This window comes from Pelodiscus sinensis, chromosome 1 (genome assembly GCF_052426305.1).
Source record: "Pelodiscus sinensis isolate ZL-2025 chromosome 1, ASM5242630v1, whole genome shotgun sequence".
NCBI lineage: Eukaryota > Metazoa > Chordata > Testudines > Trionychidae > Pelodiscus > Pelodiscus sinensis.
Genome location: NC_143052.1, coordinates 217776837 through 217898732, shown reverse-complemented (window position 1 = coordinate 217898732; position 121896 = coordinate 217776837). Strand labels below are relative to the sequence as shown.

The following is a 121896-nucleotide window of genomic DNA, read 5'->3' as shown; positions in this document are numbered from 1 at the left end:
GCTGAGAGGAAATATATTAAAATGTCATGCAGAGAGTGACTATCTGTCCTTTCTTCGGTGACCAATGTTCCACATTACACATCAACTAAATAAATATTGTCAAGTGAACAATTGTACACTATAATACTATGTATTATTTGTAAATGAGAACACATCTACACTGCAGGATGAAAGCCAAAATACGCTATGCAACTTGAAAATACCTTATTTCGGCTTTTGGTGCTGTCTACACAGCAGGAATTCTGAGAAAGAGCACTCTTCCTCCAACTTCCCTTACTCCTCCTAAAATGAGGGTTATAGGAGTTGGAGTAAGAAGTCCTCCAGCTTGACATTATTTTGACATTATATCAAAGTAACTGCTTGTAGTTTAGACACGCACTATATTATTTTGGAATAACACCAGTTATTCCAAAATAAAACTGCTGTGTAGACGTACCCTGAGTGTGTGTCATAAACAAAACATTAGGGAAGTGCCCTTAAAAATAAACTTTCCCCTGTAATTTCCAAATTTACCTTTATTTGAAACTTAAAGGGTGTGAGGGAGATTACTACATCCAGGGACTAGCTCTCCTGCTTCAGGAACATCAGTCCTAGTGAAGCATGCATTCCCTGTTGCCAGGCCCCTTTTGTACTGCCTGTGGTGTTGCACACAGCTATGGCTTTGCACACGGTGATGCCTGGCTGCTGGTGCGGCTCTTGATCTGCCCTGCTGACTGGGTGGGTTGCAGTGGCCATCCCAGTGGTAAAGGGTAGATCATCCCCCCAGTGCACTTTTCTGGAATGCACTCAGAGAGACATGCCCCAAACTACAATAACCTACGCCCACTTCCTGCGAGGAAGGACTGGCCTGTACAGCCACCTAGGTTAGCAACTACTGTGTCCCACTTGCTGGGAGGAGATGTGTGTAGGTCTTTCTACACAGCAATTAAAACTGGCTGTCCTGTGTCTGCTGACTGGGGCTTGTTGTGGGGGCTGTGTGGACTAGTTGAACCCCAAGCTCTGCAACCTCAGAGGGGAAAGGGATTCAGAGATCTCAAATGTCTAAACAGTAATGTTTGAGCCTCAGTCAGCTGAGGCTGGCCAGTGGGGACTTTAACTGTAGTGTAGGCATACTCTAGAGAGCTCAGAGGGGCTGAAGTGGAGGCTCTCGGGTAGGTACTACTAGGGAAGAGAGATGCAAATTTGGAGCATCTCTGACTGACCCCTCCTCCTCAAGGAACTGCCAGCTGCTTGTGTACAGCAGGGCCCCCTACCAGGGGAAGCTGCTGAGAAAAGTAAGAGGGGGTGTGGGCTGGGGGACAGTGCACGTTTGAGAGGGAATGGGGCTCTGGGCTGGAGGTGCAGGCTCTGGAAGGGGGCCAGGAATGAGGGGGTTATGGTGTGCGAGGGGACTCTGGACTGGGGCAGTGCAGAATTGGTTGAGGGCTCTGAGTTGGGGTGGGTACTCTGGGGTGGGTGCTTTGTGCAGTTAAAGGGTGGGGCCAACGGCTTCAGGGTGTGGGAAGGGCAAGGGTGGTGTATGGGAGGGATGAGGGCTCCACATAGGGGTGTGGCCTCTCTACTGGAGGAGCTGGGGATGATATGTGTGGATTACACCAGGGCACTCTGAGCTGGGGCCAAGAGGTTGGAACACAGGAAGGGGCTCAGGGCTGGGGTGGGGCGTAAAGGTTGAGGAGGGGGTGTGGGCTCTTGGAGGGAGTTCAAATGTGGGAGGAAGTTCTGAGGTGAGGCAGGGAGTTGGAGGATGGGAGCGGGTTCAGAAAGCAGACTCTGGGTGGTTCTTGCTGGTGTGGTCCATGGCAGCTCATTAAATAACAGCTGCACAAGTGCTATGCTGGCATTTCCTGGGGACGGAGGCAGTCTATATGATTCCCAGGAATTAGTTGCATAGGAGATGTGGTCTCCTCACCTCAAAAAAGATATTTTGGCCTTGGAAAGGATTCAGAAAAGGGCAACTAAAATGATTAGGGGTTTGGAACGGGTCCCATATGAGGAGAGGTTAAAGCGACTGGGACTTTTCAGTTTAGAAAAGAGGAGACTGAGGGGGGGATATGATAGAGGTCTATAAAATCATGAGTGGTGTGGAGAGGGCTGATAAAGAAAAGTTATTTATTAGTTCCCATAATAGAACTAGAGGACACCAAATGAAATTAATGGGTAGCAGGTTTAAAACTAATAAAAGAAAGTTCTTCTTCACACAGCGTGTAGTCAACCTGTAGAACTCCTTGCCAGAGGAGGCTGTGAAGGCTAGGACTATAATAGAGTTTAAAGAGAAGCTGGATAAATTCATGGAGGTTAGGTCCATAAAAGGCTATTAGCCAGGGGATAAAATGGTGTCCTTGGCCTCTGTTTGTCAGAGGCTGGAGAGGGATGGCAGGAGACAAATCGCTTGATCATTGTCTTCCGTCCACTCTCTCTGGGGCACCTGGTGCTGGCCACTGTCGGCAGACAGGATACTGGGCTAGATGGACCTTTGGTCTGACCCAGTACGGCCATTCTTATGTTCTTATCCTTCTGGCACCTACAAGGAGGGGCAGCTAGAGGGACTCCCTATGCTGCCTCTGCCTACCAGTTCTAGGGTATGTCTACTCTGCACGCTTATTTTGGGATACTTCTGGTATCCTGAAATAGCTATTACATGTCTTGACAGCACTCCTGTTATTTCAATATATTTTTTGAAATAACAGGTGTGTTATTCCAACATCCCTGGAAACCTCATGTCATGAGGATCAAGGGACATTTCGTATTAGTGGTTTATTTCAAAATTTGGTGCTATGTAGACAGCGCCAAATTACAAAATAAGCTATTTTGAAATACACTCGAAATAAGCTACGCAATTTGCATAGCTCAAATTGCGTAGCTTATTTCAAGCTACAGGTGCAGTGTAGACACACTTACATGAATTCTTATGCCTCCATCAGGGATGCCTGCACTGTAACTGCAATGTGTAACTAAAGTGCTTGTAGACATACCCGAGACTGTCTGACCTAGCTAGATCAAAGCTAGTTCAAGGAACAGTAGCAGTGAAGCTGCTATAGCACAGGTAGCTGCATGGCTAGCCCTGATTAGCTATATGAGCAGCAATCACACCTCTCAAATGCAGAGTAGACGTATCCACAGTGTTCTACTGATGAGCTTTTCTCCACAGCTTTCTGCTGTGCATAGTTTCTTCCCACATGGCCTTGGGTAGTGGTGTGATATTTCTCTTGGCTGGTTCATCCCCCTGAGCAGCTACCATATGGCTATCCTGTATTTCCACTTTCTAGAGGTCATGTGTAATTTCTTCCAGTTGGAGTCTGTGGGTAGTGCTGGTGGGTAGCAGCTTTTTTAAATTTTAAGAAGACTGAAATAAACACAAATGAACCTTGCTAATCCTGCGCATACTGTTCTTTCCATTTCAGTGTCCCATGTAGTCTCTTGCGTCAAGTGGCCTTAATAGAAGCCTTGGATGTTAAAAGGAAATGAAAAGACAATTATTTAATGTTGTACCATGAATTTCATTCCTGAACGAAGATGAAGAAATGACCTTTCTTATTTTTTTTTAACTCTATTTCTGTTTAGATTAAGGAGACTAATTCATGTTCCCCTCTATCATTTGTTCCTTTCATGTGATGCTGCAGTGCTTTGGACTCCAACTGTTGGTGCCACAGGAAGCACCCCAGTGCAGTTCACAGAGTTGCTTCAGAAGTTCATCTTACAAGGTGCTGGACTAATTGTTCATAACATCAGTACATGAAGGTCTAGGGAAAAAGCAGCTTTGAGAAAGGAGAATATTCTGTAGGACAGCAAAAAATGAAATGTAATTTGTTAACATTATCTGCATGCCAGATAAAGTCCCTCTGTTACTTAAAATTCAGTTACAATATCAAATGAAATAAGTACCCCATATGGAAAAATCAATACTGTTTTCTATTATCGAGGTGGTCATATTTTCGGCAACTTTTTCTCAATATGTAAATATGAGCCATGATTGCGTTAGAATAATTATAATTACATATTCAAGGAATGCATAATTTTTCCCAATGAACCACAGTTAATTTTATCTGAAAATTAGTGATTACCATTTCTGAGTTAATTACAGAGCGCTAAATACATATTCACCATTCAATGGCATGCTCTTATCACTCTAGCATGTACTCCAAATAATCTGTCAGGAACCAAAACAGTGTTTTGTGATTTAAAAATAAAATGAAGAACTAATGGTCAGATCATGACCTTGGCAATTAAAGAGTCATTTCCCTCAGATCTGCATTGTGGTTCTTCCTGTAGAGATTTTCCTGTCACTATGTGTATGGCTGTTCCCCAAAGTCACTGGGTGTTCTTGGCCCATGGGGAGTGTGGAGTGAGATTCACCATGAAGATCTGAGAAGACTTCACTCATGGAACAGTAGCACTGTAATAGCAACTACCTTGTCCATTGTGAATCCCCCAATTTGCTTCCGTTTTTGTGATCATCTGCATGTACTTCACACATCCATGAGGTAATGGTATGTCAGACAGCGGATGGCTATCTGAGCCCCAATAAAGGACTGTATGGATGGTGAAAAATTTGGTACTACTTCTCCTTTACCCTCTGTTATTCCATTGGAATCAATGATAGCAAAAACCAGACAGACATATCTGGAGATTGGAGCTCTATGGATACTAAAGCTGCAGACCAGGTACAGCTGAACAAGCTTACTCACAATATCCCACTGATGCGTCTCCACTCTTGTCTGGATGGATCTGCCAGCTGTGGAGGGGGCCTCCATAACCTTTCCTGTGGATGTGGCAGAGGCAAATCCTGCCTCCCTGGCAGGGTGATAGGAAGCGATCCTGGTAGAGATTTCTTTCCATAGAGCCTCCTCAATGACATTTAGACCCTTCTGTCTCATTAAAGACAAAAGGGATAAGTCCAACAGCGATAGTCTTAAGCACTTGCTTAATTGCATCATTGAACTGGGAAGTGGGAGGGGATGATCTAAGCTGTCAAACCCAATCTGCTGCTTCTGAAATCAGCTGTAAAATTTCCATTGACATTCCCATAGGCTCAGACTCATAGGTTGTCCATTTTTCATCAGAACGCTTGGGCAGACTTCAGCACAGAACTAATTGCCATTAAACAGCTCAGTTATACAGTATGGAGAAGGATGATATACCTGTGGGATATTAGTACTCAGTAAAGACCGAACATGGTGAATGCATATATCTGCTGAAAATAACTAAAACAGACATAGTTTAACCCCACCCCTTCATATTGCAAATAGAGTTAGCTAGGTTTTATGTTGAGTTGCAAAGTAAGAGAATAATTTTTACTTGGGGAGTGTTGAACATGTGGCTCCCATCTAGAAACTCCAACATAGTATCCAGCCAATGAACAGCTTCAGGGCACCCAACTCAGTAGACATTTTGGCAAGAGATAATACTTGAAAAAAGGCTCTAATCCCCTCCCCCCCCCCCATGATGCAGAAAATTCCTTTGACGCCAACCGTAGACAGCCTTTGAATATATTCCAGAGTGTGCTTTTCACAGCACCTTTAACCAAACTGAAACAGCTGGGGAGGAAAGTATGAGCCTACTCATTTTAACAGGGTTCCCCATTCCAGCTGGAAGCCAGAGGCTGAGTCACAGCCAGCTGATTTCATTTTCCTTTTAATTTTTTCACCAAACTTTTTTTTCAAATGGCAAAAGCATGTAAGCCTACAAAAGTTTGTAATTTTATGCCTTAAATGTGAGCAGTGCCTAAGATTTAAACTGAAGCATTACTTACAAAGTTGAATTAAACCAGAGGTGGGGAACCTTTTTTCATATGGGGGCTGCTGACCCATAGAAAAATCAGTTGTGCCTAGCAAGTGGCTATGTGCCCCATAGAGCTGTACTGTTAAGAAGAAATGGAATGTGTTAAAAATAGATGGGAATGACCAAGTGGCTCAGCAGTAATATAAACCACTCAGTACACACACACATGAGTATGGTGCAGACAAACTATAGTCAGAGATAACAAATGGTCTAGCAGCACCTTAAAGACTAACAAAACACATACATGATATTATGAGCTTTTATGGGTACAACCCATTTCTTCAGATTGTTTTTTAAGTTTTTCCAGTTACAAACTAACTTGGCTATCCCTCTAAAGCTTATAGTCAGAGATGACATGTCTCCTGGTCTCTAACCTGTATAGAGAAGTAAAGAAATGGTATTACAGTGTAACAGGTCCTTACCTGGACAGATACTTGCAGCAGAAACATTTGTCCCCAGCACTGGACCTAGTTTTGAAAGCACAGGCCTGGAAATGTGGTTAGATGATAAAAGGAGAGAAGGTATAGATTAAGACATTTTTAGTAGTCCCATATATATAAGGATCAGTGTTTCCCTCCAGTGACTTTACAGGCATCCAGGAATCAGATCCAAAATGTGGCATTTAAAGGAATGCATGAAGAGTATGTGGAAAGTCAGAGCGAAAAATCAGAATAAAAGAACTTAGAATCATAGGCTATGGCTAGACTATAGGCTTCTTTTGGAAGAAGCTTTTCTGGAAGAGATCTTCTGGAAAAACTTCTTCCAAAAGAGAGCATCTATACTGCTAAAGTACATTGAAAAAGCTATCTGCTTTTTCGAAAGATAGTGTCCACACTGAAAGGACACTATCTCGCATTTCAGTTGTGATTACTATGGATGGAGTGGCCACCAGGGCACCTGTGCTTTTTCCTCTTTCCTCTTCTTTCGAAAGAACTCCCTCTTCCACACACACCTTTTTCCAAAAGAGCTCTTTTGGAAAAAGGCTTCTTCCTCATGGAATGAGGATTACCAATGTTGAAAAAAACTCTGTTCTTTCAATTGTCTTTCGGAAGAAATCGTTTGCAGTATGGACATAAGTGAAGGTTTTTTTTTTGGAAAAACAGCTGTTTTTCAAAAAAAAAAACCCTCTGTAGTGTAGACATACCCATAGAGAGACAAAGTGGGTGAGGTAATGTCTTATATTGGACCAGCTGCTGTTGATTACAGAGACAAACCTTTGTACTTACACAGAGCCCTTCTACAGAATCTGTCAGATCAAATTTGGCCCCAAAATTTGGTTTGGTAAAAATCAGTTTTTTAGAAATCCTAAAGCCAATAACATTTCCATGCTTTTAAAAAAATTCCAGTATAAATATTGTTTATAAACATATAATCAGCATGTTTCATCTCAAACATGGCATGATTTTCCTAGTATATGCCTGAAATTAGCTATATTAACAAAAGCGAAACAGACAAGTCTCTAGTTTATTTTTATTCTTGACACTAAGATACATGAAGAAAGTGGACAAACAATGCATTTAAAAATAAATTAGATTTTAAAAAAATATCTCATTTATAATAATTTAGTGTCTTGTCTCTAATATTGGTAGGGATATACTTTAAAGAAAGATTGGCCCTTTACTCTGTCTCGGTTTCTTTAAGATAATAAGAAGTAACTGAACTATTTAGAGAATATAGCGACAAAAATAATACTATAAAAAAAGTGAAACTAGAATGAGACATTTTGTGTAAGATATATTAATTGTAACCTATTATAATAGGCCTTTAGTGGTCATGGGCTGTTTCTGACATGTCTTTTAAAATTAATTTAGTTGTTAAAAAACATATCTGCAGAAAGTAAATTCAGCCAAAACAGAACATATCCCAGCTACCAGATGGCCTAAAGTGCTTGTTACAACCAAATGATTCCTTCCTTTCTCAATTTACAAAGGAAAGAAGTTACTCTATTTGTGGAAAATGATAAACCCTACAGACAATATATCCAACACAGAAATCTGGCAAATGCAATTAGCTGGAACTGCTAAATGGGCTATTGCTTAGACTTCAGTTCCAGACCCACATGGCAGGGTTCAGAGCCCTGGATTGCAATCCTGCATGACAGGGCTTTGGCTTTGTGCCCTGTGCCCTAGTGAGTTAAATGCCAGTCATGCCTTGCAGATCGGATACCCTGAAACCTGCTCATGACTCTTGGTTGAGAACCACTTTTCTAGACTATCACTTGCATTTCTTCCAATCAAAACTGGTGTGAGCAAAAGATGCATCCTTGGTTTTCAGGCCACTTCCGCACTATGTAGCTACAGTTGCACAACTTCAGCTGTGCCTGATAGTGTAGATACTTCATACATCAAAGAAAGTTGTGGGGTTTTTTTTGGTCGAAGGAGGTAATCCATTTTCTCTGAGAGGCAGTATCTAATCAATGGAAACCTCTACACTGGCGATTAGGTCAACCGAACTACATCATACAGGCTACATTTTTCACAGCCCTGAGGGATGTAGTTAGGTTGATCTAATTTTTAAACATGGGTCAGGCTTCAGCCTTTGTTAGTTGAAGCTGACTTTGAAAATGGTTGGAAGATGGGTGGCCTATATCTGAACACATAGGTATAATATTACTACTATACCTATATTACACTACAATATTACACTGAGAGTAACAGTGTAAAAGAGATGATGCATTGTTGAAATGGATGGAACTCTTTGTTAAGCCTCCTACAAGACCAGCATAAATTGATCAGCACTTCTCTAACAGTGATCTTCAGACCACTGGTTGTCTGCAATGCACTTCCTGAAGATTCTTGGGAGCTGGATGGTCACATGGTACTGGAGTCTCTTCCATTTTCAGCTCACTCAATAATTGTCCAGGCTGTTTCTTGCAAAGAAGTGTCTAAATGTATAAAGAGCAGATAGAAACAAGGAAGAACCACCGTCCTACCTGATTCCATGAGGAATCACTACTGTATAGGAATAGGAGCCAAACTAGAAATTACCTTCTGGACAGCAAGGCCCCAGCTGGTATTTGAGCTGTTAGCCTCCCTTAGGAGAGGAATGTCTACAGCAACAGGGAACGAGATAGCCAGGCAGGGGACCAGAGGGAAAAAGGAGACAAGAGTCAGGGAAGCATGTAGAAGGGGAGATGAGGACCAGGAAGCGTGTGCTTGGGAAGGGGAGGGAGAGAGAGGAGCAGAAAAAAGAAAGAAGAGGAAATGATACACAAAACACAAAAGAGTGAATAACTATTTTTCAGTGGCTTTCAAGGAGCCATTGGCTGCTAGCTGTAATAGCATGTTCACAGTGGGTGGGTAGTGGTGGGTCTTGGATTGTGATATTTTTCACAACTCCACTCGATGTTCTCTCTAATTCTTTCCATCCATGTGCAGACTTTTCCATCCATATGCAGAATAAAAATGTTATATGCACTGAGGCTTAGGCAAATGTGCACCACTAGTAGAAACTAAACACCTAGCTATGTGTGCTCTGCTAATCATCTGGGCAGCACCAGAATCTCTCCTGTGCAGCACCACAAGCGCACAGCTTACAGGGAACACTGCCTGCCACTCCTTTTTTCCAGTGACTCCCTCTGGGCCCCACAGCCTCAAAAGATTTTCAAACTTAAAAATTCCGGTAGTTAAGATAGAGATTCTTAGCCATCAGAATAATGAAGATCTCCAGGGAGAACAAACACACAGAAATGTACAAAATGTATCAATAGAGGAAATGGAAACTTTTATTTCAAGTACGTTGGTGAGTTTGTTAATGTTTTAGTTTAAGAACTGCTGTTTGAATTAACTTCATAAGACAAAAATGCAGTTGCAAAGTGACTTGCATATTTGATGAGTGAAATTACTAGAATCCTGACTACCTATGGGTTGCCATATAGAGAGAGTATAATTTACCCCTCATTTTTATTACTTTGGTGCTCCTTTTATATGCAGATAAAATTATTTTCTACTCCTCTGTTGTTGGCGAGAGTAAGGGAGAGAGATAGGTGGGATCAGTTGATACAAGAATAAAACTTGTGAGAGAGTGATTTTGGGAGGTGCAGGCCCGGATTAACCAGTGTGCACTTGCATAGGGCCCCCATCTCAGCCCCCTCCAACAACTGGAAAAAAATCCAGAGTGATGCTACAACATCACAATGCTGCTCATTGAAGTTTGGCCTATCACCCCTCCATCCTGAGTGGTGCAGGGCCATTATGTCTGTGGGGTTGGTGGTGGGAGCAAGTGGAGCTTGGTTACCAGGAGGAGGAGGAGGAACCATTCAGCTGGACAGTAGCAGAGCACTGAGCTGCCAAGAGGCAGGAATGCTGGCGAATGGACAGGAAAGTCCCAGGAGCTGCAGGGTAAGTTGTTGACAAGTTATGGGATGAATGTTGGCAGACTGTGAGGAATGGATTGGTGGCAAGTAGGGGATGTTGGTAGGGTGGTGGGTTTAGTGATGGGGGCTGTGAGGAGAATGGGGGAAGATGGGGAGTGGTGAGGTATGACAAAAGATAGCAGTATGTTCCCCTGTACTCTATTATAATACTTTTTGTACAAAGAATGTTTTCTGAGGTATCCTGAGAACACATAACTTGCTGATCGATAACACCATGGCAAAATCCATGTAGCTGCATTATATGTGCAGTAATAAATATAAGCCCAGATCATGACAATACATAGGTTTCCCAGAGAAGTCTGGGGAATGGCCAAACCAGTTCCTCCTCAGAGATACGGGATGAGCTGGTGCTCCAGCCAAGTGAAAACATGGACAATGGACCATTAAGGGGTCATTCTTTGGCAGGAAAAGGGACAAGGGTAAAAATTTGACATCTCAGCAAAGAAACAGGGTACAAATTTGACAACTTAGCAAAGCCATCTACACAGCTTACTTGTCACCTTGCTCCCTGCTGGAAATGCTTCACTAAGGAAGATGGGGGACTGTAAAAAGAATGGACACCCCTCCCAAGAGACTCTGCTTTCTTCCCCTCCCCATCACATTCATTGCACCTGAAACAACAGAAGCCATCACCGGACTCTGGGAGAAGAGGTCCAAACGTAGGAACGTTGGTCAATAAGACTACTGGAAGAATGCAGTGAGAAAACCTTGCTTTGAATTTAGCAGAGTTTGTTAGGCACCAGTAGCATTTTATCTTTGTTTCTTATAACCACCTCTGACTTTTGTGCCTCATTACTTATACTCACTTAAAATCTCTCTCTGTAGTTAGTAAACATACGTGTTTTATCTAATATAGTGTGTTGAAATTGATGTGTCTGGGAAACTCCATTGGGTGTGCCTAGTTGTGTACATATTATTTCTATTTAAAGACATAACAGAGTATAACTTGCCTTGTCCAATAGAGGGTTGGGCAGTATAGGCTGTACATTTCTGGGGAGAAATACGGGACTACAGTTGCATCGGGATCTTCCTGCAGTATAGCCAAGCCTTGTGAGAGCTAAAATGTGACTAGCAGGTTGCAGTTACACACAGACAGTCAGGGTGTGTCTACACTGCTCCCTTAGCTCGAAATAAGCTACGCAATTTGAGCTATGCAAATTGCATAACTTATTTTGAGGTAATTTCAAAATAGTTTATTTCAAAATTTGGCGCTGTCTACACAGCATCAAATTTTGAAATAGAGAGTTATTCCAAAACGTCCCTTAATCCTCGTAGAACGAGGTTTACGGGGACATCAGAACAGCAAGCCCGTTATATTTCAAAATAAGAGGTGCGCTCAAAAGATGCAGAATACCTATTTTGGGATACTTCCAGTATTTAAAAATAGCACTGCAGTGTAGATGTAGCCTGCAGTTGTGGCTTGTGTGCCAGAAGTCTGTTTGTGAGTGGTCCAGATGTCACCAGGACATCGTACGGAACAGGGTAGGGGTGACAGTGTCAGGATGGTACATTGAGTATGTCACTCCAGGATTCCGGGCATGGAGTTGGTTCAGACAGTGGTGCTAGAATTCTTTTTAGGGTGAGGGTACTGAACTGCCCCAGCCTGGGATCACACTTAGGGTTGCTAACTACTCCGGGCTGTACTCCACTGCTGCAAATGGTGTCTGGTATGTCTGGGAGAGCTGGCCACCTAGCCACAGTTGGAGGCAGCTGTAGAGCTCTGGTCCGAGGCCAGAAGCAGAGACACAGGCTGGCAAGGGGGCCTTCAAGGCCAGTGACCCCAGGATTGGTGGGCTACAGATCCTGCATGAAACGTGGACAGTGGGACCGTGGAGGGACTGCCTGAGTTGACAATGGGTCAGCAGTGGTGCTGGACCCTAGGCCTGGGGAAGCCAGGTACAAAATCTGGTAGAGCTACAGCACCCCCTGCACCTCTACTTCCCGTGTCTATGGGTGCAGCTGAGGTGATGAGGGCTGTGGTGAGTGGGAAGTATGTCAGGGCTGCTGGGATGTATATGTGGGTTCTCAGGATAAGTGTGAGGGGGGCTGTTAGAGGGTTGTTGGGGCATATGTGGGTCGGATGGGCATCTGGGGATCTGCATGGGAGTGGGAATAGGGCAATTTGGGGGGTCTGAATGGGGTAGGAGCACTTTGTTGCCCAGTTTACAGAAGATAGGGGGCTCCAATTCCCACAGGGCAAAGGGCCCCACAAATCTTTTATCCAGGCCTGGAGAAGATATAGAAAACAATCCATGAGGACAGAGGGGGATGGAAAGGAAGAAATAGATACTGAAAAAAACTGAGGAAAAAAGATACACCTAGAGAATTAAACAAAAAAAAAATCAGGGTGGAAAGTCAGGAAGGGAAAGAAGATACAGGCAGTCCCCGGGTTACATGGATCCGACTTAAATCGGATCCCTACTTACAAATGGGGTGAGGCAACCCCGCACTAGCTGCTTCCCCCCAGCAGACCAGGGAGACGCGAAGCTAGCGCCCCCCCCCCAAGCAGACCAGGGAGACGCGAAGCTAGCCTCCCCCCCAGCAGACCAGGGAGACACGGAGCGGCTTTTCTCAGCAGACACCTCAGTTTGAGAATAAAGGACTGAGGGAAGTGAGGTGTGGGAGAATAAAACTGAGCTCTGGAGAAATGTTTGGTTAGAGTTTCCCCTACAATATGTACCAGTTTCGACTTACATACAAATTCAATTTAAGAACAAACCTACAGTCCCTATCTTGTACGTAACCCGGGGACTGCCTGTATATAACAAAAACACTGGAGATAATATTTAAAAAAATATTAGACAGTTGATTAAAATGTATTGCGTAAGTGTTTAATTCCTTTACATTGCAGGACACATAGCTTTGTGGAGCAGTAATGCAGAGGAGACTGCCTGATTTTTTTCCTTAGACTAATAAACATATTGTAATTTTTCAAGCTCTGCAAAGAGCTATCACTAAGCCATCCAACATTTTCTACATGTTGACAAAGAAAACAAACGTTTTCCAAAAATGATAATATCTTTAGTTAGTGGCAAACTACCCTGTTACCCTTTCATCCATCACAGTTTATCAGTTGAATTCAGTGAACCAAAAGTGAAAGTAATATTGGATCTGAAATATTGACATATCAGGGCAAACTTGAATTTACAGCCATTTTGATTTTGGCAAGAGTTTCTGTTTGAGAGTCTCACTCTAACATACTAGAAAAGTCTTGCCAAGAATTGTATCTGTGACTCTTGAACTGATTCCCCAGGAGAATGCACTGTGTTACATTGTGCAATAAGAGAATGGCATCTGCTTTGTCTCGGTCTTTAAAAGCTTGGTAGAAAAACAGTTCATTTTTCAATGAAAAAACTGTGTGTTCAATTAGTGCTTTCTCTTATTATTTTAAAGCTCTGTGTTTCAACAATACTAAATTACCACATGGTCCTATGGGATGGAATACCATCTAAGATCAAACCTAGCTTGCTCTACTTACAGGAGTGCTTTCATTGAACTACCTGTTGAAGTATGGGAAGCCAGATTAGCCTTGGAATGCCAATGTGCAAAATACAATGCAATAATCCAGCTTTACTAACTACTGTGAATGTGGGACTGTGAAAAAGTTTTAGCAATGGTTGCTCTGGGAAAACAGATCTCATTTTGCTAGATTTGAATATAGCAAACAGCACTGCCAACCTAAAAAGCAATAGGAGAGCAGAGAGTGTAGTAACACAGTTCTGGCACTCTCTTTTTAAACAAAATTTAACTGGCTTTAACATGGGAACATGTTTTGAGCAGATCCCTTGTAGTGAAACATATTAGCAAAAGGCAAACCATTAATTCTTCCAAGTGCTCTGCAATGGCACTTCTGTAGTCAAGAGATCCCTGCTTAAGCTGCAATAACAGAAGTGCATGATGACCACTTTCACAATAGATCACAAAATGAAGAGAGTATTTGTCATTTACTATCAGTAATTATCTGTATTTGCTTCACTCTTGTGGGAAATCAGTATTGGACTAAGAGTTCTCTGTTACTATGCAGCTGTTCCTCTGTCTTATTCCTGCAATGAATTCATAATCCAGTGTTTATGATATCACAGCGTGTTGCCATGGAAATTAGTGTCCCAAATTCAGCACCATTACTTTCAGTGCAAGACTAAGTCTGAAGAGGAGCTGTGCAAGAAAGCATGCTTCAGAATTCTGAAGTCTGACAGCAAGCAAAAGACACAAGGGATACCATGAAAAACACAGGGAAGTTCCCAGGAGACAGACAGACAGACACACACACACATATAATTGGTTAGTGTAGAAGAATGACAATGGGCTGCTGTAGAAATGCTGGCAATGCTACTGCCCATAGTGTTCCTATTCTGTGTGGACTGACAATAGAATTGGGAAACACACGACAGGGAACAATATTGTATTGGTCCCAGAGACTGAATAAGATGAATTAATAGGCCTTTCTAGTCTCTACTGTAGACGGTTCCATGACCTTCTGCCTCCAGGGCTGCCGTTAACAAAAACTCAATTCAGCAATATGTACACAGGAAATAGATTTTTAAAGGATTAATTGCAAGGTTTCCCCTAATGTGCTAATTGTGTAAATCCCCTACTATTCTTCTAGTTCACTTAGCCCTCTGATTCTGCAGTTGTGTAGTGTTGCCTCACTTGAGAGTAGGTCCCTCAGAATTAGCTCCATTGTCACACAGAATGTTTCTTTGAGATGTGTGTTCCTGTGGGTGCTCCACTGTTGGTGTTGGGTCATCCTGGCACCACAGATTGGAATTTTTTTCCTAGCAGTATCTGGTCAGGCTACGCATGTGCGGCAGGCAGCTTGTGCCATTTGTGCCTTTGCACGTGCGGCCTGACTCCCCTCAGTTTCTTCGTGTATGCCCGATTGGCCCAGGTGTGGTCCAAAGAAGAGGGGAGGAAGGGTGAGTCGTGGAGTACCCACAGGACACATATCTCAAAGAACCAGCATTACTGCACAAGGTGAGTAACTTCCTTTTCTTCTTCAAGTGATGTCCCCGTGGGTGCTCCACTGTTGGTGACTACGTAGGGGTATTTGGTTAGATGGTAGGTGGGCTTCAGATTTAAGCAGTGGAGAGCACCGCATTAGCAAAAGACAAGGCCGTATCTGTTCGTGTCGAGATTGCATAATGTCTCATAAAAGTGTGGTTGGATGACCATGTGGCTGCACAACAAATGTCCTTAAGTGATACCCCCTTAAGGAAGGCTGCTGTTGTAGAAACAGCCTGTAATGAATGACCCCGGGGGAGGGGAACACAGGGAGTACTTTGCAGTAGTTTGTAGAGAGTAGCAGTGGACGATACATGACACTATAATTCTGGAAATGTGCTGAGATGAAAGTGTTGTTCCCCGAGAACGTTCAGCAATTGAAATGAACAATGTCTATGATTTATGGAAGGTCCATGTCCAGTCGATACAGAAAGAAAGCACTCTCTGAACATCTAGGGTATGTAGGAAAGCATCCTCTCGTGAGGCATGAGTCTTTGGATAAATGTGGGGAGAACAATAGGCTCACTAATGTGGAAACTGGAGCAGACTTTAGGCAAGAAGGACAGGTGAAAGTAAAGTATGACCTTGTCTCTATGGAATATTGTGAAGGGAGTTGCCGCTGTGAGGGCAGCATGTTTTCTAACTCTTCTCACTGATATGATTGCTACTAAGAATACGGTCTTCATAGTTAACAGGAGAAGACAGCATGTAACCAAAGATTCCAAAGGTGGTCTGGTAAGTGTATTGAGTACCAGCTCTAAGTCACACATCAGAGATAGTGGCCTACATGGAGGATTAAGGTTACTAAGATCCTTAAGGAGCCTTCTTGTAATACAATGTGAGAATACTGAGAACCCATCAATTGGGGGGTGGAATGCTCTCAGTGTGGGAGGGAGGGAACTGATAGTCCCTGTTGTTTCAGATGTAATCGAGGATTGTATGAAGAGGTGTGGAAGATGGGTCAAACTGACTGTTTCCACACCAAGCTGCAAAATGCTTCCACTTGTACAGGTAAGTATTTCAAGTGGTCTGGCATCTACTATGGAGTATAATGTTCTTTACTTGCTTTGAGCATAGTCTCTTGGTTTCAGACAACCAGAGAGGAGCCAAACCATCAGGTGTAGTGATTGCAGCTGAGGGTGGAAAAAGGTGCCACTGTTCTGAGGAAGGAGGTCTTGGTGATCCAGAAGAGGATAAGGAAGTTGAAGAGATGTCTGATAAAGATAGGAAAACCAAATCTGTCTCAACTAGGAGGGGGCTATCAGAATGAGTAGGGTGCTGTCTGATTTGATTTTGCACAGGACCCTCTAGGAATGTAAGTGACTAGTTGGCTACCCAATAAGCAAATGCTTATCGGGTAGTTGAGTAGGAACTCGACTTGTCACTTCCCCTCCCTTGCTCCCTTGCTATCAGAGAGAGGCAGCAAGGTGGGAAAGCACGAGCCAGTGCTGGAGGGAGCCATCTTAAAAGCCAGTTCCCCCCAACACCATCTCCATGGGGGGTAGGAGAGACAGAGGGCAGCGGGGAAACAACGTGAGCGGGGATTGAAACAGTCCTGCTCATGCCAGTCCTGACTGCTGCACCTCTCCCTTTGAAATGTACAAGAGCTGCCTGAGGCTCTTGCACATGTCAAAGGAAGAGGCACAGGGGGAACCCAAGGCAGCGGGGACAGGTTCCTGCTACCTCTCCACCTTTGAAATATACAGAAGCTGCCTGCAGCTCTTGTACATTTAAAAGGGAGAGGCACAGTGGGTGAGTGAGCGCCTCCCTTATCGACTAATTGAGTAGTCGATGGAAATTCCATTGAAATTTAACATCCCTAGAACCCTCAGAATGAGAGGGATTGGGGGGGAAAGCATAGTTGAGGTGAGCATCCCATGAGAAAGGCATCCCCCAACGATCCTAGTTCCAGTCTCACTCTGCAACAGTATTGGGGACATTTGGTATTGTGGTGTGATATGAACAGGTCTATGAGAGGGAAACTCCATCTCTGAACATATCGTGAAAGATGCACAGGTGGCCTTTCCACTCATGGTCTATTGCAAAGTGTCTTCTGAGAGTATCTGCAGTTCTATTCTTAGCCCCAGGAAAGATGCTACTACGCTGATGCTGTTGTGGATGAACCAGTTCCATAGGCGGATGGCCTCCATGCAGAGGGACTGAGAACAAGCACCGCCTTGACAGTTGATGTAAAACATCATAGTAACATTGTCAGTAAGGATGCAAACCATACACTCACGAATGTCTGAGAGAAAGTCACCTGCCCTGAGTAAAGTAACCCCATCCAGGGAGGGAAGCATCCATAGTAATCTAGATGGAGGGCTGTGTCTGGTGGAATGGGACACCTGCGAGATGGTTTTTGGGATTGGCCCACCATCGTAATGAAACAAGGGCCTTTGGGGGAACTGAAATCTGCTTGTGTATGTTGTATTTGGATGAGGTGTATACTGGCGAGAGCCTGTGCTGGAGATAACAAAAGTGCAGACATGCATGCTGGATCATGTATGTTGTGGCAGCCATGTGACCCATGAACTGGAGGCAGGTGAGTACTGGCATGGTGGGGCTGGATGCCATGACCGAAACAAGGTTCGTTTTGGTGTGGAAATACGGGTGGAGAAATGCTCATTCTGTTGTGGAACCCAGACAAGCCCCTATCAACTCTAGAGACTGGGTGGGGCATACGGTCAATTTCTGCTCATTTATGATGAGGCCTAGAGATCCGAAAAGCCTCTTGGTAAAAAGCACCATATCTTTGGTGGGAAGGACCTCGTATGAGGCAATCGCCCAGGTATGGAAAAATTGTAATACCCTGGCGATGCAAATAGGTTGCAGCGACTGCCAGGGTCTTCGAGAAGGAATCAGTATAGGAAGTGATCTGAGGCAAAATGGAGAAATTGGGCAATGGATGTATGGCCATGTGGAAGTAAGTGTCCTGAAGGTCAAGGGCTGCGAACCAGTCTCCCTCATCCAGTGCTGGGATGATTGACATGAGGTTCTTTTATTTAGGTGTCCTACATATAGGCACCCATATTTTACCAATGCAGCTTTAGTTTTTAAGACTGAACTGAATCTTTTAGCAAAGGGAACGAAAGAAGATACAAAGAGCAGAAATTTTGTGCATGTCTTTCCTAGAGGTTATGATAGAATTTTGTTGTAACTTGCTTAGGCATGATATTTGCTAAAAATGTTTTCTGAATGAGTCACCTGAATACAGACTATAGCATGTGTAGCCAATCACCATACTTGAGGTTTCTGACCCATCCACCCATGAAGAGAAAAGCACAAAAGAGGGAGCACATCAATACAAATGAGTAAGTTAGAAAGGTAAAAATTGGTCAGGACCGATAGAATAGCCGCCAATAAGTCTATACATATATAGGCAGCAGCAACCGTGGGAAGATGAAAGATAATTAGCTGCTTTATGGAGAAATAGTTTAACAAGGACAAGCAGATCTTTGACAATGTTTCCACTGTGCCAGCACAAACAATTTTTCTTTGGGGATCAGATGCAGAGGTCATCATTTTGTCTGTATGTTAAACTTATATTGTGTCCATTTATGACAATTTTTACTGCATTTATAAACAACAAAAATTATTTTACCATACCCCCCCCAACCTTCAAAGCATTTTTCAAACACTAACAAATCAGTCTTTAGAACATGTTTATATTGTTTTGCATTGTTCCCATTTTACTGACGGGAAAGCTGAATTATTGAGATAAAGACCAAATTTCTCCATGAGCTCCTTTTTCCTTACTACCCAGGGCGTGAGGTTGCTAACCTAGACAGTCTGGGTTTTGGCATGTCTGTCCAAGTGCCATTTGACAAGCCCTGAGGTCCTTTTTTTGATCTGTGGAAAAGGAGTGGAAGGAAGGGGGCAGTGCAGCAGCAGCAGCAGCCACAGCTTCTGGGGCCAGACTGCCTGAATGGCTCATGGCTCTGCACTGCATGAAAATGGTAGGCAAAGCGGTGTCAGCTGTGTTGCTGAAGACTGCAAATGATGGGGATGGAGTCTTGGGAACAGGTGGAGCAGGGGCAGACCATTGGGGTAGGGAAACTGGCAGGACAAAGGATGGGGCCTCAGGGGCCTTGTTACCAGTCATTAGGAAGGTGGTGACCCTCTATGTGACTCTTCCTTCCAGAGTCAAATTTACATTTGTGAATAGTTAATGCAAAGTGAATGTCAAATGCTACCAGCACTAAAGGAAGAGTTCTGACTTGGTGACATTGGACACTCACTTTGCACAGGCACAGATGACTGACTGCACAAGGTGTTAAGGCAGGGGAGAATCGGGTCTACAACATTCCATTTGTGCTCCTCAACGTGAGGGGCTGAAGGGATATAACATGGTATTATTTTAGAAATATTATGAAGGCGTGTAATTAAAGACTGTAGCATAATACATAAGTGCAAGGGGTTGGAATTAGTATTGCACATGCAATCTTAATATTGGTATTTTCCTCACATCTGAGTTGTTAACTTTGCTGCTTCCACAATCTGGTTCCTGGAATGTGCAAAAAAGACGGAACAAAGAATTATTGTAGAAAAAAGGCTTCAAAACTCCACTGATTTGCCTGCGCATGGAATTAGTTGGCTAACCATGAACATTCTGTCCCTTGAAAGCTGAGAGATCTGTAGGAGGACGCCTATTTCCTGCACTAGGAATGTATGCGACTAGTCGACTATCTGATAAGCATAATACATTTAAAAATGCGCAGTGCAAGGGACCCGGTGGGAGCCAGGAATCAGCTGTCTCAGCTTACGCGAGAAGTTCCATTGACTAGTCAATTAGTTGATTAAACTAAATGTAACATCCCTATCCTGCACATAAGAACGTAAGAATGGCCATACTGGGTCATACCAAAGGTCCATCCAGCCCAATATCCTGTCTGCCGACAGTGGCCAATACCAGATGCCCCAGAGGGAGAGAACACAACAGGTATTCCTCACATGATTCCCCCGTCACCTATCTCCAGAAAAACAGAGGCTAGGGACACTATTCCTACCCATCCTGGCTAATAGCCATTGATGGAACTGGCCTCCTTGAATCCATCTAGCTCTTTTTTGAACCCTGTTAAAGTCCTAGCCTTCACCACATACTCTGGCAAGGAGTTCCTCAGGTTGACTGTGCGCTGAGTAAAGACAAACTTCCTTTTGTTTGTTTTAAACCGGCTGCCTATTAATTTCATTTGGTGACCCCTAGTTCTTATATTGTGGGAATAAGTAAATAACTTTTCCTTATTCACTTTTTCCACACCAGTCATGATTTTATAGACCTCTATCATATCCCCTCTTAGTCTCCTCTTTTCTAGGCTGAAAAGTCCAAGCCTTTTTAATCTCTCTTCATATGGGACTCATTCCAAACCCCTAATCATTTTTGTTGCCCTTTTCTGAATCTTTTCTAATGACAATATATATTTTTTTTAGATGAGGCAAGCAAATCTATACACAGTATTCAAGATGTGGACGTACTATGGTTTTATTCAGAGGCAATAAGATATTTTCTGTTTTATTCTCTATCCCCTTTTTAATGATTCCTAACATTCTATTTGCTTTTTTGACAGCCACTGCGCACTGAGTGGATGTTTTCAGAGAACTATCCACAATGACTCCAAAAATCTCTCTCTCTCTCGAGTAGCTGTAGTTAAATTAGTCTCCATCATGTTGTGTATATATATAATTGGGATTATGTTTTCCAATGTGCATTACTTTACATTTATCAACATTAAAAATTTCATTTGCTATTTTGTTGCCCAATCACTTAGTTTGGTGAGATCTTTTTGAAGCTCTTCACAGTCTGCTTTGGTCTTAACTATCTTGAGCAGTTAGGTATCATCTGCCAATTTTGCCACCTCACTGTTTACCTCTTTCTCTAGGATCATCTATAAATAAGTGGAATAGTATGGGTCCCAAGACAGAATCTTGGGTTACCTCTCTCCATTCTGAAAACTTACTATGTATTCCTACCCTTCGATTCCTGTCTTTAAACCAATTATCAATCCATGAAAGGATCTTCCCTCATCTCATAACTTACTTTACTTAACCTTTGGTGAGGGACCTTGTCAAAGGCTTTCTGGAAATCTAAGTAGACCATATCCACTGGATCCCCCTTGTCCACATGTTTGTTGACCCCCTTAAAGAACACTAGCACGTGTTGTAAGTCTGCAGATGAGAGCTCCTCTCCTCCAAACCTGAGATGCATCATTCTCGTGGTAAATCAGGTATGAGGCTCTCCTGTGAAACTCATGAACAGTCAGATCAATCCCTCCTATAAAATCGGGGGAGAAATTAAGGGGAATGAAATCTTCTCTCAGAGTTTTCCCCAGATTATTCCATTTGGTGATGAGGAAGGAAAACAGAAAAGGTAGGACTGGGCCTCCTTGGAATAGGTCATGAAACCTGTCTTTAAGCTCCACAGATCCACTAATTCTGTCCCAGGGCAGACAGCCCTCTCCATCTCTGACATTTCAGATCCATTTCTCCTGGGTCTACCTCTCCTTTACAGAGGATCCCCTACATAGCAGGGGCTCCACAAAAAGATATACATTCCCAGCTCTTTAGGAACAGAGATGTGTGAGGGGATGTACCATCCCAACCCTACATGGATCCTTGAGCTAGCAAAATAGCCACTAGTGTTGCAGGGGAAGCTGAGTACCCCATTCACACGGGAAGAGAGAGAAATCTGTACATGGATCTGGAGGAGAAGATGCCTTTGCCTCAAAAGGCACAGCAGCCCTCCTCACCCACTTTGCATCTTATCAGATAGGCAGTGAGTGGGCAAAGGGTTCTTGTGAAGCCCTTCTCTGCACCCATATGCGCTTTTTACAACATAATTAAAGCCACACCAGGGCAAGGTGCAGCCTACCCTAGCAAACAGAGCAAGCAAGAGAAGGCTTACCACACCTGGGTACTAAAGAAAGTTTTACAGCTAGGGCAGTATGTAAGAAAAATAAGTTTTATCACAGAGTTTTTATGAGAAGATAAAAGTTTATTCTGTCAACCAAGAGAGATCCTTACAAAAACACTAATTCTTGACATTTCAGAGTCGATCTCTCAGGCTACTAAAATACATACCATCACAAAATTTCAGTACTCCAAATGCAGGATCACATTTCACAACTCCCATTTACAGGCAGTCCCCGGGTTACGTACAAGATAGGGACTGTAGGTTTGTTCTTAAGTTGAATCTGTATGTAAGTCGGAACTGGTGTCCAGATTCAGCCGCTGCTGAAACTGATCAGTTTCAACAGCGGCTGAATCTGGACGCCAGTTCTGACTTACATACAGATTCAACTTAAGAACCCCAGGCGTCCCCAAGTCAGCTGCTGCTGAAACTGATCAGCGGCTGATTCCAGGAAGCCCGGGGCAGAGGCTTCCTGTAGTCAGCCACTGGTCAGTTTCAGCAGCGGCTGACTTGGGGACACCTGGGGCAGAGCAGCTGGGGTGCTGCTGGGTTGGTCCAGTAGCGCCGCCGCTCCTCGGCGCTACTGGACCAACCCAGCAGCACCCAAGCTGCTCTGCCCCAGGCGTCCTGATTCAGCCGCTGCTGAAACTGACCAGCAGTGGCTGAATCAGGACGTCTGGGGCAGAGCAGCTGGGGTGCTGCCGGGTTGGTCAAGTAGCGCCCAGAGCGGCGCTACAGGACCAACCGACAGCGCCCCAGCTGCTGTACCACAGGCGTCCGGAGCAAAGCCATGGAGCACGGGGGCAGCGGGACAGCCCAGACGTGCCATGGCTGTCCTGCTGCCCTCGGGCTCCGTGGCTTTGCTCTGCTTTGCTCCCCGTCCCCCTGGTCTGTAGACCAGGGGGACGGGGAGCAAAGCAGAGCAAAGCGGCGGAGCATGCGGCCAGCGGACAGCCCTGTCCGCTGCCCGCGTGTTCCGCCGCTTTGCTTCCTCTCCCTGGTCTGCTGGAGACCAGGGAGAGGGAGGGCCCCGTTCGTAACTGCGGATCCGGCATAAGTCGGATCCGTGTAACTCGGGGACTGCCTGTATTTATTTATGCTGTGTACAATCTTGTTTGTTCAATCACACCAGTAATGGGTCTTGGGGTTTAGAAACTTTTAATTTCAAGGAGTTCAATCTTACTGCTTCACATTATGCTAAAATAAAGGGGGTTCAGTCAGAATGAGAAAAAAAGTAGTAGTTTTGAAGTTTTAACACTGCGATAAGAACAAAGAAATTCAATGTTTAATCTGAAATTTGCTCTAGTCTCCCTGGACATAGGAAAGGACAGAGATTAATGTGATCTATTATATACCACACATGCTACAAAAGCTAGGCTGAACAGGCAAAAACAAGACAGAACTAGAACAAATTAGAGTTAGAACTTCAGCCTCAGCTTTCTTTATTCCAAAAATGGCTCACCCATGTTTATGATAGTGGAGACATTAATATTTCTTTGAAACTGCTTATGACAGAACATGACAATATTGTACATTATGCAGAGAGGCCATTTAATCATATTCTTTGTGTAACTCTACAGAAAAATGTTTCAAGTTTACATTACTTTGACGGGGTGTAGACTTGTTTTGGGGCAAACTAAGTATACCAGAGTACCCATTTTTAACACTAAGGACTCAATTCTACTACCCTTATGGATAGTGAGTATTGCATACTAAAAGTGAGTCCGCAAATCAACTGAACTATTAGTGGACTGAGGCAGTATTCAAAGTGAGCATAGGGTGACAGTACCAGAACCTAACCCTCTCCATTGGCATATTTTTTCTTTTCTTTATGTATGAAAATCAAGTAGACATTTTAGCTACCATGCCAAACAGTGAACAAATTAAAAAAAATGTTTTCATATACATTTCCTTTTAGGTTGAAATTCTGCCCGCTCAGTTTTAGACTGGAAGAAAAAAATCCCTGCCTTATTATAAAGCTTTCAAAAGGCATTCAAATGGCTGTGCTACGGTAATTTAGTATTTTGTACCTTAGCCAATTGACTGCAGGATCCCAAAATTAATGATGAGGCTTCAGAAATCACAACACTTCAAGCTGTATTGTGTTAAAACTGATCTCAAGGCTACTAAATTAAAATAATAATACGTGGAGATTTTGCAGAGATTTCATAACTTTTATTTTTACGTTGCTGAACAGTCTTCCCAGCTCAGTAAGTGAAAACAAATGCTGTTCCATTTCCTGAAAGCATGGCCAAAACAGACCAATGTTAAATTACGGAAAACATATTTTAAAAGAAGTAAAATGTCCCTATCTGTATAGTACAAATCAGAAATTTAGTATTGCCCTGTGGAGAGACTATAAGTTCTGAAAACTCTGGCAGACAGATTAAAAAAAGAGGAGTAGTATGCTTTGAAGGGGGGGAGGGGAGAGGGAGGAAAGAGTACAAGTAATAATCCCTGATTCATTCATTGAGCTGTGTAACTTCATTGGATACCCACAGCAGCAGCGCTTGACTGCTAGTACTGAAGATGAGACAGCTCACAGTTTAAGAGGGATAACCGGCCAGTACTTGGGCTGTTTTTTATCACAGTTTCTATCAAAGGCAAGTTGCATAGCAGTTTCCATGGCTTGGATTTTGGCAGCACCCACACCATAGAGTTTCTTCATTTCAGCCATTCGTCTCTCTCCAGGTCTTTCTGCAGGGGGCTGTACTGAACGTCGTGTTCTTAGGTGCAGGTCATGATCAGCTTCAACATACATCTCCTGGTGCTCAGCTTCCATCTGTTGCTGCTTTCCTAGGCAAAATAAATAAATAAATAAATAAATAAATAAATAAATAAAATCTCAGGAGACTTAATATTTTATTAGGATACCTCCCAATAATGCTTTAGCTCTGTTGAAATCTCATCAGTGGGTTCTTTTGTAAATGCATACAGATTCAAATGAACCTGGGGCCCACTGGTTATGGACGAGGCTCAATTTCTCAAGCAAAGTGTGGCTCTCTGTTACATTTACAAAGCAAATTTCACATTACATATCATGATGGGTGATGTAAGAACAGCACCAAATCACAGCTAAAAAAGGGGACAAAGTCATGTGAGTTGAATCTTGGGAGTTGCTGAGTGAGAATCTTTGCCTTTAGAAAAACCAAAACTGAATTGACTTTGCCTCATCTTTCCCTTACACATTCAAGGTCCTGTCATGGTGGAAGAATCAGAACCAGAACTAGTGCATGGTGGAAGAACCAGAATACTTTGCAGCTGTGCTGAGACGATACACAAACCAGTGTAACTTAAGTTAAACCACAGCCAATTGTATCCAAATACATTTTCTACATTTTGCGCCAAGTTCTACAGGAAAAAAGGAACAAGCCAGTCTGTCATGCAAGTGCCAGCCATGAAGTGTATTGTGGGAAATATAGCTGCATGCCATGTTTATACTCTTGCGCCAAGTTCATCCATTATTTGAGTTTTACAAAGTGCACACAGATACTTCTCTCATTACTTGCTGTTTAAAAAACTCAGCAGCACACTGAAGTATTAAAGTGAAATTACAATAATACAGACCGGCAAAACAGTTTTATTTGCTCTTGGAAATAAATTAAAACTCATCAGGAAGTAATACGTGGATGATTCCCCATCCCCAGCTCAGCTCCATGCAATCATCTATAAGTTAACTGGAAAACCAGCAAGATTACTTATGTTGTTAAAAGTTAAAACAAAGGGTCCAACATTGCGGGAAAACTCCTAGAAGATATACTCATCGAGGTGCTCAATGCTTCCAACAGCTATTGCAAACAAAATATAGGGGTGCTAGAATAAATAATGTATTGTGAGAGTATGGAGAGCCACTCAACCAAACAATAAACCCTGAAACCACTTCAAGCCAGGGGTATAGCAGAACCTACAGCACTACTAGTTTCAAACACCTATGATGAGAGATGAGTACTTAACATCTTCCACAATAAGAGCCCTACTTAACTTAGTTTGGCTTACTTATTCAGGGGAGAAAAGACAAGCAGTGTGTTTTTATTCTAGTACTGTATTTAAAACAACAAAAGTGCCTACAAGTCAAAATGTATTAAACACACACAAGGCTTAGTCTGTGCAGTTATGGAGAATGCATTATTTTTCAACACTAACACTGAGACTTATCTCTAGTGAAACACAGAACATCTGCAAACTCTAAACCAAAGTTAAGTATTATGATATATATCTGCCTTGGAACATCTGCAGTTTATTTTTATGCTGAAAAGTGGTATGTAGAGCAGTGAGTCTTTCAGCCTCACTAACAAATTATTCCTCATACTTTCTTCACAGAAAATAGGTATTTTAAATAATACTAGGGGGCTGTGCCCCCTGCTCACTACACTCGCCAACCCCCCTTTCTCTGGGTGTAGGTGTCTGGCCAGGGAGGGAGGGGACAGGAGTGGGCTGGGGATGCAGGGTCTTGGTGGGCCAGGCCGCCCTGGTCCCCCCCCCAACCTGCTGGGGAGGGCCTGCCCAAGGTAGCCCCAGCTCTCCCCCAGCTGCCTGGGGCACACCAGGGCCAACCCAGCTCTTCCGCCCCTGGGAGGGCTGGCCTGAGGCTGCAGCATGGCAGCTCCAGTTCTCCTTCCCCAGCTGCCAGGGAGGGCCAAAGATGCCCCAGCCCCAGTTCTTCCCCCCCCCCCCCCCAGGCCGCTGGGGAGGGCCCAGAGCTGAGGCTGCGCCAGTCCTGGCTCTCCCCTCTGGTCACCGGAAGGTGGGGGGCATGGGCTGAGGCCATACCAACCCTGGTCTCTTCCCCCTCCCCCGGCGGTTGTGGGGGGCCAGGCTGAGGCCACGCCGGTTCCGGTTCTCCCCCTGGCCTCTGGGGGGGGAGGGAGATGGGCTGAGGCTGCGCCAGTCCTGGTCTCCCCACCCACAGCTGTTGGGAAGGTCTGGGCTTGGGTGACAGGCAGCCCCAGCTCTCCACATGGGCTCCGGGGAAGGCCAGGATGGGAGTGGGTGTAGCTTGGCTCCTGTGGACGCAGAGTGACGTGATGACGTCACTTTGTCGTCCCCCAGGAATTTTTTTTTTGTATATATAGAGAGAGATAACATGGAACTTCAACTCTGGCGTCTCTTTCTTTGCTGGAGATACAGAAAGCTTTGCCTTAACATTTTCAAGGTTACCATATTTGTCCATACTTTTGTGGCAGAAGGAGGAGGACAGGTTTTGGGACTATGATCACACCTGTTCTATCTAGACACTCCCCTTGCAAGTATTTTGTTTTAAAGGGCTCATTAGGGAAGTACATTCTTTTGCCAATACCCATAAGGAAACACACAGATGAGGGTCTAAATATGGATAGAAACCTATATGGAATATCTTTTGATTCTGGTCGCAATATTAATCAGTGCACTGCTACAGTGTATGCTTTATTTTCTATTTATAAATATACAGCCCTGGCTTTTTGAACCCAGGTTTACCAAACCACTTATCATCCTATGGTGAAGATATTACAAAAATCACTACAGTATATAGTCTCAGACATTTAAAGCCCAGAGCCAATGCTGTTTAATGCTCTTCAGAAAGTGGGCTGACTCAGAGGACATGGAAAAGGACACAAAGCTTTTCACTTCTATGACACTTGTTCGATTTCACAGCAAGACACTATTGGTAAAAGACATTATCAGCGGTGGTGTTTTGGGGCCTGTGTGAATGGGTTTGCAGTCTGAAACCAGTTATCCAGGGTCCCAAAATCTACCATCACAATGGGCACTAAACACTACAGCTGTTGGAAATCTTGGGGAAAAGGCTAAGGAAAAAACTGATATATAACCTAAAACATTTATAACAGTAGTCTGTCCAGCAAAGTGGGGAAGTTTCCCTTATGTTGCTTATACTGCACTTGCTCTGTGAAAAAATAGTAGACTTTGGTCTCAACTGGTACCAATCTGATTCTCTTCCCAGGCACAAAATATACTTTAAAAATAAAAAGTAGCCGCAAGAAATGGGCAATTGCCTTTGGATAAAAAGATTTGAAAATAAGTAACTAGCAATGTGCTGAATTCAAGAAAATGTTATAATCTGCAAATATGGGGCAAAGCAAAGAACCCAACACTACTCCAAAGCAAATACCAATGTTAATCTATATATAAACTAGCAAAGCTCTCTAGGGAAGTTATCCTCAGCTTAGAGTACTAGAAACTCTTCACACTCTCAAATCAGTCTCATGGCCAAAGGAACGGGATGTAGCAAAGAATACCTTTGCAAAAAAACAAAACAATTTACACACTTCTGAGTGGACCTCTTTCCACTGCCCATAGACAAAAATAAACATATCAAAGCTTCCCTTGAAAGCATTCAATTACTGATAAGATTTTACTTCCTATTACAATTGTGGAACAATATTTTGCAAATGTTGTAAGCCAGGCAACCAGCTGTGGTGTCATCTAGTTAGTCTACAAACAATAAACATAGTTGACATTTTTTTGTTATTTTTATAATTGCCCAATTCCCTGGAAAACCCCCTCTCCAGCTGTAAAGTTACTTTTGTCTTAAAACCCATCTCTAGAATCAATATATCCCTACTGAATACACATCTGTTGTGAGATGATTCTCCTTTGCCAACCCCCCCTTTACCCAAAACAAACCCCACCAAACCCAAAAAATCAAACCTAAAGCCACACACAAATAAACACCCCCCCTCCACACACAATCTGTCAGACCATTTTTCAGACACAATAAAGAAGAGATTCCTTCCAACCTCCAGGGTCCATATACACTTATTTAACTAATTTTCATTTGTACTGGGATACTAAGGTGTTCAGGGCTTCATTAATATCAATAATAAGGCTTGATTTTGACTAGGAACACATACAGTGCACAAATAATAATAAAAAACCCTGTAATTACAAGTTATCCTGGTAATCAGGCTCTGAAGCAATCCTTTTTTGCCTACACTGCCTGCTATAAATAATCATCTTTAATTTGGTAATGCATTCGATCAGACAAAATCTGCACAAATAAGACAACTGCAATTCTACCGACTGTCACTGTCAGGATCAGAGTAAGCTGCTGCTAGTTCAATAAGGAGTAAGTCCCCTCCACCCAAGCTGGCAATTGGGATCCATGTGGACTCAACAACCCTCTGTATGCTGGCATTTGGAGGATGGGGGGAGGGAGGGAGGGGAATCTAAGCCCTCTTCAAGGCTTAAGCAATTTTTCGCAAAGTGCCTTAGTAGCCAAAATGACTCAGTTTATCCTAATTTTAAAAGAACACAAAATAGCTGATGTAATTTTGATTAATTTTCGCCTTCATTATTTGTAGAATCTTCTAAGAAGCTTAAAGAGTAATCACACAAATTTACACTATTTCCACTTTTAGAATAAAATTTATTTGGAGAAAGATCTGTAAAGAGGAAATTTACTTTTTCATAATATTAGCTAAAGGAAAGAACAGAACATAGCAACCTGCATTGGATTTTTGATAAGGACACTATACCATTCATAGTAGTATTGTGGTTGATTTTACAGCCTTTGAGCTTCATATGTTTATATGAAACTAGCCAATTAGCTCGTCATAGGACGGGATTTTCAGGTCTCTCCTCCACGTCAGACTTCTCTCCTGAGCTTCCGATCTCTCGTTCAGTCTCTCTCTCCTCCTCCTCCTACTGCCTCCCCCTATCTCTCTCTCAGCTCTCCTCCGCCTCCTGCCTCTCTCTTTCTCTTCTCCTCCCTGTCCTGCCTCTCACCCGGGGGACCGCGGAGTCCAAACGGAGCAAGCAGCTGTTTAGGCTCCCCCCCCCGGCAGAGCGGCGCAGAAGTCAGCCGAGTGCCACAGCGGGAGGCGAAAGGGAGCGGGGCGGTGATGTACATGGCCAGCCCCGCCCTCTGGCCATGTACGTCACCACCCTGTCCCCCTTCCCCTCCCGCCATGGCACTTGGCTGACAACTGCACCACTCAGCTGGGCCGCTGCGGGGGAGCAAGCGGCGCAAGTGGCCGTTTGGGCCCCACACTTCCCATGCAGCATGGGCCGCCCAGAGGGTACAGCCAGCATTTCAGGCAACAGCACCCCCCAGAGGGTACAGCCAGCATTTCAGGCAACAGCGCCACCCAGAGGGTACAGCCAGCATTTCAGGCAACAGCGCCACCCAGAGGGTACAGCCAGCATTTCAGGAAACAGCGCCCCCCCCCCCAGAGGGAACAGCCAGCATTTCGGCGTTACAGACTCTCAGACACTGGGCTACTATATATAGGACTAGCCAATTAGCCCGTCATAAGACGGGATTTTCAGGTCTCTCCTCCATGTTGGTCTTCTCTCCTGAGCCTCCGGTCTCTTGCGCCGTCTCTCTCTCTCTTTCTTCCTTTCTCATCCTACTGTCTCCCCCGCTCTCTCTCTCAGCTCTCCTCCGCCTCCTGCCTCTCTCTCTGTCTATCCTCCTCCCCCTCCTGCCTCTCACTCAGGGGACCGCGGAGCCCAAATGGCCGTTTGGGCGCCGCACTCCCCGTGCTGCATGGGAGGTGTGGAGCCCAAACGGTCGCTTGCGCTACTTGCTCCCATGCGGCGGCCTGGCTGAGTGACGCAGAAGTCAGCCGAGTGCCACGGCGGGAGGCGAAGGGGGGCGGGGCGGTGATGTTCACAGCCGGGGGCAGGACCTGGAGCTGCTGTCACGCTGCACGTCACCGCCCCGTCCCCCTTAGCCTCCCACCATGGTGCTTGGCTGACTTCTGCGCCACTCAGCTGGGCTGCCACAGGGGAGCAAGCAGTGCAAGCGACCATTTGGGCCCCGCACTCCCCATGCAGCACGGGCTGCCCAGAGGGAACAGCCAGCATTTCAGGAAACAACGCTCCCCAGCGGGAATAGCCAGCATTTCGGCGTTACATACTCTCAGACACTGGGCTACTATATATATGATGTTACTTTGCTGTATCTACTGAGTCTATGGAAAACAACAATTCTTCTCATAAAGATTTCTCCAAACTCTTGGGTGGGAACACTTTGCACTCCACCATGTTTCTGGGTTACAGCCCATTCAAATGATATTAAGGCAACAGACCACGGTCTTGCTCTTCAGAAGTGACAGTGGCTCTTCCTTTACTGTATTCCAGTTTCCAGCTGAGATAGCAGATTATTCTTCACAAAAACGTTTTACTTTCCTCTGTGTTTTTCTTTAGGGAGGTATAACCTGTACTTTGAATATTATTTCTCCATGTGCATTTTCTGAGCTTCCTAATCCACTCCTAAATATAACCTGAGCTGGACGTGATCAGCATGAAAAAAATCTCTTAACTAGTGATGTAAAATCCCATTCAATAAGTTAATCGTTTGAACAGAGTTGAGGGGTGGGGGAGGCGCTCTAGCCTGGCTGGGTTGGAGTGGCCTCTTGCCTACTATAACTGGACTGCAGCAGCGCTGCAAGCGGGGGCTGCTCTGACTACGCTGGGCCCATTCTGGCTGGGCTGAAGTGCCCCCCACCCACGGCAGGTAGGGTTGAACCAGATGTCCAGTTTTGAACCGGACAGTCTAGTATTTGAGCTTTCTGTTCAGGAAACAAATTGAGAAAATATAAATGTCCGGTATTTTCTAAATAAGATGTAATGTAGATTGTGATGTAATGTCAAGTGTGTCCGGTATTTTTGTTGAAACCATCTGGCAACCCTAACAGCAGGGGCCCGCTGGGCTGGAGCAGCCCCCTACTTGCGGTGGGCCAGTGCTGCTGCAGCTCCCACCGGTTAACCGTAATGGGTAAGCATCACCCAGTAAGGGTGAGGTTTACCAGTCATTCACATCCCTAACCTGAAGAACATGGACATTCACTTTTTCCAATGAGGTTTTTAGTTCCAAGTCCTGTTTCTGAAGGCCACGTGAGAAGCAGTCCTCTGGCACACTAATCTTCGATCCACATGTTGTTTCTCATTTTGAGAGTGACTCTTCCACAGGTTTTGCTAGGGAGCCATAAAACTACAGCAAACATTCATGTGACCTTTTCTGAACTGGCAGAAACAGGTTATTTTGTCATCATTAATGACATATCAATCACTAAACAGCTAAACCTTTGGGTACAATTAATAACTTTGTATAAAAAACAAAACAATTTTAAAAAACGGAGGGTTCTGTAAACGAGATTTCCAAGGAATTTAGCTGTAGCTGTTTAGAAATCCCAAAGAGCTTAGGAGTGCCACACAAGGCTGAATCCTCACGATCTGCTTCTGTAGTAATGCAGAGTTTTGCAGGAATGGCGCTTCAGTCAGTGGGTGAGATGCAACCAGTTTGGGGGTAAACCCAAATTCAAATAACTTGGGATTATGCAGTCTTATTTATGGGATATAGTTTCTTTGACATGGGGGCACCCTCCTACCAATGAGAAGTACTGCACATACTGCACTAAATGAGAAAATAGGATGCACTGCAGGCAAACCAGTTGTAGCTCTGAATTTCCTTAGGCAGGCTAGATTCATGCTTAACACTGTCATTAAATACAAATGGGCATGAATTTAATGTCAGTGTTAATACTGCTTGCAGAATGACAATTTTAAGGCTACAACTGAAGACTTTATGAAACCCCTCCCATCTCCTCTCACTGAAACATGATCTTCAAGGGAGATCACATCACTCCTCACACAGGAGGATCAAGACGTGTCTATATAGGGAAATAGACTGGCATAACTATTCTGCTACAGCTCTGCTGGTATAACTCCCATGTGTGGACACTATTATGGAATAAAAGTAACTTTATTCTGAAATAATTTTCCACATAGACCAGTGCTCAGTCACTGCCATGGTAGCCAATCATAAATTGTAACTAAGTAAAAGTGTCTTTATGATTATAAACCTATGCTGAATATTTCTAACTCACCTTCACTCCTACTACTAACTGGAATAAATAACAAACATTTCACCATAAACTCGGCTTAAATCTACAAACACAACTCTTAAATAAAAAACAGTTTCACTGAGGATTTCAAGGTGAGAAACGAGAGCAGATGTGTTTCATTGTCAATCTTGCTGCAGTCTGAAATCTCACTGTAGTAACAAGAAGAAGAGTCCAAAAAGTGCACTCCTCAGAAAGGACATGGTTGTAATAGGCAATCTGTTCCAGCAGAAACAAAACAGATTTTCCATATCACATGTATTTAATTCAGCTCATTTCCTTTTGTTATACAGATATTTTCTTAGCTTTTCTCGAGCTTTAAGAGAGGGGAATCTGACAATTGTAGAAATAAGATGAAATTGCTGCCAAGACACCGAGTGAATGTAAATTAAAAAAATTAAATATATAATAGAAACAAGGAAGTAAAGTCAGAAATCTTAGGCTCCGTTTCCAGATTTGCTTTAGAGTAGTTGTAATGTTGGCAGGTTATTTATCCTCTTTGTGCCTCAGTCTGCTGATCTGTAAAATTAGTAGAATGTTTTTCTACCTCACAGGGAATTTTGGAAGGATTAATGGTTACACGTTATTTTGAAATCCTTGGATTAAATGACCTGTAGAAATGCAGAGTAATGGGAGATTAAAGAAACTAATTTCTCTTTTACAAATACCAGTAGCAAGTAAGCACTCAGTTCACATATCTGCCTGAGGATCAAAAAATGCCTCTTAATATTTATTGTTTAGATTGTTATCAATCTAATGTTCACACTAGTAACACTTTACATTCATACTATCCAGGATCTTCAACTAAACTGCCAGTTAGCCAGTTTATGTTTCCCCCTATTACTTTTCAAAGTGAACCTCAAAGCTTCTTAAAAAAACCCCTCATTACTCCCCAGTATCACATGAACTCAAACAAGCATTAGTACATACAGAAACCAGGTTGGCTGGCAGCATTTTTTGTGAAAGCCTGTTCTAGAAATTAAAGACTGCTTTAACAGAATCCATGATCAGTCATACATATCTCTCTGTCACATACGGATCGGTCCACACAGCATACATAATGGACTAAAGTATCCCAAGTCACTGAGGCATAACATTGTTTTACAATGTTAAAGTGACCAGAGCCAGGTCACATTATACTGTACTATTCACCAAGTAAGACACACAAATTATTGGAAGGGATATCAGAGTCTGTACACTTCAGTCACATGACAGAACTGCAGCGTCAACCAGCTGCTGACCACTACTTTGAAATTAGTGCAGGATCAGGCTCTGGCAGCTGCTTCCAGTAAGGATCAAGTCTACAGCAATAAGATTAGATACAGACCAGCTGATTCTGCACTCCTTCCCCTCCCCCAGAACCATCCCAATCTGTCGCTGATGGCAACACTGCTGACAACAGACAAAGACGCCAATGCTACAGTAAACAGAGAGATTACATAAATCTCTAACTATGCCTATATATATGCCGCATAACTTTACACACAACAGAAGAGAGAATCTGTTGTATTAACAGAAACAGCTTGTACCAGACTCTTAAAAGAAATTCAAAATGCCTAAATCCTAAGGTGTTTTATTTTTAAATCTATTTTTCCATTGTCAAAGATTCCCACCTGTGTTTTGAGTTGTGAATAGAGATGAAGTACCGTGTGCTCTGAAATAATTAATATCCTGTACAAAACACCATAATCAACAACTGACCAGTACCGAAATGTGAACTGAGAGTCTAATCCGGTGTTTTGCCTGCATTATTTTTTTTAAATGTAATTTTTGCAATAGCGTATTAAATTGCTGAGCTATATTTCCATCTCTAGCTACAGACTGAGCCGCTGAAGTGAAGCTAGTTTTATTGTATGTCATACGGAATGCAACTAAAATAATAAACAATGGAGAAATGGTTACTTGTTGTTTCAGCAAAAAACTCTCTTCAAGTGTTTTCAGATAACATTTTAACTTTTTTTTAAAGTCATGTTAACTTTTTTTTTTAACTTTTCAGTTAACTAGCTGTGATCCAAGTTACTACTACTGCAGACACACAGAATAAAATAAATTACACTTACCAGGATTAAGCTGGCCTCAGCAAGTTAAAACCAACCAACCAACCAACCAACCAACCAACCAACCAACCAAAAAAACCAATGAAAGTTCATGTCTCTAGGTTAACTGGGCAAGCTGCCTAACCTGGTTTGTCCATCATTTCATAAGGGGCTTATGGAGAGAGGGGTTGTCATAGTTTCCAGAGTGGCTCAATAGATCAGAACTTCGGTAGCAAGGGATCTGGGATTTTTCCTTAGGCTCTCTTCTCAATATACTTTGTATTTCCAAATGCTATTATAGTATACTAGCTGACCACCCAGCAACGTGTAGGCAAGGTTATTGGTCAACAAATTTGGAGACTCTTAAGTTGCTATAAAACTGCTTCCTGCATACCAGAAAGCAAAGATCCAGACCAGAATATAAATTAAAACATGGTTTCCTACTTCTGATACTGTTTTTCACCTACCAGTGCATCTTAGTAAATTAAACTAAGATTATTTACAATGACTCTTAAAAGAAAGGCCACTTTCTTTCCTTATATTTCTGCACTGAAAGCAAAATTATCAGGTCCTTTAATCCATGTGCGCCTTTACTGAGCAATGAGAAAGTACTGAAGCAGCATATTCTTCGATGAACAGGTAGGGTGACAAGGTTGAGAACCATGCTTTTGAGAGCCCTTGGGGAAGAGGACAGGTTACTTAAAAAACCAAAACTATTTCAGTTCACATCCCCATGTTCCCCTATCAAAATCTAGCACAGGGGTGGGAAATAATTTTGGAAGTGGTCCTGGGCTGGGCCAGGATGCTGCTGAGCTTCCCCATCCCCAGACCATGATTCTGTGATTGATTCCATTTAATCCAATAAACATCTCCTTTCGCATGCAGCTTCTACAGAAATGTCATTGCCCCAGAAAATTCATCACTATTTTGCTCTAGAAATCCGGAGAGCCAGCTATGGAATTTAGGCCCCCAAAGAGAGGCTTGGGCCCTGGTTTTAACACTGTTGTCCTGAAGTACAGGTTGTATCTCCCTCGTCTGGCATCACTGGGACCTCTGTGGTCCCGGACGAGGGAAGGTCAATGCGGCAGGGGCTCTGCTTTTCCCCAGGCAGCTCCATTGCCACCAGGGTTTTGCTTTCTTCATAGCAAGGGGGATAGAGAGAAGCTCTGCTCCCTCCTCTTCCCTCCTCCCCCGGCTTCAATGCAGCCCAGGGCTCCCCTTTGCCTCAAGGGTACGCTCCCCTCAGGCGGGATCCCATGGTCAAAGTCCCCCACGGGTCTGCTTATCAGAGTCCAGACGGCCCAATGGCTGGTGTCCAAGTCTCAGTTCCCCCTCACCAGGATATATATGGCCTGACCACCAGAGTCCCAAATAGCAGTCCCCTCTACGGGGTTTAATACCGCCCAGCAGCCTGAGTCCAAATAACAGTCCCCTCTATAGGGGTTAATATGGCTCAGAGGCCTGGTCCTTAATAGCAATCCCCCTGTACAGAGGTAAATATGGCCCTGAGGCCTAGTCCACAGGCCCAAGGGAAACTACCTCTGCTCAGAAGCACTGCAGAGGGGGAGTTAGGGGGACCTGGGCCCTCCCATTCCAGCGGGTCCCAGCCCAGGACCCTGATGGCAGTGGCTCCATCCACTGCTTGCTCAGCAGGGAGTCCCACCACAATATGCTGAGCACTCAAGGATCAATCCGCTGCCCTGAGCTACTTCCTATCGCCCCATGCGCCTCCCCATCACTGTACCTCCAGACTGTCTCCTTGGCCGTGGCTGCCACTGTGGCTGCAGTTGCTGCTGAGGCTGTGGTGGCTGCTGCATTGGGTGGAGCTGTGTCTGCTCCTCTGGCTCTGAAGCTCTCTTGGCAGGTTCTTCCCCTCTAGGGCCTGCCCCGAGTGAGCGGTCTCAGGGCCTTTTATAATCAGGCTAGCCTATGAGCATGCCCAGTAGGGCTATGAGGGAGGGGCTCTTTCTACCAGCTGGGTCCAGCTGAGACGCCCCGTCACAGCTCCCCGTGTTAGTTATTCTTATATCAATTTCAATAAAAAAAATTTCAGTTTCAAATTTATTTTTCATTTCACACTGCTGCCATATTTTCGATGTGTTGCAGAATTTTATATTGACAACAGATACTTCTCAGAAACCAGGGGAGACTTTGGCAGCAGGGCAAGGGACTTTTGGCACTCAGGAGGCAAATGAGAATTCTGAAAATGGGGAGGGGATGCATCAATCTATTTTAGATACTTTATATAGCCCCCATCACTGGAGTTTTTGAGTGCCTCATAGTCACTAACATACCTATCTTCACAACAACCCTATGAAGGAGGAAAGTGCTATTATCTCCATTTTGCAGGTACAGAAAGACTAAGGCTATGGCTACAAGAGTGCTTGCAGATTTGAAGCTGCACTGATACAGCCGTATCACTGTACACTCCATGGTGTAGCAGCTCTAAGCCAATGGGAGAGAGCTCTCCCAAAAGTGTACTTATTCCAGTATACTTACTGCCCCCGTGAGTGGCAGTAGCTATGTTGGTGGGAGAGTACTATGCACACCAGTGCTTACACTGGCATAAATTATGTCACTCAGGGGTGGCTGGAGTATAGCAATAGCCTAAGTGACTTCCCCAAAGTCATGCTGGATCTCCATAGCAGAGCCGGGAATTGAACCCAGCTTCTCAAGTCTAAGGTGAGCAACACCCCAATCACCAGACTATCCTTACTCTCTGCCCTTCTCTATCAAACAGATTAGGAGGTGACGACTTTGGAAGGGGGTAGGAGCAGACCTCTCAGCTCCTGACTGCCTATAACGACGTCATAAGCATGTTATTGGGGTGCTGCAGCTAACATGTTCATTAGAGAGAAAGCGAAAGATTCTGACATTTACATGGCTATTATTAAGACTGGGTATTAATCCACAAACTGAATGAGAACAGCTCACACCTCTCAGAGCTATGCATTTGAAAGGTTTTCTTTGTAACCATAAGGACTAGAAAATTAATCTTTTAAAAATGAAACTTTAGATACTGTGCAGCCATATTCTGGGGCAGATGGTAGATTATGTGACCAATTTTGTGATCATGGAATTGCAGAAACTATGACCCTTGTTATGTCTCTGTGACAGGACGCGCCGCCCCCGTGCTCCTGATGGCGGCCCGCCCCACACTAAGCCCGCTGTCGCCCTGACCCTTCTGGGCACCACCCGGAGAGCGGGGCCGAGCTGCAGGGCCTGCTCCGCCGCCGCGGCCCAGCTGACGGGCGGCGCAGCGGGGGCGGGGCCTGCGGCGGGGCAAGGACGTACGGCGGAGGAGGAGCCTACGGACGCGGCGCCTGACGTCATCAGGGCCGGACGTCAGCGCGGGTTTTAAAAACAGGCCCGGGGGAGCAAAGGGGGGAGGAAGGAGGAACGGAGGGAGAACGGAGCAGGAGAGGGCGAGACGGAGGGAGAACAGAGTGAGAGAGGGCGAGACGGAGGAAAGAGCGAAGGAGGACGAGGAAAGGCACACAACACGGAAGGGGGGAAGTAGGGTAGCACGAGTTGGTGAGAAGGCCCACCGGGGGGGGACCTGAGTCAACGGGGAGCAGGACGGGGCTCCCACGTTACAGTCTCCTTAAAATGTTGGTCTTTCACTCGGCTTTATTTATCCCAAAGTTTTATACCACCTCAAAACTTTTAAAAAGTCTTTAGCTACTGTAATAATCCCCTTCTCCCCATTTCCCATGCACAAAGGGTTACAGTTGATCTGATCATTCTTATTTTAATAGCTTATTAGAATGGGTTCATTGTTTCCTGGTCCCTGCTTCCACTTCCCGGGAGGAGACAGTGGTTGGAGTTCTGCCAATGTATGTCCCTTCAGGACTCATCAGGGCAAGAGCAAGGAATTGACGGGCTAAGGTACACTCATTTTGGAGACCAGAAATACCAGACGTTTCCTCTGCAAAAGGAGCCTCGTAAGGGTTTCCAGCCACAGCGGGTTACAGGGCAGGCAGCAAACGCACAGCCTGAGGAGAGGAGTCCACAAACACAGAGCTGAATAGGCAAGCAAGTCAATGGGATGGCTGCTTCTGAAGAGCTACCAGAGGAGCAGGAGACAGGGCTCTCTACTAGAGCTGCTCTTATCAGCATGATCTCATGAGCTCTTTCCCCAGCAGCTGCAGCTGCTCTCCCAGGCTCCCCTGGAGGGGAAAAGAATGTGAAGGAGAGTAGGGGAGCCAGTAAGAGCAGCTGCAGATGCCAGCAGTATAAGCAAATAAGCAGGACTAACTTTGGAAAATTGCTAGCGTAGCAGACTCCAATGCCAGGAGTAGTTCTAGAGGAAAGCAGAATCCTAGAATCCCCCATGAGCTATTCAGATAGAGTCCCTTAGCACTCCACAGCCCCGCACAGACCATTCCTTCCCTCCTATAGCTGGAGGCATCTGCAGTTTGTTTTCCTCCCTATTCCCTGGAAGTGTCTTTCACATGCAGCCCAGTTTAGGGTTTTGAGGTTTGGCAAGACTCTTGTCCCTCCATAGGGACAGGATCCAGGCATGGGACTCTACCAGACTGCTATGAGGAATTGTGCTACTCAGCTATAATACCACTCCACTGCGGGCTTAGCAAGATGCTCTAACATGCACACCCACTCTCACTATTCTGATGCATTAGCTCCTGCAACCCCTTACCTTTTTTTTTTTAAATTGTTTAGATCAGTGGCAACCATTGGCTCCAGTTTTCTGTTTCTAGCCAAGGGGAACTGCAGGAAGCAGTAGCCTGAGCCACGCCACTTTCCATGGCTCCCCGTGGCTGGAAACAATGAACCAGAGCAAATGGGAGCCAGGAGGTTCCATGGCTACAGAGCCTTTAGGTAAACAAAGTGGTGTGGGCTTGCTAGTGGCTTTCCCGAAGTGGGCTCACAGAACAGTTTGAGAACTACTAGTTTAGACTATGTTGTATGCCAAATCTTGCCTCTGCTTCCTTTTAGTACAGCAGTGGGCAATAATTGGCACATGGGCCAGATGCGATTTGCCAGGATTAGCCTTGCGAGGACGTCATCGCTGAATTTACCCGCACCTCCACAGGTGCAAGTGCTTGTACCTCCTGTTGGCCATGGATTGCTGTTCCTGGCCAATGGGAGCTATGGGAAGTGATGTCTCAGTCCACGCAGTTTTCTATAGCTCCCATTGGCCAGGAACAGCAATCCATGGCCAATGGGAGCTGCAAGCACCATACCCACGGAGGTGCAGGTAAATACAGGTATGGCATCCTGCAAACCAGATCCATCTTACTGCCTAATCCTGTTCTAGGTGCTAGAGTTCCTTCCTAGAAGTTGGCTATTGAAGAGCTAACAAAATATATGAAGCTCAGGTTGTATTTGAAACAGTTAACCACGGATGAAAGCCCAGTTCATCATTAATATCCTAAGCCGTCCAGTGCCTCCTTTAAATTAGCTATTATTCTTATAGAAGCTCTACAGCGCAGTCTTCAGAGTTTGCAGGCTGTTGGATCATTATGAAATTCACATCTTATACACAAAAGCAATATATTTTAACATGCTCAAACAGTCTTTCATGAAACTACAGATATGTGGGCATGTCCATCCATCTGCCTCTATCAAATGTAGACCTAAGTCTATGTTCTGGAAGTGCACAATTATAGTTATATTTCAAGACAGAAATACATGTTGGGGAAGTGAGAATTCTGCCACTGCTTTCCTGCATGGAGGGCTTAATTCTTCTGTTATCTGCCTCCAAATAAGGGATGTAAAATCCTGTTTAATCAGTTAACTGGTTCAACATTATGTCTAATTAGTTAGGGTATGTCTACACTACAAAGTTAATTCGAACTAACAGCCATTAGTTCGAATTAACTTTAATAGCGTCTATACATACAAACCGCTAGTTCGAATTTAATTCGAACTAGCGGAGTGCTTAATTCGAACTAGGTAAACCTCATTCTACGAGGACTAACGCCTAGTTCGAATTAAGTGGTTTGAATTAAGGGCTGTGTAGCCACTTAATTCAAACTAGTTGGAGGCTAGCCCTCCCCAGCTTTCCCTGGTGGCCACTCTGGGCCAAACCAGGGAAACATTTCTGTCTCCCTCCCGGCCCCAGAGCCCTTAAAGGGCCACGGTCTGGCTACGGTGCCTGTGCCAGTTGCAAGCCTGCCAGCAGCCAGCCAGCAGACCCTGCATCTGGCATGGCATGAGCCAGCCACCCGTTGCCACCCAGCCCTCCGCCTCTTCCCAGGACCAGGCTGGCGGCTCCCAGGAGCCTGCGCGGGGCCGCAAGAAGTGGGCGCCCGCCTGGTCTAGTGGGGAGATTGTGGACCTCATCGAGGTTTGGGGGGAGGCCTCCAACGTCCACGACCGCACTAGGCACAGGAACGCGGCCGTCTAGGGCAGGATAGCTGCCAGCCTGGTCACCAAAGGCCACATGCAAACCCAGGAGCAGGTTTGCATGAAAATCAAGTTGGTCCAGTGAGACCCCCGACCCTGAGCTCAGAACATAAGAACATAAGCATGTCCGTACTGGGTCGGACCAAAGGTCCATCTAGCCCAGTAGCTTGTCTGCCGACAGTGGACAGCACCAGGTTCCCCGGAGGGGATGGACTGAAGACAATGACCAAGCGATTTGTCTCGTGCCATCCATCTCCAGCCTTCCACAAACAGAGGCCAGGGACACCGTTCCTACCCCCTGGCTAATAGCACTCCATGGACCCAACCTCCATGAATTTATCTAACTTCTCTTTAAACTCTGTTATAGTTCTAGCCTTCACAACCTCCTGTGGCAAGGAGTTCCACAGGTTGACTACGTGCTGTGTGAAGAACTTTCGCTTATTAGTTTTAAACCTGCTGTCCATTCATTTCATTTGGTGTCCTCTAGTCTTTATATTATGGGAACTAATGAATAACTTTTCTTTATTCATCCTCTCCACACCAGTCATGATTTTATAGACCTCTACCATATCCCCCCTCAGTCTCCTCTTTTCTAAGCTGAAAAGTCCCAGTTTCTTTAGCCTCTCTTCATATGGGACCTATTCCAAACCCCTACTCATTTTAGTTGCCCTTTTCTGAACCCTTTCCAAGGCCAAAATATCTTTTTTGAGGTGAGGAGACCACATCTGTACACAGTACTGAAGATATGGAGTACCATAGTTTTTTACTTCCCCTCCTCCTCCTTCCCCTGGCTTCCCCCTTCCAGCTCCCTCCTCCCAGGTTTCCCCCTCCCCTCTCCCACCTCCTCTTTCCAGTCTCCCTAGAGGTTAATCCTCCACCCCCCAGTTTTGTTAAATAAAGAAAGTTTCTATTTTTGAACATGTGTCCTTTATTTTTTACATCAGGAAGGAGGGCTAGGAAGGGGTAAGTGGAAGGAGGTGAGGGAGGAATGGGGCACGAGCCCCTGATGGGGAAGACTGGGGTGGCTCTGTGGGCTCCTTGGGGTATAAGCTCTCCTGCAGGGCCTCCTGGATCATGACAGCCCCCCCAATTGACCCCCCCCCGGATGGCAGCCTGCGGCAAGTGCAGCTGGGCTGATGGCCGAGTGCTGTGATGTGCCAAGTGTGGGCACTCAGGGCACTCCAAGACAGGACTGCTTTGCTGTCCCTCATCGAGGTAGACAAGCAATCGGGGAACCCTGAGAACTGTCTGTCCGGGGTGGGAGTTGGGTCCCTTTAAGCACAGTCCTCTGCTAGCCCTAGGCAGCAGCTCCACACTTTAAGTCATAACCTGATGCCCTGACGGCACTGGTTCTGGGCAGCCTTAAATTCAGTTCAGGGTTCACTCAATGTGGACATGCTAGTTCGAATTAGCAAAACGCTAATTCGAATTAGTTTTTAGGTCTAGATGCACTAATTCAAATTAGCTTAGTTCAAATTAACTAATTCGAATTAAGTGAGTTCGAATTAGTGCTGTAGTGTAGACATACCTTTAGCCACTTGAAATGGGCAGGGCAGCGGGGGGCCAGACTGCACCCACTATGGGCGGGAGCTGGTTTGGCTGGGTTAGAGTGCCCCCACCCACAGCAGGCCCTGCTGGGCTAGAACAACCTCCTGCTTGCATTGGGTTAGGAGCTGCTCCAGCCTCCCGCTTAACCATAATTGGTAAGCGCCACCTCACCATCTACAAAGGTGAGGAACGTGACGATTCATCTGTTACAGGAAACATCATCCTAATCAAATTCCTAGAGCAGTGGTGGGCAACGTACAGCCCGTGGGCTGAATGCAGCCCATTAGGGATTCCTGTGCGGCCCACAAGACATTTTGTTAAGTGTTGCCTAACTGCAGGGTTGCTAGATTCCTTTGGTTTCCTCCTGCTTTTTTCCCCTACTGGTATTACAATATACAACACTGACTCTGAGAGCCCTGTTCTTCCTCTGCAGCCAATCAAAACTCTGCTACAATTCAATGGGCACATCTTGCAAATTCTAGGTATGCAAGTGCAGTTAGCAAAACTACTCTATCTTGGGAGACTGTCTCGGTTACGACAATCTTGCGGCCCCCCCTCCTGAGATAATGGAGGGCCTCACTAGTCTAGGTTGCCGTTGCTGTCCTAGAGCCTTTGAAGACACTGCCATGCTACAAGGCTGTTGCTGGGAAATGTGCCTCAAGACCTGGTATATAGCAATGAAGTACAGCTGTTTCCCCATCTCCCAGCTCATGAAGGGGGACTGTACACTAGAGTCATTTCCTCAGCCCTCAAGAGACAGTTCTCTCTCAGAGGTGCTATCTCCGACAGAAGAAACTTCAGTGATTGCAGTAGTGGGAAGAGAATGCTGACAGTTTCAAGTGGCAGCAGTCCTGGCAAAGCCACTGAAGTCAAGAGGACACGTAGGAAGGGAGTGCACGTGGGGGGGATGATTCTGCCACCAGACTTCGTGCTTTGGCAGCGGAGAGAGAAGAGAAAAAGATACTGGAAACCAATACCAAGAAACTGTTAGGACTGCTGGTGGGAAACAGAGGAGCTGAAGAGTGGGGAGGAAAATGTACTGTACTTGGGGGAAAATAATGGTGTCAAACAAACCTATCTTAATGATCTGTTTGATATTTAGTCCTGCTATGAGTGCAGGAGTTGGACTAGAAGACCTCTGGAGGTCACTTCCAGTCCAATGATTCTATTTGGAAGATTATATTGTTCCAAAGAAACATGAACACACCTGTTTAAATTAAAAAAATCACAAATGTGGTATTTCCATAAGTTAAAAATAGCATACTGAAAAATTCCCAATTTAATCCACCAATATTTACAAAATAGCAGAAGGCAGCAATCTTCACTGAATCAAAGAAACAAGATGATTTTTTCAAGATGCTGTGAAAGGGGAAGCGACTATGAATTTGAAAACCTCTGAATTTTCAAACACTCATATGTTACAAACATCTTATTTGATTATTATAAAACTTTTTAAATGGTTTCCTCTGGCTGGAAATCATGTCTGAAAAATGTTATTTGGACTAGTTTCATAAATTGGGAGGGTGTATATATACAGTCACTTGAAGCTGGGGGCTCTAATGGAAAAAGCTAGGCATGCCATTAACAATGGGCAGACTGCCATGCCTCAATAACTAACTGGCATGACTGTAATTTCCTCTGCTTTTCTTTGTTTTTAAATACAGGCAACTATCCCATTGCCATTTTATTACTGTGGTACAGTAGTTTGTGCATTGTTAATTCTATAATTAGCCTTGCATTGCAACACTATACCATTTTCCCTTTTATTAAAAAAAGAGCACAAAGAGAAAAATGCGATATAAGGCAAATCCGAAAGGTGAGTAATGTTTTAAAGACTTGGTTAAAAAGCATGAAATGGAAAATATGTGCAAAACTACTTTTCTTGTGTTATGTTTTTTTAATTCTTAAAACATGTTTCTGCAAACCTAAAAAGGCCAGTGTAATGTATTTTGTTAGGCGTTCCTGAAAAATTTGGGAATAGTACACTACGTCTGACACATGCAATAACATGGAAAAATGACTTTATGTTTTTCTTCTCAATAGCCAATAGGGATGTGAAAGTGTTACCATGCTCATCGCTTAACCTTCACAGTTATACACCGGCTCCTGGGGAGCCATGTGCCACTCCCCTCCCACCCTGGCTGCCTCTGTGTCAGAGGCAGCTGTGCAGGAAAGAGGCTCAGCAGACAGGAGCCACCTGCCCCCAGCATGTAACCGCTGAAACTTTCAGTGGTTACACATTTACTCAATTAAATGAATTTTAACATCCCTAATAGCCAGAGGGAAGATGTGAAAGCAATCACAAAACATCAGTTTCAGGTTAAATTAATGGAATCACCAGTTGAACAAGGAACCAAACAACAGAATAGGCAGCATAATCCAATACAATAAATAATGCCTTCATATATTTTAGAGATTTGTGCATTTGTCTGTCTGCTCGTGAGTCTCTCCATCCACCTGTGAATCCATTTGTTCAAGAATTTCTAAACTAGGAGTTGGCAACCTATGCTACAGCATGCATACCATAACTGACACGTGAACCGATTTTCAAGGGCATGTGGGTTAACAGCTCAGCCCCGCCCCTCCTCCCCCGCACAGCTGCTGGAGCCCTCCCTCTTCCCTGGCAGCAGGTTAGGCTGTGGTGTGAGGAGCAGCACTGGGGCTCCTCAGCGGCACCTCCTAGTCCAGCCCGGTACTGCATGGATATCTCTGATCGCCCTGGAGGTGCCTCTGTCACGTGGTCCCGGGCCAGTCAGGCCGGTGAGCAGCTGCCCGCCGCCGCTGCCCAGAGCCCCAAGCCAGAGTGTGTCTCCACCATAACGCTGAAGCAGATACAGAAAGTGAGTGTAGTCACACTGGGCCCTGCAGGGCGGGCTGGCCTGGGGTGCGCCGTGGGGAGCCCAGCTGAGGGGAGGGGAGCAATGGGAGGGTTCTACTGGGGGAAGGAGCTGTACGGCAGAGGAGCTGGCAGATGCAGAGATCCGTGAATAAGTGAAATCTTGGCACGCTACTTCTGAGAGGTTGCTGACCCGTGTCCTAAACATTAAGAGTTAGGACTACCACATTTGGCATGCAGTTTCCTCTTATCATAAATTAAAGCAAGGTCAGGGTTCGGTTGTGCGAGAAAAATGGGCTATGCCTGGAATGGGATTATTTACCATGACATGGAAATAGAGGTGCTGATAGGAGAAACAGTCATACTGCACAGTGACACCAGCAAGAGTGTTCAGCTGGGCACGGGGCTTTCCACATTGCTGGCCACTTGACCAGGTAAGTAGCCCCCTGCCCTAAGCCCCACCACATACCCAACCCCCTATCCTGCACTCTCACTTCCCCCCATCCTCCGCTCTGCCCTCATTCCTGTACCTCCACCCTCTGCTGTAAGCCTCCAGCCTCTGCCATGAGCACCCTCACTCAACCCTGTGCCTGACTCCTGCAGACCTCCCTCCCGCCCTGATTCCCCACACCTCCCAGCGAGGGATGTTAGGAAGTGTGTAATCCAGTAATTGGATAGCTGGCAAAAATTTTGTCAGTTCAATGATAATCAATAAGCTGTTGTGTATTTAAAGGCGCTTGAGAGCTGGCTGGCAGGCATGCTGTCTCAGTCCTGGCATGCACCAGGTCCCAGCAGCTACCCCCACTGTGGCCCTGCATTTAAATCCTTAAAGAGAAAACTCTGTCCTTACTGATATGTTAAGTCAGGCAGCAAGATTCCAAGTCTGCCAGTTTCAAAGCCTTAACTGTCAAAGTAAAGAGTCATTGCAGTGCATAGTGACACAACACAAAAAGTAGCTACTGAACCGATAATAGCCTACCGGTTCTTGAAGTCAGTATTGGTCTGTGGGTGGAGAAAAAACCCCATAAAATCTTAAGAAACAAGCTCTTATTTTCTTTTTTCCCTTTCACGATATACAACTTAGTATACCGGGATACACATAGTTTTAGTAATTCCACTGGCCAAACTTGTCCTGCCTACTTTCACTGCAGCTTTTTCTTCTCTCACTTCCTTGTTATTCATTTCCACTATCTTTCCAAAATACTACAGTCATCAGTCTCTCCCATTGTTCTGACACTTCATCCCTCACCAACCTGAATGTTATCCCCCTTTTTATATAACGTTCAAGATCCCTGTGTTTACCTTGAAGGCACTGCACATCTCCTCCCTTACCTACATCTCAACTCTTCCTACTCTCCTCCCACACAAGACAGTCTGCAAGACCCTTTCTACTAAAGTCAGTGAGAAGCTTTCCGCTAAATCTCATGAGCTTCAAATCAGTCATTAAAAGAGGATGTTTTAAAAATTAAGTGGGTTTAAGTTTAGTACTCCCTTTGTACTGAGGCAGAATCCTGTGGACACAATCACAGACTAAAGACTGCCATACTGCATACACAGAAGGGGATGGACTTACAGTTATACTCTATTTAGTAACTTATGAGTGCCTGAAAATGTACTAAATAACATTTGTAATATGTTTTTGCATATAACCACAGTAACAATCAATGAGATAGGCGCTGGATATGATGGAGATAAATCGGTCTATTCACCCTTCTTGGTCAGCATTATCTCATGTTCCTTATACTCCCCCTAATTCCCTCTCCTCATTACCCCATTTGTCTTTTTTGCCAACTACTGTCTCCATGACTTTCTGCATCCCACCCAGTTCTATATGTCTGGAATAAAATCCCAACTAATATACATCTTGCACTATAATCCTTCAAAAGAAAAATCTAAATCCTTTCCCTTCTCTGTAAAGCATGCTTGCCTCAACACCCATAAAACACCAGGTCTCTTTATTCTGATTTATATTATATGCTTATTTTCTCTTGTATTATTGGATTCTTAACTTCTTGGGAGTGTAGAATTGCTAATTGCTCAGCACAAATGGTGGTGTGTAGCACTATGTACTCTTGTGGCAGATACAAATAATTAAGAAGATATTATTGAACTTGAGCCCCCTTCATGGTCACTAGGCTACCAGGCCAGAACCAAGTCGAACTGTGATGGATGACAAAGAGAAAAATACCTAAGAGAGGACCCATACAAGGCAGATAATGTGATCGCTTTTATCTGCTTCCTCTACATTTATCTGAGAATCAATACAGCTTCAAGAATGAAAGCCAGAACAGGATAATGTCATGAAAGAGTTCAGCTTAATGAACCGTCTATACATTTCATTTGCTTTAAAAACAGTATTCAGGAAAATCAATTGCTCTATCTAATTAAACATAGCAGCACTATATCTTTCATTGTCCACAGGGTCTCAACAGAGCTCACCACTCTTCATTCTAAGCATTTAGTAGAGAACATACCATTTCTCCCTCCCTCTGCTTAGATTCTTGCTTTTTAACACTTCCTTAATTTAGTCTCAGCACTTGTGTGAAGCAGGTATTCACTATTAGTTGCATTTTACAGATGAGAACTGAGGCACACAGAAGGACCTGATGCTGCTCTCACTTACACCATGGTAAAACAAGAACAACTTCACTGAGCTGATTACACCTGTTTTTTTCCCCCCTCTCTACTCTGTGTTGATTAGGTCTCAACAAGAATACTGTGTCCAGTTCTAGAAGTCACTTTTCAAGAAAGATATGGACAAACTGGAAAAGATCCAGAGAAGAGCAACAAAAATGATTAAAGGTCCAGAAAACACGACCTACAAGAGAAGACTGAAGGAACTGGGTTTATTTAGTCTGGAAAAGAGAAGACTGAGGAGAGACACGATCACAACTTTCAAGTACCTAAATGATTGTTACAAGTAGGAGGGAGAAAAAATATTCTCCTTAACCTCTGATGATAGGAGAAAAAAACAACAGGGCTTAAATTGCAGCCAGGGAGCTTTAGGTTGACCATTAGAAAAAAAACTTTATGTGAGGGCAGTTAATGACTGGAATAAATTGCTTAGGGAGGTTGTGGAATCTCCATCATTAGAGATTTTTAAGAGTAGGTTGGGCAAAACACCTATCAGATGGTCTAGATGTTGCTTGGTCCTGCCATGAGGACAGGGGACTGGACCTGATGATCTCTCAAGGTTCCTTCCAGTTCTATGATTCTATGATACTTGGCCTCTCAGGGCAGGGAGCAATCAGCTAATCAGGGCCAGCCTCCTATAAAAGACTGCAGAGCTGAGGGGAGCTCACTCTCACCCTGAGCAGCAAGGGAAAAAAGGAGCTGTGTCCCAGTAGGGGGGGAGGGGAACCAGCAGCACCATGGAGAGAGCAGTGCGGGACAGGCTCAGGGGAGCTGCAGAAAAGCTCCAGACTGATACCTCCCAGGCTGTAGGCACTGGCACAAAGGCAGGACCTGGCTGACAGATGGTCCCTGGGCCAGAACCCCCCCCTTTCCACTTTGCACATACAGGAGCATGGCCATTACAGACTGTAGCTAGCCCTGAGGTGAGGGGCTAGATCAGTGGTCCCCAACCTTTAGAGGCTGCCAGGTGCCAGGGGGCGTGGCCGTTCGCCTGCCGGGCGCCCGGGGGCGGGACCCCCCCATAGCCACGCGCTCAGGGGCAGGGCTCCCCCCCCATGTGCCACGTGCCTGGGGCCAGCGTGTCCCCCCTCCAAGCGCCGCACAACCGGAGCCAGCACTCCCCCCTCCCCAAGCGCCGCGCGGCCAGAGCGCGGGCGGCGGCGCTCCCGGGGCCTGCGCTTACCGTGTGCCATGCGCCCGGGGACAGCTCCGGTACCATGCAGCGCCACGTGCCCGGGGCCAGGCCAGCCCCGAGCACTTGGTGGGCACACACAAATGCCCCCGCGGGCTCCATGGCGCCCGCAGGCACTGTGTTGGGGACCACTGGGCTAGACTGTGCGTTGCGGTTGGCCACTGAGGAAAGTGCGACACTGCAGACTGCACATAGCCTCGGAAGGAGGAGAACTGTGTGGGAATGTTCTGAAGTGGATGCCATGGATCAAAGGGATAACGCAGGTCCAGAGCCAAGAAGCGGAGACAGGAGAGCAGAGAAACGATGAGTGATTTGGTTTGCTTCCACAGATATACTGTAACAACTGAAAACACCTCTGAAGAGTCTTCAAGCTGTAGAAAGGACAAATGGTCAGACCTTGAACAGGTAGCATTGAGTACCTATTTCCCATGAGCAGGATAGGTGTAAATATGAAAATGTGCATCTTGCAAGTCGAGGGATGAAACCAGTCACCTCTTTCCAATGCTGGTATGATGGTGGCAAGTGTTACCATCTTAAACTTTTGTTTCTTAAATGACTTTGTTCAGTGCTACTCCATCTTGAAAGAGTACACAGCAGCTTCCTCTAGCATTAAATAATGTACCTAGGAATTTCCTTTGGGCTGTACATTTCAGGAATCTAGGATTTTACTAAATTTAACTTTAAGAAGCCAAGATTTTGAGAATACTGACATATTCATTTCTTCTGACTCAACTGACTTAAGTGTTAGTTTAAAATGTGAGCATCAAATGATTCAAGATTTTTAAATATTAATTTTTTTAATTTTATTTTAAAGGAAATAAGAGGGGGAGGGACAGCTCAGTGGTTTGAGCATTGGCCTGCTAAACCCAGGGTTGTGAGTTCAATCCTTGTGGAGGCCATTTAGGGATTTGGGGCAAAAAATTTTCAGGGATGGTACTTGGTCCTGCTGTGAAGGCAGGGGACTGGACTAGACCTTTCAAGGTCCCTTCCAGTTCTAGAAGATAGGCAATCTCCATTATTATTATTATTATCCAACAATTCAGTACTTGGGTATTTTTGAAGGAAAACATGAGCATGGTAGGGACAGAGTAATGGAAATTTAGAAATCACTCAAAGGCTCATTTTTTATAGAAAAAAATTATAATTAAAATATTAATATGATCTGTTCTTGCTGAGGAAAAAGATGGGAGATTTTCACTACCCATCTTAATGCTCCAGAAGCATTCAATTTCCCCCAGAATTGATCCAAATGCAGCATTTGCTCCTGAACAAACACATTCTACATCCACTCTCCAAATCATTACTCATTCTCTCTATGTAAAAAAACCACATGTATTTTCACTGGTTCATTTACATTTAGTACCAGTTACTCCTGTGTTACATTAAGGACATATTTATCCCAGGCTGAAATGGAAAGTATAAAATACAACCAAGGCCTGAACTTACGTAACTCCTGCCTGTGCCTCTCTGTCTGTGCAAAATACTGGCGGAGCTCCTCTGTGATCTCCATGTTGCTCAGGTCGCACTCTATCTCCTCTTCAGACTCAGAATCGTTCTCCATTTCAGAATCTCTGCCCATTTCCTGGCTCACTCCGGATCTACAGTGGGCACCTGGGTATTGCTGGGACCAGGAAGGGTAACGCATTCTGCTGTTTGGAGCGTATGGAGAATAGTTGTCAGCATCTGATGGGTTGCCTCCATCCCAATCTGAATAACGGCTAGTAGGAAAGGTTTCGGGTGGACTCCATGACAGATGATAAAAGGACTCCATGGCTTTCCTATAGGCATTTTTGTGCTTGTACATCCAGTGCATGGCTTGGTTGTAATGCTTCCAGTATCTTGCATACACTTGTTGATAATACCATGGCCGAGTCTCTTCATGTAGTGAGCCTTCCTGCAAAAAGCAGAAGTAGAGAAGAGAGACAATGTTGAGGTAATTAAAAAGCATTTTCATTCCAAATGCTTTACTTCCTATAATAACAAAAAACTCCATGTATTTTGGACAAGTGCTTAAAGCATGAACATGCTGTTCACTCTACTAGTCACCAAGGAAGAAAGTAATGAAAATGACTGCACCAAAGCTTTCCCCCCAAATCTCCTTTATTACAGTGGAAGCCACTCCTCTGGGGAAAAATGTTGAACTGTACTAATGCACACTAAGCTTGTGTAGACATAAATACAGGCAGTCCCCGGGTTACGTACAAGATAGGGACTGTAGGTTTGTTCTTAAGTTGAATCTGCATGTAAGTCGGAACTGGCATCCAGATTCAGCCGCTGCTGAAACTGATCAGTTTCAACAGCGGCTGAATCTGGACGCCAGTTCTGACTTACATACATATTCTACTTAAGAACCCCAGGCATCCCCAAGTCAGCTGCTGCTGAAACTGATCAGCGGCTGATTCCAGGAAGCCCGGGGCAGGGGCTTCCTGTAGTCAGCCACTGGTCAGTTTCAGCAGCGGCTGACTTGGGGACGCCTGGGACAGAGCAGCTGGGGTGCTGCCCGGTTGGTCCAGTAGTGCCGCCGCTCCTCGGCGCTACTGGACCAACACAGCAGCACCCAAGCTGCTCTGCCCCAGGCGTCCTGATTCAGCCGCTGCTGAATCTGACCAGCAGTGGCTGAATCAGGATGCCTGGGGCAGAACAGCTGGGGTGCTGCCCGGTTGGTCCCGTAGCGCCCAGAGCGGCGCTACGGGACCAACTGGCAGCGCCCCAGCTGCTGTACCACAGGTGTCCGGAGCAAAGCCACGGAGCACGGGGGCAACGGGACAGCCCAGACGCGCCGTGGCTGTCCCGCTGCCCTCGGGCTCCGTGGCTTTACTCTGCTTTGCTCCCCGTCCCCCTGGTCTGCAGACCAGGGGGATGGGGGGGGGGGGCAAAGCAGAGCCAAGCCGCGGAGGACGCAGCCAGCTGACAGCTGACCGCGCGCTCCGCGGCTTGGCTCTGCTTTTCCCCCCCGTCCCCGTCCCCCTGGTCTGCAGACCAGGGGGAGGGGGGGGGCAAAGCAGAGCCAAGCCGCGGAGCGCGCTGCCAGCTGACAGCCCAGACGCGTCTGGGCTGTCAGCTGACCGCGCGCTCCGCGGCTTGGCTCTGCTTGGCTCTGCTTTGCCCCCCCCCCCCGTCCCCCTGGTCTGCAGACCAGGGGGACGGGGGGGGGGGAGGCAAAGCAGAGCCAAGCCGCGGAGCGCGTGGGCAGCGGACAGCCCTGTCCGCTGCCCACGTGTTCCGCCGCTTTGCTTCCTCTCCCTGGTCTGCTGGAGACCAGGGAGAGGAACGGCCCCGTTCGTAACTGCGGATCTGACATAAGTCGGATCCGCGTAACTCGGGGACTGCCTGTACTCATGGCTTATTAATACAAATTAATCCAAATGCTACATAGGAAAAAGGTGAGCTGAAAGAGACTTGATTATTTCAAAGTGTGTATCAGATAAGTTACACACCATAAATACACAGGATTCATGTTAACATGCAAAGGGTACTGTGTCTGAAATTCCTCTACATTAATAAACTTATTTCGTTTAGTAATGCATTAACTAATCTCCTTGCCATAATAATTTCAGTGGGAGAGGTCAGATGGCAACTTAGTCATGTATCCATTAAGGTTTCAATAAAAAACACATGCTAAGCAAAGTGCTGTGCTGCTAATAAATCTCACTACTTTATTTATTATCGGCTACACTCTGAAAAAGGGTAATAAGTTCACTGACTGAAATAAACTAAAATATCTCTTTCCAGTTATAAAATGTAAACCAGCAACAACTGTTTTTGAAAATATTTGTTTGCCTGATGCAACAGTTTACCCACAGCTCTTCTCTAGCCTATAACACTGTAAGAGTGCAGATCCTCTATAGTAAAAGTAAATTATTATAGAAAAATATTGTATTATCAGAGGCACCAAGGAGGGGAGAAAGAGCCAGTGCTAGGGGGAGCTGTCTTAAAAGCCGGTAGAGCTACATTTAAAAGGTAGAGATGCAGCGCGGGACCCAGCGAAGCAGTCCCCACTCACACCGGGTGCTTGACTGCTGCGGCTCTGCCTTTTAAGTATAGTAAGAGATGCCTGACTCTTACTACATTTAAAAGGCAGAGGCACGGCGGGGTTAGCTAAATGTAGAGCTACATTTAAATTGCAGAGCTGCAGCGGGGGTAGTGAGCATCCCCCCAATTAACTAATTGAGTAGCACTACCCATGTACACTAGGGATGTTAGTCGCAATTTAACATCCCTAGTGCACATAGCTGGTGCTGGAGAAAGGCCAGGGATACTGGGAAGCTAAAGCATTCTTGGGATGGGATTATCCATTGTGTGCCTTTGGGGTGGTGCATCTGAGTAAGGGCTTTGGATGGATGGAAAATGTTGGATTTAAAAACAAGTTAGTCTCACTTCATTCATTTGGATATTGATGATGCAGCAACACATATCTGTTGAACAGACAAAAGCAATGAAATCTGTGTAAAAGCCTAATGCTCCCCCTTTAATGTATCTCTTTTGTGTAGTTATTGTATGTGCCTCAGGGGAGGAAGAGTTTTACTTGATCTATTTTCTTTTTTTTTTGGACCATACATTTGGCATATTTCAGACTTAAATGTGGAAGGTCATCTCCACATCTCCTTAAGGTAACTGTCAAGATAAAAAAAATCATACTTTAAAGATGTTATACTTCATAGCTAAAGTCCTGCCACTTGTTCCCCAAAGCCAATTTCCCTTCCTGCCTGCCAACAGCGTCTGAAAGCTTAAAAATGTTGGCAACATAATTTTAAGGTTATGTTTAAGGAGTTACAATAACAGCAAGTTTCAAGCTAATAAATCCCCCCCATTTCACTTAAACACTGGGTCAGGGATTGTGTCTCATCTATTTACACAATTCCTAGGTGTTGTACAAATGATTTTTTAAAACAGCCACCAAATTAATTTTTATGGAAATGCATAACAAATATTTGACTTTTTGGCTAAGACTTTATGGGTCAAATGTTCCTCATGCACTTCTAATATGCTAGTGAAACTCCACTGACTTCAGTGGATTTATTTTTGATTTACACATGTGTAAGAGGAGAGGCTGACCCTGCTGCTAGAATGTTCTTATTCACAACGGTGTTATGATATTCTACAAAACCCAGGATATTTAATGTTCTTACTTTGCTTTCATTATATGGCAATGTCACCCTGACTCTACTTCTTTAATGTATGGTCAAGAACAGGAAAATTCTGTGGTCAGGTCTAAGAAGTTTCATGGAGTTAGTTTTGGAGCACTTAGTTTAATGTTTCCCACTGAAATAACTAAAAATCAAGTTTGAGACCATCAGCAGAATAGTTAGCTAGCTTGACAATAAAGAAAAGTTTCATATGTTCTGTGTGTTCCCCAAGATGACAACATATCTTTTTAAAATACAAGAATTATCTTCCAGTCCTTTTAACCTAAAATGTTTCTAAATTGGACCTTGGTGATGATCTCACTGAAAACTTTAGAATACAGCTGGCTGATCTGGCTATCTGACTAACCCCGGTTTTTAATTTAGGGGGAGAGGAATACAAAGGGCCACTTCATGTAGACAGAATTGTGATTCTGGTGCCTAGCCAAATACTTCTGTGTTTGGAAGAAGAAAAAAAAGTGAGCCGAGAAAACCTCACTCTTTCACTGAATTTAAAAATCCATCTGTTGAAATAAAAAATTAAGGGGATGTTTTAGACTGGGGCAAAGAAGGAAAAAAATACATTACAATCTAACTTTGGAATACAGTTGCATGTCTGTGCTTTTTCAGCTGTCATATGAATGGAAATATAGAGGAGTTTTTCAATCTAATAAAAGCTATAAATTTAAGAAGAGTGATCCTCTGAATTCTCTGTTATTTTCCTGTTATATGTCTCTAGACTCTTCTCTAAGGGAACCAATCTAACAATACTTGTAATAAATTAATTTTATTTTGAATGTACTTTAACTACTTTAAAATATAACTCTTTTAAATGAGTGCTGATGGTTTGATACAATTTTCTTGTATATGTAGTTAATGTATAAAGTGTGCATTGGCTCATTGTCTCAGATACACAGTGGAAATAAAAAATGCTTACCATCACCTGTGGAGTTTGCTTCAATGATCAACGTAAACTAGAAAAGAAAATAATGTTTTTTAATTTATAAATTTATAATTTATAGTTACAAACACAGAAAGCATCTCTAGTGAACCCTAGTATCTACAGACAAGAGTCAACAGATGGGGGTTTTTAAGTGATCAGAGAATACCTGAAACCTCTTGTGAACCCTAGTATCTACAGACACCCCTGCAACCTAGAATGCTGGAAGAGATAAATAAACTTTGTCTTATCCTCCTTTTTGTCCTCCACACAATAGTAGCTTCCTCTACTTCTAGGTATCTTCAAAATTAATGACCTTGAATGAGAACCACTTGGTTTTATCTCTCAGCAGCATCTCCAGAAGGAATCCTATAAAACTGTTATTTTAAGCATTTTGAAAACCTATTTTATTTCATTCTGGTAGTAAGATTTTTGTTTATTTTAAATTCTATGTTGTAATTGTATAGTGATTTCTTCTCCTACTTTATACTTCCTTGATTGCAACACTGCTTCATGTAAAGCAGGGGTGGCAAACCAGTTAGAGATGAAGAGTCAAAATAGCTGTGGATAGAGTGTGAAGAGCCACGTATTATATATTTATTTTTTTAGATAGACAGACAGATAGATAGATGGAGTACACAAAATATAGTGATAAAAATAACATTACAGGACATTTTGGACAAAAAACAATAAAAGAGTCTCTAGTCACTTAAAAATTTCACAGCCAGTCCATAGATCTTCAGAGAACTTGACGAGGAGCAAACATTCAAATTAAAAAAAAAAACCTTTAAAAATACAGTAATATTCTCACACTAAAAAAAAAGCATCCCAACCAAGTATTTTAAATGTAACAGTACTGCCCTATTATTACGTGTGAGTTTTTTAAAATTAAACCAAACTGAGAAGTAAATTAGCACAATTTGAAGTGCCTGTTTCACTCCAGCTTGTTGAGCTCTGGTATGGTTTCCTCATATTTTTTTTACTTATGAAGATTATGGCTTTTTAACAATTCTAAACATTCAAGTCTGTCCCAGACTGCAAATATGAGAGGTTCAAAAACAATAAGGGAGAGACTCAGATCTCAGAATAATTGCTGCAGCCTGGCAAACAATAGCCTTTGAATTTTCTTTAAAGAAACAAGTGTAAATCAGGTACATGCTGATTCTTTTTTTTTGCCCTGGAATTTAAATATGACATCCGTGTTGGCTGCCTTATTCTGTATCCATGAAGACTGAGTTTAAAGTACTTCTGTTCCCCTCCTTCCCCTCGCCTGGGTCCCAGAGTTGCGGCCACCATGCGCTTCTCCCTCGAGGCACTGGGGTGCATGCGCAGAGCGGCTGGCCTTGAGCAGTTCAGGTGCATGGCTCAGAACTAGCAAGAGCCTCATTTCTTTAAGCAAAGAGCCACATGTGGGTTGGCCACTCCTGGGCTGTGTCTAGACTGGCAAGTTTTCCGCAAAAGCAGAAAAGTTTTCTGCTTTTGCGGAAAAACTTACCAGCTGTTTACACTGGCCGCTTGAATTTCCGCAAGAACACTGACTTCCTACTGTCTGAAATCAGTGCTTCTTGCGGAAATACAATGCTGCTCCCGTTCGGGCAAAAGTCCTTTTGTGCAAAACTTTTGCACAAAAGGGCCAGTGTAGACAGCTCAGATTTGTTTTGCGCAAAAAAGCCCCGATTGCGAAAATGGCGATCGGGGCTTTTTTGTGGAAAACCACGTCTAGATTGGCACGGATGCTTTTCCGCAAAAAGTGCTTTTGCGGAAAAGTGTCTGTGCCAATCTAGATGCTCTTTTCCGCAAATGCTTTTAACGGAAAACTTTTCCGTTAAAAGCATTTGTGGAAAATCATGCCAGTCAAGACGTAGCCCTGATGTAAAGGAAGCACAGACAAATTCAGGTGGTGACCAAGTAGCTGAATGGATAGAAGAGGGGAGGTTAAGTACAGAAGTGGAAGCTGGAAAGGACCAGATTGTATAAAGATCTGCAATTACAAGCTGCTGTTTAAAATTACTATTGCATAGGACATGTTTTGCATTTCTAACCTTCAAAGTTATTTACCAGCATAAACCACTTAAGGGTATTTTGAAAAATGCCTTGACTACTTGGCAGCTATTTTATTATACCTAGATTTTAAAGAGCAACCACTCATCCTACATAGTGTCATCACCTACAAACTCTCATTTGAAGGGACATCAGAGGGGAGTGATACCAAGATTAACATCCCATTTTTTATAAATGTCTGTGAACCAAAGAATCTGCTAACTGACATTCCCAAACTATTCCAAGTAGGGGTCAAATACTACTTTTAGTTACTTGCTGTAAAACAGGAGTAACTCCACTGTTTTCATTGAGGTTATCCCAGATTACACCAGTATAAATGAGTAGAATTCTTCCCACTGGGGCTGCCCAAGGAATCAGCTGGAGCAGCATTTGGCCTCCTATTTATGACTTTATTGATCAAACTGCCTCTTAAAGACAGCAGTGCTGAGAGAAAGGAGATGCAGTCCCTCCTGACATCACCAAAGAAATGCAAATCATGAAGCTACCAAAAGGCAGTACAAAGGCATAATTGTCACCCTTTGTATTGGTGGAGACAGATCCCAAATATGCAAACCCTTACGCACCAACACTTCTACAAACAGTCCTTGCATACATGAGTAGTCCCAATGGACCCACTCATATAGGTAAACATTAGCAGAATCAGGTTCAAAACTGTCAAAGAGACTGAATTGTCTTCCTTCTCATCTGCCAAGAGAAGCAGAGGGAAAAATGAGCTCAGGCCACTAAAGAAACATTGTAGTGATTTGCAGCATTAGTAGCCTACAGATATATAAAAGACCCTAGTGCTGCCCCTTTCTGTTAATCTCAAACAGTTTCCCATGAGTGTGTGTCTGTGTGTGTGCGCAAGTGCGTCTGGGTATTGTCAAGGTCACTGGAATAATACAGTTTCCCATGCTATCCTCTTTTTAAAAGTTGTATTTCTCTCTCATAGGGTGGATGTGTGCATATGTGTACGTACATCTGGGTACTGTCAAGGTCACTGGAATAAATGTAAAGGTCTCTTTCTCACATTTAAAATGTAAACTCTATTGTGGCTGCCTCTCTCATTTCCGCCTGTAGTTTAGAAAAATTACATACATCAGAAGTCAATGTCTGCCTATGACTTTTGCATACCAAAACATTCTCTGAACTGGCTTAAACAAACAAAAATCAGGTTCAAAGTCTAACATACACAAACTTTGTTTTTAATACCGTAAGTGATAAAAATACACACCATATTCAAAAGCACAAAGAGCTTTCTGAGGGGTAAAAATCTCCCAATAAATCCATTAAAATATATCAGTTTCCTGAACATGAAATAATCACACATCTTAGCAAACATAAAAATTTAATTTTCGCAAGTTATTAATGAACTATTATAGAAATAAACACCTACTACAGGAAAGTCCGGATCCTGGGACCTACCATAATTAGGGATGAAAAATCCCATTTAGTCAGTTAACCAGTTAAATGTTACATCAGTTGACTGGCTAAACATTACATTTAACTGTTTAACTGCTTACACAGGGGTTGGCGGGGAGCTGCTCCAGCCTAGCTGGGCTGCCAGTTAACTGGTAACCATCACCCAGTAACCATGATGTTTACTGGTTAACCACTGACATCCCTAACTACAATACAAACCATAAAGAAATAATTAGTAATAAAAAAAGCAAAATGACTCTTCAAAAGTAAATTCAATTGGTTATCAACACACACACAAGAAGCAGAAAATAAATGAATTCATTCTGGCTCTGTTTTTTTCAATACCTAACAATTAAAATATGGAGGTTGTGTCACAATCTGAAAGTAATCTATTGCCACTGGGAACATCACTTAACTTTTGAATGAAGAAAATTGCTAAAAAGCAGGAACCACCACTGTAAAATTACCAAGGAAATGTATTAACCCAGGCAAAAAACATCTACTTTCCTGCACTACCATAAGGATGATGAAAACATTTACTTGCTCAAACAAAAATTACTATCCCAGGCAATTGGTTGGGAAGAATTTTGCAATGCTGGCATTAAAGGTAAGGACCCAATCGTTCAAACATTTACACGTGCTAATTTTACTATGGTGAATAGTCCAATCACAGGGATTATTCATGGTAGTACAATTAAGGCCAGGCCAATCTTGCCAAATGATCTTTGCGGGCAAACCTTGGTCCCAACATGAAGTGTCACTGAATGTGGCTCACTGAAAGTATTGGGGGATGTTGGCACAGACCATCTGGCAGAATTGGGGCCAAAAGTAAAAGATGTGAAGGCTGCAGGCAGCTACAATAAAATGCTTGGTCAAAGAATTCTTTGATCCCTTTCTGTTTTTTAAAATGTTCTGTTGCTTGGAGGGTTTTGGCATAGAAATTTCCCAATCCACCCCTTTCAACAGCTACATAATTATCAGTTTGTACTGCCACAGTGTCTAAGAGTCCCAGTCATGGATAAGGACCCTATTATGCTAGGCAGGGTACACAGGACAAACAGTCCATTGCTGATACATTGTATTATCTCTTTTTCTAACCTTTCAAATAATAAAATAATTCTCCATTTATATCAAATACTGATATATTGCAATTAATCAAAACATGCCCATTTACTTGTAAACATGAAGTGAGCAAGCAATAGAGACACTAAAGCTACAGGTTAAACCTCTAAAAACTGGGACTCAAAATGTGGTCCAGCAACATCCATGGCCCAGCACTGCTGGACCAGAGAACCCTGGCTTGCCAAATTCAGCAGTGCAGCCTGGACTGGGCTGGTGGTGGGGAGTACGGCCCCAGCAGGATGGTGTAGTGGGGAGCACAGCCCTGGTCAGGGCTGACGGCCAGGAGCGCAGCCCCAGACGGAGCTGGAGGTAGAGGGGGGCACCTGTCTGGGGCTGGTGCAGTAGGGGTGAGGGGGCTGGACACAGCGGGGCAGGCGATACGGCACGCAGCCACAGCCAGGAGCAGAACCCTACACCCAGGTAGGGAGTCTTGATCTTCCCTTTTCTGCCAAATTCTGTGGTGTGCTGGATAAAGGAGGTTCGACCTGTATAACTGACTAGAGGTATGATTCCACAAAGCACCATACATCACTCAGTTCCACAGAAGTTAAGTTGAAATGGATCAACAGCCTGTTGGATTGGATCCTGGACGGCTGTCTTTTGAAAGTGTGATGATACATTGTACGCCTTGAGAGCACAGCCCCCTGGTGGAGTATTGTAGACAGTTTTGGTAGCCACACTTGAAATATATTGTACAATATATTAGTGTATGACCCGAAGAAACAAGGCTATTTAGCTAAAAAAGGATTGAGGGGACTTTCCATTATTCAAAATTACGAAGAGCACAGCAAGAGCTAGTCAGTCACTTCTTCTCACACTACTGTATTGTAACAGAACATAGAACATGATGTAATTAAGAAGGGGAAAGAAATTAGGACAAATTACAATACTTCTTCACAGATCCCACATTCATGGAGCCAATCTGTGGAATTTACTGTCACTGAAATAAAAAGCAAAATTTTAGAGAGGACTGGAGAGTCTTATCAACATTAACTTTTGTAGCTCCGCAAAGTAAGATAAGTATGAAGTAAGTCTCTACAATTCTTATTTCAGGGAATACATCAATCACTTGTGCAGATCAGGTATTATTTTCTTTCCACTTTTTTCACCAAATCCTTAAGAATGTGGTAACGCTGACAGCCGGATAAAGGAACAGATGGACCAATGACTTGAACAAATACTAAAATTGTTCTAAGCGTTTTGTACATATTCCAAGTACTCAGTGAGAACAAAATGCCATATTGTAACACCAAAAGCTTATATTTTTCAAATGATCGTTTGAGCTTACCTATCTAGTGCTAGAAAATCTGGGAGTCAGAAGGATGTTTAAAGAAAAACCATTCAGCCTTTTCTGACACACAGCTACTGATTAATTACGGCTGTGCATCACTATATACATTAATTTTAATATCAACATGTCTCAGTTATAATTCTCATAGAAATGTAGATGTGCATCACAGAACCAATTAATTGTACCTATATGTCACTTTAACACAATCTCCTGTAAACTACATTTCTGTTTGTAAATAACTGTAAATATTAAATATGTTCTTTGGTTGACTTTTGAGACTCAGGACATGACTCTTATCTAGCCAGTATAGAGAAATACAGACCCATCTAATATGCTTACAGTAATACTGGTATAAAGGAGCTAATGCAGATACAGCTTATTGTTGTAAGAAAAGGGAGATAAGTTATAAGGGTATAATTGTGCCCAGGCTAGAGATTGTACTCATTTAACTATTTTGGTAGAAATAGTGCATTTGCCTCACAAACACACACTGAAATAGTTAAATTAGTACAAAAACTGCACACAGACCGTGCAATAACAAGTATAAAGTCACAGTTCACCATGTCCCAAGAGCCTAAGGCCCTACTCCTATATAAATGGTTCCCAAACTCTTCAGTCCACACCCCCTGGGAAGGCATGGTCGAGGGCTGGGAACAGGACCAACTTTGCGACCAGGGCAGGAGTGGGCAATAAGTTGGATGCAGTTTGCCAGGGTTAGCTCCCTGGCAGGTGGGCTGCTAACACTTTATTTATCTGCATGTCTCTGGGTAAAGCTGCTTGTAGCTCCCATTGGCTGCAGATCACCATTCCTGACCAACAGAAACTGCAGGAAACAGCAAAGACCGAGACACAACTTCACACAGTTCCCATTGGTCAAGAACGGTGATCCACAGCCCACAGGAGCCACAAATGGCCATACCTACAGACTTGCAAGTAAATAAAGTACCAGCATCCAGCCTGAACCACATCCAGCACGCGGGTTGCTTATTGCCCATCCCTGAGCTGAGGCCTCAGCTGCAAGCAGGGTCCCCTGTCTTGGAAGCCAAGGGCTGCATCCAGGAGCAGAGCTGTGGTTCGAGTGGGACTCGAGCTGCAGCTGCAAGTAGGGCTGGAATGGAGCAGAGGGCAGAGCGGGGAGGAGTGGTGGTTCTTCCCTCACTCCTCATATCGTATGGGGGTGGCCTGTGCACGTGGGCCTCCCTGAATATTTCTCCATACCCACTGAGGGGTACCCCACAGTTTACGGGCCTCTGTCCCATATGGATGTGAGAAGACAAGGTGTTGCCTTGAGATCCAGGATACAATGAGCATTTGCAAAAGGGCAAATGTAGGTTTTGGAAAATCTGAAATGTCAATTTGTACTACTTTTTTTTTTAATCTGTAGTAGTTAGCAATACGATAGTAGTAGCCCTTATTTTGGGCCTTTGTCCTATCTTGGGGCTGGCAGGTCAGTGGTAGGAAGTAGCATGCATATGAGAAGGAAGCTGGGAGTCTTTTAGATTCTAAGCTATTTGGAGCACGAGCAGTCTTCTGTGGTGTTTGCAAACAGTGCCTGGCACTGAAGGGCATGGATCAGCATTTATGTCACACTGTCCATCCAGGAAGCTAATGATCCAACTGCTGGACCAAATATGGTCGTGAATCATGGTCCTGAGGCACATTTTGAATATGCTAAGAAGCAGTATATGAGGTCCAAACTCTGGTGGTGATCATTAGCTATTATCTGAACATAAATAATAACCTGTTTATATATTTTAGAAATTTGCGTCCGTTTGTCCGTGAGTCCATTTGCTCAAGAACCCTTCCTAAACGGTAAGAGCTAGGACTACCGATTTTGGCATGCTGCTGCTTCTTATCATAACTTAAGGCATGGTCAGGGTTTGGTTGCGCCAGGATGTCCCTGGAATTCAATTGTTTCTCATAAAATGGAAAGGGACAAGTATGGCAGGAAGAACAGTTATACTGTGGAATGACCACAGGGGGCAAATGTCCCATCCAGAAGCCACTGGTTGGCAGCACCCAACCCGCCCTGGGAAGCAGGTGCTAGCTGCTGTACACACACACCCTTGCCAAGCCTGGGAAGTGCCAGCAAGAAGCTTGCACGGCCTCCCCAGACCCAGCCAGACCGGCCATAGTGAAGCCAGCGGCCAGGGTGTGCACCCCACTCCTGCCCCTGGGTTGGTCAAAGTCAGCAGATGGGATGTGCAGCCACCTCCCCTCCCACCTGCAGCACAGTGAAGAAGCTGGCAGTCAGGGTGCATGGCCCCACCCCAGCCCTGGGTAATGCCAAGTTAGTCGTCTAACACATAATAAAAGTGTCCCCAATACCAAGCGACTTCTTAAAACACACCAAAAATTAATTTTAAAAAACACCCCCAGGGTTTGTGGTAACATATATCAGTAAGCCCCAATTTTGCAAAGATTTAAACAGGCGCTTAAACATTTTTTTAACTCCCGGCTTCACAAAGCCCTGGCTAGGATGATTTAGTTAGGTCTGGTCCAGGGGCTGGACTCGATGACCTCCTGAGGTCTCTTCCAGCCTAGGATTCTATGATTCTATGTAAGGTCCCCAATGAACTCTGCTTTTTAAGGTCTTTGTGGGATCTAAACTCAGTTCTGCAACCTTAGTACTGCAGAGCAAGTCTGCGCACTATATATATATATCAGGAGTGGGCAATAATTTTTGGCTTGGGGGCCACTACAAAATTTTTTGAAGCCAGGAAACTTCTGGGCTACCCCACCCACAGATGAATCAGGGCCTTGGGGTGGGGGAGCAGCCTAAAGCTTCCTTCTCCCTGCCTCCCGCCCTGGGAGCGTGTAGCACTTTGAAGTACAATGTGTTCCTTGCAGGGCGGGAGGAAGTTTTTTGTGCTCTCCCACCCCCAGGTCCCAATTGGCCTCGGGGTGGGGGAGCAGCAGGGCCTCTGCAGGCCGGATCAGCCTGCTTGGCAGGTGGGATCCAGCCCGCGGAGGCCCTTTTGCCCACCCCTGCCATATATGCTATTATATATACATATATACACACAACTGCTCTGCTCCTAGAGCGAAAATCAAAGTTATCAGTAATGTGTATTACATCTACAGTTGATCGTTTCCACTGGAACCCATTTCTTCCGTCCCTATTGCACCAAGCCAGCTTTTTGCTGTTTGCACAGCAGGTGATCCAGTAAGGCCCTGGTAGGGGGATCCTCAGTGCTCGGCTAACGCAGGGGTCACGGCCTGGGGGTGAGGGTGAGTTTGCTTTCTCACGCACCCCGAGCACCCCTTGCTGAGGCAGAGGGGCGGGGGGGGGGGTTTCCTCCTCACTTCACACGGGGGCGGCTGGTCGCCCCACGCCAGCGATTCACCCCGATCACAGGCTGCTTTTTGGGGGGGGGCTCCCCTCCCCCCGGCCCAGTCACCAGCTGAGCGCCCAGGCGGGGGGGGGGGGCGGGTCTGTTCCCCTCCCGCGGCCCCCCACGGCGGGGGGGGTCCCCGCTCCCCTGCGGCTCAGGCACGTGGGCGGGGAACAGTCGCTCCCCCCCCCCCGGATCCCGCCCCCACGCGGCGCGGGCCCGGCACGTACTGTGGCTCCACGAGCAGCGCCAGCGCCCGGGTCCGCTCGCTCTGCTTCCTGCCGGGCCGGGGGCGGGGCTCGCCGGCTGCGGCGCCTCCTGGGCTCGGGCGCCATCTAGCGGCGCAGGGCAGCCCGCGCCCCCGCCCGCCCGCCGCGCCGGGTTGCCAACTTCCCGGACGGGACGCCAGGCGCTGCAATGGAGTCCGGGCGGGGAAGTTGGCAACCACAGCGGCTCGCCCTGAGCGGGGCCCGAGGGTTTTTGTGCGGGGGGGGGGGTGAATGAGTCAGTGACCGCCCCAGCCCCGGGCCTGGCCGCTAGCCGGGGAGCCGCCTCACTGCGCGGGCGCGGCCAGAAGCGGAGCCTGCAGCCGGGTGCGGAGCCTGGACCTCCCCTAGTCCGGCACACTCCGTGGTTTGGGACTCAGGTCCCCAGTGTGCCGGACAAGGGAGGCCCGACCTGTAAAAGTATCAAGAGCGCGATGATTATTGGATACACATTTTATTAAATAAGATCTCTGCCTGCATCTCCTTCTGCAAAATGTAAATGTGCATGACTTGCCATCCAGCTAGCCTCTAATGTGCCCTTAAAAGTGAACACAAATAGAGCCTTGTATCTTCTCCCCCCCCCCCCCCATTCTGTTGGGAGTAGTATAGTTGTGTGGTTTCAGGATACTGATGTGGTGTTATGCTGAGAGAAAGTGTGATGGGGGGAAAAGATTCCTGCATGCTTGTGCCTGATGCTTCATGCCTTCCCTTCCTGGAACTCAAATAGACATCCTGTTTGAAAGGGGTGTGTTATTAAGTCAGCCTGATTTCATTATGTAAGCAGGTTGCTTGGGTCTTCCATAATACAGCAATGCTTCATAAATAATCCCTTCTACTCTTTTGGATTTAATCCTTTTTAAATCCTGGGGTCACATGCTAATGCTAATATCCCTGTTCTTTCTCGCCTCTCTCCCTGGCCAATGGCTAAGAAGTACATAGATAGACAGACAAGGCTATTTCCTCCTGGTTGAGATAGGTTGCATCTTCCCCAGCAATTCCTTCAGGTCTCTGACCAATTCCCTCTCACTTGGAATTGCCTGAATCCATTATCTATCCTGGACCTATGGATTACATCTTAATAACATGCTCTCCTGCATATGTCAGTGTTAGCACCCCATCGGAGGAGCCTGTGGCTGAAAGATGCAGACAGACTCTCTATTAAAGCAAAGGCACTCCAAGTTACAGACTACAGCTGAAATGTCACTACTGTATGTTTGTAGTGGTGAAAAAGCTATCACAGGATAAACTGCACAAAAGTATGCCATATGTAGTCATTTTGTTAAAGACATCACCATCAATCACATACTTAAAAGTAAAAGCTATCACCAAATTTGACACAGATTTTTTTACCCCAATATGTTTTATTTGCATTAATTGCAGCTCATATTCTATCTAAAATCATTAAAAATCACTAATTTTTAAAAACATGTTACTTGAGATCCTGAAGGTATGTAGATATTGTGGCAAAGCGAGTCCCTTTGTTGTTTGCTACTTTTCTCCTGTACGCCTATCCTGCATACTTACTCTCTGTGTGGAAATATTTAAAGATGAATGCCCTCTGGGACTTACATTTGATGTCACTCCATTAAATAAGCTGCTAAGGTATATTCTGTAAATGGTGAGATCAGCACCTTCTGCTTTTTCAGTGATCAATCTCTTTGCTGTCACTTTGCTTGATTACTTCTCAGCCAGTTGACTATCACGCTTCTCCAACCTAAAATACCGACTGTCTTCAGACCTGTGTGTGCCTTGAATGACCGTGGATTCTTATTCAGTTAAAACATAAACTTTTTCAGAATGAACTATTAACTGATTCTCAGGTCCTGTCAATTTGAAACACAAAGATAATCTAGGGCTAGGGTGTAACTGTCACAGGTTGCAGACTGTGGGTGACTGATTTGGACCAACCTCTGAACTAGGTTTTATTTTGTAAAAATAACCCTGGATAAGAGAGAACTGGAAGGGGAAAAATGGCGAGTGAATGTGGGGACTAATATTGTTAAAAAACCAAAATCTTCAGGCCATCTAGCTTTCTTCCCCCCTCCCCCTGTAGACATCTACCATGGAAAACAAAACAAAAAGAACTGTGAGCTAGCAAAAACCATAATGTGGCACTATTGTGTGAGGAACTGTGCAAAGATAGAATGGGAGAAGTTCCTGCCTAAAGAGCTTACAATCTAGACAAGGCAGACAATGGAAGACGGAGAGGAGAAAGGGATTGAAGGAGCCGCAGCCAGTGGAGCCACAGACGAGGAGCAACTGCCCGAGGAGCAGCAGCTGGACGAGTGGCGGCAGGACGAGTGGCAGCCCGCAGAGCAGCAGCCTGGGAGTGGCCCATAAAGAGATCGCCTCTGGGTAACAGGTGGCATAGTCCACGATGAACAAAATATATTTGTTTCCCACTGGTGCGCCGCTCCAGCTCCAGCTCCAGCTCCAGCTCCAGCTCCAGCTCCAGCTCCAGCAGGCCCACCAGGTCTAGGCCTATGCGCTTGAACAGCATCCTCACCACCAGTAGTGGTATCAGCGGTGCCCATGGGACCCCACCCAGGCTAGTCTTTTGGCATTCCGGGCACGAGGCACAATAGTCGCTGACCTCTCGGTGGATCCCCAGCCAGAAGAATCACTTTCTTCCCTGACCGCCACATCAGGGTCAGGGATGTGGACAAGCCTGTGTGTCTGGTGGGGGATGCAGCCGATCCCCTACAACCCTGGCTGATGAAGCCCTACACAGGACACCTCAACTCCTCCCGACAGGCCTTTAATGCCAAGCTCAGCAGGGCCCACATCATGGTGGAGGGGATATTAGGCTGGTAGAAGGCCTGTTTTAGATGCCTCCTTATTCGCCTGGATCTATCCAAGCGGAATATTCCACACGTGGTGGCAGTGTGTTGTGTGCTGCATAATTTGTGCAAGAGAAAGGGGAAGGCTTTCCTGCTGGACTGGATGGCGGAGGCTGACCACTTGGCTGGCCTGTACGCACAGCCCCACCCGGCTGCCAGCCAGGAGGCCCATCGGGGGGCTGCCCATATCCGGGAGGCCATGCAGGAGAGCTTCCACCCGGAGGAGGACTAAAGTCTTCCTGGTGTGCCCCACTGGAGGCTTGTGCCTCATTTCACCATCACATCCTTTCACTGACCCCTCCCTAACCCCCTTCCCATTAAATAAAGACACATTTGTTGACAAAAACAAACTCTGTTTATTGAACAAAACTGGGGTGAGGCGGCAATGAGGGCGGGAGAGTGGAGGGGGAAACCTGGGAGCAGGGAGCTGGAAGAGGGAGGTGAGGGGAAGAAAGGGGAGGAGAAGCTCAGGGTTGGGGGTCTTGCTGGCCCACCTATCTCCCAGCACTGCGGGTGTGGGGGCCTCGGCGTCCCTGGAGGAGAGCAGGTATGGAGGGTGGTGCGGGTGGGGAGGGGAGGAAAAGGCAGGATGGGGAGCAGGAGTGGGAAGAGGAGCAATAGCTGGGGCAGCAGCAGGGGGTGGAGCGTCAGGAAGCAGCAATCTCTGCACCAGGGTCTGCAGGTGGTTGGAGGTGGCACGGCCCTGGGCAAGCAGCTCCCTCTAGCTCTCCCACCACAGCTGCAGGTCTTCATGCACCCAGTGGACCAGGGTGTGGTGCTGGCCTCGCAGGATCCCCAGGTGCTGCCGCTGGTACTCCTCCTGGTTACGGGTCAAGCTGCTGGCCCGGGTGCAGGAGGCTGTCCTGGGTGGGGTGGTGCAGCTGCTGCGGCTGTGGAGAAACAAGAGAAGAAGGGCCGGAATAAGGGGGAGGCTAGCTGGGCAGCTGCCCGGGGTGCCAACTTATGGGGGCCGCCTGATTGAAGTGGTAAGGGGCACCGCGCGCCTGGGGGTGGGGCCACACATGCGCCCGCTGCCCAGGGTGCAAGTATGGCTCAGTCCGGCACTGAAGAGAAGTGGTCAGTTCTCCCTGGGTGGGTGAAGCCCAGCTCCCCTCTGTGTGGCGAGGACAGCAGGTCTCCGCACCATCAGAGCCAATGTGCTTGCACAGAGGCCATGTTCAGCATATCCTGCTATCCCCATGGGGGTGGGGTGGGGCTGCAAGATGTCCCCTGCCTCTGTGTGGAGGGAGGGCATCGTACAATGTCCTACCCTGGGGTCAGGAGCACGTCATGTGCCTTCATACATACACGCATGTGGGTAACAGGCCAAGGCCCCTGTGTGGCAGTCAGCTGGGGCCACGTACCCAGGGATGGCACAGCACATGTACAGGTTGCTGCGTGATCCATGGTCTTCCTCTCCTCTCCTCTCCCACCCCCGCCACATAAGGGGACAGTCTTAGCACTCACATGTCGTTGCCTTCCCAGCCTCGGATGACACCGGCGACAGGCTTGCTGGGACAGCTCTTGAGGCTCCTGGCTGTCATCCTCCTTTCTCCTCCTCAGTGTCATGGGCAGGGCCCTCTGCCCCAGGGTCAATGACCACCTGGGGGGCATGGACCATCCAGCCCCCCAGGATGTGGTCCAGGGCATCATAATAAGGGAAGGGGTCTGGGTCTCCCTCTGGTTGGGAGCTGCCCCCAGTGGCCTGCTGCAGCTCCTTTATCTTCATGTGCACCTACTCCTGGTTGTGCCTGTGGCCTTTGGTGGCCAGGCTGTCAGCCATCTGTCTGTAGACGTCCACGTTCCTCCATCTAGTGCGGAGATCATGGATATTGGATGCCTCCCCCGAAACCTCAAGCAGGCCCATGATCTCTGCACTGGACCAGAGAGGCTCCTGGGAGCTTGCCGACTGCTCCTGGGGAGTGGTGGAGGGCTGGTAGGCCCTGGCTGCCTGGCTCATGCTGGCAACTGGGTTGGGGCAGCACCTGCTGGCTCTGAGCTGGCAGGCCTGGAGCTGGCACAGGCCCTGTGGCCAAACAGACTCTACCCCTTTAAGGGCTCCGGGGAGGGTCGCGAGGAGAGGAGTTTTCCTGGTTGTGGCCAGAGTTTCCTGGTTGTGGCACCCTGGGAAGGACTGGAGGCCCCCTATATTGAAATAAGGGTGTGTCTAGACTACAGGGTTTTGTCGACAAAACTATACCTGCATCTACACTGCCGTCGACTTCTGTCGACGTAACGTCGACAGAACTCAGCAGTTTTGTTGACGGATGTAAACCTCATTCTAAGAGGAATAACCAGGAACACATCCCCCCAGGAAGCCAGGGGCTCCAAACGATGGGCACCCTCCTCGTCTGGGCCGGAGATAAAAGCTCTCCTGGGCCTTTGGGCTGAGGAGGAGTCCCTCCAGGCCATGCAGTCCAGCAGGAGGAGGAATGCGGACACGTATGCCAGAATGGCAGAAGGCCTGGCCAAACAAGGTCACCACCCCCCACACACTGGAGCAGGTCAGGGCAAAAGTTAAGGAGCTGCTCCGGGGAGGCACCGCATGCCTGCATGTTCTATGAGGAGCTGGACAGGATCCTGGGGTCAGGGGAACTCTTGCCTCCTGAGAGGCTTGTGGAGTCTGGGCTGGAGACCTCCGTGCTACAGTGGCTGCAACACCTGCTGGGGGACCAGGAGCTCCAGGAGGAGGAAGAAGAGGAGGAGGACGGCACCCAGAGCACCCAGGAGCTAGGCACCCAGATGCAGGAAGCCTTCCAGACCATCTTGGACACCGGGAAGGGAAAATCAGGTGAGTGCTGTGAGGGTCTGACACATACAGGGCAGGGCAGGCAGGATCAAAGGTCACGGTGCAGTGCAGTGACATGTCATGCTCATCACGGCCCGGAGGAACGGGGGGCCACACCCATGGCCACCCTCAGGAAGGGCCGTGCTACCCCCCTGCACCTGCATGGCTGCAGGCAGGGATGCCACATGCAGGCATGGGCTGGAGACGCTGGGATTGCCGCACAGCCGCTGGCCTCTCAGCACTCTGCGGGAGCCCCAACTGTGGCCCGACATTTGTCCATGCTGCTTGGCCATGGGGGATGCGTGAGGGAGGGCACGACGGTGGCCTGCACACCGCCTGGGCTTCAGGGAGGCCATGGCTGCAGGCCAGGCCATACCATGCCTTACTGAGACGCACATGAGCAGCCTCTGGCCCTAGGACTGGCACCGCCTGCTGAGAGGAAGGAGGGCATGCCCTCTCAGGGAAAGTGTGAGCACGCATGACTGACAACTCTTCCCTCTCGTCCTCCACAGCCGGACCAGCTCCCCAGGAGGCGGGCGCAACACCTGCCCCACCACCCAGATAGCTTCAGGGAACCCGGTGGCACTGCCGCACCTACCTAGACCTGGTGTGCCAGCACACCATGGTCCTGCAAAGGATGCAGGAGTCGATAGACAGGAGGCTGGAGGCAGAGGCCGAGTGGCGCTGGCAGTTGCTGCAGGAATTTGCCCAGCAGCGCATGGACATATGCGCTGCAATACGGGAGGTCATGGCTGGGAAGCGAGCCCTACTGAGGCAGGAGTTGAACAGTTCCCTGCTCACATCCAGGTGGCTGGTGCAGGGCTTCGTGAGCCAGGGCATGAGAGGGTAGGCCTCATCGGCCACGATGCATGTAGGCATGTGCACATCACCGACTGCTGGGTTCCTCTCTGGGAAGAATGCCCTAGCCTGCAGCCTGTGGTACAGGTAGGAGTTCCTGAACACGTGAGCATCGTGTGCCCGGCCTGACCACCCGACACAAACATGGGTGAACTGTCCCCTGTGGTTGACCAGGGCCTGCTGCACCATGGAGAAGTAGCCCTTCCTGTTGATGTACTGTGCTGCTTGATGGGGCGGGGCGCGGATGGGGATGTGGGTCTCGTTGAGTGCTCCACCACAGTTTGGGAACCCCGCCCCCCCAAATCTGGCCAGGATGGTCTGCAGGATGGTCCTGTGGAGCAGGCCTGAATTGATGGCCGTCACCACCTGCAGAAAGGGACACACACGAGCACACATAAGGGGACATGGGAGGAGTTGCATGGGCTGGTGAGAGGTGCCCCCCCACCCCTCCACTCCCAGAGTCCCCCCTCAGGCAACCGCTCCATCGCTCCTGCACTCCCGTGGGATGAGGCCACGCAGGCTTCCACCACCCCCAGCCCATCCCCTGGTCCCTGTACCCGGTCCTGACCGTCCCCCTTCTCTGTCTGCCCCCCTGGACTGTCCCCCAAGAGTGCCTTATCTCCATCAGGACAGCCCCGACGGTAGACTTCCCCATGCCGAACTGATGCCCCACGGAGCGGTAGTTGTTGGGGGTGGCCAGCTTCTATAGGGCAATAGCGACCCACTTCTCCAGGGGGATGGCTGCCTGCAAGCGGGCATCCTGTTGTTGCAGGGCAGGGGCGAGCCAGACACAGAGCTCCTGGAAGGTGGCCTTCCGCATGCGGAAATTCCGGAGCCACTGGTTGTCATCCCACTGCTGCAGCACTAGCCTGTCCCACCAGTCCGAACTGGTGTCCAGCCTCCACACTCGCCTTTCCATGACTAAGTTGGGGTCAAGGGCAGCAGGGCTGCAGCCTGAGCATGGGGCTCAAAGCTGGGCTCAGACTCCAGCTCTGCCAGAAGCATCATGCTGCTCTCCTGAGCATGCAGCAGAGCTTCCAGCAGCACGATGTGGGGCCATCACCTGCCCAGGGCAGCTCAGGCTCCATGGCCAAAAAGCCAAAAAAACAAATAAACAAAAGAACAAAAAAACCAAACAAACCAAAGAACAAACACACAAGCCAAAAACCAAACCAAAAAATAAACTGCTGTGGTGTCCGAGGAAGCAGGGCAACCAAAGCAAAAACTGCAGCAGCTTTGCTTTCCCTCTAGGAGGTAGGCAAGCCAGAAGCAGGAGCAGAGCAACGGCTGTCTAGGAGGATCCCTTTAAGCATGCATCTCTGCAGAGAGCATGCAGCAGTGCCTGGGCTTTAAGGCTGCCCCTGTGACCTTCCAAAAGCACTTCTGGGTGCCTTCTTCAGAGCATCCGGCAGTCTGGACACTCTTTGTCAACAAAGCGATGTAGTCTGGATGCTCTTTGTCTACAGAAGTTTTGTCGACAGAATCTATTGACAAAACTTCTGTCGACGGAAGTGTGTACAGGCAGTCCCCGACTTACGCAGATCCGACTTATGTCGGATCCGCACTTACGAACGGGGCTTTCTCGCCCCGGAGGTCGAGGTGGCAGATTGCTACCTGTGAGCTCCGGGGCAAGAAAGCCCCGTTTGTAAGCTGCTCCGGTGCCCCTGGTCTGCTGGAGACCGTCCCCAGCAGACCACAGGCACCGGGACTGAAGCCGCAGCCGCGGCGGGTTCCCGCGCCTCTGAGGCTTTGCTCTGGCAAAACCTCAGAGGTGCGGGACCCCGCTGCCGCTGCGGCTCTGCTCCCATGTCCCTGGTCTGCTGGGGGGGGGGGGCACAGCTAGTGTGCCCCCCCCCAGCAGACCAGGCTTTTGTTTTGGACCCTGGAGCAGAGCAGCTGGGGCGCTGCGGATTGGTCCTGCAGCACCCGCTCTGGGCACTACTGGACCAACCCGGCAGCACCCCAGCTGCTCTGCCCCAGGTCCTGATTTAGCCGCTGCTGGTCAGTTTCAGCAGTGGCTGAATCAGGACGCCTGGGGCAGAGCAACTGGGGTGCTGCTGGGTTGGTCCAGTAGCGCCGAGGAGCGGTGCTACTGGAGCAACCCAGCAGCACCCCAGCTGCTCTGCCCCAGGCGTCCCCAAGTCAGCCGCTGCTGAAACTGACCAGCGCTGACTACAGGAAGCCCGAGGCAGAGTTGCTCTGCCCCAGGCTTCCTGGAATCAGCCGCTGATCAGTTTCAGCAGCAGCTGACTTGGGGAAGCTTGGGGTTCTTAAGTTGAATCTGTATGTAAGTCAGAACTGGCGGTCAGTTTCAGCAGCGGCTGAATCTGGACGCCAGTTCCGACTTACATACAGATTCAACTTAAGAACAAACCTACAGTCCCTATCTTGTACGTAACCCGGGGACTGCCTGTAGTCTAGACATACCCTTAGGCTGTGTCTAGACTGGCAAGTTTTTCCGGAAAATCAGCAGCTTTTCCGGAAAAACTTGCCAGCTGTCTACACTGGCCACTTGAATTTCCGGAAAAGCACTGACGATCTCATGTAAAATCATCAGTGCTTTTCCGGAAAAACAATGCTGCTTCTGTTCAGGCAAAAGTCTTTTTCCGAAAGACTTTTTTCCAAAAGGTCCAGTGTAGATAGCATAATACTGTTTTCCGCAAAAAAGCCCCGATCGCGAAAAGTGCTTTTGCGGAAAAGCATCCTGCCAATCTAGACGCGCTTTTCCGAAAATGCTTTTAACTGAAAACTTTTCCGTTAAAAGCATTTCCGGAAAATCATGCCAGTGTAGACGTAGCCTTAGTGTCTACACAGCACTTATTTCAAATGAGCAATTTTGGAATTGGCGTTATTCCTCGTAGAATGAGGTTTACCAATTTCAAAATAAGTGCTCTGCTATTTTGAAATAAAGTAGAAATAGTGGTTTGGCTATGTAGATGCTAATAAAGTTATTTCGAAATAACGGCTGTTATTTTGAAATAACTTTGCTGTGTAGACATACCCTTACAGAATTGCAGCATGGAACAAATGGGTACGTCTAGTCACATTAACAAAGTTACAAAGTCTTTCACCATTAAACTTCTCTTTATCTATTACAAGGCCTTTCCTAATATTAACATCACTATGTATTACAATGTTCTGTCTCTTCATTTCAGTATGCTAGCATCAAACAGAGCTGGAGCTAAGTTAACAGAGCTGGAGCTAAGTTAACAAAGCTGCCTGGCCTGTCTGAGGCCTACATCTAGAATTTAAGTTTAATCCAAACCTTTTGCTATAGCATACATTCATTATAACTAAAATTCCAGGGCTACAAAGCTATTGAACCGCAGTATGTTGAAAACAAATCCCTGTAAGATCCAATTAGAAACATGGAGATGATTCTCTTTTTACAGTTACTTTGAATTCCCTAAGTTGGCCATTTAATATGTGCTGATTTTTTAATCAGAATGTCATGCAGTATTAAGCCTCAGAAAAATCTATCATCATTAACCAGATTGCTAATCTCCTCAAAAAATAAAGTTTATTTGCTAGAGCTAGTTTCCATAAAACCATATTGATTTGCATTAGTAAAGCTGCCATAATTTTAGTTTGCATCCTTCATCAGCCTTTCCAGGATTTTGCCCAAGATCTGTATCAAACCACAGCTTTGGAACATAGCATTTGTATTTCATTTTAATATCCTTTCTTTAGATAGCAGCAAGGCATTGTGCTGAAAAAATAGTAAAATAATTCTGTTTATTCTTAGGTCTTTGTCTACACTTACTGGAGGGATTGGCGCTTTTGTGGTCAATCCCCAAACAGTCAATTTAGTGAAGACCCGCTAAATTGGCTGCCAGTGAGAGAGGATATGTATTTTGCACTGTGCTTTAAAAGGTGATATTAAACTCATTCTGAACATTACAAGCAGTGTTCCCTCTAAGCTGCACAGCAGCTCAGCTCACATGTGATTAATCATCCCACTCTCAGTCAGTCAGCTCCATGAAGGAAGCCCTGAGCCTCTGACTGGATGGGGTTGATTAATCACTGGTGAAACTGCGCGCTGCTCAGCTTAGAGGGAACACTGATTACAAGTAGTGAGATCCTCCACTGAAACTGACCTGATCTTTTCAACATACAGGTTACCAATGACTTCCAATGATGCTTAGGGTCCATATCTAAATCAAAGGAAGTTAAGTGCTTAAATGCCTCTTAAAGGTCTGAAGGTCCTAAGTTACTTCTGAAAATGGGACAGATCTTTAAGCAGTTAAAGTGAATTTGACTTTTGAATGGGAACTAGATGCTTAAGTGACATTATGAATCCTATTTAGTTTCAAGTTATAATGTAACCTAATGTTAGCAGCCATAGGAGAGACTGTTGCCCTGTTCTAGCAAACTTTAGCAGTAATATTTCTACAGTGTTTCCTACTCAAGTCAGTGGATGTGATTTACAAAACATTAAATCTGTAAACTTCACAGCATCCTTGTGCTGAATGTCTCCTCTTCATTTACTGATTGAGACATTTACTGAATGGAGTACATGGAGCTTAAAGGTGATAAAAGTGCAAAGTTTTATTACAATTTTTTTTTTCAAAGTTCTGGTTATAATATACAAAACTGCATCAATAGGTGGCAGTATTGTAAGTACAAATGCATAACATCAATTCTTTGGAACAGTAGTGGTGTGAATTTAAAATGCTTACAATAGGTAAATCATCTGCCAACTAAAAATAACGTGTGCTATATGTGATTTCTTGGAAAACGGAGCCCCTGTCATCTGAATTTTCACAGTTAAAAACTCAATTCTCAAATTCCCATTCCTGAAGGCTTACCACTGGGACATATGCACAACAGCCTGTGATGAAATACATCAGAGTTTTCTGTACTTTATGCAGGATGTACACACAATAAATATGATAATGAGGCAGCTTCATTCTTGTCTTTGAATTTCTTTACCCATTTGGGTTTTTTAGCTTTTTAATTTTCCTTAATATAGCTCTTTGAATTTTGTCATTTTTGGCACTCCTAGGAACTGTAACTCTTTTTTTCCTTGCATTCAAAACAGCTGAGCTATTTCAATGACAAAAGACACTTCAATAGTTATTTTTATTTAGAAATCTCATTACAAATATCACACATATTCTAAATACGTGAAGATGGTAGATACATAAGACAATTGCAGGAGGGATTGAGGACAGTAAAGGCAAAGGATATGGACCAGATTCTGATGTTTTAACTTTACATCTTACTCCATGAGTAGTGTTAATGATTTCGTTGGGATTACAAGTGAAGTAGGGTACTATTTAAAATGAGTAAAACTTTTCAGGATCTGGACCTATCTGAGCATGTTGGACCAAATTACATATGAGTTACATGACCACTGATTTGGCCCATTATTTTTTGGCTCTCGCCTACATTTCTTGACAGGTCTACAGTAGACCTTAAGCTTAGCCTTGGCAGTGTCCACACTGTGGACAACCAATGGCTTCTTTTACTTCTCACAAAAGGAGGAGTACCAGATGCCAGCGAGGGCAGCTCTCAACATTTGATTTACAGGTGTAAAGAAGACCCACTAAATCGAATGCCAGAAGATTGACTTCCAGAGCCCTTGATCTTCCAATAAGTACAGATGTGCCCGTGGAGCCCAGGTTCATGGGAGAATTCTTTAAACTTCAATTCTCAAAATATTACTAAAAACAAGAAATTCAAAGACATGTAAATTGTACACACACATTAAACAACTGCATTAATGAACAAAATAAATCAGAGTTAATGTTAAAATATAGCATTTAAACTGCATCCTAATGTTGTAGAGCTTCTCAAACAGTTTGACCTGCAACAGTAGAGCATATACAGTAATAGGGCATAAGCATTAGTACTTTGGTATAACTGAATATCAGAGATGGGGCTGTCTTCCCTACACAAACTTCATTACTTTTTGCCATTTAGCTTTTACATGTCAGTTGTGCTGAGCTGCCTAAAGGATATGGATACCAGAGTTTTTTTGTTTTGTTTTTGTTTTAAATTAACAAGAATTGGGTATCCAGATCAGCTAGTCAAACTCCACCCTTAAGGCTTAATCTTGACCATAGTCATGCAGGTGTGGACTGCTGCATATCTTGAACAAGCAAACCTGGAAATAGGCAAAGATTTAAAAACAGTGACAATTTACACCACTTAAGACCTGGGGTGGGACTATATAAGTGTAAAGATACTGTTTGAATGGGAAGCATCACATCGTGTACATTATTAGCCTCTAACTTTTTGACTTTATGAGTTTTCCCCATCCTCTTGCTCCTCCTTTCCTTTCGATTCTTACAGCTACTCATTGTCTCTTGCCTTTAATTCTATTATAAACTATTCAGTACAGGGGCTCTCCCCTGCTAGGTGCTTGTACAGCACCCCAATGCTGATTTGCTGTTATCATGAAATAAACAACAAAATGGCCTCATTAACATTGGGTGCACATACCTGAGCAATAGACCTGGAATTGGGAAGCCTTACTTCCTTGTTTGCTTCAGCAATGTCTTCATGGTTTCTTGCATTTACAATGTTATCGTATGTGTAGTTTTTAATCTTTATTCATTAAAATTCATAAACCTGCCTATCTCCTGCTGTAAATGCAGAATGATAATTTACACACACATCTACCTCCTGACACACAAACACACGCACACACCCTCCTGAGACAGACAAGAGCATACTGACAAATCTAACTACTACAACTGCTCTTATGGAGAAAAGTACTCTCAGGGTACGTCTAAACTACATGCCTCCGTTGACAGAGGCATGTAGATTAGCCAGATCGGCAGAGGGAAATGAAGCCGTGATTAAAATAATCGCGGCTTCATTTAAATTTAAATGGCTGCCCCGCTCTGCCGATCAGCTGTTTGTCGGCAGATCGGGGCAGTCTGGACGCGCCGCGCCGACAAAGAAGCCTTTCTTGATCGGCACAGGTATGCCTCGTGAAACCAGGTTTACCTGTGCCGATCAAGAAAGGCTTCTTTGTCGGCGCGGTGCGTCCAGACTACCCCGATCTGCCGACAAACTGCTAATCGGCAGAGCGGGGCAGCCATTTAAATTTAAATGAAGCCGCGATTATTTTAATCACGGCTTCATTTCCCTCTGCCGATCTGGCTAATCTACATGCCTCCGTCGACGGAGGCATGTAGTCTAGACACACCCTCAGAGATAATCATGGGCTGGACTCTTTAAGGTGTTTTTAAAGCTAACCACTGAACCCTGGCAACCAGAAGTGAACTGAGAGCCCGTGCAGAGCACAGAGTACATATATCATGTATCATGTTGCTCTGTCCCAATTAAAAAGTAGGCAGATCACAGACGAATCAGCTAGTATAAAGTTAATCAAGGATAGTCTAATGTAGAATACACTTCATTGGTCAAATTTTGAGTTCAAAGGCATAGATAATTGTAATAAAGTCAGCATCAGACAAGAGACAAAACTTTTAGGCCAGCAAATATTGTAAAGGGCACTATATGGACCATGGAGGTCAGTTGAGAATCTAGTGGCCACAATGGATTAAAACAGACACAGATGGCAAATCAGAGAGATGACAAAAAGGCATGCCCACTCCATAAAGGGGTCAGTCAGAGGCTCTGTCTATCCCAAAGATTCTTTCAATTACCCATTAGCAACATCTCTGTCTTGTTTGGATTAAATTTAGTCTAAATTTCATCCTGGGAAAACAAGAGGATTGCAGGATTTGCTATGTTTGCAATTCTATCCCCTTTTAAACACATTCAGTGGTCCCTTTAGAAGGGTAAGATTATGGCATGTCCCTCTATATAAACCTTACAAGAGGAAAGGTTCAAATCATTATATGCCTGAATCTCAGAAGATGTTTCTTGTGCTATTGTGTCATGTTTTGAATCCAGATATACAGTAGCATCTATGAAAAAGAAGAAATAAAAAACTTTTGTTGAGTTCCACCACTAATCTTGAAGCGGGATAGAAAAAAGCAAACAAAATTCAATACAGCTATGTATTTTTTTTTCATTTTCACTTTAATCCCTTTTGAGATAGCATAAAGGATGGAATTATCCTCCTGATAAAACTACATAACTCTGAAAGCAAGACTTTGGTTTATAGGCCAGTAACAACATTCTATTCTTCATGCCTTGCATTGTATGTGTCCACAGGCTTCATTTGGCAAGTCATTCTGTTGGATTTGTCAGCTGTTGTAATGACTCATGGCCATATACACAAAGACCGAATATAAAACAGTCTGTAGATATGCCAGAAAACCAATAGGCAAAGCAACTGAAATATATAGACATAAATAACATGTTTGTTGAAGGGTGACTGAATAGCCCAGTAATAAATATGTATTTCAATTGCTCTGCCTATTTTAAGTGTCAACAGACTGTTATATTTTGTTTGAACCCATTTGTAACTATATAAGGCATCTACTGTGTTGTGGCCACAGTTTTCATCAGAATACTTGCTATAGATCACGTTGTGGCAGGTTTGTGAACAGCAGCACAGTGGAATGTGGCACAGTAGCAACCCACAACTGAGGTCTCTGAAGAGGTGGGGTCACAGAAGGAAAATACAGAGTAGTATTATTTCCCAGCAAAGCTCAAATGGGGTCTGGAAGAGAGACAATGTATCATACTAGTTTTGCCCTTCCTCTGCTCTTTATTCCTGTGTCAACTTCAGAGCCACAGAATACCCTTTGCACAGCCCAGTTGGTGCTCTAGAGCTGGCTGACTCCTGCTTCCATGCAGGAGGGGTAAAGTCCACATGCAAACTTCTCTCTCCATTCATGGATCTAGGAAACAGGGTCACATATTGCACTGAAACAAAAGAAAGGACAATGCAGCACTTTAAAGACTAACAAGATGGTTTATTAGATGATGAGCTTTCGTGGGCCAGACCCACTTCCTCAGATCAAATTCTAGAAGAGAATTGGCATGACCATATATACCAAAGGAATACAATGAAAAAAAGTAAACACATTATAAAACTGACAAATCAGATTTAGAACAGAAGGGGGATGAGGGGAAGGGCTAGTATCTATGAGATAGTGATACTAGGGGTGATAATTGGGGAAGCTATCTTTGTAAAGAGAGCTTTTCATTATATTCCTTTCGTATATATGGTCATGCCAATTCTTTTCCAGAATTTGATCTGAGGAAGTGGGTCTGGCCAGGAAGTGGGTTTGGCATTAATTTATGAACTCTGTGTTTTTTTCCCAAACATAAACTATTAATAAAAGTCCCACCCCAGGTAAGTTGGGCAGAGTCCTTTTCTTCTCAAGTTCTTAAGTCTAGCAATCTAAATGTCCCTTTCACATGCCCAACCTGTCCCCCCTCCGTCTCCTCTTTTCTAAGCTGAAAAGTCCCAGTCTCTTTAGCATCTCTTCATATGGGACCTGTTCCCAACCCCTGATCATTGTAGTTGCCCTCCCCTCTCCCACCCTCTCTCTTCCCCTCTCCCACCTCCTTTTCCCAGTCTCCCCCAGTTTTGTTCAATAAAGACAGATTCCATTTTGGAAGACACGTTATCTTTATTTTGTACATCAAGAAGAGGGGCTAGGGAAGGGTAAGTGGAAGGAGGTGAGGGAGGAATGGGGCACGAGCCCCCGATGGGGAGGACTGGGCTGGCTCTGCGGGCTTCTGGGGGTGGAAGCTCTCCTGCAGCCCCCCAATTGTCCCCTCTCCCCAGATGGCAGCCTGCGGCAAGTGCAGCCGGGCTGATGGCCAGGTGGTGTGATGTGCCCAGTGTGGGCACTCAGGGCACTCCAAGCCAGGACTGCTTTGCAAGCGGGGCACCCCTGAGAACTGTCTGTCCGGGGTGGGGGTCGGGACCCTTTAAGCGCAGCCCTCGGCTAGCCTGAGACAGCATCTCTATGCTCTAAGTCCTCCTCTGATGCCCTGCCGGCACTGCTTCCGGCCATCCTTAAGCCCAGTTCAGGGTCCACTTAATGTGGACATGCTAGTTCGAATTAGCAAAACGCTAATTCGAACTAGTTTTTAGTTCTAGATGCGTTAGTTCAAATTAGCTTAGTTCGAATTAACTAATTCGAACTAAGTTAGTTCGAATTAGCGCTGTAGTGTAGACGTACCCTTACTCACAGTATAATACCCCTCACCATTTGTAGATCAGACAGCCTCCTACCAGAAGTAGCAATATTTCTTCTCAACTAGCTATTTTACCAAAGTGGTTTAATAAATACTGGCTTAGCACCACAATCAAAGCAGTTCCTGATCTGTTTTTAATCAAGATGCAGGTGGCAAAAAGCAACTTCTGATTTCATGCAGGTAGAGCTAAATTCAGATAAAAATAAAGCTTACTATCTTAAGCAAGAGGATTAAATAAGGAGAGCTTGTTTGAAATGTATCAAGCTTGGTCTGGCTACATCCCATGATCATACCTTCAAAAAACCAATTACAGCCAGTCTGAGTGAATTAATAAGCACGAGCGTTTAAATGCTGCTTCTCTTATCCCTGGAAAAGAAGGGCAGTTAGTCAAAACAGATTGTTTGGCTGGGTTAAGTTCATCCAAGGTACAATTCCATAGACCAGTGTTTCCCAATTGGTGCTCCGGGGAACCCTGGGGATCCGCGAAGCGAAAACAAGGGTTCCGCGAAGAGCCAGCACTCCCCCACCTCCTGTTAAAGAGACAGAGCCATGGTGAGGGCTTTTTTTTTTCTTTTTGCTTAACGAAATGCGGCAGGGGCATTTTTTTTTAAGGCAACTCTAGGGGTTCCGTGGCCAAATAAAATTGGGAAACACTGCCATAGACGTTGTCAATGGAAGACAGTCATTGACTTCAACACAGTTACACTAAGGAGGAATCTGACTAGCTTTAAATACTGTGTGAAGAAAGCAAAAGAGCAGGGTATGAGGGAATGTAAGATAACTTTTTATTCTTTCACAAGTACTTGATGTTAAATGGTAGTGACATTAGTTCCCAAAGCATTAATTAGACATTGTTGCAGGGTCCATCCTTTGCTAATTTAAATGATCTGTCCTATTTGGTATGCTGTAATATACAGACAAACCCTTTGCTTGTTAAATTAAAAAATAAAACTCTAAATGCTTGTTTTCAGCATTTGCAAAAAAACCAAAACAACCCAACTCCCAAAGAAGATAGCAATGAAACTTATTATTAACAAACTGAACAGTATAATGTGAAAACCACAAGCTCACTGTCAGCATGTTTCCTGATGGTCTTATTGCACCAGATAGTAAGTGGGCATAGTTGGGGTGGGGAAGGGTCAGAGCAGAGTAATGAGACAAGTTCCCCAGAGAAAAAATAACTCTGTCATATAGAATAAGGATTTTTAGTATGCACCCAAAAGTAACTGCTTTCAGAACTATTTGCATCACACATTGATTCAGTTTAGCTTTTCCCTGACTTCTTCAGATGTGCATGCATACACAAACATAAACAAGCAAACAAAAATATGTATCCTTTGTTATTTGTACTGTGCTCGTGCTCAGTGGAGCTCCCTTCAGAAATCAGATCCCCTTGTGTGAGGCATTGTATACATGTGATGGGTATACAAAAAAACCTAGAAATGAACCCAAAAGAATAACGAACCCCTCTAAAGTTGGGATGGAAGAGAGAGATTCTTATTCCTATTTTAAGTACTTGCAAGGGTTCAGATACAATGGTGATGGATGCAGTGCACTGTAAGTGGATAGATATACAACTTTTCTGCAAATGCAATTCTGCTCTTGCATCACATTTTGTAATATGGTCGACAAAAATAATTCCTGTATTCTTGCATTCTGTTTTTTACACTATAAGGATTATATAAGGAGAATATAAAAGTTTCATCTTACAGCAGGATTATTTGCTGTATCTTGGAAGGTAAATAGCACTAGAAATTCATACGTTCAACTTTTGAACAGTGTTAATAAGACCCTACACTTTCAGCACTTGATCATAGCTATTGCATTCTCATTGAATTCATATTATCTTTATAGAGCATATTTTATGAAAACTCTAACATCTTCATTAACTGCAGCGGTTGTGACAATTTTTAGCTCATTAGTTTATAATTTGTACAAATGTGTTAAACAAAAGAGTCTTTACACCTATAATGAGGAGTGGTACCTTAAAGAAACCAATTTAGGTGCCACAGGATTCCTCGTTAGTTTTGCTGAAACAGACTTAACATGACTACCCCTCTGAAACTTGTACTCATACAACATAGTCCATCATCATTCAATTTTTTTTAATTAAAGAAAATTAAAATAATATGGACACTGCTCCTATATATTTGCAAAGTAACATTTTTTCTTTTCCTAGCCCTTTCTCTCCTATGTGGAATGTTGACAATGCATCATGGAAGATGGTAATATAAATACAAATTAATTTCTAATGCTTCATAACACTTTCCCATGTAAAACATTTTTCATTTAAATAATGCTATTTGTCCCAACGTGAGTTTATTGGGCAAGTCACTGGGTGGTGTTATATGTTATTTAAAGAAGATTGTTCTGTTCTTTTTTAATTACAATAGATGAGATTTTGGTAATGTGGATGGCTCCTCTACCACTTATACTTTCCATATTTTCATCTTGCCCTGGTCAATCTATTGTCTTTTTTACAAAATAGTTTCATATTATGTGCTTGAAAACTGTACTCTAATTTATTTATGAATGAGTCTGCAAAGGTATGTATGTATACCAACCCCTGCAATGCATTAAAAGTAAAAGGAGTCCACTTGCACTTAGTTAGGATCTTAATAGTTCTTCCCTGAGCTATTTGAATTAATCAAACTCCTTATTAGGCAAGTGCTTTCTTTACACTGCTCCTGCCCTTTTAGGGTTTTTGACACCACATCATTTTTTTACATCATGATGTATATATATATATATATATTCTTATCTGCGTTAATAGTGTAGGCATCCTTCTTGTATAGGTATAAACTGTAGGCATCTAAACTAAACATAAGAAATTATTCTGGTTGGAGAAGCTGAAGGAGGGATCAAATGTGCATTAGCAGTTTTTACATTAGAGCTTCCAAAAGAACTGCATCACAACACAAATTTAAATATTTAATAATAACTAGTTAATTATCCACAAGCATTTCATAAAGTGGGATCTGCCCAAACATTCAATTAAACACAACTAACACAAAGTAACAGATTTTTTAGATAAAGGAAATGCAGTGGATCTAATCTACCTCTACTTTAGTAAGGCATTTGATACAGTACCACATGGGGAATTATTGGTTAAATTGGAAAAGATAGGGATTAATATGAAAGTTGAGAGGTGGATAAGCAACTGGTTAAAGGGGAGACTACAGCGGGTTATATTGAAAGGTGAACTGTCAGGTTGGAGGAAGGTTACTAGCGGAGTTCCTCAGGGATCAGTTTTGGGGCCAATTTTATTTAATCTTTTTATTGCTGACCTTGGCACCAAAAGTGGAAGTGTCCTGATAAAATTTGCGGATGACACAAAGTTGGGAGCTATTGCCAATTCAGAAAAGGATCGGGATATCATACAGGAAGATCTGGATGATCTTGTAAATTGGAATGATAGCAATAGGATGAAATTTAATAGTGAGGAGTGTAAGGTTATGCATTTAGGGATTAATAACAAGAATTTTAGTTATAAGCTGGGGACACATCAGTTGGAAGTAACGGAGGAGGAGAAGGACCTCGGAGTCCTGGTTGATTATAGAATGACTATGAGCCGCCATTGTGACATGGCCGTGAAAAAGGCTAATACGGTCTTGGGATGTATTAGGCGAAGTATTTCCAGTAGAGATAAGGAGGTGTTAGTGCCATTATACAAGGCATTAGTGAGACCCCATTTGGAATACTGTGTGCAGTTCTGGTCTCCCATGTTTAAGAAGGATGAATTCAAACTGGAACAGGTACAAAGAAGGGCCACTAGGATGATCCGAGGAATGGAAAACCTGTCTTATGAAAGGAGACTTAAGGAGCTTGGCTTGTTTACCTTAATCAAAAGAAGGCTGAGGGGGGACATGATTGCACTCTTTAAATATATTAGAGGGATAAATACCAGGGAGGGAGATGAATTATTTAAGCTTAATACCAATGTGGACACAAGAACAAATGGATATAAGCTGGCTAGTAGGAAGTTTAGACTTGAGATTAGACGAAGGTTTCTAACCATTAGAGGAGTGAAGTTCTGGAACAGCCTTCCAAGGGAAGTAGTGGGGGCAAAAGATCTATCTGGTTTCAAGATTAAACTAGAGGGATTTATGAAGGGGATGGTTTGATGAGCTAACATGATCTTGGTAACTAATTGACCATTCATTATCAGTGGGAAATAGGCCAATGGAGGGATGATAGGAGTTACTATAGAGAACTTTCTGGGTGTCTGGCTGGTGAGTCTTGCCCACATGCTCAGGGTTTAGCTGATCGCCATATTTGGGGTCGGGAAGGAATTTTCCTCCAGGGTAGATTGGCAGAGACCCTGGAGGTTTTTCACCTTCCTCTGTAGCATGGGGTACAGATCTCAACTGGAGGATTCTCTGCATCTTGGGGTCTTCAAACTATTTGAAGGCTTCAATATCTTAGATATAGGTAAGAAGATTATTCTAGGAGGGGGTGGGTGAGATTCTGTGGCCTATACTGTGCAGGGGGTCAGACTAGATGATCATAATGGTCCCTTCTGACCTTAAAGTCTATGAGTCTATGAGTCTATGAGAACTTAAAAACAGTTTATTAGATAGTATCAACTGGTAATTGTTGCTAATTTTGACACAGAATCATATAAACAAAGTGATTTCACTTTCTGATAAACTACAAGTATACATTTATTATTCATTTTATCTCCACGTTCTCACTTTCTACAGAGGATATTAAACACCTGCCTAAAATAATAAGAAGTCTTGGTATTCTTTCAATTGCAGAAAGTTAAGTGAAATGAATTAATTTGATGATGTTTAATATTGTATAGCTTTTATTTAGAAAGTGCTAATAGACACTTTAAAAATACAATTAAAAAACCCCAAAACTTTTAGATCATTTTAGCACTGAGCTGAACAAAACATTGGTTTGCCTTTAAACTGCATTTCTTTTTATGAATGCTCTCTACTCTTCAAATTATGGGGAAATGTCCTGTTCTTCCTGTAAATCTGTCAGCTTTTATGTAAACTGTTGTAGGTCAAGGGAAAAATAGCTGGCTTATATCACTGCTGGCAAGACAAAATATTCAGCACTACCAGTAATTCTCACAAGTTATTATATGACCTTGCAATAACGTTAGTAATAAAATATGGCAACAATTATCTCCACTGGATGTTTCTTTGAACAAGGGCTCCCCAGTTTCAGTATATTGCCTAATATAATAAATCAGATGAAATATAATTAAAATGAATGGTGAAACCAGTCAACAGCAGCTGTAGACAATCCTTCCTTTTTCATAGTACCATTACATTTAACCTGCCATTTAGAGGTCTAAATAGGGGCAATTTAAAGTTGGTATGATGTGCATTTTCAAAGAGGATGCCCACTACTAAAGCAAAGATGATACCTGGTGGTACATCTAGACTGCACTCTAAAATCGAAATAAGATATGCAGTTTGCATATCTTATTTCAATTTTATTTTGAAATAGGCCATTTCAAAATTCGGCGCCATGTAATTTATGACTAGTTTTCTATGTATTCTATGCAGGGGGGAAGGGAACTTAAATTTCTTACCAGTACTGTCCTATTGCAACCCAGATCCCCGCCAACTCTTTAAATAGCTCCCTGCTGGCTTTTGCAGTAGCTCGGCCAGTTCTTGCCAGAGCTGTACACCAGGGTGCACCTCCTTACTTTAACCTCTGCTTATACATACCTTTTGGTTTCTATGTTTGTCTGCAGAACAGTTGCTATTTGATGCAGCTGACTTGGGGTGGCATTCCACAGAGCAGGCAGAAACTGGTTGACTCTCAAGAAGGCTTTTGTTTTTTATGTTTCTAAATTGTTATTCAAACTGAAAAGGAATGTCTATGCTAGACATGATAAACTGATCACCAATCATTCTCCCATTGATTCCAGTATTCCACCACAATGAGAAATGCAAGGGGAGTCAATGGGAGAACATCTTCCATCAACACTCCACTGCAAATATACTGTGGTAAGTACAAGCGACCCCCGACTTGTGACCACCTGACCTGTGACCCCCCCACATTTACAATCACGTGCAGGGCCGCCTGCTACCCGGCCCAGCCCCTGGCTAGCCAGCTCATAGCGCCATTCGTGCTGCGCCACGGGGCCACCTACTGCCTGGCCCAGTTCCCGGCTGGCTGGCTCATGGTGCCATTCGCGCCCACCACAGAGCTGCCTACTGCCTGGCCCAGCCCCCAGACAGCTCAGGGCGTCGTTCGTGCCACGGGGCCGCTTACTGCCCAGCAGAGCCCCCGGCTCCAAGAGACTACAACTTCCAGGAGTCAAATCGGGCCAGGAATGGAACCCCCGCACACAACATTGATCCTATGGGCAATAAGGGTTTGAGTTACAATGGCCTGACTTACGACAGCTCTCCAGGAACCAATTAGGTCATAAGTGCAGCGGTCGCCTGTAGATCTAAGTACATCTACTTCTGCTACACTATTCATGTAGCTGAAGTTGCATAACTTGGATCAATCTCCCCCTATAGTGTAGACAAGCCCTCAAATGTAGCTCCCACCAATGTAGCTAATTCACTACACCAACTTAATAATTCTACCTCTACAGGAGGTATAATGCTTAGGTTGATATAATTAAGTTGACGCAGTACTACTACAGAAACTGTGTTGCTTACATTGATTGTTGCTATATGACTTATATGACTATATGACTCTATAGATTTATATGATTCTTGTTCAAGTCTAAACAGTGCAAAGTTGGTTTTAGCAATGTGAAGTCTGTTGGCAGCACAACAGGTCTAAGTAAGCAAGATCTAGACTTGTAGTAATTGGGAGTTTGGGGAATTTTCTTGGTGCTGTTTCATTGCTTAAGGATTTCATTTTCAGCTTCATTGTTCTTTTTCGGAGGAAATATACTGAATACATTCCAACCTGTAACAGGCCATAAAACTCTCACAACATATAGACATACCTTGGACTCTTTAGCACGTATCAGGTAGGGATGGACTTAATTTCGCAGAAAACTATGAAACAAGAAGAAGGGCAATACAAGAATGTTGGGCCATCATGTAACTTTGTCCTAGTTAAGCACACATTTATTTAATGGAAAATCCCTTTCCCCCAACCTAAATTAATGAAGCATTATGGTTGAGAATTTAAAAGTACAAAAATCAGAGAATTCAGCAACAGACTTAACTCTGCAAAGTAATTTTTGGTGTAATTTTGGCTTGTGCTAGACATATGTACAGTACTTTTTTTGTGACTGTATGCACCAGTACGGCAAACTGGCACATTTTTTTGGGAGCACTCGCTCTGTGCCAGTTTCCCCCAGCACAGCCCCCAGCTGGCCTTGAGCACTTGCACAAGGTAAAAAATTTGCTTTTTGCTTATGCGCAGGATAGAGGAAGAAGGGCGGGAGAGGCATTTTTCAAATTTACTTTCCTCAAGAAATGAGTACCGGCAATTTTTTTTTAAACAAAAAAAGCACTGCATATGTACCAGAAACCCCTGAAAAGCCATGGCCTTAAAAAGGAAATCACAAGCCAGGAATTGTGACTTTAAAAGGTAAAATTCAGCTGCACCCTGACCTGTCCCACTTACCACAAATTAGTCCTAGAAATGACATATATAGATAAGTTTCTGCATATAGCGGAAAGCAGCCAGAATACAGACTTATATTGATGCTATCTCTGTAGCAATGTTGTCTGCTTGTTTGGGTAGGTGCAATTAGCAAGTTTAATGCCTATTGCTATACTATTGCTGTTAGTATTTTATATTGCACTATATGAGCTGTATTTTTATTAGGGCTGTCAATTAATGTGCGTTAACACCTGCAATTAGCGCAGGGCAGAATTACCATGTAAAAATATTAATGTACCTTAATCTCAGGTGTTGCGTGGAGCCTGGGATCAGCTGTGTGGTTCTGTCCCTTTGAAACGCTGCTGCAGTGTTTCAAAGAGGCAGTGCTGCACAGAGCCAGGGATCCGCTATGTGGTGCTACCCCTTTGAAATACCAGACCCCGGGATCAGCTGTGCGGCACTGCCCCTTTGAAATGCTGCCGTGGTGTTTCAAAGGGGCAGTGCAACGCGGAGCTCAGGGTCAGCTGGGGACTCCAGCTGACCCCAAGCTCTGTGCAGCACTGCCCCTTTGAAACGCTGCCGCATTTGAAATGCTTTTGCCTCCGGATCTTGTGCTACAGATAATCCACCACCAGCAAACGAGTCCAGACAGCCACGACATTGTACAATTACAAAGTTTCAGGATTTCTACAAGCCCATGGATCAAACAAAATACAACACCTTAGCCAATGCAATTGCAAAGTGGATAGCTATGGATTGCAGACCACTCAACATTGTAAATGAAGGAGAGCTAAGAGAGATAATTCAAATAGCATCTTCCAATCAGTCATATACCTTGCCCTCTCAAGAAACTATTTCATCATGAATAAATGACCTATATGACAATGATAAGACTACAAAGTTGGAGCTTTTGAGAAATGCACTGGTTGTTGCTTTGACTGGTGATCACTGGTCATCCTTGAGCAATCATAGCTATCTTGGTGTCACGGCACACCTGATTGATGCTGCATGGACACTACAGTTGTTTTTGTAACAGTAACTCATACTGAAGACAGACATTATGCTGAAGCATGTGCAGAGCGTTTCATGGATGTTGCGAAAGAATGGAATATTCATGAAAAGATAACAATTAGTACTAACAGTGCACAAAATATGGTAGCAGCAGCCAGTTGCTTGCCTTTTGAACACATGACATGCACTGCTTATAGTCTGCAGCAATCCATTACTGTAGCACTCAGTGATGGTAATTTTGAAAACGAGCTGGCAAAATGTAGAAAACTCGTGGGCCATTTCAGACTCAATCCAGCTAACAGTACAGGAATATAACAAGCTGCAAATAAACAGAAATAAGAACCTCTGGTACAAGATATTTCAACCAGATGGAATTCCACATTGGCTATTGCTTAGCAATAAAGCTGCTATCACATCCACATTAGCTCTTCAAAAGCACCATCTATCAGTGCCAACAGATAAGGAGCTTGAAAAACTGCAAAAGCTCGTAATATTACTTGAGCGCTGCAGGTTTGTGACTGAACTCCTTGGGGGGGGGGGGGACGACTGTATGTTTCCTGCTCCGTGGTTTTATCCGCCTTCTGCCATATATTCCAAGTTATGGCAATCCTCTGATGCAGAAACTAGAGAAACCGAACTACCCTTCCCCCCCCCCCGCAAAAAAATCAACCTTCTGCTTGTGGTATCTGATTCAGATTATGAAAATGGACATGCTTCATTATGCACTGTTTTGGATCATTATCGAGCAGAACACATCATCAGCATGGACGCATGTCCTCTGGAATGGTGGTTGAAGCATGAAGAGGCACATGAATCTCTAGCACATCTGGCACGTAAATATCTTGCTATACCGGCTGCAACAGTGCCATCTGAATGCCTGTTTTCACTATCAAGTGACATTGTAAACAAAAAGCACAGCTTTATCTCCCACAAATGTAAACAAACTTGTTTATCTTAGTGATTGGCTGAAAAATAAGTAGGACTGAGTGGACTTGTGGGGTCTAAAGTTTTACATTGTTTTATTAAGTGAAGCCATTCTTGTTTATATAATTCTACATTTGTAAGTTTAGCTTTCATGATAGAATATGCATTACAATTCTTCAGTGAGGTGAACTGAGGTTTTTTTTACAATGTAAATGTTTTGTAATAAAAAGTAAATATAAAGTGAGCACTATACACTTTGTATTCTATGTTGTAATTGAAATCAATATATTTGAAAATGTAGAAAACATCCAAAAATATTTAAATAGATAGTATTCTTATTATTATTTAACATCGCATTTAATCGCACAATTAATCACGGATAATTTTTTCAATCACTTGACAGCCCCAACTTTTATACTGTAAACTCTCTGAGCATGGACTAGTTCTTCTGACTTGTCACAGCCAATGTATTACATTGGTGTGCCGGGCACTGTTCTACTATAGAAGTGACACTGTAATAAATAGTAATCTTACATGTGTTTCTTAGTATACATGAGTAATTCCCACAATTGTGCTGGGATCATAGTTGTGAATTTCCTAACTCTTGTGAATATAAATTTTCAATCAAAGGTTTTATTAATGCAGTTTGCTCCCTGCAGTGTTTCTACTATTTTAGTATGAGACATTCATCATTTGCCCTGGGAAACTCTTCTACAAGCTAATAGATTTCACACTCAATTCTCCCTGCTATTATAGTAGTTTAACTCCTATTGACTTCAGAATTGGGCTGTAACATGAACACTGTCAAACCAGAGTGCTCCAAGTTGGAGCCTAAATAGGGATTTAGATTCCTTAATGAGAAGCAGCCCGAGTTTCAGAAATAATGAGTTTCTATTCTCATCAGTGGAGAGTTGGGTGCTGTAAGCATTCAAATTTGAAAATGCTGGCAATAGTGTTTATACTTGTCACATTTTTACACGGGTATTAACCTCAATAATGGAAATTTTAAAAAAAAGATCCATAATTAATCACTCAATTTATGATCAACATTTGCACCCATTTATAATGTTACTGTTCAATTAGAGTGCATCTACACAATACCCTAACCTTGAAATAAGATACACAGTTTGCGTGGTGCAAATTGCATATTTTATTTCAAATCTATTTCAAAGTAGCTTATTTTGAAATTTGGTGCATCTCTACAGAGCCAAATTTTGAAATAATGTGCTATTTCGAGACATCCTTACCCTCGTGGAATGAGGGTTACCAGGATGTTGAAATAGCATGCCTATTATTTTGAAAAATACTGTATTTTGAAGTAACGGGTGGCTTGTGTAGATGCAGAGTAGCTATTTCAGGATACTTCTGGTATCCCGCAATAGCCGTGCAGTGTAGACGTACCCTTACATAAGCTATATCATGTTTTACTTCTAACTAGGCTTTGTTATAGGTTCTACCACCATATTATCTGGATGCCTCCAAAACATGTAAAAGTGGAAATATCAAAAACAATTCCCCACTTTAAAGCATAGAGGAAAAATAGCTTGATTAGTTTCTATGTGAGTGGGAGAGCCAGAGCAAGAGTGAGATTAAATTTATTGATGGAAAGCCATGAGGGACAGATAAAATGAGAGTGATAAAGATATATCATCATTTCCAAAAGTTCTTTTATGTTGCATGGACAAGCTCCCCTTCCCCCTTATACTAGTCAAGAGTCACATTGTTCCAGTGGAGTATAACTGTTATAGGAAATCATGATCACGGAGGAGGAGGAGGAGAAATTTCAGGTAGTAAAGTACAAGTGCCTGGAAGAATAGCCCTTGAAATAGGAGGGGTATTTTGTCAATGGGAAATAGCATAATAAGTCATGGACTGATGTGCTCATGGCAACTTGTATTGCTAAGTGTAAGGGGACTGTTAGCCGCTTACTTAAACTCTGTGGGAGTTTTTTGGCTTGCCAGCTCCCAGTATCAAAAGGGGAAGGGTCCATGAGACTGACAGACCCCAGAGACAATGGAAAGCAGCCAACACTCCAGCTTAGCCTGATTGACAAGTTGGACAGGCCAGTGAGGAAGGGGAGAGGCCAGGACCCGTCCTCCCTGTGAGCTGGGATTGTTCAGGGTCTTTCTGAGCAAGGAGAGAGCTGAGAGACTGCTAAGAGGAGTGCAAGCTGTGCTGAGGGGCAATTTTTGCAGCAGCAGAGCCAGACACACACAGCTCAAGGAGCGCAGACCCTGTGTTGAGCAGCAGACTGGCAGTGCTCAGAGAGCCAAAAGGAACAGAGAAGCAACGCAAGGAGCTAGAGACTGGCCAAGCAGCACAGCCTGCAGCTGGATGGGGTGAGCAGCTGGGAACTGCAAAGTGGGGGAGAGGCTCTGGACTGGGAGAGGGGTCTGGCCACTTAGAGCTTGAGGCTGTGTGGTCACTGCCAGAGCAAGTGTGTCCAGCCTGCAGCCCCCTGCAGCACATCCAGGGCCTCTAAGGAAGAGACTGTGAACTGTCCTTACACTCTGCAGACTGCTGTTTTGATGTCCCTGTGCTACAGAGCAGGGCTGTGTGTTCTCATTTAACCATTCTAATTTTTTCTTATTCTTTTCTCTTTAATCAGTTGATGTTTAATAAATTGTATTTGCTTTGAACCTGATGAAATGATCACTGGGCCAAGAAGGCCTGCAGTGTAAAGAGAGCACCTCAGAGTGGGAGACACCCTAACTCCTGCCCCTAGTGACTACAAGGTCGGGGATTAAGCCCCAGGAAACCTGGGCCCAGCCTTGTTGGGGTTTCGAGGACTCTGCTACTCAGGAGAGTGGAGGGGGAGCCCTCAGGATCAGGGAGCCGTGGGGTAAAGGAAGTGGGAGCGGGGACTCAGATCCTTTCGCTGGTCCATTTCACCGGGGTGTATAGAAGCCAGGAAAGTTCCCCACAATAGCGGGACCATTCCCCCGCTTACATAAGCAATCAGTTATATTTTGTCTGCATTCCTTCCCCTCCCCCTGAGTTGCATAGCTTCACTCTTAGACATGACTTGCAGTAATCATGCCTTGAGGTCATAAATGTATGGATGAATGTGGTCAGATCTCTGGGGTTTCCTAACTTGACCTTTAGGATGTTTCATGATGTCAGCATGCTTAAACCTATTTTACTCTCTGGTAATGTTGACCTACTTGGGAGTGCTGTGGTAAATAGTTAGCTCAGGCAAGAAACACTTGATAGTTTGCCTCATGTTTTGTTGCTATTGATAACATTGAAAAGCAGCTTCAAAAGAGGGGAAAACTACCAATTCACTGCATAAAGAAAAGAAAGAAAGCTGAATTCAGAAAATGGTTGGATAAATGGATGAATTGCGGCTTGGATCAAAGGACTGAATACTAGTAGAAATTCAGATTTTGCCTGCTCATAATAATGAAGTGAAGGTTCAGAGTTGCTACATACTTCCACTCTCTGGCTCACTGATCACAACCTTAAAAATTCCTGTTTGATTTAGTGTTTGAAAACAAGATACAAACAGCATAAAATAAAGCAACTCTTCCTCTGCGGCAATAGCCAGCAAGTGACTGATTTCCTCCCTGGCTCTGTCAGGCAGTGGAAAAGACTGTACACCCATCTCCTCTTCCATTTGGCCCCAGCCTCCTCTTTATCTATCCTTTGCAGCTAGGTGATGAGGCACCCATTAATCTTTTCCAGGCTTAGGCTTCACTTTGTCAAAAGAGGGCATGAAAAACTTGGCACCGGCACTGCAAAAGGCTCCCATAAGCCCGCCCCACTACAGTACAGTCAATGGGCCCACAGTCTCCCTCCCTCAGATGGTGTCAGAAGCCACCTTCCCCCCACCTAGACAAACCCTGACTGCCACCCCTCAATCACCTTATGCAGAAGGCCAACACAAAACTTATGCACAACATATGGCCTATTTAAGCACTTAAGACGGGGCTCGTTCTCAAGTCATGTTGTGCAGTGTTTATTCTACAGGTGGGTCCACTGAAGTCTATAGAACCATTCACACCAGAAAACACCACTTGCTGTGAATTAAGATATTGGACTCTAGCCATAAATTGGGTTTTCTTGCTAAAGTTGAATTTATATCCCCTGAATGTTAATTACCTGAGAAGACAATGTCACCATGATATCTGAAAACTGCTGTCATGTCCCAGCTCAATCTTCTCTTTTCTAAACTAAACAAACCCAATTCTTTCAGCCTTCCTTCATAGGTCATGTTCTCTAGACCTTTAATCATTCTCTTGTTGCTCTTCTCTGGACCCTCTCCAATTTCTCCACATCTTTCTTGAAATGTGGTGCCCAGAATCATATTTTTTTTTGCAACAGCATCACACTGCTGACTCATATTCAGCTTGTGGTCCACTATAACCCCTAGATTCCTTTCTGCCATACTCCTTCTTAGACAGTCACTTCCCATTCTGCATGTGTGAAACTGATTGTTCCTTCCTAAGTGGAGCACTTTGCATTTGACCATTTCTCCAATTTGTCCAGATCATTTTGAATTATGACCCTGTCCTCCAGAGCAATCACAACCCCTCCCAGCTTGGTATCATCTGCAAACTTATTAAGCGTACTTTCTATGCCAATATCTAAATTGTTGATGAAGATATGAAAAACAGACCTCTGCGGAACGCCTCTTGTTATTCCTTTCTAGCAGGATTGTGAACCATTTAATAACTACTCTCTGTGTATGGTTATCCAGCCAGTTATGCACCCACCTTATAGTAGCCCCATCTAAGTTGTATTTGCCTAGTTTATTGATGAGAATATCATGCGACAACGTATCAAACGCCTTACTAAAGTCTAGGTATACCACTTCCACCGCTTCTCCCTTATCCACAAGACTCGTTATCCTATCAAAGAAAGTCACCTGTTTGGATTTCAACAGAATGAACTCTGAATTTATCTTTCATTAAAAAAAGCTGGAGAGGGGGCTCATAACCTGGAGAGGGAGGAGGGGCTCATGGCTGGGAGTGGTGTGGGGGGAGGCTGGAAATGCCACTTCAGGTGTTGGGACCTCAGCAAACTTGGGATTGGGTGGGTCCTGGGACCACAGAGGGGTAGGCAGGAGTGGAGGCTGGAGGTGAGTCAGAGATGGCGGGGGAGGGGGCATGGGCATTGCTTGGGGAGGAAGCAGAGTCATCGCTTGGGGGGGCAGGAGGAGGGGGAATGGGCATAATGGGGGGCAGGAAGATGGAAGGTAGGAGCAGTGACAGCAGTTGGGTGTGCCATCATTTCACACATGATGGCACACGTTATCGCCCTGCTGCACAAGCTGGTTCCACATGCAGGTCCACCACTCTGCGTCCTCCTGGACCTTCTGCACCAGGGTCTGCTGCATGTGACACAGGATGTCCACATGCTGCCTCATGAGGTCTTCCTGGACCCTGGAGAGCTTTTGGGTCCCCTGTGGTCAGGCAGCTGGCTTGGGTGGTATGTCTCACCCCTCAGTCTCAGCTGGACCAGCTGTGGAGAATAAAAAGAGGGAGAGGTGGTCAGTCATCCATACAGACACTGTCCCTGAGGCTGTGCCCTCCTCTTGAGCAGTGAGCAACAGTCCTCGGTCCAGAGGACGGGGATGTCCCATGAGCGGGTGGTGCCTCGCACATGGAGTCATGGCCGTGTGTGGTGTGCGGTACTCCTCAGTCTTTATGGGGTTGTACCTGCGCCCTTCTGGCTAACCTGCTTCCAGCCACGGCAGGTGGTGGGAGGATGTCCCCCCTCCCCAGGGCCAGACGTGTGTGTGGCCTCCCCTGAGCCTGGGAGCAGGATCCTGGATGTGCTCACGGGCTGCCTGCTGAGTTTGCGTGGCGTGCAATAATGCTGCATGTGCTCCTCCTCCTCCTCTGTGACCTCTGACCGGATGACAACAGGCGTCTCGAGTTCTGAGTTGACTACCACAGGTGGGGAAAGGGCTTCCCCCGCCCCCAGGATCTGGTGCAGCTCATTGAAGTAGGGGTAGGAGTGGTGTCCTACCCCGGAGTGCGAGCTGCATTCCCTGGCCCTCGCATAGCCCTGGTGGAGCTCCTTCATCTTACTCCAGACCTGTTCTAAGGTTCAGGGTGGGTGACCCTGCTCTGCTACAGCCTCGGCCATGTGTCTATAAATGTTGGTGTTGTAGCGTTTGGAGCAGAGATCCTGTAGGGCTTTCTTCCCTCCCATCCCCCAGCTTGAGGAGGGACAGGATCTCTGCTCCAGACCAGGAGGGTGCCCGCCGCTTGGTGCCTCTTGGTGGGTCCTGGGAACCCTGGTCGTGCTCCCTGCGAGGGGCAGGGGAGTCTTGGGGGCCTTGCGGCTCAGCCATTGCTCAGAATGCCAGTGGCAGGGAGAGCCAAGCGGTCAGGTGCTGCTCCCAGGACCGGCTTCCTGCCACAAGGCTTGTCCAGGGTGTCTGCAGCTTTAAAAGGTGCCAGGAGACAGGAACTATAGAGTTGTGATTACTTTGGATTGAGTGGCCACCAGGGCACCTGTGTTATTTCCTGGAGGCCTCTTCTTTCGAAAGAAAACCCTCCTCCCCATCCACACACAACATTTTCCAAAAGAGCTGTTTCAGAAAAGGCATTCTTCCTCATAGAAAGAGGTTTACCAATGTCGGAAAAAACCCTCTGTTCTTTCAATTTACTTTCGAAATAACACGATTGCATTGTGGACATAAGTGAAGTTTTTTTTGAAAAACTCTGCAGTAAGACATACCCCGGGAGGCAGATAGCATCAGACGCTGAAGTGTGGTATCTCATATGTAGGGTCTGAAGCAAGATAAAGGGGCAGTATATATTGTTGCTCAGAAAAATTCCCTGTCAAGTCTCCCTGGCTTAAGTACTGGTACTAGCCAATCAATGGGCTGCAGGAAGCTGTCACATAGGTCCTTCTGGGTGGTATTTTCTGCTGGGCCCAGCCTTCTATGGGTCCTCAAACAGGAGCTTCACCAGTGGTGATGTGGTGGCATCAGTGGCCCACAACCTACAAGGCCCCAAATTCTAGCCCTGAAGGTTCTTGTATAAACCACTTATGTGTTTAGAGGGAAGCTTAATAGATCTCTCATGTAGTTATATCCTATAGCAGTGTTTCTCAAAGAAGCTTGTGAAACCACTTTGAGAAAGCTGCTAAATGGCCACTCCAGTGTGTGTGTTTACCAGCGCTGTGGCCACGGAGCCTCGCAGCTCCCATTGGCACTGGTTTGCTGTTTGCAGCCAAGGAGAGCTGTGGGAAGCGGTGGCCCGGCCCATTCCACTTCCCGTGGCTCCCCTTGGCTGCAAATGGCAAACTGGCACCAATGGGAGCCACAAGGTGGCCACAGAGCTGTTAGCAGCTTTCTCAAAGTGATTTCGTGGACCACTTTAAAACACTGCTTTATATCACAGACCCTTTACCTCAAGGGGTACTTTGAAGATAAATTCTTGTTTATGAAACATGTAGGTACTATAGCATTAAGCACCACAGAAAAGTCTACGTGGATAATAATTGTTTTCTGAATTGTGTGCAGTAAATAAGGCTTGGGGCTACACGTTGATCAATGAAGATAAAATGAAATATTGAAAAGCAGCTCATTTAGGGCACGTCTACACAGCAGGGCTAAAGCTGAAACAAGATACGCAGCTTGAGATACATCAATTGCGTAGCTTAAGTTGAAATAGCTTATTTTGGATTTTGGCACTGTCTACACAGCAGGAAGTCCAAGAAAGAGCACTCTTCCTTCACCTTCCCTTACTCCTCATACAATGAGGGTTGCAGGAGTCGGAGTAAGAAGTCTTCCAGCTCGACATTAGTTTGACATAATGTTGAAATAACTGCTTGTCGTGTAGATGCAGACTGTGTTATTTTGCTGTGTAGACGTACCCTAAGTGAGTATTGTTCAGTCTGTACATTAAGTAATTAGGGGTCCTGTAGAAGAGACAGTGTGTGGCCATGAAATTCAAGTTTGCATAACATTTCATGTAAACAAGGGGGAATTCAGGAAATCTTAATTCTAGCCTTTCCTAAGTTTGGAGTTCTTAATTCTGCACTTTAACATTCTCTTAAAGTTTTAAGATTATAGTCTATGCTTTATATATTTGTAATGCTGGGTATTGGCAATGGGGAATCAAACCTGGGAACCTCTGGAGCTAAACACACAAGCTTCTACTGCCTGAACTAAAAGTCCCATCCATCTCTATGAATCAAGGCTGTAGCAGGCTCAGCATTCTCCCAGGGTCCTAGCCAGCAGCAGAGGGGGACAGAGCACTGTTCTGAATAAGCCGGGGGTTACATTTCATTTAACTCAGCTATAAGCTGGGAATTGGAAGCTGAAATCACTATAAAACACAGTTACAATGTCTGACATAGCCAAGAAACAAATTTCAAATGCAAAACAATCTAAAATGAACAATAAAAACCTTTCCTCTTTGAAGTACCAGATATTCACAGTACATCTGAAAACTACTTTACTCCAGAATTATTCTAAGAATATAGGCTGAACTACCATCCATTGTGTAACAAATTGGTGGACAGGTTTTTTTAGTACTTCCCATGCTGTAATTTGAAATCCAGTGGAAATGGTGGTCATATGGTCACTCTCTTGGTCTGTTACCTTCCTAATTTGTGCGGTGGGAACACAAGATTACTTGTCCAGTGTGTCACTCAGTTTATGGCACAGAGCTTGAAATGACTTGTGCTGAAAAAGCAATTACCTCTCTAGGAGCAAAAGGCATGTAGATGTCATGGCCCTTTTACTAGAAAAGCTATTTAATAAGCCCAGGACTGCATACATGAAAAAGTGGTAAGTCTATTTTAAAGCTCTTTTGCAAACTAGACTAGTCATCTTTAAGAATTCTTGCTCTTGTGGATGTCCCCTTATTATTCTATTCTTGATACAATCTCCTTTGTTTTAATCCTTCATCTTGGTGTATTGTTTTTCATTTGGCAAACCTGCCAGTCAGTCTGTGTTTATGAATTTCTCAGAGGATGGGCCCAAGTAGTTCAGTAAAACCCAGGCTCTGATTTTCCATGTGGACAAGTGTAAGAAAATGTATACTCTTTGGTAGAGATAGGATTTCTCCATTCCTCATAGGAGGCAACTGGGAACACATCACTGAGGAACTGCTTGACAATGCTTCCCTGCTAAGCCTTAACTGGCCTAAGCTTTTGGGGGCAGTTCTTAAAACCTTAGCATTGCCTACAATATCTCAAGACATTCAATAGAACCATTGCCACAGTTGCTACGGCTGTTGGGTTTTTCCTCTGTGAATAGGTGACAAAAAGTGGCATTTCCATCCATGCAGTTGTAAAGAAATGACTGTCAAATTCTTGAGCCCCACCATTTTCCATTTTGAGGTACATGCAGTCCCCGGGTTACGTACAAGATAGGGACTGTAGGTTTGTTCTTAAGTTGAATTTGTATGTAAGTCGGAACTGGGACATATTGTAGGGGAAACTCTAACCAAACATTTCTCCAGAGCTCAGTTTTATTCTCCCACACCTCACTTCCCTCAGTCCTTTATTCTCAAGCTGAGGTGTCTGCTGAGAAAAGCCGCTCCGCGTCTCCCTGGTCTGCTGGGGGAGGGGGGGGGGCGCTAGCTTCACATCTCCCTGGTCTGCTGGGGGGAAGCAGCTAGTGCGGGGTTGTCTCACCCCGTTTGTAAGTAGGGATCCGATGTAAGTCGGATCCATGTAACCCGGGGACTGCCTGTAATTGATAGTTTATCTTTCTGAGTTTAAAAACTTAATTCTCTTAATAAAAGCAGTTTGGGAAATAGGGTCAACCAAGAGGAAAATTTCAGGATTTTAATTCCTTGTTTTGACAGCATATTCCAAACCTACCTTGTACTGGTGAAATTGTTCATCTAAGACTGAAATTGTGAAACAAAACAGTGTTAACATGTCACAAAAGTTGTCACAAGGCTTTTTTCCATTTTAAAAAAATCAATTCTAGTACAAAGGGCACTTCCCCAACAAAGAGGTGGTTTGAAGACCAATGTGATTGGATTGTCAATGTGATGAAGTCCTAGGATACATCAAGCCAGGTGTTTTCAGTAATGACAGAGAAGTGTTAGTACCATTGTACAAGGCACTGATGAGATCTCATCTGGAACATTGTGTGCAATTCTGGTCTCTAATGTTACAAGAAAGATGAATTTGTTGTATCATACAAGCAAGGTACTAACAAACATCAACAGGTCTGTATTTACCAAAAGTGAAAGCTCTTTACAAAGCTGCTGCACCCCTCTGTAGCTCTCACTCAGCCCTGGCTAATCTTCTCCCCCCCTCCTTCCTGTTTCCTGTATCCAGTGCTTCCAGACTCCCAACAGCCAGTGCCCCCAGTTCTAATAATTACAAGCAGCATCTAAAACATCACATTCCCTCCTCTTTTAAGAAGCTTTCTTAATTATAAAATAAACATTGTTGTTCTAACCACAGCAACAAATATGGAACATGCCACTATACTGTTGGCAGAAATATTACACCGAAAACACTGTCAATACTACATAAGGGTGTATGTCTACACTACCACCCTAGTTCGAACGAGGGTGGTAATGTAGGCAACCGGAGTTGCAAATGAAGCCCGGGATTTGAATTTCCCAGGCTTCATTTGCATATTGCCGGGCGCCGCCATTTTTAAATGTCCGCTAGTGCGGACTCCGTGCCCCGCGGCTACACTTGGCACGGACTAGGTAGTTCGGATTAGGCTTCCTATTCTGAACTACCATTACTCCTCGTGGAACGTGGAACGAGGAACATACCCTAATATAGTCTCTAGTCCAGACAGGTGGTCGTTTGTGTCTGACAGACAGTCTCTCGAACCCTGGTTCTAGTGCAATGTCTTGTGGTGTTGCTACTACGGTGAAGTCATCCAACATGGACTGGGTGTTGGCATCATCACTTCTTGGTGCATAGGCAGGTGCAAGATAAGAAGCATTCCATACCCACCTATCAGAAAGTCAATAGGTGTAAGGTCTCTTCTTCTCAATGATTTTAAGAGGAGATGGGAATTTATGGTTTTCTTACTCTAACAAAGGAACCACACTCAAACTTTGGTTCCTTAGCACCCCTGCCATTTCTCAAATGCAGATATGTTGTTACCCATTTTTTTTTGTAATGAAATACTGACTTCATACCTGAAATTGCAGGGCAGGGGAGTTTCTTCCCTTTATAGCCAAAATTACTTTTATCAAATGTAACAGAAGGCAATAGAATATAGTGGTTAGGCAGCTGGTGTGCTGCAGCTACTGCTTATTATGCTGCTAATAAATGCCTTGCTATTGCTTCATCTCCATCTGTTTGTTGCATTCATGTACTACAGCATACTTATGATGTGGTAATATAATTTAAATATAATTAAATATTATATTAAATATCGTTTATTGGACCAACTTCTATCAATGTGATGCAGCTAGTGGTTCAATAAAAGGTATTATCTCACCCACCTTCAGGGGGTCCAACAGCTTCTCCGGGTAAGGTGTGTGTGGGGGCCCAGCTTCGTGCCCGGAAGGGGTAGAGCCTCGGGTAGATGCCCCCACTCTCAGAGTTGTGCAATGGAGCACTCCGGTGGTGATTTAAGGGGCCTGAGGCTCCAGTCGATGCCACTGCCATAGTAGCAGCAGTGGCAGCCAGGAACACTGGGCCCCTTTGAATTGCCAGGACCAACCCTAAAGAAGGACCAATCTTCAGGAGTTGGGGACAAGATAGTTTTAAGTTGACATTTGACCCCAAAAAGAGGTCTTTTGATTCTTGAACATCTGGATGAAGATGATAAGCCCAGAAAGGGAAACTGAAGCAATGGCAGGGCTGCATAAGACTTGTGTAGGACTGTTACATGCCCATCTGTGTTATCTATCAATCAGGCCAATGATGTCACAGGAAAACAAAGCAAAATGTTCCCTTCTTATCAGGGACTGAGCGTGCTGCTTCTGTTGGGAGAGCTCAGGACTTGTGTATCCAGTTTGCTCTGTACCCATATATTTGACCTATTTTATATCAATGTAATGAATACCACTTTAGATCAGTCTTTCAGACATTCTTATTTACTAAGGCTACGTCTAGACTGCATTGCTTTTCTGGGATACCAGAGGTAGACATTTTTTTTGAAAAAGCGGACATGCTCTTTCACCATCCCTGTAAACCTCATTCTACAAGGCATAAGGGATGTGTCGAAAGATCAATTTTTTCCAAAATTTGGTGCCATATGGACATGCCAAATTTTGGAAAAGCCTCTTTTGAAAGTAAATCAGAAAAAGATATGCAACTTGTGTACTGCAAATTGCATGTCTTTTTTCAGTTTAACTCTGCAGTCTAGACGTAGCCTAAGTGACTGAGGCAACTCTATACTTAATTCAGTGGAAAGACACTACCTCCATGCTACTGTTTTCTATGAAAGTTAGTCAAAGGCATAAGAAGGAAACCATCACTTTGGAAAAAAAGGTAGAGCTCATCTTACAGGATAGTGCTAGAATATAAAAACAAAACATGCACAAAAAATAAAACCCTCAAAGGCAGGGGTTCTCAAACTTTGTGATACCGCAACCCCCTAAAATGCTAAATGAATTTGTGTGACCCCCCCCACCCTCACTGTTCCAAAGTTGTTAGGCCAGGCCCCCCTAGCATCCCCCATACCAGTGCACTCCTCCGTGCCTCAGACCCAGACCCCCCTAGCACCCCCCATCCCAGTGCACTCCCCCCTGCCTCAGAGCCAGGCCCCCCTAGCACCCCCCATCCCAGTGCACTCCCCCCTGCCTCAGACCCAGGCCTCGCTAGCGCCCCGCCATCCCAGTGCACTCCTCCCTGCCTCAGACCCAGACCCCCCTAGCACCTCTCCATCCCAGTGCACTCCCCCCTGCCTCAGACCCACGCCCCGCTAGCGCCCCCCCATCCCAGTGCACTCCTCACTCCCCCGAGGCAGGCATCCTCAGCATCGGGAGCCCCGCTCCAATCAAATCTCTCCCCTTCCCCCCACAGAGCCAGGCATGGAGGAACAATCTTACTTTTAAAGTGACTGCTCCTGCCGCCTGGCCTGGCTGCCTCAGCTCACAGCTTGTAGGGGAGGCATCAGGTGGCCAGCTGCCGGTCTCTGCTGGTCATGTGGGCCAGAGCAGCATGTGCTCCACTCCCACCCAGCCTGGTGCCCCCCCTAGCGTGGCACCCAGCAACTGCCCCTTCCTGCCCCCCTTCACTAGACTCTGCGGCGCTCCTCACTCCCTTGCACACTCCAGACGTGGCAGGGGTCCGGGTGAAAACCGGCAACTGAGATTCTGGGGAGAGACACATTTTTGCATAAAAAACCTCAGATCCAGCTGCGACCCCCCTGTAAGTTGCTCGTGACCCCCCTGGGGTGTCGTGACCCACAGTTTGAGAAATGGTGCTCTAAGGAGCCAAACAAAAAACAAATCTATCTTTCATACAAGATTTAATCCTCTGTTACATGTCTAGTGGCTGGTTTCCTGAAGGAAGTCATCTGCAAGAAGGGGAAACAATACCCTGGCTCAAACTGTAGAGCAGCGATGGGCAATCCAGGCTAGTGAGTGAGCTGCGTGAGTGGCCCTCCTTCATCTCACTGGGCCACAACATTGTTGTAACCAAGACAGTCTCCCGGAATAGGATGGTTTTTCTAACTGCACTTGCATACCTAGAATTTGTGGGGTGTGCTGACTGAAGCATAGCAGCACTTTGATCGGATGGAGAGGAGCACCCGGGTCTCACAGTCAATGTTATATGCAATCAGCACATACCTCACTTCACGTGCCCTTGCTTTATGTATGTTTCACTTTAGTAAAGTCGGTAGGAAAAAACCCTACATGGACAGAAACCAGTGGAATCTGGCAACTGGGCATGTGGAAAACAGAGAAGAAAATATCTCTTGGGCCACACATACAGCCCTGATGAGCCACATGTGGCCCTCAAGCTGCAGGTTGCCCACCATTGCCATAGAGGTTTATGTTTAGCTCTGAAGGTCCCAGATCCACCCTGATGATCAAGATATAATGGTTGGGGCCTAACTGTTTGGTACATGTAGAAGAATTTGAAATAATATTTTTAAATGGAAGATTAAAAAAGAGTTAAAATCCATAGCATATTTAGCTTTTCTCTGAGCAAAGTGCTAGATGTGAGGCAAACAAGGAATGACTGCTGAAATTCCTAAGAATCTTCCATTTCCCCTCCACGCATTTACATGGACATAGACAATAGTTGTACTTTGAGTCATATCTTGGAAACTAGTATTTCTGGCTGTCATGTGTGGCTTTATTTTACTTTCTAAAGCCATTTTTCTTTAGCTTTTCTTTGCATTAAATCATCAAGATTGTTACAGCATGATTTCTAGAGGAAAAGTGTGTGTGTGTGTACATGCACACATATACTATCATACAGAAAATAATTTGGGTGTCTGTAAAATATCAAAAGACTTCAAGATGTCCTGCTTGTCTCTATCCAAATGTCTGAATAGTTCACTAGGCAACACTTTTTCCACAAAGCAGAAAAGAGAAGGGGGTGGCATTTTATCTTCTACATGTCACCAGGCTCACCACTGGCCCCTTTGGCGTTAGGAAGCCTGGAGGAAATCAGCCCTACTCCTGATGGTGCTTTTTTCCTCACTTGGGGTTTATTTTCCAGATAAGCTGTGGGGCAGGCACAAAGAATAAAAACAAATTCACAACACAAAACGAAGGCAATGGCCTTTTCCTACCCCTTCTCTGGAAGAAGGTGGCCTTGTTATTGGCTCAGGGGGCCAATCCATTACCTAAACAGGCAGTCAGTTAGGTCGCTTTTCATGTAGGCAAGAGAACAGCTTCCCACCTTGGGCAAGCCTGTCTCTGTGCAGCAGCTTCTCTCACCCAAGGAAGAGTTTTTAAAGGTCTAAGGCAGTTAACCCCTTTTCAGTTTATAGGAAAAGTGCCTTTATTATTCTAGGACTGTCTTCACCACTGCCCAGCCTGACTCTGTCACACTGTTATAATTTAGGAGGCTTAGTAAAGTTACTCTTAAATAAGGTTATGATTTAGTCATGGGTAATTTTAGTAAAAAGTCATGGACAGGTCACATAAACAAAAATTCATGAGCTGCGACTGGACCATGACTTTTACTATACAAACCCCTAACTAAATCCTAGGTGCTCTGGGGCACTGCAGGTGCTGCGTGGGGCTCCGCCATGCCTCTGCTGCTGATCTAGGAGTAGAGCGGATGCTCCAGAGCCTCGTGGCTGCTGCTCTAGTAGGGGCAGCTCAGACACCTGCCTGCTGCTCTGGCCAGGGAGAGTGAGTGGCCTGGGGATCCACCACTGTTCTCTGCATGATAAATGCAGAAGTGGGGGCCAGCAAAAGTACCCCAAAACCTTATCTACCAGGCTTTGGTATAAAACTTCCCCCCAAAATCTTAACAACCTAGATTTTGGGGATAAAAAACTCTGCTGCCACCATCCAAGTATTGATAAGAAAACCAGGGGAGAGTTCACTTGGGAAATCTCACCCCTAAAGTACAAACCAGGACATAACCATTAACCACTACCAGGTTAATAAAAAGGAAAGAGAAAGAACTTTTATCATCACCCCAATATTCCTGTTGCAAGCATAACGACTAGATGGAAAAGTAATAAAGTAATACTCATGGAGAAACTCCACCATGGGCCTAGAACTTAGTTACAAAGGGAAGCCAAAACATTTTTTAAAAGTACACAGACATCAGATACCATTTCCCAAACCATAAAACAATAAAACCTAATGGGTTTATCTAAACTTTACCCTACTTATAGAAGAGTGAAGAATTGTTTTTTGGAGAGAGAGACATGTCTGTCTCCTTCAGTAGCTGGAGGGAACTGCCCAGGGAAAAGGGAGGGGAAAAAATAAAAATGCTTTTGTCCCAGTTTGAAATTACTACCTACATTCCTATTGGCCAACTCTACCTGAGTTAGGTATAGTTAACCCCTTAGTCCCTAGGCTGCTGGCCATCTCTCATGATCATGACATATGAATAGAAACATTCATGAATAAGGTCCTGATCTTGCAAGCTCATATGCAAAGATGGATTCTGGTGACAGTCCCCATCTATAGATCTATGGGGTTCTATTCAGGTCAAACCTCTTATTGCTTTTTTTCATGGGCATGGTAGGGGAAATGTCACAAGCAGGGAGGAGACCCTTCTGACAGCAACACATAATTTTGGGACTGGTTGGCAGGTGGATCGCACAGAGGAAAAACAATGGCTTGTATATCCTAGATGATTCCCTTGAGGTGGAAAGAAGAAAGTATGTAACAGTATCAGGGTTACATACTAAGATAGCAGGACCCATACATGATAATAGGGTGAGGTGTCTCAGGATAAAAAAACCCTACTAATCTGTTACAAGATCAATAATTTCAATTTAAACTATGGCTATGTCTACACTATAGAGTTTTTTCGGAAAAACAGCTGTTTTTCCAAAAAATCTTCACTTACGTCTACATTGCAATCTCATCTGTTCAAAAAAAAAAATTGAAAGAACAGATGGACTTTGGTAAACCTCTTTCTATGAGGAAGAAGAGCTCTTTCAGAAAAAAAGGCATATGTGGATGGGGAAGAGGGAGTTCTTTCAAAAGAAGAGGAAAGAGGAAAAAGCACTGGTGGCCACTGCGTCCATAGTAATCACAGTTTTAATGCGAGATAGCGTCCATTCAGTATGGATGCTATCTTTTGAAAAAGCAGATGTCTTTTTCGATGAGCTTTGGCGGTGTGGGCGTTCTCTTTCGGAAGAAGTTTTTTGGAAGATCTCTTTGGAAAAGCTTCTTCTGAAAGAAGCCTGCAGTCTAGTCATAGCCTACAAAAGGGGTTGTGTGATTCTTCCTGAGGGGAAAGAAGAAATGGAGGGCAGAGACACTAGGAAGAAGTCATGGTAAGGGGAAAACTTAATTGATTTTGTTTGTAAATGTAACAATAAAAGTACACCCCAGAGGTGCATGTGAGGACCCTGCCAATTCATCATTTCTTTCCAGTTCTGTTAAGCCCTAGAGAAAGATATACCGTATTTTCCGGCGTATAAGGTGACTGGGCGTATAAGATGACCCCCTAATTTTTTAGTTAAAAGATAGGGTTTCGTCTTATACTCCAGCGCCCCTCCGCCTCCTTTGCTCCCGGTGTCCCTGGTCTGCTGGAGACGGTCCCCAGCAGACCAGAGGCACCGGGAGCAAAGCCGCAGCAGCGGCGGGGTCCCGCGCCTCTGAGGCTTTGCCAGAGCAAAGCCTCGGAAGCGCGGCACCCCGCTGCTGCTTCGGCTTTGCTCCCGGTGCCTCTGGTCTGCTGGGGACCGTCTCCAGCAGACCAGGGACACCAGGAGCAAAGCCTCTGAGGACGCCCCGGAAGCGGGACAGCCCCGGCACGCCTGGGCTGCCCCGCTGCCGGATCCCCTCCGCGGTGTTGCAAAGCCTCGGGGGAAGCCGGCGGCAGGGCATCCCAGGCGCTCCTGAGATGCCCCGCCGCCGGAGCCCCTCCGCGGCTTTGCAAAGCCTTGGGGGAAGCCGGCGGCGGGGCAGCTCAGGCGCGCCTGGGATGCCCCGCCGCCGGCTTCCCTGAGGCTTTGCAAAGCCATACCCGGCGTATAAGACGACCCCCGATTTTGGGGGGATGTTTTTTAACATCAAAAGTCGTCTTATACGCCGGAAAATACAGTATCTTTTATAGTCTGTTTTTTCCCACAAATGAAGCTGGTGTTTAAGGATTTGCAATTGAAACACAACCCTGATCTGTCATTATCTAGAACCTTGCTGATCCATCTTCAACTCACTTACTTAATTTTGTCTCATATTAAATTAGATAAGAATAGAAATCTATTTCAATGTTTAATCAATATGAAAGTGACACCTCTTGATCCTTAAATCCCCAATATTATATTAGGTTGCCTTACTTTATAAAACTAGATTACAACCTTACTTGCTCTAATAGAAAATACAAATACATGACACAATCAAAAATGATTATATCTCAGTGTCTTATAAGAAAAACATAATGAAATGGCTAAAGGAAATTAATTTTGAAGTTTTTTTCAAAGCAATACAAATGACAAGGAAAACTAGACTGATGACAGGCTAAAAGCAGATAATTAAATTTTAGAATTATTGATGCTATAGAGTGAGGTACTTTTGTTTCTCCCAATCCAATCCAGCAAACATATGGTTTCCGTTGTAAATAAATCTTTTTCCGTGAGAGTCAGAGTTCCACTACAATTTCCTTGGTAGCAACAACCATGCTTAAGCTAGCATTATTGCTAGCATTGTTTCAAACACGGAGTCAAACTCAGATCTCAGTTACACTAACGTAAGAAAGATCAGAATTTGGCTCTTCATGTGGATAAAGCCTGAAATATTAGAGATGGTCTACCTCAGACACAACTGTCAGCAAACTCCCTTACAACCACCGATCTGTGAAAAGAATCAGATCCTGGGAATTATGTTCTGCCAGCGTTACCTGTCCCGTAGTGACAGGAGATATACATGTGGCCTCCTCCCTCCCGCTATTCTTGGGGTTGAGGAGGTGTGGGCCAGCTAGGGCCATGTGGCTGCCTCCCTTCCTGCTACTCTGGGGCCGGCGAGGCTGGAGCTACGTGGTCTCCTCCCTTCCCGCTGCTCCCGGGGCTGGGGAGGCTTGGGCTGGCTCAGGCCACAGGGCCTCCTCCCTCCCCACTGCTCCTGAGGGCAGGGAAGCTTGGGCCGTGCATCCTCTTACCTCTCTGTTGCTACAGAGATTCTGGGGCATGCGCTCTTCCCCTTCCCTTGGTGGTGGTGGGGAGGCATGTGCTCGGTGCGCTGCTCCTCCTCCTCCCCTCCTCATGGTGGGGCAGGACCTTGGTGGAGGGGGCGGGGCTGTAAGTGGGGGTGGGGGCCTGCCTCCCCCTAGGACAGTGTTTCTTAAACTGTCCTGCAAGGCAGTCGGAGGTGTGCCGTGGAGAACAACAGAGTTCAAAATGGCCACCCTTAAAGGGGCAGGCGACCTTTTTTTCCCCAATAACTCCCCGCCTCCCCCGGCTCTTTTTGTTGTTGTTCAACAAAAAATCCTCGGTGTTCCTCATAAAAAAAATGTATTGTTTGGTGTTCCTCGGTCTTAAAAAGTTTAAGAAACATTGCCCTAGAAACTTCTCAAGTCTTCTCAAATGTTCTCTGTGACAGATGCTGTGATGGACACCTCTCCTTTTAAAATAGTATAGATGTATGTGTGTTTAAATGCAATGTAGGCTTTTTTTTTTTATAAAAGAAATTGTCAGAAAATCTCTCCAATATTTCCTTGGTAGAAACAAGAAATGTCCTGAAAATGACTTTGTGAATGACATTTTCTGACCAGATCCAGTCTTTAATAGAATTGATCGGGAAGAGGGAGTAAACAACACAAGTTGCATTTGTAGCTGACATTAAATTGGGTGGTAGAGAAGCTACAGACACTCAGAAAGAGGCACTATTATTTCTAGCTTTTCTTCAAACACACATGCAAGTATCTTTTCTTCGGTGCATTTGAAAGATTAGGCCCATGGTGAGGAAAATGAAATGCTATTAAACTGTAATAATGCAAGTTTACATTTATGGTGAAAAATAATCAAACTCAGATGTTCACAGCTCAGAAGTTGGTAATGTGTGATAGGAGTGACAGTGAACTTAGGTCAGAGTTTGGCATGAGATAGCATAAAAGACCAGTGTGGTTGTGAAGTCCATATAGTGGCATGATGTCCCAGAATAAGATTAAACTCTGACTCACGCTTTGACTAAGAAAGCAAACCAAACCAAGAACTTCTCCAAGTCTTCAGTTTACAAAGTTATGCTTACTAGTGTCCTTAGCACTTAGACTTTAACACCCTTGCACCCCCCCCCCCCACAAAACCATCATAGATTTTTCATTTATCAATAATAACTTTACTGTGTCCTTAGGAGCCAACAAGTGCTCAATGTGCTAAATGAAATCCATTATTCTTTCTTCTATTAAGAAGTTGATTTTTGCTAACTAGCACATCAATGGGACAGCATTTTAGCATACAAGGAAGTGAACAATATGTTCTTGTCACTACAATAATGCAAATAGTCCCAAAATTTTAATGATTTGGAATTTTTCAATGATCTGAAGATCTTCAATTATTAAAAGTGATCTGAAACTTAAAAAAAAAAAGGCCTACAAAAAGTGGAAACAAGTTTTTTGAAAAGAAGCAAACATCATTCTGGGATATTGGCAGGAGTGTTGTAAGCAAGGTGCAAAAAGTAATTCTTTTGCTCTACTTGGTGCTGATTAGGCTTCAGCTGGAGTATTGGGTCCAGTTTGAGTGCTACATTTCTGGAAGGATATGTCTAAATTGGTGAAAGTCTACAGAAAACCAGCAAAAATGATTAAAGGTCAAGAAATCATGATCTATGAGGGAAAATTGTAAGAACTGGATTTGTTTAGTTCACAGAGGAAAGACTGAGAGGGGACATGATAACAGTTTTCAAGGTCATAAAAGGTTGTTACAAGGAGGAGGGAGAAAAATGTTTGTATTTAATGTCTGATGAGAGGATGAGAAGCAATGGGCTTAAATTGCAGCAAGGGTGATCTACGAAGGACATTAGGAAAAACTTCCTAACTGTCAAGGGTGGTTAAGCACTGGAAAAAATTGCTCAGGGACGTAGTGTAATTACCATCATTGGAGTCTTTTAAGGCCAGGTTAGACAAGGGATGATCTAAATTATACCGAGTCCTGTTATGAAAGCAGGGGACTCCACTAGATGAGCTCCTGATGTCTCTTTCAAACCTACAATTCTATGATTCTGCAAAAATGCTGAAAGAACATACAATACGTGTGACAGAAAAGTTTAATTGTTTGCTACACTGACAGAAATAACCTATCAGAGGCCTTCTGGAGACTCAAAAGCACTTTTCTTTCTGGATTAAAATTGATCTGCTGCTGGTTACCAAAAGAAATTGATTTCCCCACCCCTGTCTCATTCCATCAGCAGTGAGTTAACAAAAACTGCTGATGCTCAAAAATAGGTTTTGGTGATTAAACTAGCCCGGCCATCCACTCATAAAACCTGATACATATCAATTGGATGCATTTCCCATCTCTCTGACATGGGGTTGTAGACCTATCAAGTGAGATTTAATGGCATGATATCATGTCATCATTCAGTATACAAAATGCGTTTATGGAACAATTTGGTGTTTCTACTGCAGAATCTTTCAAGGCGCTTCCTTGAACCCTATCAGGTTGAAACTTTAATTTCCTATTGTCTTTAGCAGTATTCACGATAACCAGTATTGGTCATTTCCTCAAATTTACATTCATTCTGCCATCTCAAAAGATATTCTAGTATTTAAATGTATATCTAGTAGAAATACACAGCAGTCATTTCCCTTTTAATGTTGTTAGATTGTTTCTGACAGTGCTGTTTGCCTTTCCCCTTTTTTTCTCTAAACCATCACTTCTTATAGCAGTAGTAATAATAATAGTAAATGTTTCATTTATTCATAGAGTATTTAAAGGGTTGTGAAGCACTTATGATTCGTGAGTTGCAGGGGAAAAGGAACTTAATTTCTTACAAAAAACAGGACTATGTAGCACTTTAAAGACTAACAAGATGGTTTATTAGGTGATGAGCTTTCGTGGGCCAGACCCATTTCCTCAGACCAAATAGTGGAAGAAAATTGTCACAACCATATATACCAAAGGATGCAATTAAAAAAAATGAACACACATGAAAAGGACAAATCAAATTTCAGAACAGAAGGGGATGGGGGGGGGGGCGGAGGTAAATATCTGAGGAAGTGGGTCTGCCCCATGAAAGCTCATCACCTAATAAACCATCTTGTTAGTCTTTAAAGTGCTACATAGTCCTGTTTTTTGTTTCAGCTACACCAGACTAACACGGCTACATTTCTATTAAATTCTTACAGATACTTAGCCAGGTCCTGAAGCTCAGACAGTTCTTGCCAGAGGCTCACCCCGTTAATTTCATCTCTGGTGAGGTGTATTATTACTTGTATTTCAGTAAAACCTGGGAGCCCACTTTCCATTCCCAGACTGCTGATGGGCACCGCCAGTCGTCTGGACACTGAAAAGTCCTTAAGGTGTCTCCATCTGCTTCAGCAGGGGCCTCTGTGATACAAACTGAGTCAACTAATCTGACTGTATTTGAAGGGAATGGGTCTCCTAGCTCCCGCTCCCTTAGTCCCATTATTGTAGTCCCAGATTCCCAAACCCCCAAAGAGATAGAGGGTAGATGTACCACTCACCCAAGGCTCACCTCGGGGGCATGCTGAACCTATCCTACCCAGATAGTATATCAGAGTATGTTATCTCCTCCTAGGCATGGAGGAATGGCCTTTCAGAGGGAAATTCCCTTGAAGGGTTACATGACTCTCTCTTGGGTGATATAAAGCCATTGTCTGCTCCCAGAAAATCACAGCAACTGCCTGGAAATTCCCACTTGTAAGCCCTTACTCCATCACTGATATGTTTGACAGGGTCAGAGGGCAGAGTCAGCTTTGCCTACAGTAGCTCTTTAACTCCTTTGTCACTGGTGCTTTTACTCTGAAAACATATAACTAATCAGCTCTCATTAGGTATGGGTCTCCAGAGTGGGGTAAGGAAATACTTGGAGGACATAGATGTAGCCTTCTGATAAATAAATAATTGGCACAAGCAATATGCTTTCCAAAACAAGGCACCTTGTATTGGTGCCAGCAGTAATACCTGGTATAATAATCTAAAACGGGAATCTGTTTTAGCAAATTAAAAAGCACCTCAAATCGCAATAACATACAGTTGAGATGATGCTTAGGTGGCTGTGCTGTTACAGATCATGAGTATTTCACAGTTTAAAAATGTACCTTAAGTCTCACATATATAAATTCCTCCAACAATTAACACATCTTTAATATCCGCCTGCACACCATACACTATAAACAAACACTATACTATTCTGTCGCTTACTTCACTACACTTTCTCTCCTGAGCTAGCTCACTCACTCTCCCTGTTTTTCCCCACTCTGCTCCAATGACAGGACTCCCTGTGCTGCTGCTGCTTGCTTGCCTATTTCTCTGACAGCTCTCAGGTCTCTGCTTCTTCAGTTCCTCAAGTCCTACTCTCTCAACTGCCCACCAGCACACTGACCTGTAGACTGTCTGGCAGAACTTTCTGGACACTTCTGCAAATATCTTTGTCAGATGTATTTTTGGATGCATACCAGCTGACAACATTCCTGGGATGCATGCCAACATATTCCAAACAGTCAGTTATATTTTTAGACTTGTTTCTAGCTGCCACCGTTATTTTCCTCAGTGTTATGATCTATTGTTACCATCCCTTTCCCTGCCAAATTAGCTCTTCTGCCAATGCTGCATGACCTGCAGGTTCCATGTATTGGTGGGGTGACTCTGGCTTGTTTAAAATGGAAGCCACAGAAACAAAATGGAGTTTCTCTGGCATCCATGCAGGGTTTATACACCTGGTTACAAGCCCCAAACCATGGACCAGGATTCCATTATGCTGGATGCTGTAGAAATACAGAACAAGAAGATGTTCTATTCCAAAGAGTTTACAATCTGGCTACGTCTACACTGGCCCCTTTTCCGGAAGGGGCATGTTAATTTCAGCTATCGTAGTAGGGAAATCCGCGGGGGATTTAAATATCCCCCGCGGCATTTAAATAAAAATGTCCGCCGCTTTTTTCCGGCTTTTAGAAATGCCGGAAAAGAGCGTCTACACTGGCCCCGATCCTCCGGAAAAAGCGCTCTTTTCTGGAGGCTCTTATTCCTACTTCGAAGTAGGAATAAGAGCCTCCGGAAAAGGGCGCTTTTTCCGGAGGATCGGGGCCAGTGTAGACGCTCTTTTCCGGCTTTTCTAAAAGCCGGAAAAAAGCGGCGGACATTTTTATTTAAATGCCGCGGGGGATATTTAAATCCCCCGCGGATTTCCCTACTACGATAGCTGAAATTAACATGCCCCTTCCGGAAAAGGGGCCAGTGTAGACGAGCCCTCTAAGTATAGGACAAGAGACAGCAGAAAGACTGTCAGGGAAACAAGGAGACAGTCAGTATGAGAGGCAGTAACCTTAACACACCAACAGCCTAACAATTGTCAGGGGTTTCAGATCACCGCAAAGATGATTTCAAGATGGTCAAGTGGACAATTCCATCTTGAACATTCATATGTTTGGGCAGTTTAATGATTGGCCATGAGACCCGTGTTTTCTTTGGTGCTTGCAAAAACTTTACATGAATTTTAACTCAGAAAAAATGCATGTAAAAAACTCCCTCAAAGATTGTCAAAGCACGTTCGTAATGCTTAGTCAATTCAATGTTGACAAGCATCTCTCTTTTTTAAATGTAGTTTTGATTTTTATTACCCCACGTAGGAGATCAAGGATGAACTTGCAACTAAGACACTGGCCTGAGAGCTAGGAAATCAGGACTGTCTTCAGCATACTTGTTGTGCGAATGAAGACAGTTTGCAGTTAACAGATGTGCTGAGGTATAGACAAATTAAGCAGCTACTACTTCCTTTGTTATATATTAGACTGCTAGCTCCTATGGATGAAGAAGGTCTCTAATAATGGGCATGTCTATACGGGTATGTCTACACTACCCTCCTAGTTCGAACTCATACCTCATTCCACGAGGAGTAACGGTAGTTTGAACTAGGAAGCCTAGTTCGAACTACCTAGTTCGTGCCGCGTGTAGCTGTGCTGCACGGGGTTCGAACCAGCGGGGTTTTAAAAATGGCGGCGCACCGCTTATGCAAATGAAGCCCGGGAAATTCAAATCCCGGGCTTCATTTGCAAGTGCGTTATGCCTACATTACCTCGCTAGTTCGAACTAGCAGGGTAGTGTAGACATACCCTTCTTCAATGGGAAGAATGTCTGCAGTATGTGGAAACACACACAAATTAGCGTTGATCTAACTAGATTACTAAAAATAGTGTGAAGCAGCAGTAGCACAGGCTAGCTCAGCCCACTTAAGACTAGGGATGTTAAATGTCATGTAATCAGCTAATTGAGTAGTCAATGGAATTTCAATAAGGGGGGAACTGCAAAGCCACAGCAGAGTTAGCTCCTGGACCTGGGAGCTAAACCCGCTGTAGCTCTGCCTTTTCAATGTAGTAACAGCTGCCTGGCTCTTACTACATTTTAAAGGCAGAGGTGCAGTGCGGGACCAGGTAAGAGCCGGGAATCAGCTGTCTTGGCTTGCACCCGGTCCCCTACTGTGACTCTGCCTCTCCTGCCCCCACCCGCAGAGACAGCGCTGGGGGGGAACAAGTTTTTAAGTCAGTTCCCCCCAGCACCAACTCCTGCTCTCCTCCAAGTTGCTGCCTTTGATAGAGGTAGCAAGGGGAGAGAACAACAGTGGGGGCAACTAGTTGAGTAGTCACTCGACTACCCAATAAGCATATGCTTATCGGATAGTCAACTCCTCGACTAGCTGCTTAGATCCCCCCTCAGGACCCTGGCTATGTATTTAGGAACATGACCTGTCATGTCGCTGAGCATGCTGCTGCAGCTTCATTGCTTTTTTTAGCACGCTAGATCAAAACTTGCTCTGGTTGGCTTACATTTACTGCAGTCACACCTCCTGGTTGGTGTCTAGACTACCCCATGTGTTTGTACAGTATCTAGCAGATTGGGGACCTATCTTAGCTGGAGCTTTATGCCAATACAACACATATAATAGGCATTTATAACTTTATCACTTCTTAAGTGTTTCAAACTTTGCTGAATGAAATCCAACCATAAGCAAATGGTCCTCCTAGAAGGGCTAATATACAACATAAAATGCTTAGCAATACGGCTAGAATACACTGAGCTACAATAGATTTCAACAGGAGAAATCTATTCTTATATTCAGGGTGGTAACAATAAGTTTTGTTCATATATCAGAGGAAAGTGCTAGCCAATAGTTTGGCCATGCTGCTGTTTTCAGGGTAGAAATACACAAGAAACACCATTATTAATAACATTTACTATTCATTATTGCATCCACTTAAATGATTGTATTTGATGGCTCCTTCTTTTATATGGCTCTGCTATTAGTTACCTCTTCACAGTTACATTACCTACACTGGCATGAACCACTTGACAGCTACAAAATGTTCCAGGTATCTCTAGATTGAACACAGCTGCTGTGCTGATTAATAGCTGTAGATAGTCATTCATATTCCCTTGGACTGCAATGAAGCACTAACACACAACAGCTGCTTTGCAGGGGCAGTAGGAAGAGAGCTAACATACACCCACTCACTATAACTCAGCCACTTTGACCTTTGCATGGAAAACCCCACAAAACCTATTAGAACCGCAAAAGTGTTACGCAATATTCTGGACTATAATCACAGTGATTTTTGGCAGCATGGTCCTGTAACAAATGATATTTACAGTAATATAAAACACATTTAATATAGTTATCAAACTGAAGTGAAGGTAGAAGGAAAAGGGAAAGTTATTTGCTTGCTTGTGCTCAGTAGCAAGATATGATTCATGATAGCATCTCTATTATGCAGTGCTGCCCTGAAGGAATCTCAATGGATTAAATATTGTCTGGTTGCTCCTGAAATAACAAATCAGAATATCTATCAGCCTGATTACAATATTGCCATTTCTAAGTGTCCAAAAATCCCAAATCAGTAGCCAAAAAACCATGAGATTTGAGCTTTTTTTCTTTGTCTTTTGCTTTTTGATCCTATAAGTGACACCGACGTTGTCTTTTCAAGTGTTCCTCCAGAATCAAAAGGGCTATAAACTTCTGTTTAAATAACAAGTAATATTCTCACATAACACCTTGACTTCAGGTTAAGAAAAATACCATGCATCAGAAGATACACAGTAAAAACATGAAAGTGGGCAACATGGAGATTACGCAAATGAGGTATGTTTGTGGAAATGTATTGGGTGCAGAATTGGGGAAAGACAGGATACTTTTTAAGGGGAAAATACAGCTTTTTAAAGTGGCCATACAGCTGAGGTAATTTGACATGAGGAGCATGAAGGTGATGAGCTGCCAGTGTTCAAGATACCAACATGGAAAGAATCATTACTCCATAGGGAGTAACAGCAAGTTACCCTTTCATGCCAGGCGTTCCAGAAAAGGGAGTACTGGAAATTCATCTCCAGTGCCTGTGCTCCCTTTGCTGTTTGAAGAGCCATCCTTACAATCCAACACTCCCTGTGGGGTGAGGGAGCATCACACCTGTTGAATCATGAAGAATTCCTTTATTCATTATAGACCTGTACCTTTCTATGTCCCCATTACACCCTCATGAGGGTCTCTCTTCTCTGTTGCGAGCTTGTGCAGATCCAGCAGGGCCGGTTTCAATCTCTTCTCCTGTTGCTGGGCTAATTGTAGGGCCTTCAGACCACTTCCCACATATCTTGCTCTGGCTTCTGTACAAACCAAGTCACAGACATATTGAGACCCCGAAGGCAGAGATCACACTGCATCCAACTTTACATGCTCATTCCACTCCCCTTCTGAACCAGGAGGACGACCATCCTTATTACAGATACAAACCTTCATCAGCCACAGTGAGGATCCCAAGATCCTCAGCCCCTAACCCTTCTTGAAAGGCCAATCACCTCACTCTCTGCATGAGCTAACACCTTCCCAAAAGAAACTTCCTAGCAACCCACCCCGTTAGTTCCCACCCCAGAGTGAACCCATTTTTCTGCTACCAGGATCCCTTCAGGACCATCCTGCCTCCTAAGCACCGAGGCCCACCTTCTGTGAAGCAAGGTCAGGAAGGTGTTGCAATAGTATGAATGCATTTTGGGTTTCTACTCTGAACAGGAAGTTTCTCTCAGTTGCAAAACCCAGCCCAGTCCTTCAGTGTACTTACTTACCTCAGTAATTAATGGTTATAAGTTATTTTGAGCTTTGTAATTAAGAGTCAGTGAGTTTAATGCTCAAGGGGAGTGATGGGGCGGCACTGACTGGAGCTCTGCCACACCTCACACCTGCACAGTACCCCTTGCCAGGGCTCTTAAAGGATGGTATCAGCACACCAAGAACTTCTGTTTCTGAGACTCAGACAAGCAGGAAGCTACGCTCCTGGCTGAGCCTTTCCCAGAACACATGATATGACATTCTCGTGTCTTGAAGAACAATATCCCTGAAGTCAAACCCTGTTCCCAGAGGACTCCCCCTTTCCTTGGGAGATATTGTATCTGAGGCTCACCTGGATGTCCTGCAGGAGGATGCCTCCCCTGCTGTTCTGGTATTTCAGGAATGCCTCTGCTTGCTTCTTCTACTTCTAGGGCTGCTCCTAAACACTCATTGAAGTGATTCAGAGCCACGTTATCTCACTTACAGTAATAGGACTAGAGAGATAGAGATGAAACCAATGGAGACATATCTGTCACACTGATACAATGACTAAGGACCCCCTTTCAATGGTATAGGTCTTGCTGACATTTAATGTAGCTGGCTTTAGGGAAATAAAGCTAGTTTATTCTACTAGACACGAGTCACAGGTCTGCTATAATCCAGAAGGCTTAAATACACCCAGCCTACAACCAGAACTGCTCTTTGTTAGCTCCTCTTAGGAGAAAAAGAAATAGAATCCTACCATTGACGTTCTCCCATACTGATACAGTGCCTAGCCATGCTAAGGATGTACCTAGACTGGGATCCTGCCACTGTAGTATTGCCAATCTAAAGAGCTCAAATATCATGAGTAAGGCCCTCAAAGTTGAGATTTGCTTAAATATAATATTTTTAAAAATAAGCCTGGAGTACTTTTTATTTGCCTTCTGATTTCTGAGCCTCCTAGGTCCAATTGCTTTACGTTTTGAAGCTTTTCTGCATAACCATGAGGGACAAAAACTTTAAAAAGTATTGAAATTTTCATGCAATTGTCTGGTTCAGGTGGATGGAATTTTAAGAAAAAAGCATCAGATTATAAAACATGTATTAAAAAAAGCTGAAAGCTATCATTGGATTTGCCATTTGCCATTGCATTCCTGCCAAAATAATCCATGTTGAAATCTTGGGAAGGTTTCCCAGGGTTTGGATTCTTAAGTCTTCTCTGTTTTTCTTAGCTGTCCGCAGTGGCTCGCTTGAAGAGACAGAATGAGCTGAGGAGTGTTTGCTGTTTAAGTAGGGTAGCAATTTTATGGTCTTCTCCTTTCTATTTCTATGAAATTATAGGAAAATACTCCTCTTTCAGGCTTTTTACATTCATATTGGATGCTGTCATTCCTTCATGAATTACTATTAGGAGTTTCTGCATTTTATGAACATGTAGTTAAATACATATATGTATTAGGGATGTAATTATCTTTTGATAATCTGTTCGGTTATCTTTTTGTGGCATCTTTAAAGTTACAGTTTTCCTTTTTTTATTTAGCCCATTTCTGAGATATTTCTGTAATTTTATTAGAGCTCAGCTGGAATGAAATTCTGTCCTCAAAAAGCACAGATAGATATACCTATTCCTTACAGAAAGTTTTTTTTAGACCTGAAACCAATCTTTAAAATTCAATAACTCTCAAAGAGTCTTTGGCTTAAATAATTACTCAAGAAGTTGTTGATTCATTATATCAGCTTTTGGAGTGATGGTTCTTTTTGTCTTTCTGAATTAGGTGAGGTACGTGTTTGGGCACTTCCAGTAATTAATTCATACCCGATTAATATAAATTGTTTTTAAATGACTTCTTAAAATAATAATGTGTTTAGCAAGATTAGTAGAGTCTTATTGGCACACAAATCATTTCAATAGCAATGATATTAGTAAATTACATTAGATGCTTCTGTATTTAGTTATAAATACTTGCAAATATGCTGTTCAAAATAATGTCATTTCAACATTTAAGAAGTATACAAAGGTTTAAAAGACTTTCAATTACATGTTTGTCCCAGATGCTTTTCTGAATGGCATTTTTAGAGTAATGATAAAAGTCTTTATAAAAATATTTGTAGAATTCTGTGTATAGGTTTACATAGACATTTTTCTTAGGAGAGTGAAGAAGCCCAATTTACACCTAGATTTATCGATCTCATAACACAATCCTGCCATTCCTTGTCACAGTCAAGTGTTTTCCTAATGTATTTGTTTCAGACTGATATTTTATACAAAGGGAGATGTCCAGGTCAAAACAAGACACATCTCTGGTTTGTTTGTCTCCATGGTGACAGAAAGCAGAAGCCTCTTGGAATTCCTTTGGCTAGCTTGAATATTTTGTATAATTAAACAAACACAAAATATATGTACATGAGGGACTTTTCTCCAGGCAGTAAATGTATGAAAGCAATGATAAATACATACTGAACTGCAGTAAAGGCACAGGCAAGTTTTATGATGTAACAAAAAATTATAATAAATGTATTATTGTTTTACCTTAATATTTACATTTTGGAAACCTGATTAGTTTCCTTTTAAAAATTGTGATGGGAGGTGCAAAACCAGTATGAAGCAGTTTTCTGCACAAGAGCAAGACCAACTGACTGGAATGGTAGATCCTCAGTTGATGTGTGCCAGCTCATCTTGTTTCTGGATGCCTCCAGAAATGAGCAGCATAATCAACAGAGATAAATCTGAAGCGAATTCTCCTGTTGCATGATAAGAGTGACTTCCACTGACAATCTAACATGCCCCCCAATGGGAGGCAGTTGTATCCTGCAGTGGAGAATAAGCCCCCTGGAGCGATCAGGTAAAATCAAATTGAATCCTTTCTTCTTTTACTGAAGAAACAGCAGGACTAAATCAGTACTGGTAGGAGAAAAAAACCTGTTGCATTTTTTGCCTTGCACTTCCCTTTTTTCTGTTACTTGGAGTTCAGGCAATTAAGTTGCTGCCAGAGAATGGATCTGTATGTAGTTTGTCATTTTTAAGAGTGAACAATGTTCAGAGTATTTAAAGAGAAACAG

The 121896-nt window shown here is 44.5% G+C and overlaps 1 protein-coding gene across 2 annotated transcripts; it reads right to left on the bottom strand.

The window, feature by feature from the left end:
- Window positions 1–24211: 24211 nt before the first annotated feature.
- GEMIN8 (gem nuclear organelle associated protein 8) lies at window positions 24212–65140 on the bottom strand. Of its 2 annotated transcripts, XM_075914529.2 has the most exons (4): window positions 65021–65133; window positions 55578–55614; window positions 50964–51411; window positions 24212–24854 (listed from the first exon to the last, which is right to left on the bottom strand). In XM_075914529.2, exons 2-4 carry the CDS (start codon window positions 55578–55580, stop codon window positions 24598–24600), a joined length of 708 nt encoding a protein of 235 aa, XP_075770644.1. In that variant the 5' UTR covers window positions 55581–55614; window positions 65021–65133; the 3' UTR covers window positions 24212–24597. The 2 variants fall into 2 exon arrangements, with proteins under 2 accessions (XP_075770644.1, XP_089631248.1); XM_089775122.1 differs by lacking the exon at window positions 55578–55614 and having other exon boundaries at window positions 65021–65140.
- Window positions 65141–121896: the final 56756 nt, after the last annotated feature.

Bases quoted from the DNA above. Each gene is read 5' to 3' on its own strand.
- GEMIN8 (XM_089775122.1), bottom strand. From the start codon at position 65,125: ATGGCGCCCGAGCCCAGGAGGCGCCGCAGCCGGCGAGCCCCGCCCCCG. The intron at 51,412-65,020 runs GTACGTGCCGGG...TGCTTTTTGCAG, and splicing joins GCGCTGCTCGTGGAGCCACA to GAAGGCTCACTACATGAAGA. The intron at 24,855-50,963 runs GTAAGTTCAGGC...TATTTTGCCTAG, and splicing joins GAGGCACAGGCAGGAGTTAC to GAAAGCAGCAACAGATGGAA.